This window comes from Oncorhynchus gorbuscha, linkage group LG16 (genome assembly GCF_021184085.1).
Source record: "Oncorhynchus gorbuscha isolate QuinsamMale2020 ecotype Even-year linkage group LG16, OgorEven_v1.0, whole genome shotgun sequence".
NCBI classification, from domain to species: Eukaryota; Metazoa; Chordata; class Actinopteri; order Salmoniformes; family Salmonidae; genus Oncorhynchus; species Oncorhynchus gorbuscha.
In genome coordinates this window covers 67,672,671-67,816,849 of record NC_060188.1, presented here as the reverse complement: position 1 = coordinate 67,816,849, position 144,179 = coordinate 67,672,671, and the positions used below count along the sequence as shown (strand labels likewise).

General features: G+C 43.4%; 5 protein-coding genes and 2 pseudogenes across 6 annotated transcripts; 5 read left to right on the top strand and 2 right to left on the bottom strand.

Annotated features, from left to right (window-relative positions):
• The first annotated feature begins 15,553 nt into the window (after window positions 1-15,553).
• LOC123999799 (uracil phosphoribosyltransferase homolog) lies at window positions 15,554-18,590 on the top strand. Its single transcript, XM_046305821.1, has 6 exons — window positions 15,554-15,634; window positions 16,940-16,954; window positions 17,131-17,200; window positions 17,334-17,396; window positions 17,616-17,781; window positions 18,521-18,590. The coding sequence occupies exons 1-6, from the start codon at window positions 15,554-15,556 to the stop codon at window positions 18,588-18,590; spliced, it is 465 nt and encodes a 154-aa protein (XP_046161777.1).
• A 23,987-nt stretch (window positions 18,591-42,577) lies between these two features.
• Window positions 42,578-71,815, bottom strand: LOC123999798 (annotated as a pseudogene).
• Window positions 55,417-58,024, top strand: LOC123999299 (lysophosphatidic acid receptor 6-like). Its single transcript, XM_046304912.1, has one exon. The coding sequence runs from the start codon at window positions 56,171-56,173 to the stop codon at window positions 57,254-57,256; it is 1,086 nt and encodes a 361-aa protein (XP_046160868.1). The 5' UTR covers window positions 55,417-56,170; the 3' UTR covers window positions 57,257-58,024.
• An 11,051-nt stretch (window positions 71,816-82,866) lies between the features above and the next one.
• LOC123999969 (ribonucleoside-diphosphate reductase large subunit) lies at window positions 82,867-96,990 on the top strand. Its single transcript, XM_046306028.1, has 18 exons — window positions 82,867-83,123; window positions 84,871-84,959; window positions 85,060-85,237; window positions 88,585-88,745; window positions 88,839-88,878; window positions 89,073-89,235; window positions 91,434-91,575; window positions 91,830-91,913; window positions 93,162-93,323; window positions 93,464-93,543; window positions 93,617-93,818; window positions 94,635-94,784; window positions 94,906-95,127; window positions 95,261-95,337; window positions 95,449-95,584; window positions 95,716-95,811; window positions 95,941-96,129; window positions 96,359-96,990. The coding sequence occupies exons 1-18, from the start codon at window positions 83,105-83,107 to the stop codon at window positions 96,545-96,547; spliced, it is 2,379 nt and encodes a 792-aa protein (XP_046161984.1). The 5' UTR covers window positions 82,867-83,104; the 3' UTR covers window positions 96,548-96,990.
• On the top strand, window positions 91,609-91,730 carry LOC124000962 (annotated as a pseudogene).
• Window positions 96,991-102,242: 5,252 nt separating the features above from the next.
• LOC124000422 (short transient receptor potential channel 2-like) lies at window positions 102,243-109,874 on the bottom strand. The gene is made up of 13 exons (XM_046306770.1): window positions 109,653-109,874; window positions 107,693-108,385; window positions 107,195-107,395; window positions 106,848-107,012; window positions 106,524-106,698; window positions 106,151-106,351; window positions 105,742-105,904; window positions 105,500-105,592; window positions 105,200-105,392; window positions 104,861-104,988; window positions 104,492-104,564; window positions 104,271-104,403; window positions 102,243-104,065 (listed from the first exon to the last, which is right to left on the bottom strand). Exons 1-13 carry the CDS (start codon window positions 109,665-109,667, stop codon window positions 102,858-102,860), a joined length of 3,441 nt encoding a protein of 1,146 aa, XP_046162726.1. The 5' UTR covers window positions 109,668-109,874; the 3' UTR covers window positions 102,243-102,857.
• A 10,341-nt stretch (window positions 109,875-120,215) lies between these two features.
• LOC124000398 (RING finger protein 121-like) lies at window positions 120,216-130,264 on the top strand. Of its 2 annotated transcripts, XM_046306721.1 has the most exons (13): window positions 120,216-120,339; window positions 121,245-121,282; window positions 123,154-123,295; window positions 123,575-123,729; window positions 125,043-125,150; window positions 125,354-125,474; window positions 125,601-125,734; window positions 126,332-126,433; window positions 127,207-128,622; window positions 128,770-128,814; window positions 128,894-128,959; window positions 129,166-129,295; window positions 129,464-130,264. In XM_046306721.1, exons 1-9 carry the CDS (start codon window positions 120,262-120,264, stop codon window positions 127,325-127,327), a joined length of 999 nt encoding a protein of 332 aa, XP_046162677.1. In that variant the 5' UTR covers window positions 120,216-120,261; the 3' UTR covers window positions 127,328-128,622; window positions 128,770-128,814; window positions 128,894-128,959; window positions 129,166-129,295; window positions 129,464-130,264. The 2 variants fall into 2 exon arrangements, with proteins under 2 accessions (XP_046162677.1, XP_046162676.1); XM_046306720.1 differs by lacking the exon at window positions 128,770-128,814.
• The last annotated feature ends 13,915 nt before the right edge of the window (window positions 130,265-144,179 follow it).

The following is a 144,179-nucleotide window of genomic DNA, read 5'->3' as shown; positions in this document are numbered from 1 at the left end:
AGGTCTATTCACAGGCTTTTCACACACATGCAGTATAGTGTTAATCGTTTAGGAGCTACTGCCTGAATGGGGCCATAGGAGCCTTGGGCACATTCTATGGTGTTAATGGTCTGTCGTCAATTTTCATTTGGCCCTCTACTTTGGCAAGGCGCTCTACAGATTTATCACACAATAATCTCACGCCATGAACAATACCTCCCACATTCTTGAAATTCGGTCGCCACCTTTTTCCATACAATAAGCATTCATACAATTCAATCATGTCAGTCAATTTGACAAGAAAGGTTGACGCCACATGAAAGTAAAGGACAGGTGAATGGAATATAAGTTTCTCTTATCACCAGAATGCCATGAAAAGCACTAACTCCCACTGCTAATGTTGCTGTCACATACTGGGCTAATAACCCCAGGGGGATGGCATATAATGCTTTAATATTGGTTTGAAAAGGATATACAAACAACTGTACCGTGAGCAGACATCCTACTCAAAACAGTAAAACAGTTCATTCATCAAAAACATGAATGTTCTTCATACATTAAATAGTGAATAAGCATAGTTTGTGATAAATAAAAGGGAACTCTTCACACTATCGTGGCATTCCATCAGTATCAAATCAAAAATAAGCTTGATTTATATAGAACATTTCAGACATGAATGCATTGCAATGCGCTTCACAGGAAAAAAACAATGAAAATAAAAACAGAAATATCAATGGCCTCACATTATATCAATCAAATCAATCAAATGTATTTATAAAGGCCTTATTACATCAGCAGATGTCACAAAGTGCTGTACAGAAACCAAGCCTAAAAACCCCAAACAGCAAGTAATGCAGATGTAGAAACACATTGGCTAGGGAAAAACTCCCTAGAAAGGCAGGAACCTAGGAAGAAACCTAGAGAAGAACCAGGCTCTGAGGGTCCTCTTCTGGCTGTGCCGGGTGCGGAAGAGCATTTACCAATTAAATAAACCACAACAGTAACCTTCCTTCCCCTCACTGATTACAACTCTGAAGGACACAACCTACAGTCTGGTCCAAAAGATCCACCACCATATTTTACAGTAGGTTTTGGGTTATATTCTGCTTCTCACATCCTTCTTTCGATGCCAAACCCACCAAATCAAATCAAATCAAATATATATCTTACATCAGCTGATATATCAAGGTGCTGTACAGAAACCCAGCCTAAAACCCCAAACAGCAAGCAATGCAGGTGTAGAAGCACAGTGGCTAGGAAAAACTCTTGTCGAAAGGCCAAAACCTAGGAAGAAACCTAGAGAGGAACCAGGCTATGAGGGGTGGCCAGTCCTCTTCTGGCTGTGCCAGGTGGAGATTATAATAGAACATGGCCAAGATGTTCAAATGTTCATAGATGACCAGCAGGGTCAAATAATAATAATCACAGTGGTTGTCGAGGGTGCAACAGGTCAGCACCTCAGGAGTAAATGTCAGTTGGCTTTTCATAGCCGATCATTCAGAGTATCTTTATCGTTCCTGCTGTCTCTAGAGAGTTGAAAACAGCAGGTCTGGGACAGGTAGCACTTCCGGTGAACAGGTCAGGGTTCCATGGCAGCAGGCAGAACAGTTGAAACTGGAGCAGCAGCACGGCCAGGTAGACTGGGGACAGCAAGGAGTCATCAGGACAGGTAGTCCTGAGGTAGTCCTGAGGCATGGTCCTAGGGCTCAGGTCCTCCGAGAGAGAGAAAGAATTAGAGAGAGCATACTTAAATTCACACAGGACACCAGATAAGACAGGAGAAATACTCCAGATATAACAGCCTAGTCCCCCGACACATAAACTACTGCAGCATGAATACTGGAGGCTGAGACAAGAGGGGTCGGGATACACTGTGGCCCCGTCTGACGATACCCCCGGACAGGGCAAAACAGGCAGGATATAACCCAACCCACTTTGCTAAAGCACAACCCCCACACCACTAGAGGGATATCTTCAACCACCAACTTACCATCCTGAAACAAGGCCGAGTATAGCCCACAAAGATCTCCGCCACGGCACAACCCAAGGGGGGAAGCCAACCCACCACTGGTGTACATGGCAAAAGAGTTTTATTTTCACGTCATCCAACAAATTTAAATGCCTGGAGTTTGCTGAAGGACATTGGCACTTGGATTGAAACCAGTTGTATGGTCAAATTAAATGAAAATTTAGCTCTTTGGCCATGCACACCAGTTGTGGGTTTGGCGACGAAAGAAGGATTTGATAGGCAGACAATAACTCCATACTTACTGTAAAATATGGTGGTGGATCCTGGGGCCTTAGTTAAAGTTAACAGCATCATGATCTTTACCCAGTACCAGGACATTTTTGATAAAAACCTGGTTGTCTCTGCCGGGAGGCTAAATCTTGGCCACAAGTTGATTTTCAAGAAAGACAATATCCCCAAGCACACAAATAAATTGTTAACTGACCATAAAATCTGCATTTTGCAATGGTCATCTGTCTCCGGACCTGTGGTTTGAATTCAAGAGGGCATTCCATAAGCACATACTGTAAGTGCAGATTCTGAATGGAGGAATGGTCTAAGATCCCTCCCAATGTGTTCTCCATGTATATTGAAAAAGGCTCAGTGCCGGTGTATTGAAAGATATTGAAAACGGGTGCAAATAATTTTTACCTTAATCTTTTTTTAGAAAAAACAAATATTACTTTTTAAACAAAATCTATTTTTCTGCACAATTGTATTAGTATAAAATAATACAATTTCACAATTTTAAGGAGCATACAGTTTAGCTCAGTATTTTTATTATACAATATTTTTTGCTAATCTTTATCAAGGGTGTTCCTGCCTTCTTCTTCTCATGTGGCAGAATTCCAAATCAGATTTTTCAACACACACACACACATGTTTGATTTACTATTCTTGTGGGGACCAAAGAATTGACTCCCATTCAAAATCCTATGTTCCCTAACCTCTAACCCCAAGTGGTGCATCTAAGTGCAAGAGGTGTCATTACAGTCCCTGATTTGAATCCAGGCTGTATCGTAGTCGACCGTGATTGGGAGACTCAATCTTATTGTAAATAACAAATTCTTATTGTAAATAAGCATTTGTTTTTAACTGACGTGCTTAGTTAAATTAAAACATGTAAATTAAAAACCTAACTGTAACTTTATACCTAAATAGCCTTTTTCCTTGTGGAGACCAGCGAAATGTTGTTTGTTTTACTATACTTGTGAAGACTTCTGGTCCCCACAAGGATAGTAAAACCATACACACACACACACACACACACACACACACACACACACACACACACACACACACACACACACACACACACACACACACACACACACACACACACACACACACACACACACACACACACACACACACACACACACACACACAGTTAGCAACAGGTGAAAATATGGATAGGTTTCCATCTAAATTATAGCTAGGTTTCCATCTAAATTGCGACTGATTTTCATGCGAATATTCTCATCTACCTAAAACAATATGAGCATTTTTCCACAGAGATGTGTTTACATGAAATGACTGTTTGCGGATAAAAGCATGTGCGTGATGACGTGGTGCACATAAAATAACTATGACAATTAAATTCCCATATATCGAATGAAAATAGAAATTAAATGGGTTTCCATCACATTTTCAACTCTCCTGGTGGTTTTGTCACAAAAACTGTTGCGTTATATTGTAAATGTCCTCACACGTTTGTCTTGGCACATGCATTCTAGCCAACAGCTCATAGATACAGTGCGGGTCGGCTACCTACATTATTAAATATTATGGATATGAGCAATATTATTTGTATTTGTCAAATGGCAGCCAAGCATCGATCATTTCACCAGAATAAGACCATTGATATTTATTCCCAGCTCATTACCTTGCACATTCACCACCCTGTGATGTTCATCATCATTAATTTCATATGTAGCCTAATAAACTGAATGTTTTCCCAAGTCGTAGTGGTAGGACCACACAACATATCATCACGTGACTCCAAGTTTGCTTGGATATGATGGTTATAAATATGTGTATCAATATTTGCGCATTAAGGCGTTTCCACAGCCATTACTTGCATAATTAATTTTACCGACACAAAGATCCTACCATGTCGAACGACCAAATTATCCATCGGCATTTATAAATTGTACCGGCGTTTCATGCTTCCATCAGCCCGGTCGTGACTTTTTTCATGCGTCAGATAATTCATCTGGATAAAACGGTTGGATGGAAACGTGTTTAGTGAGCTTCAACCGAAAACTTGTTGCGAGAATATCACCAGTACTAATGTCCTTTCTGAAAGTTGAATCAGTAGTGCTACACGACAGAACAGCAACTCAGGTTCCAGATGATCGGGGGTACTTGTCTGTTAATAGAGACGCAGGCAAGCAGGCAGGCAGGCAAGCAGGCAAGCAGGCAGGCAGGCAAGCAGGCAGGCAAGCAGGCAGGCAGGCAAGCAGGCAGGCAGGCAAGCAAGCAAGCAGGCAGGCAAGCAAGCAGGCAGGCAGGCAAGCAGGCAGGCAAACAGGCAGGCAAGCAGGCAGGCAGGCAAGCAGGCAGGCAAACAGGCAGAGGGACACCAACATGACTATATACTCTGCCGCCTATTGTCTAACGCAGCTGCCACTGGGACGACTGCGGTCGCAGATGCAAGTGCAAAATCCGCTAATCCAGGCAATATGGCACCCTACAACTGTAACATGGTGTTAATATATCTAATCTAAAAATAAACTCATTTACGAAAGCACTCCTGAAAGAAAACGAAAACTTCTAAACTAAACCTCCAAAGGCCAAACATCACTACTAAATTAAGTGATGATGAGTCTATTTTTTTGTTGAACTATTGTCAGGTGATCAATTTGAAAGATCTTTCATTTTCATTATTGGAACCATGTTACAAAAAAATACTAATAGTTTTTTTCAAGAGTACATTTTTGTCCATGATTTATGCTGTAACTGGTTAATCGCCTCAAACCATACTTTTTCAATAAACATTATTCAAAATCCAACCACTGGCTGTTTGCTGATTGTTGTTGTTCTAAGACATGTTGTTCTAAGACAGAGAAGAGGTGAAAGCAAGAGGTTTCACTTTAGCCTAAATCTGTACTAAATAAGCCCAATGCGTTTATATGGGTTTATTTTGGACCGAAGCTTGTGGAAATTTGGCAAATCTTTAACGGGTGTCGTCATCTGAAGAGGAGGAATCGGACCAAAGCGCAGCGTGGTAAGTGTTCATGCTTTTTATTTAAACTGAACACTAATAACAAAATAACAAAGATAATGAACAAAACCCAAACAGTCCTGTAAGGTGCATGAAAAAACTAAACCGAAAATAACTACCCACCAAGTATAGGTGGAGAAAAGCTGCCTAAGTATGGTTCCCAATCAGAGACAACCATAGTCAGCTGTGCCTGATTGAGAACCATACCCTGCCAAAACAAAGAAATACAAAACATAGAAAAAGGAACATAGAATGCCCACCCAAATCACACCCTGACCAAACCAAAATAGAGACATAAAAAGCTCTCTAAGGACAGGGCGTGACAAAATCGATGTAGGCCACTTGACTATCATCATCATCATCATCATCATCATCATCATCATCATCATCATCATCATCATCTCGCCCATTGTATCGTAGGCATTAAAAATAGTCTCATGCACTCATTGACAGAATGCGCCCTCAAACGGTCCAGACCGACATAAATTCTGGCCATTCAGAGGTGAGAATTAGGTGTGACCTAATTTCCTGTTTATGTGCCTGTAGCTTAATGCTAATAAGGATATTTTTTTGCTACCTCCACCCAGAAATGGGAAAGACAAAAAATGTCTACCAAGACATTAATATGAATAGCAAAATGATACTGCTTATTTAACTATTTAACGTGTTCTTTATTCAATGAGAACGTATTTTGACAACGGTACTGGTACAGAAATCAAAATGCCTTGCAAAATCAGCAGCTGAACAACAATGACAGTCAAGAGCACGTGGCAATGAGCAGCACCAAGCATGTTCGGTTTAATAGCTGCAGCAACAGCGTCCTGCCAGTATCGCATAGAAATGCAGAGGTCTCTGAAACTTGAGATCATGTGTTCAACAATGAACTACCGCGGAAGATTGGACTGTAATTAAAACTGCTTCCTTTGAATGACCAAATTCGAGAATTACAGACCAGTGAGTAATCTTTTGTCAGTACATAATAATACCACAGAGTGCATGTCTGGCACTGGGTATTGAACTGTATTATCATGCACCTGTAACAGTATAATTTTAAACCGTCCCCTCGCGCGAACCAGGGACCTTCTGCGCACAACGACAACAGTCACCCTCGAAGCATCGCTCCACAAAAGCCGCGGCCCTTGCAGAGCAAGGGGAAACACTACTTCAAGGTCTCAGAGCAAGTGACGTAACCGATTGAAACGCTATTTAGCGCACACCGCTAACTAAGCTAGCCGTTTCACATCCGTGACACTCACCCCCCTTTTGACCTTCCTCCTTTTTCCGCAGCAACCAGTAATCCGGGTCAACAGCATCAATGTAACAGTATACTTTTAAACCGTCCATACCCGGGCGCGAACCAGGGACCTTCTGCACACAACGACAACAGTCACCCACCACTCCACAAGAGCAAGGGGAAACACTACTTCAAGGTCTCAGAGCAAGTGACGTAACCGATTGAAACGCTATTTAGCGCACACCGCTAACTAAGCTAGCCGTTTCACATCCGTTACACACCAGACGATGACTGTTTAATAATGTGGAACTTACACATTGTATACCAAGTCAATGGTCAATCGACACCATCTTACTATTTATAACTGTCATATTACACTGGACTTATAGTACCAGTCAAAAGTTTGGACACACCTACTCATTCAAGGGTTTTTCTTTATTATTATTTTTACGTACCCTTGCGGGGCCCCTGTGTTGAGAATCAGTGTACCGGATGTAATGTCACCACCTGGGGGCGGCCCGTCAGGATGTCCAGGACCCAGTTGCATAGGGAGGAGTTCAGTCCCAGGGCCGTGAGTTTAGAGGGCACTATGGTATTGAAGGCCGAGCTGTAGTTGATGAACAGCATCCTCACATATGCATTCCTTTTGTCTAGGTGGGAGAGGGCAGTGTGCAGTGCAATGGTAATATATGCCATTTAGCAGACGCTTTTATCCAAAGCGACTTACAGTCATGTGTGCATACATTCTACGTATGGGTGGTCCCGGGGATCGAACCCACTACCCTGGCGTTACAAGCGCCATGCTCTACCAACTGAGCTACAGAAGGACCATGGTGATTGTGTCGTTTGTGGATCTGTCAGGGTGGTAGGCGAATTGGAGCGGGTAGAGTGTGTCATTGAGGGAGGAGGTGATGTGGTCTTTGTCTAGCCTCTCGAAGCACTTCATGACTACGGAAGTGAGTGCTATGGGTCGGTAATCATTCAGTTCAGTTACTTTTCCTTTCTTAGGCACGGGGATGATAATGGACATCCTGAAGCAGGTGGGGATATCAGCCTGTGCTAGAGAGAGAGATTGAACATGTACAAAAAAAACAGGGGTTCGGGACCAAATTATTTTCTGATAGTTTTGTTCTGAACAGAACCACTATTTTTTTGTTCCGTTCCACTGTTCCGACCAGCAAAAAAAGTTCAGAACCGGTTCAAACCCAAAACAGTACTGGTTTATATTGTTCCTTTCTGTTCCTCTTTTTTAACCTGTGAAATCAGTTTTTATTTTATTTAGCTCATTAAGTTACTTCACCCGTCAGTGTGGATAGAACAGGAAAGCTAGTTGTTTACATGTGTGGTGGACAGATAAGGTGCAAGATGTGACAAACATTTTATGGGTAGAGAGAAAGCGAGAGAGGGTTGAGGAGCAGGCTTGAAGCACTAAGCATCTTGTTATGACATGCATTATCTGAATTAGGTCCACATAATTATACCAATGTGATAACTAGGCCTATAGTATCCTTAACTAGCATTAAAAAATTTCATCCATTCATCTCTAGCTAATGAAAAGAATCGAGCCCTATTTTCTTGCGCTTCTAAAGTCAGTAAAGTAGCCTATGCTTCAGAGGAGGGAGTGGCACGTAGCCTAAACACGCGCACACACACTGGCAAAGATTTTCAGCTTGCAGGCAGATGCTGGAATACCTTTTTGAATGACAGAGTGAGGGGTTTGCATAGTTGCTTTGTTGTGTTTTTTTTGTGGGACTAGAAAAAAATGCCTGGAATGTAAAATAATGTTATTAACCGGTTTACTTTCTTTTAAAATAACGGTTCTGTTCTAGAACAGTATAGATAATTTTCATTCCAGGTTCCGTTTCTGTACCTTGGATAAAATTATTTTACTGTTCCCTGAACCAGTTCCAACCCCTGCCAAAAACACAACAGGCAACTGGTTAAGCATGTTCTAAGATCGCGGCTAGTGATGTTGTCTGGCCTTGCAAGGGCTAACACGTATGTCCTACATGGAGACTGTAACCACGAAGACCTCGTTGTCCTCAGGGGCTCTCTTCGGCTAATAGTCATCGATGTGCTCGAAGCATTAGAAAAAGCTGCTTACAGTGGGGCAAAAAAGTATTTAGTCAGCCACCAATTGTGCAAGTTCTCCCACTTAAAAAGATGAGAGAGGCCTGTAATTTTCATCATAAGTACACTTCAACGATGACAGACAAAATTAGGAAAAAAAATCCAGAAAATCACAATAAGTATTTGGTCAATAACAAAAGTTTAAGCAGTCCTAATACGTAATTCTCAACAGGCCAGAAAGCTTGAGGGTCCATGATGTGAACCACTTGATCCACAGTAGGTTCCCTTCCATCCTTCCTCCACTTGTCTTTCCTGTAGACTTGGCAAGAAATAGCAAACGAACTGGGACCAAATGTGATCGGCAAGGACTTGGCTATGCCTCCAGCTGTGTTTCCCTAGGATGTTACTGGAGTCATACAAAACCTAAGGAAGAGATACATCGTAGCGTCCCATGAGTAGGAGGCTCAGTGTGACGGGATCTGGGTCCGTGACATTGGAGGAGATGTTCCCAAGGGGTTTTGCATTCAAGATTCCCTCTACTTCTGTAAGCACAGTGCAGAGCACGGTTTCAGTGACGATCTGTTCCTTGCGTATGACCTTGGGAGCAGTCTTCAATGATTTCACCTCTCTTTCCCACGTTCCACCAAAGTGAGGAGCGCTTGGTGGGTTGAACTGGAATGTTATCCTCTGTTCGGCCAATTGTTCCTTCAGGTGGGGGGCCATCGCTTTGAAGCCTCTCGCAGTTCTCGGTCTCCTCCAACGAAGTTCTTATCACTGTGCAAAAGAAGCTCGAATGACTTGCCTCGAAGTGTAATGAAGTGTCTTAGAGACATCAGGAAGGCATCGGCATCCAGGATCTCCAAAACATGTGAAGACATTTTTGCCAATGAATAGAAAATGAAATACAGAAATATCTAATTTATATAAGTATTCACACCCCAATGTCAATACTTTGTAGAAGCACCTTTGGTAGTGATTACAGCTGAGTCTTTCTGGGTAAGTCTAACATGCTGACCACACCGTTCATGTCGCGTGCGCAAGCATTGCTAAATAAATGTATACATACATGTTATTTAATCATTGCACCCACACTGCTTGCGAGCGTCTGTGTAGCCAGGCGCTAAAATACAACATGGTTCTATTTGTCATGCAAGTCCCATCTCCTCATTGGTTTTTAGGAGCATATACCCACGTGGGTGATTGAAAGTGTCATGTTTTGTCTTATATTGTCTTGTCATTTTGCTTTCCCTTCTGTTCGTTTTCCCCCTGCTGGTCTTATTAGGTTCGTTCCCTTTTTTCTCTCTCCCTCCCTCTCTCTCTTCTCTCTATCGTTCCGTTCCTGCTTCCAGCTGTTCCTATTCCCCTACTCAATCATCTAATCTTTTCACACCTGTTCCGTATCTTGCCCTCTGATTAGAGTCCCTATTTCTCCCCTTGTCTTCCGTTTCTGTCCTGTCGGATCCTTGTATATTGTTCGCCGTGCTGTGTCTTTGTCTCGCCCTGTCGTGTCTTGTTTCCCTCAGATGCTGCGTGTGAGCAGGTGTCTGAGTCTGCTACGGTCGGTGCCTTCCCGAGGCAACCTACAGTGAATGGTCGAGTCTCCAGTCTGTCCTCGTCACTACGAGTGGAATTAAGTTTTTTATGTTTTGTTTTGCTGCTCTGATTGTCCAGGAGTATTGCCTATTTCCTTTACTGGAATAAAGACTCTGTTTTCGCCAAGTCGCTTTTGGGTCCTCATTCACCTGCATAACAGAAGGATCCGACCAAGAATGGACCCAGCGACTACAGATTCTCGTAACACTGCCGTCGAGATCCAAGGAGCCATGCTCGGCAGACACGAGCAGGAATTGTCTGCTGCTCGTCATGCCGTTGAGAACCTGGCCGCTCAGGTTTCCGACCTCTCTGGACAGTTCCAGAGTCTTCGTCTCGTGCCACCTGCTACTTCCTGGTCTGCCGAGCCTCCGGAACCTAGGGTTAATAACCCACCTTGTTACTCCGGGCAGCCCACGGAGTGCCGCTCCTTTCTCACCCAGTGTGATATTGTGTTCTCTCTCCAACCCAACACATACTCTAGAGAGAGAGCTCGGGTTGCTTACGTCATATCACTCCTTACTGGCCGGGCTCGAGAGTGGGGCACAGCTATCTGGGAGGCAAGGGCTGATTGTTCTAACAATTACCTGAACTTTAAAGAGGAGATGATTCGGGTTTTTGATCGTTCAGTTTTTGGTAGGGAGGCTTCTAGGGCCCTGGCTTCCCTATGTCAAGGTGATCGATCCATAACGGATTACTCTATAGAGTTTCGCACTCTTGCTGCCTCTAGTGACTGGAACGAGCCGGCGCTGCTCGCTCGTTTTCTGGAGGGACTCCACGCAGAGGTTAAAGATGAGATTCTCTCTCGGGAGGTTCCTTCCAGTGTGGACTCTTTGATTGCACTCGCCATCCGCATAGAACGACGGGTAGATCTTCGTCACCAAGCTCGTGGAAGAGAGCTCGCGTTAACGGTGTTTCCCCTCTCCGCATCGCAACCATCTCCCTCCTCTGGCTCAGAGACTGAGCCCATGCAGCTGGGAGGTATTCGCATCTCGACTAAGGAGAGGGAACGGAGGATCACCAACCGCCTGTGCCTCTATTGCGGACTTGCTGGACATTTTGTCAATTCATGTCCAGTAAAAGCCAGAGCTCATCAGTAAGCGGAGGGCTACTGGTGAGCGCTACTACTCAGGTCTCTCCATCAAGATCCTGTACTACTATGTCGGTCCATCTACGCTGGACCGGTTCGGGTGCTATACATGCAGTGCCTTGATAGACTCTGGGGCTGAGGGTTGTTTTATGGACGAAGCATGGGCTCGGAAACATGACATTCCTTTCAGACAGTTAGGGAAGCCTACGCCCATGTTCGCCTTAGATGGTAGTCATCTCCCCAGTATCAGATATGAGACACTACCTTTAACCCTCACAGTATCTGGTAACCACAGTGAGACTATTTCCTTTTTGATTTTTCGTTCACCTTTTACACCTGTTGTTTTGGGTCATCCCTGGCTAGTATGTCATAATCCTTCTATTAATTGGTCTAGTAATTCTATCCTATCCTGGAACGTTTCTTGTCATGTGAAGTGTTTAATGTCTGCTATCCCTCCCGTTTCTTCTGTCCCCACTTCTCAGGAGGAACCTGGCGATTTGACAGGAGTGCCGGAGGAATATCATGATCTGCGCACGGTCTTCAGTCGGTCCAGAGCCAACTCCCTTCCTCCTCACCGGTCGTATGATTGTAGTATTGATCTCCTTCCGGGGACCACTCCTCCTCGGGGTAGACTATACTCTCTGTCGGCTCCCGAACGTAAGGCTCTCGAGGATTATTTGTCTGTGTCTCTTGACGCCGGCACCGTAGTGCCTTCTTCCTCCCCTGCCGGGGCGGGTTTTTTTTGTTAAGAAGAAGGACGGTACTCTGCGCCCCTGCGTGGATTATCGAGGGCTGAATGACATAACGGTTAAGAATCGTTATCCGCTTCCCCTTATGTCATCAGCCTTCGAGATTCTGCAGGGAGCCAGGTTCTTTACTAAGTTGGACCTTCGTAACGCTTACCATCTCGTGCGCATCAGAGAGGGGGACGAGTGGAAAACGGCGTTTAACACTCCGTTAGGGCATTTTGAGTACCGGGTTCTGCCGTTTGGTCTCGCTAATGCGCCAGCTGTTTTTCAGGCATTAGTTAATGATGTTCTGAGAGACATGCTGAACATCTTTGTTTTTGTCTACCTTGACGATATCCTGATTTTTTCACCGTCACTCGAGATTCATTTTCAGCACGTTCGACGTGTACTCCAGCGCCTTTTAGAGAATTGTCTCTACGTGAAGGCTGAGAAGTGCTCTTTTCATGTCTCCTCCGTCACTTTTCTCGGTTCTGTTATTTCCGCTGAAGGCATTCAGATGGATCCCGCTAAGGTCCAAGCTGTCAGTGATTGGCCCGTTCCAAGGTCACGTGTCGAGTTGCAGCGCTTTCTAGGTTTCGCTAATTTCTATCGGCGTTTCATTCGTAATTTCGGTCAAGTTGCTGCCCCTCTCACAGCTCTTACTTCTGTCAAGACGTGTTTTAAGTGGTCCGGTTCCGCCCAGGGAGCTTTTGATCTTCTCAAGAAACGTTTTACGTCCGCTCCTATCCTGGTTACTCCTGACGTCACTAAACAATTCATTGTCGAGGTTGACGCTTCAGAGGTAGGCGTGGGAGCCATTCTATCCCAGCGCTTCCAGTCTGACGATAAGGTTCATCCTTGCGCTTATTTTTCTCATCGCCTGTCGCCATCGGAACGCAACTATGATGTGGGTAACCGCGAACTGCTCGCCATCCGCTTAGCCCTAGGCGAATGGCGACAGTGGTTGGAGGGGGCGACCGTTCCTTTTGTCGTTTGGACAGACCATAAGAACCTTGAGTACATCCGTTCTGCCAAACGACTTAATGCACGTCAAGCTCGTTGGGCGTTGTTTTTCGCTCGTTTCGAGTTTGTGATTTCTTACCGTCCGGGTAGTAAGAACACCGAGCCTGATGCCTTATCCCGTCTCTTTAGTTCTTCTGTGGCTTCTACTGATCCCGAGGGGATTCTTCCTTATGGGCGTGTTGTCGGGTTGACAGTCTGGGGAATTGAAAGACAGGTTAAGCAAGCACTCACGCACACTGCGTCGCCGCGCGCTTGTCCTAGTAACCTTCTTTTCGTTCCTGTTTCTACTCGTCTGGCTGTTCTTCAGTGGGCTCACTCTGCCAAGTTAGCTGGTCATCCCGGCGTTCGAGGTACTCTTGCTTCTATTCGCCAGCGCTTTTGGTGGCCTACTCAGGAGCGTGACACGCGCCGTTTCGTGGCTGCTTGTTCGGACTGCGCGCAGACTAAGTCAGGTAACTCTCCTCCTGCCGGTCGTCTCAGACCGCTTCCCATTCCTTCTCGACCATGGTCTCACATCGCCTTAGACTTCATTACCGGTCTGCCTTTGTCTGCGGGGAAGACTGTGATTCTTACGGTTGTCGATAGGTTCTCTAAGGCGGCACATTTCATTCCCCTCGCTAAGCTTCCTTCCGCTAAGGAGACGGCACAAATCATCATCGAGAATGTGTTCAGAATTCATGGCCTCCCGTTAGACGCCGTTTCAGACAGAGGTCCGCAATTCACGTCACAGTTTTGGAGGGAGTTCTGTCGTTTGATTGGTGCGTCCGTCAGTCTCTCTTCCGGGTTTCATCCCCAGTCTAACGGTCAAGCAGAAAGGGCCAATCAGACGATTGGTCGCATACTACGCAGCCTTTCTTTTAGAAACCCTGCGTCTTGGGCAGAACAGCTCCCCTGGGCAGAATACGCTCACAACTCGCTTCCTTCGTCTGCTACCGGGTTATCTCCGTTTCAGAGTAGTCTGGGTTACCAGCCTCCTCTGTTCTCATCCCAGCTTGCCGAGTCCAGCGTTCCCTCCGCTCAAGCGTTTGTCCAACGTTGTGAGCGCACCTGGAGGAGGGTGAGGTCTGCACTTTGCCGTTACAGGGCACAGACTGTGAGAGCCGCCAATAAACGTAGGATTAAGAGTCCTAGGTATTGTTGCGGCCAGAGAGTGTGGCTTTCCACTCGTAACCTTCCCCTTACGACAGCTTCTCGTAAGTTGACTCCGCGGTTCATTGGTCCGTTCCGTGTCTCCCAGGTCGTCAATCCTGTCGCTGTGCGACTGCTTCTTCCGCGACATCTTCGTCGCGTCCATCCTGTCTTCCATGTCTCCTGTGTCAAGCCCTTTCTTCGCACCCCCGTTCGTCTTCCCCCCCCGTCCTTGTCGAGAGCGCACCTATTTACAAGGTACGTAGGATCATGGACATGCGTTCTCGGGGACGGGGTCACCAATACTTAGTGGATTGGGAGGGTTACGGTCCTGAGGAGAGGAGTTGGGTTCCGTCTCGGGACGTGCTGGACCGTTCGCTGATTGATGATTTCCTCCGTTGCCGCCAGGATTCCTCCTCGAGTGCGCCAGGAGGCGCTCGGTGAGTGGGGGGGTACTGTCATGTTTTGTCTTATATTGTCTTGTCATTTTGCTTTCCCTTCTGTTCGTTTTCCCCCTGCTGGTCTTATTAGGTTCGTTCCCTTTTTTCTCTCTCCCTCCCTCTCTCTCTTCTCTCTATCGTTCCGTTCCTGCTTCCAGCTGTTCCTATTCCCCTACTCAATCATCTAATCTTTTCACACCTGTTCCGTATCTTGCCCTCTGATTAGAGTCCCTATTTCTCCCCTTGTCTTCCGTTTCTGTCCTGTCGGATCCTTGTATATTGTTCGCCGTGCTGTGTCTTTGTCTCACCCTGTCGTGTCTTGTTTCCCTCAGATGCTGCGTGTGAGCAGGTGTCTGAGTCTGCTACGGTCGGTGCCTTCCCGAGGCAACCTACAGTGAATGGTCGAGTCTCCAGTCTGTCCTCGTCACTACGAGTGGAATTAAGTTTTTTATGTTTTGTTTTGCTGCTCTGATTGTCCAGGAGTATTGCCTATTTCCTTTACTGGAATAAAGACTCTGTTTTCGCCAAGTCGCTTTTGGGTCCTCATTCACCTGCATAACAGAAAGATGAACTGAGGTCCACACTCCAGGCCAGTCGGTAGTGGTAATGCACCTTAAAGTTGGTTGCCAACCCCCATATGACAAACTTGTACCCCTTTTATCTGTGAATTAATTGTCGGGGGAGTAGAGGCCCTTGTGCATTTCAGGTAAAATAACAACCAAATGTTTATATCCCATGACAAATTAGCTAGCAACAGCAAGCTAGCTGGCTAAATTGCCATAAATGTTTAATGCTTTTTGACCTGCCCCCAAATTAATATAGTTGTTTCAGAGTTTGGTTTTATATTTCAACCTGTTTCCTGATCGTGTCTGGTGTGGGGGGACAAAATCAACATGCGTGTGGTATGGTCAGCATGTAAGAGCTTTCCACACCTGGATTATGCAACATTTGCCCATTATTCTTTTTAAAGTTCTTCAAGCGCCGTCAAATGAGTTGTTGATCATTGCTAAGGAGCGGAGCAACTGCGGCCCCTCATGATGAGTTTAGATTTTGTTGTTGCCCACACCCCCATCAACGTTGCCCATCCCTGTAACTCAGTCACATTCACGGTCTTCTTGGTAAGCAACTCCAGTGTAGATTAGGTCTTGTGTTTAAGGTTATTGTCCTGCTGAAAGGTGAAATGATCTCCCAGTGTCTGGTGGAAAGCAGGATTTCTGCCGGTTCTTAGCTCAATTCCGTTTATTTTTTTTATCTGAAAAACTCCCCAGTCCTTAACGAATACAAGCATACCCATTACATTAGGCAGCTACCACTATGCTTGAAAATATAGAGAGTGGTACTCAGTAATGTGTCGTATTTACCCCTAACATAAAATGTTGTATTCAGGACAAAAAGGGAATTGCTTTGCCACATTTTTTTAAATATTAGTTTAGTGTCTTGTTGCAAACAGGATGCACATTTTGGAATATTTCATTATTTTCACTCTGTCAATTTGGTTAGTATTGTGGAGTAACTACAATGTTGTTGGTCCATCCTCAGTTTTCTCCTATCACAGCCATTAAACTCTGTAACTGTTTTAAAGTCCCCATTGGCCTCACGGTGAAATCCCTGAGCATTTTCCTTCCTCTCCGGCAACTGAGTTAGGAAGGACGCCTGTATCTTTGTAGTGACTGGGTGTATTGACACATCATCCAAAGTGTAATTAAGAACTTCACCATGCTCAAAGGAATATTCAATGTCTGCTTTTTTATTTTTTAACCATCTACCAATAGGTGCCATTCTTTGCGAGGCATTGGAAAACCTCCCTGGTCTTTGTGGTTGACTCTGTCTTTGAAATTCACTGCTCGACTGATGGACCTTACAGATAATTAATTGTGTGGGGTACAGAGATGTAGTCATTGAAAAAATCATGTTAAACACTCTTATTGCACACAGATCCATGCAACTTGTTATGTGACTTGTTAAGCACATCTTTACTCCTGAACTTAAGGCTTGTCATAACAAAGGGGTTGAATACTTATTGACTGAAGACATTTCAGTTTTTTGTTTTTAATTCATTTGTAAAAATGTCAATAAACTTCCACTGACATTATGGGGTATTGTGTGTAGGCCAGTGACAGACAATCTAAATTGAATCCATTTTAAATTCAGGCTGTATGGCAACAAAATATGGAAAAAGTCAAGGGGTGTGAATACTTTCTGAAGGCACTGTATGAATGAATGACATTTTATTTTTTGTCAAATCGCCAGTTGGCAGCCCATCCCTTATGTGATAAATTGACAAACAAACTTCACAATAATTAACTGTGATAATTCAGTGATAATTCTTCTTCCAGTGTTCTCTGCCGTGTGCATCGCATAAAGAGTGATGTGCACCATGTCATTGCTCACTCTCTCACTCTGCTTTGTGTGTATTTTTCTAGCTGTCACTCAAAATGGTGAGGAGCTGAAGCTCATTGGCTAGAACTCTAATTGCTAAGGGGCTGGCCCACATTGGGGAAAATGGTGCAGCACAGCTTCCAGAAAAACAGTCTCTTTCAAACTAGAGATTTTGTGAATGACTCATTTGTATAATGCACACTGTATTGTCTTGACCCACTCGGTTTGTCCACAGATCAGACTAGTGGTTGAAGAGGGACTCAATCATCTGCCATACAGCGAGTGTACAGTGACCACTCCCACAGGTTAGACATATTGAGTGAAATTCGTTTGAAATTATAGAAATTGGGCAAATACTATGCATTACTGTAAAATGTCTCACCAAGACCAGAACTGACTATTTTAATCTCTCGCTCTCTCTCCCAGCTCTTCCTTCAGGGCATAAGTATGATGGCGTGAAGTTTGAGAAAGGCAACTGCGGTGTCAGCATTATGAGAAGCGGTAAGACACTGATTATATAGGAGATTAAAGGCAAAATACATCTGAATTGGTCTCTGACTAGAATCCCTGACTGGTAGATTTGCCTATAAGCATCTGACATACATAGTACTATCCAATCACTGTTTGACTTATCAGTTGCTCATCATTACTACGTATGAGGTTTCATTTGAATGAACTGAGTGGAATTCAACATCTATCCATTTCTGTGTGTGTGTGTAGGCGAGGCCATGGAGCAGGGACTCAGAGACTGCTGCAGGTCCATCCATATCGGTAAGATCCTCATCCAGAGTGACAAGGACACCCAGAAGATCAAAGTTTACAACGCCAAGTTCCCCCTAGATATCAACAGAAGGAAAGTCCTTCTAATGTATCCCATTCTCACTACGTATGGATCATCATGTCAAGTATGGATCACCAACAGACTCAATACTGTACTAACTCCTCCACGGGACAAAGAGTTCAGGTGAAGTGTTGCTCTACCCTGGGCCCACGGATCTGTGCTGTTGGTGTCACTTTTTGAATGAACCAGAAATTAGGACTAAATTGCTCCCGTTAGCAAGGCAATAGTGTAATAGTCATGGGCATCCCCTGTTTTTATGAAGAACACTTGACAGTGAGACTTTTCCACTTGATTTGCTCTTTGCAACACGATTTTTGTTAAATTACACCTTCCAGCTAAGATAATTGTGGGAAGGTATCTTTTATTCGGCTCTGAAAATGACCTTGGTAGGTAGCGTGCTTCATATTTTTCAGCATAATTTTCCCCAGGCAGATAATTACACATTTCTGAGGGAAACTATAAAGAGCTCACTGGACGGCAATGAAAATTATGAATAGGCCAAATGGAGCCACTGAGAGTGAAGTAATGGTCATCTTTTTGTCCACTAACTAGCATCCCTCTCTGGGAGGATTGAAAACGTGCCTTGAGACAGATCAAAATGACATTTTATTATTTTATAGAAAGTATCAGCAGATGAGTCATAGTAACATCACTCAAGGCTAGTACTAAGGACAGACTTTTCTTCAAGACTTCATTCATGTTGCCTGTTCCTCGGTCAAGTCACTGTGATGTCTGTCCTGTTTTTATGCTATCTAATATACATATGTTCTGCCTTCAGGTACAGATTGATTGAGGCTGTAAGAGTTCTGACTGAACATGGTCTCCGGGCCAAACTCCACCCCTCACCTATATAACACTGCCTCACCACAATAACACTGCCTCACCTATATAACACTGCCTCAGCTATAGTCCCTACCTTAATATGGAAGTAGACTTCATACGGTTCAACATTCTAGGGTTTCATACTACACCCTGTTTTCCATTCATTCCCGGGCTCTATTTGTAACTGCGTGAAGCGTGTGTTAGTTTGCAATTTCGTCATGCAAAACTGACACAGTGGCATTTTCCAGCCTTAACGCCCGGTCCGGCAATTTATATTATCAGCTTGCTTGCGCTAAGGTGGGAGGGGTAGCCATATTTGAGGCTTGTTTTTAAGGACACACCTCAAATATGGCCACCGGTCGAGGGGAACTCTATGAAAATAGGGATGGATAGCCTACTTGAACAAGCCAAATGCAGGCATGTGAATAGTGAATAATGAAAAAGCATTAGAGCAAAAACCCTCCAAAATATTTCAAAGCACTCGCAGTAGACCATTTAAACCCCCTTTTATCTATAGCAGGGGTGTCAAAGTCAAATGGACGGAGGGCCAAATAAAAAATTTAGCTACAAGCCGAGGGCCGGACTGTTCGAATGTTCATTGAAAAAATTTTAAATGACGCATATAGTCTAGTGAACCTAATTGAACCTACTGAAAACCTAACAAATATATTCCAATATGATCAGATAAATAAAGCAATATTTTCTTATGGCTCTGTCAGTAATCTTTAATTTTCAACAGACACAAAAGACAAATTTCCTTTATATAAAAATCCCCATAACATGAACATTAAATGAAAGAAACCGGTATTCAAGGCACCATCAGTAGCCTATATTTTCTATTTTATCAAAAGTGGGCTAAATTTACTTCATAGAAAAAAACAATAATAGCAATTTTCTATCATCCACTCAACTGAAATATTTTAAAAATATAATTGGATTGAAATACAATAAAATAAAGTGCAAAAATCTATTAATCAAAAACAACACTTTGTTTAAGGAGAAGTAACATGCAGTGAAAACAAATATTAAACTTTAACTTTTAAACTTGAACTGAGTAAAAACTCTAAATATGTGATTGCACAGTAATGTTCACTTGTTTGAGGTTGAGGGTGATACTTGGTGGTGTCCCATCTTTTCCACAAGTTCATCAATGTTCGGGGTAAGGCTCTGAGCTGAGGAAATCCTCAGAATTGAGTGGAGGTGTTCAGCAGTAAGTCGACTTCTGTGTGATGTTTTGTTCAAGTTCATCAAAGAAAACAGTTGTTCACACAGGTATGTGCTGCCAAACATAGACAACGTTTGAGCAGCCTGGATGCGCAGCTGGGGCATTGTGTCGGGGAGGAAACGGGCGAACTCCGCAGCACCCACTGCCGCATATTTTGCCCTCAGTGCATCATTGCATTGGAGGTCAATCAACTCCATTTGGAGGTTTGGTGGTGAGCTTTCCACGTCAACAGCAATGGGTTACCGAGCAGTTCCAACCTGCTTTTTTGTGCTTCAAAGTCAGCAAATCGGCGTCGAAAGTCAGCGGCAAGCATACCTATTTTATCAGCCAACTGTGCGCTCGGGAACGCACTGGTAGAGAGCTTCTCTTTCATGGTCTGGCAGCTGGGAAAGTGGCTCAAATTTTCTTTCCGCATCTGCGTCTCCCACAGAGTCAGTTTGGTTTTAAATGCCTTCACTGTACTGTACATATCAGAGATGACACGATCCCGACCCTGCAGCTGCAAGTTCATTGCATTCAGATGACTCGTAATGTCACACAGAAAAGCCATTTCACACAGAAACATTTCGTCTCGGAGTTGTGTTGTGTCTTTCCCTTTGCTGTCCAAGAACAGACAAATCTCCTCACGAAGCTCGAAACATCTTTGAAGCACCTTTCCCTGGCTTAGCCATCGCACCTCTGTGTGATAAGGCAAATCACCATGCTCCGTTTCTAACTCCGTCAGAAATGCCTTGAACTGGCGGTGATTCAAACCTTTGGCTCTGATAAAGTTAACTGTGCGCGTGATGATGCTCATTACATGCTCCATTTTCAAGGCTTTACCGCACAACGCTTCCTGGTGTATGATACAATGATAAGCTGTCAGCTCACCTGTCGCGTTTTTCCTCTTGCATCTTTTCCCGTATCTTTGCCACCAGTCCGCTCCTGTGTCCACACATCGCAGGTGCTCCGTCGGTTGTCAAACCCACGAGTTTTTCCCAAGGCAGCTCCATCTCATTTACACATCTTGACACCTCTTCATACAAATCATGCCCCGTAGTTGTGCCATGCATAGGACGTAAAGCCAAAAACTCCTCTGTCACGCTTAGGCTGGAGTCCACTCCGCGGATGAAAATTGACAACTGGGCAATGTCAGAAATGTCGGTGCTCTCATCCACAGCCAAGGAATATGCAATGAAATCTTTTCCCTTTTTCACAAGCTGCTCTTTTAGATTGATGGACAACTGGTCTACTCTCTCGGCAATGGTGTTTCTGCTCAGACTCACATTTAAAAAGAGTTGCCTTTTTTCTGGGCAAACTTCGTCACAAACTTTAATCATGCAGTTTTTGATGAAATCCCCCTCCGTAAATGGCCGGGCTGATTTAGCGATCTCTTCTGCCAAAATAAAACTGGCCTTGACAGCAGCCTGGCCTTGTGATTTGGCTTTTTTGAACAGAGCCTGTCGAGATTTGAGGCCTCGTTTTAATTCCTCTGCCTTTTGTAGCCTTTGTTCCATGTCCATATTCTTGTTGTTGTCCGCGTGTTTCGTTTCATAATGTCGTCTCAGATTATACTCTTTCAGTACCGCCACACTTTCTCCACACAGAAGACACACAGGTTTTCCAGCTACCTCCGTGAACAAATACTCCGACTCCCACCTTGTTTGAAACCCCCGGTTCTCAGTGTCCACCTTCCGTTTTGCCATTTTTGATGGGTATCTGAAAGTTAATTTTACTGTGATGCTGACAACTGCTGTGCCAATAAATATTGAAATGAAGCAGCCTACTGCTCGGTGCGTCACCGTTGCATTGTGGGAAATGTAGTATTGGTGCGTGTAAAAGATCTGCGGGCTGCCGGCTTGCTGCGGTCTGCGGGCCGGTTCTAATAATAAATCAAGATCATCCCAGGGGCCGTAAAAAACCTTCTCGCGGGCCGGATGTGGCCCGCGGGCCTTGACTCTGACATATGTGATCTATAGGCTACTTTTGGTTAATGACCTGGACAAAAATACCCACCTATGCGTTGCTTCTAAACCAGCCTTGATTAAGGGGGCGGGCAGGCTATATACTTGGCTTTTAATCAAATTAAACGAAATGGGGGGAAACCAATATTATTTTTATGTTTCTAATTACGAGATTCACCAGCACAGAAGCGCACACCTCTCCTTCCATGGGCACTGTGCTTTTAAAACTTCCCATTAACGCTGCTTGAAATTGTAACGTTTGCGCTTGTTTTTAAGGACATACCTGCTCAAGTGTAATGCTTTTATCATGTTGCTCCCGCTGTCGGTTGTCATGCACATCTGTCTGTCTTCGTGCGTCTTTGAGACCCTGGGCTATTGTTTCACTGGTATGGTCATCGGGGAAGTATGACGTATTGAGGCATACATTAAGCAATGTCTATTTTTCATCTATATAGTGGGACTGTCAAGCTTAGGTATGGCTCCGACATTTTGCTCGACCATAGATTGGCTGTGGTGGAAAAGTAAGACACATTAGCCAGCTTCTCAGTGACTCTTTGGCGGGTAGCAATGTATAACCGCGGCATTGCTTCTTCTGCAAAATACTTTTCGGTTTGGTAGCTGATATTTGGGGTCAATTGTGTTTAGTAGCTTTTTGAAGCCAGGCTTCTCCACTGTATAGAAGGGGACCATATCTTTTGCTATATGATAGGTCACTGCACCTGTTATCTCCTTCCACCTCAAAGTTCTTGTCATATGGGATGATGTTTGAAAATTATGCAGCTATGGTATATTTAAGCAATAAGGCCCGAGGCTAAAGGCTGTTCTTATGAAAGACACAAAATAAATGTACATGTTACAGGCACTAAAATGCAACTTGGTTCTATTTTTATGATATCCTCATTAGTTTTTAGGAGCGTATACCCACATGGGGGATTTAAAATCTGAACTGAGGTCCAGACTCCAGCCCAGTTGGTGGTGGTAATGCACCTTAAAGTTGGTTGCCAACTGCCATATAAAGTCAGAAAAAGAAGAAAGCGACTGAAGGAGGAGAGATGACTAAAAACGAATTAAGTATCTGTGGATTAATTGTCGGAGTAGAGGACCTTGTGCCTTTCAGGTAAAATAACAACCCAACGTTTATATCGCAGGTCCAATTAGCTAGCAAAAGCAAGCTTGCTAAATGGCCATGAATGTTTAATGCGTTTCAACCTATCCCAAAATAACAATGGTGGTTCAGACTTCGTTCTGATATTTCAACCTGCGCGTCCTGATCACATCTGGTGTGGATGGACAAAATCAACATGCCCGCGATGGCATACCATATTTCGTAGCAATTGTCTTTCGACACACTTTGCATAGGACATTGGTTTGCTGAACATGTAACTTCTCAAACCTGAACCACTTCCATGATAGAACAAACATTGCTACCCTATTTGGGAATGATTTAATTCTCACAAGAGGCTGAGCTGGCTTCCTCATTGTAGAATGCCTGCCGCTACACTGCATGAGCATGGTTACAACTTGGGGAAAGGCTGGGCAGGATTGTGATTTGTGGACAACTTTTGTGCATGTGTTGTGACACCATTGGGGCATGGTTCGGTTCACTATGGGTTGACAGAGCAAGATGTCGAATTTGCCAACGTTATAACTCAAACCCTCATAAAAACAACAAAACCTTGATTCTTGCCATACAGCCATTTGGTATATTGCACAAAAACATACAGTACCAGGCAAATATATTGATGTAATTGTATTAATTTGAATGTACAGTACCAGTCAAAAGTTTGGACACCTACTTATTCAAGGGTTTTTCTTTATTTTGACTATTTTCTACATTGTAGAATAATAGTGAAGACATCAAAACTACAAAATAATACATGGAATCATGTAGTAACCAAAAAAAGTGTTAAACAAATCTAAATGTATTTTATATTTGAGATTCTTCAAAGTAGCCACCCTTTGCCTTGATGGCAGCGTTGCACAATCTTGGCATTCTCTCAACCACCTTCTTGAGGTAGTCACCTTGAATGCATTTAAATTAACAGGTGTGCCTTGTTAAAAGTTCATTCGTTTTAGACAATCAGTTATGTTGTGACAATGTAGGGGTGGTATACAGAAGAGTGCCCAATTTGGTAAAAGACCAAGTCCATATTATGGCAAGAACAGCTCAAATAAGCAAAGAGAGTCCACCATTACTTTAAGACATGAAGGTCAGTCAATACGGAACATTTCAAGAACAAGTGCAGTTGCAAAAGCTATTGAGTGCTATGATGAAACTGGCTCTCATGAGGACTGCCACAAGAAAGGAAGACCGAGTAATCTCTGCTGCAGAGGATAAGTTCATTGGAGTTACCAGCCTCAGAAATAGCAAATAAATGCTTCACAGAGTTCAAGTAACAGACACATCTCACCATCAATTGTTCAGAGGAGACTTTGTGAATCAGGCCTTCATGGTCGAATTGCTGCAAAGAAACCACTACTAAAGGACACCAATTAGAAGAAGAGACTTTCTTGGTCCAAAAAAACACGAGCAATGGACATTTAGACCAATGGAAATCTGTCCTTTGGTCTGCTGGTTCCAACCACCGTGTCTTTGTGAGATGCAGAGAAGGTGAACGGATGATCTCTGCATGTGTGGTTCCCACCGTAAAGCATGGAGGAGGTGGTGTTATGGTGTGGGGGTGCTTTACTGGTGACACTGTCTGTGATTTGTTTAGAATTCAGGGCACACTTAACCAGCATGGCTACCACAGCATTCTGCAGTGATATACCACCCATCTGGTTTGGGCTTACAGGGACCCAACAAACCTCTGCTGTGTAAGGGCTATTTTACCAAGAAGGAGAGTGATGGAGTGCTGCATCAGATGGCCTGGCCTCCACAATCCCCCGACCTCAACCAAATTGAGATGGTTTGGGATGAGTGCTCAGCATATGTGGGAACTCATTCAAGACTGTTGGAAAAGCATTCCAGGTGAACTGGTTGAGATAATGCTAAGAGTGTGCAAAACTGTCATCAAGGCGAAGGGTGGCTATTTGAAGAACCTCAAATACAAAACAGATTTTGATTTGTTCAACACTTTTTTGGGGTTATTACATGATTGCCATATATGTTATTTCATAGTTTTGATGTCTTCACTATTATTATACACTGTAGAAAATAGTCAAAATAAAAATAAAACCTTGAATGAGTAGGTGTTCTAAAACATTTGACCAGTAGTCTTCCGTGACTTCCGGCGCCGACAGAGATGGCCGCCTCGCTACGCGTTCCTAGGAAACTATGCAGTTTTTTGTTTTTTTTACGTGTTATTTCTTACATTAGTACCCCAGGTCATTTTAGGTTTCATTACATACAGTCGAGAAGAACTACTGAATATAAGAGCAGCGTCAACTCACCATCAGTACGACCAAGAATATGACTTTCGCGAAGTGGATCCTGAGTTCTGCCTTTCACCCAGGACAACGGAATGGATCCCAGCCGGCGACCCAAAAAAACGACTTCGTAAAAGAGGGAAACGTAGCAGTCTTCTGGTCAGACTCCAGAGACGGGCACATTGTGCACCACTCCCCAGTATACTTCTCGCCAATGTCCAGTCTCTTGACAACAAGGTTGATGAAATCCGAGCAAGGGTGGCATTCCAGAGGGACATCAGAGACTGTAACGTTCTTTGCTTCACGGAAATATGGCTCACCCGAGAGACGCTATCGGAGTCGGTGCAGGCAGCTGGTTTCTCCACGCATCGCGCCGACAGAAACAAACATCTTTCTGGTAAGAAGAGGGGCGGGGGTGTATGCCTTATGGCTAACGAGACGTGGTGTGGTCACAAAAGCATACAGGAACTCAAGTCCTTCTGTTCACCTGATTTAGAATTCCTCACAATCAAATGTCGACCGCATTATCTACCAAGGGAATTCTCTTCGATTATAATCACAGCCGTATATATTCCCCCCATGCAGACACATCGATGGCTCTGAACGAACTTTATTTGACTCTTTGCAAACTGGAATCCATACATCCTGAGGCTGCATTCATTGTAGCTAAGGATTTTAACAAGGCTATTCTGAAAACAAGACTCCCTAAATTGTATCAGCATATCGATTGCGCAACCAGGGCTGGCAAAACCTTGGATCACTGCTATTCTAACTTCCGCGACGCATATAAGGCCCTGCCCCGCCCTCCTTTCGGAAAAGCTGACCACGACTCCATTTTGTTGATCCCTGCCTACAGACAGAAACTAAAACAAGAAGCTCCCACGCTGACGTCTGTTCAACGCTGGTCCGACCAATCTGATTCCACACTCCAAGACTACTTCCATCACGTGGACTGGGATATGTTTCGTATTGCGTCAGACAACAACATTGACGAATACGCTGATTCGGTGTGCGAGTTCATTAGAATGTGCGTTGAAGATGTCGTTCCCATAGCAACGATGAAAACTTTCCCAAACCAGAAACCGTGGATTGATGGCAGCATTCGCGTGAAACTGAAAGCGCGAACCACTACTTTTAATCAGGGCAAGGTGACCGGAAATATGACCGAATACAAACAGTGTAGCTATTCCCTCCGCAAGGCAATCAAACAAGCTAAGTGTCAGTATAGAGACAAAGTAGAATCTCAATTCAACGGCTCAGACACAAGAGGTATGTGGCAGGGTCTACAGTCAATCACGGATTACAAAAAGAAAACCAGCCCCATCACGGACCAGGATGTCTTGCTCCCAGGCAGACTAAATAACATTTTTGCCCGCTTTGAGGACAATACAGTGCCACTGACACGCCCTCGCAAGGCTGCAGGCCCAGACGGCATCCCTAGCTGTGCCCCAAGAGCATGCGCAGACCAGCTGGCTGGTGTGTTTATGGACATATTCAATTAATCCCTATCCCAGTCTGCTGTTCCCACATGCTTCAAGAGGGCCACCATTGTTCCTGTTCCCAAGAAAGCTAAGGTAACTGAGCTAAACGACTACCGCCCCGTAGCACTCACTTCCGTCATCATGAAGTGCTTTGAGAGACTAGTCAAGGACCATATCACCTCCACCCTACCTGACACCCTAGACCCACTCCAATTTGCTTACCACCCAAATAGGTCCACAGACGATGCAATCTCAACCACACTGCCCTAACCCATCTGGACAAGAGGAATACCTATCTGAGAATGCTGTTCATCGACTACAGCTCAGCATTTAACACCATAGTACCCTCCAATCTCGTCATCAAGCTCGAGACCCTGGTTCTTGACCCTGCCCTGTGCAACTGGGTACTGGACTTCCTGACGGGCCGCCCCCAGGTGGTGAGGGTAGGCAACAACATCTCCACCCCGCTGATCCTCAACACTGGGGCCTCACAAGGGTGCGTTCTGAGCCCTCTCCTGTACTCCCTGTTCACCCACGACTGCGTGGCCACGCACGCCTCCAACTCAATCATCAATTTTGCGGACGACACAACAGTGGTAGGCTTGATTACCAACAACGACGAGACGGCCTACAGGGAGGAGGTGAGGGCCCTCGGAGTGTGGTGTCAGGAAAATAACCTCACACTCAACGTCAACAAAACTAAGGAGATGATTGTGGACTTCAGGAAACAGCAGAGGGAACACCCCCCTATCCACATTGATGGAAAAGTAGTGGAGAGGGTAGCAAGTTTTAAGTTCCTCGGCATACACATCACAGACAAACTGAATTGGTCCACCCACACAGACAGCATCGTGAAGAAGGTGCAGCAGCGCCTCTTCAACCTCAGGAGGCTGAATAAACTTCTACAGATGCACAATCGAGAGCATCCTGGCGGGCTGTATCACCGCCTGGTACGGCAACGGCCCTCCAGGACACCTACACCACCCGATGTCACAGGAAGGCCATAAAGATCATCAAGGACAACAACCACCCGAGCCACTGCCTGTTCACCCCTCTATCATCCAGAAGGTGAGGTCAGTACAGGTGCATCAAAGTTGGGACCGAGAGACTGAAAAACAGCTTCTATCTCAAGGCCATCAGACTGTTAAACAGCCACCACCAACATTGAGTGGCTGCTGCCAACACACTGACTCAACTCCAGCCACTTTAATAATGGGAATTGATGGGAAATGATGTCAAATATATCACTAGCCACTTTAAACAATGCTACCTAATATAATGTTTACATACCCTACATTATTCATCTCATATGTATACGTATATACTGTACTCTATAACATCTACTGCATCTTTATGTAATAAATGTATCACTAGCCACTTGAACTATGCCACTTTGTTTACATACTCATCTCATATGTATATACTGTACTCGATACCATCTACTGTATCTTGCCTATGCCGCTCTGTACCATCACTCATTCATATATCTTTATGTACATATTCTTTATCCCCTTACTTGTGTGTATAAGACAGTAGTTTTGGAATTGTTAGTTAGATTACTTGTTGGTTATTACTGCATTGTCAGACCTAGAAGCACAAGCATTTCGCTACACTCGCATTAACATCTGCTAACCATGTGTATGCGACAAATAAAATTTGATTTGATTTAGTGTATTTAGCCACGGAGCATGTTCTGATTGGCCAGTGAGGGTCCAAGCATTGACACAAGTCTTGACACACCCACAACTCTTTTTAAATCAAAACCCAGCCATTTCGTGCCATCACAAGCTACTGCACCCTTAATTCCAGTTGTGAAAATAGCAATTATTACTGACACACTCCCTATAAAGCTTCCGCCAGCGCTAAGATTTACCATGGCATTATGTTTGTTAAAATAGAGCCCTCAGTCTTATTGAAAGCACTGCAAGTCTAATGGTTGTGTCCATCATTCAAGAGTTCCCAGAAATCACAATACTGACCACCGAGGTGTACCCTGTGGATCCCACACACTTTGGCCAGAGGTACCTTGGGACAGACCAGTCAGCCCTCTAGGGCCATTCATTGTGATACCATACTATGAGAACCAATTTGTCCTCTTATTTCAAAAGGACTTGTTACCCTGCTCAAGAATGCTGCTTTGCTGTGTACTCCGCCTTAACCTGTGCTCCTCAGTCTGACACAAACAATGCAAAGATTTTCCTGGAAACAAGAAAAGCACATTCCATGCAGGTCTTTTAGGAACTAGTCTAGCGAGCTTGCATGTACTGCTGCCATTTTATTTATTCAGTTATGGTAGTTAATTCTAGGTTGTTTTCCCTCAACAGAAAGTCTAAAGTCAAATACAAAAATAAATGTTTTTTCAATGTATTCTATTGTCATTATTATTGCCACAAACTGTTTTAATGTATCATAAAACTCAGAAGAAACAAACCACTCGAGAAACGCTGACCAGATCTAAAGTGGAATTGGATGGTATGCACAATTTGGACATTTCAGAGTGGAAAAGTCGAGAAAAAGAAGCTCAGACATACATTTCCCTTTTGACAAGGAATACACAGATAAAACCCATAGAAATACAACAGTGAATGATTAACTACATTCTGAGAAAATTCTTCAGTCCATTGGATGTATTGACAAAGCATGCCCCTTTTCTTTCAGAGCAGGTTTGAGGATGGAATATATCACATTTGTAGATGATATGGAGGCATCTTCACACACAGTGCTGTGAAAAAGTATTTTCCCCTTCCTGATTTCTTATTTATTTGCACATTTGTCACACTTAAATGTTTCAGATCATCAAATAAATTTTAATAATACACACTGATAACCCAAGTAAACACAAAATGCAGTTTTTAAGTGATCATTTGATTTATTAAGGGGAAAAAAGCAATCCGAACCTTCATGGCCCTATGTGACAAAGTAATTGCCCCCCTTGTTAAATCATGAATTTACTGTGGTTAATCACATTTTCTGGAAAGCTGAGTTCAATTTCACTAGCCACACCCAGGCATGATTACTGCCAGACCTGTTGAATCAAGAAATCACTTAAATAGAACCTGTCTGACAAAGTGAAGTAGGCCAAAAGATCTCACAAAGCAAGACATCCTGCCGCGATCCAAAGAAATTCAGGAACAGATGAGAAACAAAGTAATTGACATCTATCAGTCTGGAAAGGGTTACAAAGCCAGTTCTAAAGCTTTGGGACTCCAGCAAACCACGGTGAGGGAACATTATCCACAAATTGAGAAAGTTTGGAAGAGTGGTGAACCTTCCCAGAAGTGGCAGGCCTACCAAAAGTACCCCAAGAGCGCAGTGACGACATATCCAAGAGGTCACAAAGGAACCCACAACAACATCTAAAGAACTGCAGGCCTCACTTGCCTCAGTTAAGATCAGTGTTCATGACTCAACCATAAGAAAGAGACTGGGCAAAAATGGCATCCATGGCAGAGTTCCAAGGCAAAAAAACATTGCTGACCAAAAATAACAAAGGCTCGTCTCAATTTTGGCAAAAAACATCTTGATGATCCCCAAGACTTTTGGGAAAATATTCTGTGGACTTACGAGACAAAAATTGAACTTTTTGGAAGGTGTGCGTCAAGTTGCATCTTGCGTAAAAGTAACACAGCATTTCAGAAAAAGAACATCATACCAACAGTCAGATATGGTGGTGGTAGTGTGATGGTCTGGGGTCAGCATGGTGGTAGTGTGATGGTCTGGGGTCAGCATGGTGGTGGTGGTGTGATGGTCTGGGGTCAGCATGGTGGTAGTGTGATGGTCTGGGGTCAGCATGGTGGTGGTGGTGTGATGGTCTGGGGTCAGCATGGTGGTAGTGTGATGGTCTGGGGTCAGCATGGTGGTGGTGGTGTGATGGTCTGGGGTCAGCATGGTGGTAGTGTGATGGTCTGGGGCTGCTTTGCTGCTTCAGGACCTGGACCACTTGCTGTGATTGATGGAACCATGAATTCTGCTCTCTACCAAAAAATCCTGAAGGAGAATATCCAGCCATCAGTTCGTGACCTCAAGCTGAAGCGCACTTGGGTTCTGCAGCAGGACAATGATCCAAAACACACCAGCAAGTCCACCTCTGAATGGCTTTAAAAAAAAGATTTTGGAGTGGCCTTGTCAAAGTCCAGACTTGAATCCGATTGAGATGCTGTGGCGTGACCTTAAAAAGGCGGTTCATGCTCAGACCCTCCAATCAATGTGGCTGGATTAAAATAATTGTGTAAAGAAGTGGGCAAAAATGCCTCCACAGCGATGTGAAAGTCTCATTGCCATTTATCACAAACGCTTGATTGCAGTTGTTGCTGCTGAGGGTGGCACAACCAGTTATTAGGTTTAGGGGGCAATTACTTTTTCACATAGGGCCTTGAAGGTTCGGATCGCTTTTTTTCCCTTAATAAATAAAATAATCACTTAACTGCATTTTGTGTTTACTTGGTTTATCTTTGTGTAATATTTAATTTCGTTTGATGATCTGAAACGTTTAAGTGTGACAAATGTGCAAATAAAAATCAGCAAGGGGGCAAATACTTTGTCATAGGACTGTATGCCTGGCCGAAATTCTGTTGAGACAACACAGAAGTTACTACTAGCTAATAACTAAAAAGAAGTAAAGGTTTTGAACATATTCCTCATCATGCAAATACTTTTTATTTTTAAGTACACAATATGTATTGACACTGATACAGAGGAGTGAAGTCACCAGATTCTACCTCATGGAATGTCTCTCTCCCTAGGACGTCAGGGAGGTCTCTCGAGCTGAAATCATGCAATAAATCAAATGAAATGTCAACACGGCAAACGCCGACAGAAACAATACCTCTGCTCTGCAAACACCATTAACTGAGGCTCTCGTGAAAATGTTCAGAGACATAATAATACAAAGTGCTCAACGTGATAAACCCTCTGGCCACTAGGTGGCACTACAAACTGCATAATTTCTGGTGCACTGGCATGATTTTCAGGCACATTAATTGCATTGTGGTGAATGTCATTCTAAAGTGTGTTAAGTGGCAAGAATAGAGAGCATGTTCGATTTCAAACAGTCACCAGTTTATCATGCATTCTGCCAGTCTGGAATATAATGAGGGGAAAGGAACCACTATTAATTTGAACAGTTAATCAAATCTAAGAAGATTAATATCGGGAAATATGATTAAATTCCATATCCATGAAGAGCTTAGAGAGCGAAAGATGTCTTGTCCACAGACCATTTAGCAAGGCTGCCTGTCATCATACTAACCAACCTAACCTATTTCCGGACTGCTATGACATGTAGATGACCAATTGGTACACCAGTGAACGAACATGTGGGGTGTCTTGACAATGATTGAGTGAGTGAGTGAGTGAGTACCTGTAATTAGTGCAAATCTATATCTACAGTGGCTTGCGAAAGTATTCACCCCCTTGGCATTTTTCCTATTTTGTTGCCTTACAACCTGGAATTAAAATAGATTTTTGGGGGGTTTGTATCATTTGATTTACACAACATGCCTACGACTTTGAAGATGCAAAATATTTTTTATCGTGAAACAAACAAGCAATAAGACAAAAAAACGGTAAACGTGACCATGCATAACTATTCACCCCTCCAACGTCAATACTTTGTAGAACCACCTTTTGCAGCAATTACAGCTGCAAGTCTTTTAGGGTATGTCTCTATAAGCTTGGCACATCTAGCCACTGGGATTTTTGCCCATTCTTCAAGGCAAAACTGCTCCAGCTCCTTCAAGTTGGATGGGTACCGCTGGTATAGAGCAATCTTTAAGTCATACCATAGATTCTCAATTTGATTGAAGTCTGGGCTTTGACTAGGCCATTCCAAGACATTTAAATGTTTCCCCTTAAACCACTCAAGTGTTGCTCTAGCAGTATGCTTAGGGTCATTGTCCTGCTGGAAGGTGAACCTCTGTCCCAGTCTCAAATCTCTGGAAGACTGAAACAGGTTTCCCTCAAGAATTTCCCTGTATTTAGCGCCATTCATCATTCCTTCAATTGTGTCCAGTTTCCCAATCCCTGCCGATGGAAAAACATACCCACAACATGATTCTGCCACCACCATGCTTCACTGTGGGGATGGTGTTCTCATGGTGATGAGAGGTGTTGGGTTTGCGCCAGATATAGCATTTTCCTTGATGGCCAAAAAGCTCAATTTTAGTCTCATCTAACCAGAGTACCTTCTTCCATATGTTTGGGGAGTCTTCCACATGCCCTTTGGCGAACACCAAACGTGTTTGCTTATTTTTTTCTTTAAGCAATGGCTTTTTTTCTAGCCACTCTTCCATAAAGCCCAACTCTGTGGAGTGTATGGATTAAAGTGGCCCTATGGACAGATCCAATCTCTGCTGTGGGGTTTTGCAGCTCCTTCAGGGTTATCTTTGGTCTCTTTGTTGCCTCTCTGATTAATGCCCTCCTTGCCTGGTCTGTGAGTTTTGGTGGGCAGCCGGCTCTTGGCAGGTTTGTTGTGGTGCCACATTCTTTCCATTTTTTATTATTGGATTTAATGGTGCTCCGTGGGATGTTCAAAGTTTCTATATTTTTATAACCCAACCTTGATCACAATTTTGTCCCTGACCTGTTTGGAGAGCACCTTGGTCTTCATGGTACCGCTAGCTTAGTGGTGTTGCAGACTCTGGGGCCTTTCAGAACAGGTGTATATATACTGAGATAATGTGACACTTAGATTGCAAACAGGTGGACTTTATTTAACTAATTATGTAACTTCTGAAGGTAATTGGTTGCACCAGATCTTATTTAGGGGCTTCATAGCAAAGGGGGTGAATACAAATGCACGCACCACTTTTCCGTTAAATGTTTTTTTGAAACAAGTTTTTTTTCCATTTCACTTCATCAATTTGGACTATTTTGTATGTCCATTACATGAAATCCAAATAAAATGGATTTAAATGACAAAATAGTAAAATGCCAAGGGGGGTGAATACTTTTGCAAGGCACTGTACCTCATAGGTCAATCAGTATGTGTGGTTGTTACCGTACACTCAGTAGTCATACACTTACATTGTTGAATTAGACATTAACAACAGACATGGTGATTTCCCAAAACAAGGGATCAGATTCAACTGAGACAGAGGCCCCATTTAGAAGAGCTTAAAATATTCACCAATGGAAGACTGCTGTTATATACAGTCATGTATTTGTTGTGACCAGCACCAAGACATGACGTCATTACTGCTAATTGTCAGTGCACCTAAAGAGCCACTTCGGTGGTTTCTACCAAGTGCTATAATTACCTATTAAATGATCTTAATCAGAGAGAAAAACATAGCTTCCAGTTGCCATAGACACATAGAAACTACAGTATTCACCACAATCCTTCCTATTGCTCCAAGAGCTCACTGAATGTATGGGCCATTCATCCAGTCACAGGCAGATGAACAGTAGCTGGCTATGCGATTCTCAGGAGTCAGGCACTACAGAGCTCTTCCCTGCTGGATAGTGTTCGGCACCGCTCCAAGATGTCCATCTACATTAGATGCTTTGGATTGGCTGTTTGCCTATGAAACAAATACCCAAGCAAACAGACAAACTGTTCCATAAAACCACACCCAAACCCCTGCATGTTGTGATAAGATAAGAATTTGTACAAAATGTATTTCATGCTTAAAATGATTTCAGATTCAACTAAATTAATGATAATCTCACATGTTAAGCTGCAGTTTGATGTAGCTATAAAGGCATTTGTACCCAATGTGGATCTGTTTTTGGCCACCTGCCAGTAGTGGTACCCAGACAAAAACAGTCACCAAGAACATCAGAGCCATCAGCATGAGGATGAGCACATGTAACTTAGCAGGCCTGTCATGAGGATGAGCACATGTAACTTAGCAGGCCTGTCATGAGGATGAGCACATGTAACTTAGCAGGCCTGTCATGAGGATGAGCACATGTAACTTAGCAGGCCTGTCATGAGGATGAGCACATGTAACTTAGCAGGCCTGTCATGAGGATGAGCACATGTAACTTAGCAGGCCTGTCATGAGGATGAGCACATGTAACTTAGCAGGCCTGTCATGAGGATGAGCACATGTAACTTAGCAGGCCTGTCATGAGGATGAGCACATGTAACTTAGCAGGCCTGTCATGAGGATGAGCACATGTAACTTAGCAGGCCTGTCATGAGGATGAGCACATGTAACTTAGCAGGCCTGTCATGAGGATGAGCACATGTAACTTAGCAGGCCTGTCATGAGGATGAGCACATGTAACTTAGCAGGCCTGTCATGAGGATGAGCACATGTAACTTAGCAGGCCTGTCATGAGGATGAGCACATGTAACTTAGCAGGCCTGTCATGAGGATGAGCACATGTAACTTAGCAGGCCTGTCATGAGGATGAGCACATGTAACTTAGCAGGCCTGTCATGAGGATGAGCACATGTAACTTAGCAGGCCTGTCATGAGGATGAGCACATGTAACTTAGCAGGCCTGTCATGAGGATGAGCACATGTAACTTAGCAGGCCTGTCATGAGGATGAGCACATGTAACTTAGCAGGCCTGTCATGAGGATGAGCACATGTAACTTAGCAGGCCTGTCATGAGGATGAGCACATGTAACTTAGCAGGCCTGTCATGAGGATGAGCACATGTAACTTAGCAGGCCTGTCATGAGGATGAGCACATGTAACTTAGCAGGCCTGTCATGAGGATGAGCACATGTAACTTAGCAGGCCTGTCATGAGGATGAGCACATGTAACTTAGCAGGCCTGTCATGAGGATGAGCACATGTAACTTAGCAGGCCTGTCATGAGGATGAGCACATGTAACTTAGCAGGCCTGTCATGAGGATGAGCACATGTAACTTAGCAGGCCTGTCATGAGGATGAGCACATGTAACTTAGCAGGCCTGTCATGAGGATGAGCACATGTAACTTAGCAGGCCTGTCATGAGGATGAGCACATGTAACTTAGCAGGCCTGTCATGAGGATGAGCACATGTAACTTAGCAGGCCTGTCATGAGGATGAGCACATGTAACTTAGCAGGCCTGTCATGAGGATGAGCACATGTAACTTAGCAGGCCTGTCATGAGGATGAGCACATGTAACTTAGCAGGCCTGTGAGAGAGAGAGAATAAATGAATGAATGACTTCCTCTACAGTAGATCAACATTTGGCAGTTTGAGTATATAATGGAATTTTTCGAGATCCTGAGGCCCATTGTCATGCCATTCATCCACTGCCATCACCTCATGTTTCAGCATGATAATGCACAGCCCCATGTCGCAAGGATCTGTACACAATTCCTGGAAGTTGAAAATGTCCCAGTTCTTCCATGGCCTGGATACTCACCAGACATGTCACCCACTGAGCATGTGTCAACGTGTACGACGGCGTGTTCCAGTTCCCGCCAATATCCAGCAAATTCCACAGGCCACAATCAACAGCATGGTCATCTCTATGCAAAGGAGGTGTCGTGCTGCATGAGGCCGTCACACCAGATACTGACTGGTTTTCTGATCCACACCCTTGCCTTTTCTGTATTCCCAGTCATGACTAATTTGCTTATATGAACGATAAGTCAGTAAAATCTTTGAAATTGTTGCCTTTATATTTTAATTCAGTATAATTTATGAGAAATATACATAAAATGCATTTGAAGTATAGATTTTTTGCTCTAATATACTATACTAAATATATTTAAGTCACAGCACAGTTGAAAAATATATGGCAAATAGAAATCAAAACTGGATGGTGTTCAGAGATCGATGGGAGGGATTGAGTGGAGCTGAAGGGTGGGACTAATAACAAGATAACTAATGTAAAACATACTGTGTCTGTAAAATGTATAAAGGTTCAGATCTTTTGTGTAACAGCACAGTTAAAAATGTATGGCAAATAGAAATGAAAACTGGATGCTCTTCAGAGACAGTAGATGGGAGGGGTTGAGGGGAGCTGAAGGATGGGATTAAAACAGACAAAAGATAAGTATTGTCAAATATACGCTCTTTAAAATGTATACAGTTTCAATTTATAATGTCACATGCACAAGTACATATAATATGTATAAGCTGGAAGTAGAAGCCTAAGTGTTTTGTCCATTAGTTTACTCCAATTAGGGAGGGGTGGTAGGGTTAAGGGAAAATAAAGGAAAATATATTTACAAAAATAAAAATTATGCATATATATACAGACACAAATATATAGGAGGGATTGGAAACGATGCAGCAATATTAAGGGTGATCTACCCCCTCCCCTCAAATAATATACTTAAGTATAAAAGTGTCCCAATTTAGATCATTGTAAGTTTATTTAATATACTTAAATGTTATACAAATAAAATTGACATTCCGATTGAGATTGAAAGGCAGAGAAATGAAACAGAGCACTTGAATTTAAGGCACAAATATGGTTGCAACATTTATCTGTGTCAACACAAGAAATCCTGGAAAAGTGTTTGATGAGGGCAGGAAGCAGATGCTCTGTGTCTTACTACATACAGTATGCTGTAGATGGGATGTAGTAAGACACAAAGCATCTGATTCCTGCCCTCATCAAACACTTTTCCAGGATTTCTTGTGTTGACACGGATAAATGTTGCAACCATTTTCTAGGGCTCTGGACACAGGCACAGAGAGAGAGAGAGAGAGAGAGCAATATATCCTCTTTTTACTTCCCCTGCGAAGAGGAGAGGGGGCAGAGAACAAGGACAGAAGACTTACATTTCACAGGCGGAGCAGTGGTGGCAGATTTGGCAGAGCCTGATGGCTGCAGAAGCACAGCATTTAGATCATTTTAAGTTTATTTAATATACTTAAATGTTATACAAATAAAATTGACATTCCGCTTGGGATTCAAATGCAGCCAGAGGGGGCTATAAGATCCCACACCCTACAATCCCTTCCACCCCCATGATACAAATGTTGCAAGCCTGATCCCTAAGCACAGCTAGATTCCTCTGTGCTAGGTAGCGGCCATGCTATCCTGCCCTCTGATGTCACACAGCACTTCATCTTTAAATCATAGAGCCCTTAGGGCCAGGGTGGGAGGAAAGAGGGAGGCATGCTCAGATTTCTCTGTCAGTTAGGATATTCATTTGCCCAATTGAGTGTTTTGAGCGCTGAAATGAAAGAGGAAGCTGTGGACTGAAGTGGTTCAGCTACACCTGAAGGGAAGAAGTGTTGGGACACAGACTAACATGAATTACTATGGGGATTAGAGATATTATTTGCAACATTGTAACGCACCCTCCACTCAAGAGGTGTCTATCCCATTAATTGCACCCGTTTACTGTAGGTGAAGTATACCTGAACCTCTAGGGAAAACATACATTGAGGAGAGTATCCATTCAGGGCTATAGTGCTACGTTAGGAAGGATGTGAGACTCTTTCAACAGATCATGCACCTTCGAGCATGATTTTAGTCCAAGGCTTAATCTGTGTCCAGGTAACCAGACTCAAATGGCTGGACTGAGGTACTCTGCTTTGTATTTCTATTGTATCATTATCAGCCTGCTTACTGTACCTCCGGACACAGAGCGGGAGAAAACGAGAAGTCTCTGAGATCTCCAGGAGGATCTGCTGTTAGCGCTCTAGTCTTTCCTCGAAGTGGTAATTCTTCCATATGTTAATTCAAATTGAGGACATTTTCAGCTTTCGGTGAATATATATATACTTTCGGTGAAAAAGCTGAAAAAGTCCTCAGTTTGAATTACCCTATCATACTGGTTATTACAATTGCTAATTATTATCAATCTCCTTTGATGTGTATGGCCCCAGTTCCATCTCTCTTATTCAGACAGACTGAGGTATGAGATCGAGGAGAGACTAGAGAGCCAACAGCAGATCCTCCTGGAGATCTCAGACTTCTCGTTTCCTCCCGGTAATTCAAACTGAGGACTTTTTTCAGTTTTCGGTAAATATATACAGTACATCATGTATGAGCCTTTCAAGAACCCACAGGGCACCAGTGTTTTCCTTCTAGAAAATGATTGATGTTGAACAAAATTAAATGGATGTAAAAAGTTTTGGGGAATTCAAGGGACTACACCACCTCAGCAGTAACTCTGAAAGGGGAACAACTATTACATCTGCGGCAGGTAGTCTAGTGATTTAGAGCATTGGGCAAGTAACCGAAAGGTTGCTAGATCAAATCCCTGAGCTAACAAGGTAAAAATCTGCCCCTGAACAAGGCAGTTAACACACTGATCCCCGGTAGGCTGTCATTGTAGATAAGAATTTGTAATTAATTGACTTGCCTAGTTAAATAAAATGTAAAAAATGTACACCTCATCCTAGTTAGATAAAATGAATCAATTTTACATAACACTTTCTTTTGAGTTATGTAGACTCTTATAATGGGATGTTGTGACGACTGCATGTGTGGCAAAATATATTGAAAGCCCCTTTTCTTGTCCTCTTGCCAGTTGTACCTTCCTTGATAAATCCTTGACAGATTTAAGCAGATATGACAATAACCAACATTTTTCAAATATTGTATACTGTGTGGTGAAAAAACAATGTAAATCCAGTAGGCTAGGCTACCAAAGTCTAAATATAATATAGAACTACTCACAACATTCACTCTCAGCCTTGACTCTTACAATGAGAATTAAAGCAACATTCGGAATACTGAAAGCACATGTTAGAAGTACTTATAGCAACAAAGTTGAACCAGGTGGGCATAATATGACCTGAAGACCACAGAGGTGATGATGATGACAGGAATCCAGGGGAAGATCCTCACACACCTGAACATCCCTGATAGAGGGAAAACATGATTCTATCTGACCAGTCCATTACATTCAACCCACTGTAGTTTGCTTAGGCAAAGAATGGTTCACATTTCAGGACTATGTCAGACTGAGACAATATCATGTATGTAGCACCCCCTGGCAGTGTAGAAAGTTGGAATCATGACGTACTCGTGGGTAGATGCTCCCTACCACTGAGGAAGTACAGCTCCCGCTCAGCCCAGTCAAAACTGTTCGCTGCTCTGGCCCCCCAATGGTGGAACAAACTCCCTCACGACGCCAGGACAGCGGAGTCAATCACCACCTTCCGGAGACACCTGAAACCCCACCTCTTTAAGGAATACCTAGGATAGGATAAGTAATCCCTCTCACCCCCCTTTAAGATTTAGATGCACTATTGTAAAGTGACTGTTCCACTGGATGTCATAAGGTGAATGCACCAATTTGTAAGTCGCTCTGGATAAGAGCGTCTGCTAAATGACTTAAATGTGTGTAAATGTAATGCAAAGTGGGATCCTTGGGACAACACTACCCTAAAGCCTAACCATAACCAAAGGTTGTTTATTATATTGAGAAGATATTGGAGTGACCACTCCAACATGTCCTCAAAGATGGAAAGCAGGTGGAAGGCAAGATCAGGTGGGACCATTCTAGGCAATGATAGGGCATACACACGTTTGAACAGGCCATTGTGATAGAGGATGTATCTTTGCCATTTTTCAGTAGCATCTGCAGCGTGGGCAGCACCATTGAGGCTCTCCATTTTAAGGAAGTCAATTTTCGTCATTGACTGATCGCTCCTAATTTATAGGAATCCCCACCCAGTAGACTACTTTAAAATGGTGGAAACCCTCAATGGCAATGTCCATGCTAAAACGAGTTATATCCGTGATGAGTCCTCTCTCTATGACAACATGCACAACTCCGCTAGCAACACCTTCCTAATATTGAGTTGCACATTTACCCAAAGTATTTTTTCTAAGTCTTTTCTGTACTGTAAAAAAAAGTGCTACCGAGTCCCTTTGAACTGTAAAGAATGTCCTTCATACATAAAACCAAACATTCCTATGTAGCCATTCAAAAGTCAACGTGGAGAGGATTTTAATACCTTTTCAATATATCACATCCATAAACTTGTAACTGTTACTATAGCAAGGCTGCAATCTTTAATGCTTTAGAAAGCAAATTGAGTTAAAGGTTGTAACATGATTTATAAAACATGTCAGGATGTCCATGAACTTAAGATGCGTATAGTTTGTCAAAAACATATGCAGGTGTGCCTGTTCAGAATTATGAGGTTACTTCAATTCATATTATCATATTGCACAAATTGGATTCACAACATATCACACGAATTGTAAAAATTGTATATCATACAAATTGCAAAATTTGTAATGTCACACAAAATGGATGACGTAGTACTCAAGAAAAAAAAGGGGGGGGAGATCTCTTTTGGCTCGTGAACACCACTTTCAAAACTAGTGGCTGAAATTATACAAAATTATACACCCTGACTTTTCAAGAAACAAGGATTTTGTATAAAGTTGCTACCAAATATATTGGCACACTTGCACTTTTCTTAAAGAAATCCCCATTTCTTCTCAAACACCTGGTTATTGGATTCTTTGTCTATTTAAATGTTCATATTTATTTTAGAAAATAAAGAAATGGCATGGACAAAATGATTGGCTCCCCGGAGTTAGTTGTTGTTTGCACAGCCTTTGGCCAAGATAACCCCCCGACAAATGCTTCTTGTAGTCATCAGTGAGCTTGCTGCTTCTTTCAACTGGCAATGAGGCCCCTTCTTCAGCAGAAAACTGCTATAATTCTTCAACGGTTGAGGGGTGCCTCCACCAACTGCTGTTTTCAGCTCTTGCCAGAGGTATTGGATGTAGTTCAGATCTGGACTCCAGAATAGTCCAGTGCTTCTTCTTGAACCATTTCTGGGTGCTTCTAATGTGTTTGGCGTTGTTGTCCTGCTGAAAGAAACATCTTTCAAGAGACCCCGTTTTTGGACATTGGGTTGAACATTGCACTCCAAAACACCTTGATAATCTACCGATTGTGTGATGTCTTGTACACGTTCAAGGCCCCCAGTACCAGAGGCAGCAAAGAAATTCCACAGCATTATCGAACTTCCCCCATGTTTGATTGTAGGGAGGGCGCTCTTTTCTTTGAATGCTTCATTTGGGTCACTGGTAAATATAGACATTACTGAAGGATACACAAATCCTGATTAAAAACTTCTAAATCCTGGGGAAAATGTTCTGTGGACCATTGAAAAATACAGTTCAGCTGTTTATCGATGACCATATTAAGCATTCAATTAAAAGAAAATCCTACCCACAATCAAACATGGGGAATATTGATAATGATGTGGGGTTGATTTGCTGCCTCTGGAACTGGAGGCCTTGAACATGTGCAAGGAATAATGAAATCAACAGATTATCAAGGTGTTTTGGAGTTCTACCCAGTGTCTAAAAACAGGATCTCAACTTAAGGTTGTGACCCCAAACACACCTCAAAAAGCACCCAGGAATGGTTCAAGAAGAAATGCTGGACTGTTCTGCAGTGGCCAGCAAAGTGGCCAGATCTGAAACCAATCCAAAACCTATGGTGAGATCTGAAAGCAGCACTTGGTGGAGGCCACCCCTCAAACATACAGCAGTTTGCTGTTGATGAGTGGTCCAAATTGCTAGGAGAAATGTACAACAAGCTCATTGATGGCTACAAGAAGTGTTTGTCTGCAGTTATGTTGGCAAAGGCTGTATAACCAAGAACAAGCCCCATGGGTGCAAAGAAGTTTGTCCATGTCATGTCTTACTTTTCCTAATGAAAAACTTAAGTTTACAAAAATAAAATTGGTTCTGCAATGTTGAAAATCCAATAACAAGGTGTGGAGACCAAATCCCTTTAAGTTCAACTTATTATAGAAGAAATAGGAAATAATAACCACAGTGTCTTTTTGGCGTTTCTTCTGTCCCCACTTCTCAGGAGGAACCTGGCGATTTGACACGAGGAATATCTGATTGTTTTGGGTCATCTCCTTCCCTCCGGGGTAGACAACTATAGTGCCTTCTTCCTCCGGCCGGGGCGGGGTTTTTTTTTGTTAAGAAAAAGGGACGGTACTCTGCGCCCTGCGTGATTATCGAGGGGTGTTAAGAATCGTTATCCGCTTCCCCTTATGTCATTTTAAAAAGTGCAAGGGAACCAATATATTTGGCTGCAACTGTAGCAGACCCGTAAAACTAGTGTCTCTCCATAAAACATGGTGATACTCACAGGATCTCCCATAACAATTTATTTCAATAACAAGGATACAAATATATTAAAAGCACTCGTCTAAAACATCCACACAAACTTTTTTTTTGGGGGGGGGTGGAAAGTAGTATCTGGCATCTATATTCTCAAATAATGCTGGACAGTAAGTCCTTCAGTTAAGTTCAAGGCTTGTCCTTCTCGGACTCTGCATCCTCCTTCATATTTTGTTCCTGCATGCGGATCCAAGTGGAGCCTGGAAACAAACAGAGACATTGAGTTTCATTACAGTTAAGAGACTCCAGCACTTGAGGATGAAAATAAAACGCTAACTCACGTATCTCTGAAAGCTTCTGTATCAGTGTCAAATCTCCAACAGGTTTCCTGTGATGAGAAGAGAGCAAGAAGACAGCAACATGTACCAGCCATGCCTCACCTCTGCATGAACACAACATTCTGCTGTCAAGTATAACCGTAATTCAAGCTAGTTAGCTGGGGAAGTGTCCTACCTCCCGTCAGCTTCATCCTGTCCATCAATGTCAAGGCAGAACCTCTTCAGGGGCAGAGCTCATATCCAAACTCCTCTTCAAGGACCAACCACTGTTGTTCACCATTGTATTAATCTTCTGGAACTTAGAGGTCTGCAGAGGAAACAAGATGTAAAGAACGTCATTTTCGTGCACTGGACACAATTTATGTTTTGGTCTATTTTAGGAAATAATCTTTTCCACTATGTGGATGAAAATGATCACGTACCCCAAAGGACTCACCGATCGATACCAGGATTCTAAAAAAGAAAAGAGATATAGATGTTGCTGCCATGCACTCTCATGGGGGAGTTGGGGAACTTGTAGGGGATGTGATGGTTCGGAGACATTGTGAGGGGCTGGGGGAGGGAGACCGTAGTGAGTGTGTCAGAGAATACTAGCACATTAGCACATTAGAGGCAGTCATTTTGAACATGCATATGAGAGATCAGGACCATGTGAAGTATGTTATGATGCCAAATGGGGGCACTGACTGACTGTCTCACCCTTGGAGAGGCGTACTGCAGGATGTTGGTCGTCAGTTTCTGCATGAACACCAGGTTGTAGAAAACGATGGACACATACTGGCCCTTCTGGAGAGAGAGAGAGGTGTGTCCATTTATGAGGGAGACAGAGTGTGTGAGGAAGGGATGAGGGAGAGTGTTGGTCTGTGCTAAGAGTAAAAGGTTTCATGCAGTGTTCTCCCTTTACTACCACAATGACATGTAGATCATTACGCATGTAGTGGCAAGAAAAAGTACGTGAACCCTTTGGAATGATCTGGATTTCTGTATAGATTGGTCATAAAATGTGATCTGATCATCTATGTCACAACAGACAAACAGTGTGCTTCAACTAATAACACAAAGTATTGTATATCTTTCTTGTCTATATTGAATGCATCATTTAAGCATTCACAGTGTAGGTTGGAAAACATATGTGAACCCCTAGGCTAATCAATTAGCTTTTGGTGAATTAGAGTCAGGAGTCAGCTAACCTGGACTACAATCACTGAGACGAGATTGGAGATGTTGGTTAGAGCTGCCCTGCCCTATAAAAAAACTCACAAAATTTGAGTTTACTATTCACAAAAAGCATTGCCTGATGTGAACCATGCATCGAACAAAAGAGATCTCAGAAGACCCAAGATTAAGAATGCTTGACTTGCATAAAGCTGGAAAGGGTTACAAAAGTATCTCTAAAAGCCTTGATGTTCATCAGTCCACGGTAAGACAAATTGTCTATAAATGGAGAAAGTTCAGCACTGTTGCTACTTTCCCTAGGAGTGGCCGTCCTGCAAAGATGACTGCAAGAGCACAGCGCAGAATGCTGAATGAGGTTAAGAAGAATCCTAGTGTCAGCTAAAGACTTACAGAAATCTCAGGAACATGCTAACATTTCTATTGACAAGTCTACGATACGTAAAACACTAAACAAGAATGGTGTTCATTGGAGGACACCACAGAAGAAGCCACTGCTGTCAAAATATTGTAGTGCAAAATATTGTGGACAGATGAAACAAAAGTAGAGTTGTTTGGAAGGAACTCACAACACTGTGTGGTGAACATAGGCACAGCACAGGCACATGAAAACCTCACCCCAACTGTAAAGTATGGTGAAGGGAGCATTATGGTTTGGGGCTGCCTCAGGGCCAGGACAGCTTGCTATCATCGACGGAAAATTCAATTTACAAGTTTATCAAGACAGCCTTACATTCTCCTGCAAACTATCTGTCCGCCAATTGAAGCTCAACAGAAGTTGGATGATGCAACAGGACAACGACCCAAAACAGAAGAATATCAACAGAATGGCTTCAACAGAAGAAAAGTCAGATGAAGAGTCCTGACCTCAACCCGATTGAGATGCTGTGGCATGACCTTGAGAGCGGTTCACACCAGACATCGCAAGAATATTGCTGAACTGAAACGGTTTTGGAAAGAGGAATGGTCCAAAATTCCTCCTGACCGTTGTGCAGGTCTGATCCGCAACTACAAAAAATGTTTGGTTGAAGTTATTGCTGCCAAAGGAGGGTCAACCAGTTGTTATTAAATCCAAGGGTTCCACCCGGCTCTGTGGATGTTTACACGGTGTGTTCAATGAAGACATGGAAACGTATAATTGTTTGTGTTTTACTGGTTTAAGCAGACTGCGTTTGTCTATTGTTGAAACTTGGATGAAGATCAGATAAAATGTTATAACCAATTTATGCAGAAGTCCAGGTAATTCCAAAGGGTTCACATTTTCTTGCCACAGTATATTCCCACCTCTCATCCCTCCAGTCAAATCACAGGTAGGTCTTTGCAAATATTATCCATTATATGCAGAATTCTATTACACAGTGAACAGTGTGAAGTTAAATTCAATATGTGTTGTATTGAGTACAAGTGTGAATATCAGTGACATGTGTTGTGTAGCACATGCACATAACTTTAAAAAACGAGAACACGTGTCGGGGGCCACAGAATTCCCCCTGTGGTATTGCGATACTACTCAGCATTGTGACACTTGGCCTGGTATCATTAATACAATTTTGGTATCATTACAACACTCATGTCTAGTGTGTTTTGATTGCATGTCTGAATTGCATTTAAGTATGTGTGTGTCCAGGTGGCGGTCTCTCATCAGTTCATACTCATGTTGTAGTGTGTGCTGAAGCAAAGTCCACATGATTGGCTCCAGCTCGGGGTGAGAGGTCAGCAGGTGTGTGTAGAGCATCTTCAGCCTCATGTAGGCCAGACGGTACACTACAGAACACAGACAACAAGTTAGAAACCCGTTACAAAGACACAGCCAGTCATACACAAACACCTCACAGAGGACTACTGTAGACCCAACTATTATCTAGTGAAATGTTTACATTTTTTGTAGAAGAGGCTGAGAGAGTTTGACTTGGGGTGCCAAGGGGTCTGATGGTTTGCCGTGGCAGGGGGCTGAGAGGAGGGAGGTCCTGGAGATTCAGGTGCCGGCTGGGGTCGGTTTCTGGGGCGCACAGGGGAAAACACCTGAGAGAAAAACTATATTAGAAAAACAATATCACAAGCATGAAGTCATAACATTGAGATGGATCAGTGATGCACATCAATTTCTTAAACCACAATGTAAAAGGTTAAATGCTCAATATCCTAGAGAAAACTTTGAAAGGTTTTCAACCTGACTTCTGATCAATCTTTCTTAAAGCTCAGGGCTTTGATATGTGTTACAGTCGGTCAGTGTTCATGTGGCAAGACAAGCCTATTTCCCCCTCACCCTGTTCAATTCACCCACTCACATACGTAACATTCCACAACTACTCAGTTTCTGCTCTGTCAGGGCTCAACAACTTTAATAAAATGCAATGTTGTTCCTTAATGCAGTTACAAGAGGACAAGGCGAGGACAGTGCCTTTTTGTGAGAATTCAAGTGCAAATCAATGTATCTTTTTAACCTCAAATTGGTGATTATCAATCAGTTGGGCAGAATTACAACACTTGCCTGCCATCCCCAGCCTGGAAGGTATGCCACTTAAAAAACAAACACTTACTACTCAGATCTCTGGCACCCATCCCTGCTACACAGCTTGACCCCATTTTACCTCAGCTTTGTTTACATGCTAACATTCATCGTCTGCATGTAAACAAAGTTTGTGAGTGTTTGAGCCAATCGCTTATGAGCCAGCATCAATTACAACTAAAGGGCGATTCAGAGCATGTCTAAACCAGATAAGAACGCACAGGCCCAAAGCTGCTAACAGAGTGAGGGGCAGCCAGTAGGAGTATGGGTTATGGGTTTTACTAGTCTACATAAATTGGGTTGACATAAGATTAGGGTTGGGCGATGTCAACTTTTGTCCTATCATGATCGCCTGGTAGACAATTATCGCCCCCCATTAAAAATAATAATAAGAGTCAGCTAGCACGAGCTCGCATGCTATGAGAGGCACAAGAGGAACCATGACATTGACAAAAACTTGGGAGTATAGTGTAGCCAAATATCTTCTAGTAGCCTATTCCACTCTGGTGTAACCGTGGCACGAAAGAGACAAGTAGGCCTGAGTGCCGAAGCGCACGGATGGAACTCGCTGGCACTGCTACAGTCTGCAGAGCAAGCAACTTTGCTGTCCATAGAACTGGATAATTAAACTGATTCACATCCTCCTCACTTATTAGGCCTAGGCTACTATGCGATGGAGGTAGGTTGCACATTACTAAAATAATATGGGGGGCCCCAATGTTGAGGATCAGAGTGGCAGACGTGTTGTTGCCTACCCTTACCACTTGGTAGCGGCCCATCAGGAATTCCAGGATCCAGTAGCAGAGGGATGTGTTTAGTCCCAGGGTCCTTAGCTTAGTGATTAGCTTCGTGGGCACTATGGTATTGAACGCTGAGCTGTAGTCAATGGACAGCATTCTGACATAAGTGTGCCTTTTGTCCAGGTGGGAAAGGGCCGCGTGGAGTGCGTCATCGGTGGATCTGTTGGGGTGGTATGCGAATTGGAGTGGGTCTGGGTATCCGGAAGGATGCTGTTGATGTGAGCCATGACCAGCCTTTCAAAGCACTTCATGGCTACCGACATGAGTGCTACAGGGCAGTTCATTTAGGGAGGTTACCGTAGATCCCTTGGGCACAGGGACTATAGTGGCCTGGGTTATTTATGGCGGTTTTGGAGCTTCCTTGCTGAGCGGCCTTTCAGCTTTTGTCGATATAGGACTTGTTTTACTGTGGATATAGATACATTTGTACCGGTTTCCTCCAGCATCTTCACAAGGTCCTTTGCCGTTGTTCTGGGATTGATTTACACTTCGCACCAAAGTACATTCATCTCTAGGAGACAGACCGCGTCTCCTTCTTAAGCAGTATGACGGCTGCGTGGTCCCATGGTGTTTATACTTGCGTACTATTGTTCGTACAGATGAACGTGGTACCTTCAGGCATTTGGGAATTGCTGAAGGATGAAAGAGACTTGTGGAGGTCTACAATGTTTTTGGCTGATTTCTTTTGATTTTCACATGATGTCAAGCAAAGAGGCACTGAGTGTGAAGGTATGCCTTGAAATACATCCACAGGTACACCTCCAATTGACTCAAATGATGTCAATTAGCCTATCAGAAGCTTCTAAAGCCATGACATAATTTTCTGGATTTTCCAAGCTGTTTAAAAGGCACAGTCAACTTAGTGTATGTAAACTTCTGGCCCACTGGAATTGTGATACAGTGAATTATAAGTGACATAATCTGTCTGTAGACAATTGTTGGAAAAATGACTTGTGTCATGCACAAGGTAGATGTCCTAACCGACTTGCCAAAACTATAGTTTGTTAACAAGAAATTTGTGGAGTACTCGAAAAACAAGTTTTATTGAATCCAACCTAAGTGTATGTAAACTTCCAACTTCAACTGTATTACAGACTCGGTCAGGGAGAGGTTGAAAATGTCAGTGAAGACACTTGCCAGTTGGTCCATGTATGATTTGAGTACATGTCGTGGTAATTCGTCTGGCCCCACGGCTTTGTGAATGTTGACTTGTTTAAAGGTCTTACTCACATCGGCTACCGAGAGCGTTATCACAGTCATCCAGAACAGCTGGTGCTACATTGTTCTCTTGCATTCTGTAAATATAACATTTATTTGAATAGGCTATAGCAAATAGCAATTTACTGTGAATTTCACCCATGCACTGCCTTGCTCTTTACTGCATGGTGCCAGTCAAGTTGAAATAGGTATCTTCTGTTGTCACATCACAATGTTGTCACCATTGACGATGGCTGTCAATCATCCTTGATAGACTATGCCACAGTAATATTGCCCAATTCTACATAAAAAAATAGCTAGCATAACAGACAATACTCAAACAATGTTCCCTCAAATGTTTTTTGGCACGGAGCAAATTGAACATGAGGCTGTACCCACTTTACGTTACAGACGGTGGTCAAGTAGGCCACTATGGCTATTTGATCATAATCTAAGCCTACCATCAGCCAATGTGTGGTGTTCACATTGTATGAGACTTTAAAAAATAAAGCATGCAGAGCTTGCGATTAACCTGTTTATCCACTTGTCCTTCAGACAAAAGGAGGTGACTGAAAATGTTGTTTGATGCAAGAAACCACTTTACTAAATAAAAATGCATTATTATTCCCATACCATTATCAGACAAATGATGTTACCCTCTGCCTATTTGCTACTTAGCTTATTCTCAAAATTACAACACTGCCCCTTTAAGACAAAAAAGCTCTTTACCTGACTCACTTTTCAACATGTACTAGAAATGTACATGTTTTGTGCTAGTGTAGGAAGCGATCACTCCCCTATTGCTGACTACAAATTACCTATAAGAGGCCTAAAAACTTACTAACTAGCAAAGGATATGAACAAATGTGCACGTGGCTACATGCAGCTCTCGCTTTGATCTCAAAACAAGTGCATCTACTCACGACCGCTCATGCTATAAACACAGTCCAATTCAAAGAGAATGGCACAGATGCATATGGCAATGGTCTATTTGCATGTAGACCTACTGCAGTTCTGATTGGTTATGCGGCACCGGACTGTGTAGAGTACGGGCTGAGTCATGTGTCAATGCAACATAATCCTACTCCAATGTGTTCTGCCTACAAAAAAAATCTCTTGCGTTGTTAGTTTTGCATACTAAGTCTAGTTCGTTTTGTTTCGGTATGTTGCATTGAAAGTGGCTAATATTGCATTGATTCGATCCCAATTCCCACAGTAAAGAGAAATGTTGATAATGTGAACTAAGGGGAAAAACAGCAGAAATTTGAGTGAGGTTCAATCTCGTGCTTCTCTGCGTGGGCTGATATTTCTTCTGTGTAGCAGTCTGCACATGGGCACAGCTTAGGGGGGGGGGACATTGCCCATAAAATACCAAGGAGATTTCAGAGTAGGACTGGAGACTACTTCCCTCTCAATACTTTCCTATACGAAGTCCCAGGCCCCCTTTCCCTTCATCCTACCTACAAATAATCTGAGAAAGAGGTGGACTACAAAGTTGTTCTGACCAGGTAAACCTCAGGGCCCTACAAATAGGTGTACCACAGTCACACCATTAGACTTGAGGAAAATCTTCACTTCCAGTGAAAGGTTAAGATGATTACTGTACAGTACCAGGCTTTTCTCCAACACCAGAGAATTGTGTACACAACTTTTCCAGTCAGGGTGTGTCTTCTCCGACCTCGTCCGCCCTGTATTTTGTAAAGCTTTGAATCCCAGGCTTTTCTCATACAAATAAAACCTCAAAGCCAAGATGCTCCTCGTAGAGGCAGAGTTCTAATTCACTGGCCTATTTACAAGTTTAATTCACACAAACCAAATGACAGAGGGGAAGATGAATGGAACCATAAGTCTGGTTTAAATCACATCACTGGTTGAGGATGGCAGGTGGCTCAGCCTGCTCCACTGGACCCTCCTCACGAGTTTGTCTCAGCAGCTCAAACAGTGGACAGTCCTAGGGGGAAACACATATGGAAGAGCATTCATAAGATAGTCACTACAGCATTACGAAAACATCAACACTATGTAATCCCAAGGTCATGGAACTTGTTCCTAAAGCACAGGGGCCATGTTAATGCAGAATTGTTATTTTTCCACACAGGACAAAAACCAACCAGGGAGGGTGTATGTGCCGGAAGTCTGTCAGTGGCATTGGCAACGTGTTTCCAGCACATGCTCAGCTTGCGGCCATTGCTGTGGTCCTCCCTTTGTCCAGTGTTCCCGCTGAAAGGGGATTCAGCTGCCAGAGTGAGATGAAGGAGTAAGATGGGTTAACATGCTGACCACAACGCAAGCATTACAAAAATAAAATGTACACCTACATGTTATTCAATCATTTTATCCAAACTGCTCGCACATGTCTGTGAAACACAACTTGGTTCCATTTTTTGACGCTCGATGCGCTGCAAGTCCCGCCTCTCCCATCTCTTCATTGGTTTTAGGAGCATATACCCACATGGGTGATTGAAAGCTGAACTGAGGTCCACACTCCAGCCCAGTTGGTGGAGGAAATGCACCTTAAAGTTGGTTGCCAACCGCCATACTGAAGGAGGGATTACTAGAAACTAACTAGGATTAATTGTCAGAGTAGGAGGACCTTCTACATTTCAGGTAAAATAACCTAATGTTTATATCCCAGGACAAATTAGCTAGCAAGCGAGCTAGCTGTCTAAATGGACATGAATGTTTCATGCGTTTTGACCGGTCCCCAAATGAATATAGGCGGTGGAGTTTGTTTTGATATTTCAATCTGCACGTGCTGAACGCATCTGTTGTGGATGGACAAAAATCAACACGAACGCACGTGCGTGCTCGCTCTAGTCAGCATGTAAGTGTGTATATTTAATGTTGACAATGTTGGAGCAATTCACACTAGTTTGTTTGAACCAGAGTTAGATTATTTCTTACATTGTGGTTACAATGAAGAATGTAAAATAATGAAATCCAACCCCTTTCGATGCGTGGAACGGATGTGTGTGGGGCTAGGTCTACATAAGGGTGCCATTTATAAAAAACACACAAAAGCTCTGACGAATACAGTGTGCGGTTTCCCTTTTCCTTCATCTTGTTCAACTGTTACCATGCACCTGCAAAAAAAATGCACCTACAGCATTTGTATTTCATCAACACTGTTGAGTACAAGAATGGAGGTCATTATATCATTCAGATGAATGAATGTTGTGACTACTTTTTTTTTTTGTTGTTTTTAACCGGGTAAGTTAACTGAGAACACATTAAATTTACTGCAACAACCTGGGGATTAGATACAGGGGAGAGGTGGGGGATGAATGAGCCAATTGTAAACTGGGAATGATTAGGTGACCATGACGGTATGAGGGACAGCTTGGGAATTTAGCCAGGACACCGGGATTAACACCCCTAGTCTTACAATAAGTGCAATGAGATCTTTAATGACCTCAGAATCAGGCCCCCTGTTTAACGTCCAATCTGAAAGACGGCACCCTACACAGGGCAGTGTCCCCAATCACTACCATAAGGAATTTGAATATTTTTTAGACCAGAGGAAAGAGTGCCTCCTACCGGCCCTCCAACACCACATCAAGCAGCATCTAGTCTCCCATCCAGGGACTGACCAGGACCAACCCTGCTTAGCTTCAGAAGCAAGCCAGCAGTGGGATTCAGAGTGGTATGCTGCTGGTTTTACAATGACATAGGTTAAAGAAAACAAAGTTGTTTCCACATAGCACCCTCTTTAACTGACCCATATTTTCCTGAGTGGACCCATGTATTCATTGTCAGTGTGTTTAATTAGAACGCAGGTGAAATCTATTAAAAACACAGATTTCCGGAAGGGTCTGGATTTGGAAAATGCAGACTTTTGAAAACTAACCCCTGATGCGAAGTGACCATAAGTTCATTTGGATGTGTGCGCTAATGTATGGGAGCACAGTGAGTGATAGTTGTTTGGAATTAACCTGTGTTTTCACTGTTATGTGGTCCACATAACAGGACTCAAAATTAGACACGGAACTGCCTTCTTTAATGGTTATTCTACAGCCCAGCTGTGTCCTCAGACTGCACTGAGGGAAGAAAACACTGAATGACTCTGGTTTCAGCCATTCCCTCAATCTCAAGTATGCTGTTCTGACAAAGGGTTCAACTGCAAGAGGGGAAAGAATGTGTCTGTTTTGACCTTTACAATCCTGAACATTATGTGTGTTCGTATGGAACAAGCAGTTTATATTGCCCTACCCCATCCAGAACAAGTTTTGACTATTGCCAGAGCCACTCTCAGGGTCGAAAACGTTATTTAGCCTTCAACGGACTGTCAAGAATAGATGAATTCATCATTGACACATTTGAAAAATTGTTACCGACTAGGTTCCTTCCTATAATAACAAGAGAATTTCACACCCCTATTCAATGAGGCTAGCTTAACCCACAGGGTTAACAACCCCTGTTCCTTGTTGCCATTGGTCATGTTGGGTTTGACCTTTGGAACACAGTTGTCAGATCTTATCAGAAACATTATTCACTTTAGTTACCTTACCGGTCAAAAGTTTTAGAACATCTACTCATTCAAGGGTTTTACTATTTTCTACATTGTAGAATAATAGTGAAGACTCCAATACTATGAAATCACACATGGAATCATGTATTAACCAAATCAAAATATATTTCTTTGCCTTGACAGCTTTGCACACTCAGCATTCTCTCAACCAGCTTCACCTGGAATGCTTTTCCAACAGTCTTGAAGGAGTTCCCACATATGCTGAGCACTTGTTGGCTGCTTTTCCTTCACTCTGCTGTCCGACTCATCCCAAACCATCTCAATTTAATTGAGGTCGGGGGATTGTGGAGGTCAGGTCATCTGATGCAGCAATCCATCACTCTCCTTCTGGGTCAAATTGCCCTTACACAGCCTGGAGGTGTGTTGGGTCATTGCCCTGATGAAAAACAAACGATAGTCCCACTAAGCCCAAACCAGATGGGATGGCATATCGCTGTGGTAGCCATGCTGGTTAAGTGTGCCTTGAATTCTAAATAAATCAGACAGTAACACCAGCAACGCAACCCCATAACATAACACCTCTTCCATGCTTTACGGTGGGAAATACACATGCAGAGATCATCCATTCACCCACACCGCAAATAGGGCTATCTTCTGTATACCCCCCCTCCCTACCTTGTCACAACATTGTGTTTGAGCCAATCAGTTATGAAAGTAATTCCACAAATGAACTTAAGGCAGACCTATTCATTGAAATTCATTCCAGGTAACTACCTCATGAAGCTGGTTGAGAGAATTCCAAGTGTGCAAAGTTGTCATCAAGACAAAAGGGTGGCTATTTGAAGAATATCAAATATATTTTGATTTGTTTAACACTTCTTTGGTTACTACATGATTCCTTATGTTATTTTATAGTATTGATGTTTTCACTATTATTCTACAATGTAGATAATAGTACAAATAAAAGTAAAGCCCTTGAATGAGTAGGCGTTCTAAAACTTTTGACCGGTAGTGTATATTCATAGATGTATGGAAGAGTTTGTGTGTTTATGAAAGTTAGATAAAAAAATAAAAAAATTAAGTAACCTTTATATAAAAAGGAACATTGGTGGCAAATCTGATGACCAAATGATAAAAAAACATCTAGCCACTCGAGCACCCTTACCTGCCGATCTATAAATTACATCTCCGTAATCTAGCATGGGTAGGATGGTCATCTGAATCAGGGTTAGTTTGGCAGCTGTGGTGAAAGAGGAGCGATTACGATAGAGGAAACCTAGTCTAGATTTAACCTTAGCCTGCAGCTTTGATATGTAATGAGAGAAGGATAGTGTACCATCTAGCCATAGTACTAGTACGAGTACGAGTAGGCCTACATGGTTTACAGTGAGACTTCACCAGCAACTATATCCAGCCACAGACACAATGAGGCTGTTTTTCCAGCAGCATTTTGAATGAAAATCAAAAAGGTGTGATATTTTATTTAATACATGCATTTCCACATGCACATAACTACAAGCATACAGCACATCTGTATCTGCGTCAGAGAAAACCGCACCTAGTCCCCTGCCTCATCTCATTAGTCTGCACGCTCAGGCTTGCCATCACTGGAACCTTCCCCTTCCTGTCGTTCTGAGGCCGCTGCCCACTGACACCATTGACTAATAGAAAGTACACTGTGCTCTGGGGCTGACAGGAGAGTAGGACTTAATTGACTCCTTTCGCCAAATAGAGCAATCAACTGAAAAATGTCCACTGTTCGGGAGTAGGCTAGCTCTTAGATGAAAATCCAATATATAAAGGAATTTGAAAGTTTGAACAAAACACCCTACATACATTTCATTGATATTTTCATGAGATCCTGAAAGAATGCTAAAGGGCACCAAAACAAGCTAACAAATCCTTTTCACCTCACACCTGATTTACTCAACAAAAAGGCAAATCAATAGGTAGTCCAGGTAAGTCATGACATGGCACAAGTGTGGAAGTGAGCCTTTCCCCTTTTGTTCTCTATTGCTCCACTGTTCCCTCAAGCAAGGGGGGAGGCCGATGACATCACAACTTCATCAAACCAACTCCTTGAAGTATCCAGTTTTCTAAAAAGAAAAGATTTCTCAAAACATATTGTTTTACCCTTTGGTGTGTGTACATTAGAGATATCTGAAGTATAAATAAACTAACAGGAGAAGTTAATTAAATAAATAATTACTGGAGGACGTCTTTAAACATTCAGAACCCCACCCGTCTCCCGCCAAGCCCAGCCAGAGACAAATCTCTAAGGTGATTACATAGCTAAAAAGCAGTCAGATGTGGGAGGGCCTTGGATGGGTGGTAGCCTACTCCTCCCAGTGTGTAAGCAAGTAGTCAGTTAAGCTTCAGTCTGTGGTAGAGCTTCAGAACAGAAGACTGACTCCACTGACTGTTAGGCCTGGAAAGGCTGTATTTTCTGGTGGACAGAACGGACAGTCTACAGCAGAACCCGTCTGTCTACAAGTGTAGGGTCAGTAGGAGCACCATGCCCCCAGGGGCTGCAGCGGGATCAGACAGGAAGAGGGCTGCCAGAGGCCTGGAGGGACCCAGAGAGGCAGCACAGAGCCTCTCAGACGCTCAGCTCACAGACCCAAGGAGAGGCACATGACTCCCCCTCTCTCACTAAAGCAAGAAACACTGCTGACTCTGGGGTGAGAGGAGAAATGATCCAAACTCCGAGAAGCCAACATCAAGGCTGCTCACAGAGGACATAAAAACAGGCTTGGGATCTTAGAATTACGTGATACATCAAACACGTACCAATGGATTAACAGGGGACTGGTCTTGTCTTTTTGGATACAAACACAGGTATTGATGGAATTACTTGTTATTTTTAAAAACACTGGACATGGTGGTGTTCACATGAGGACATTGTGCTTATGAACATTGGATACGAGAGACGGTGTGGTTATTATTTGAGATAGTATTCCCTTATGCTGGGGGAAGATTGTAAATTACATAACTGATGAAATTAAGGACTGAAATTAAGGACACATCAGTACTCCATTCTTTGGAATTAACTTGTACAAGTGATCGATGTTTTCCACAAAAACATTCCCATTGTTGTATTGACATTCAGCAACACTCCCATCCTCTACTCCTCTCTAAAGATGCATAATAGCACTCTAGAGACTGATGGCATCAGTGCTCTTGGTTTGACCCAAACCAACATGAGCTGTATTAAGAGTGATGGCTTTAAGTATACCCTGTACACAGCAGTTTTCAGCCTGGTCTTCATAGTCGGGCTGCTCTTCAACATGGCTGCCATGTACATCTTTGCCTGCACGCTGAAGCTGCGCAACGAGACCACCACCTACATGATGAACCTGGTGGTGTCCGACCTGCTCTTCGTCCTCACCCTGCCCTTCAGAATCTTCTATTTTATCAACCAGGATTGGCCGTTTGGCAGGGGGCTCTGCCAGCTTTCGGTCTCCCTATTCTATACCAACATGTACGGTAGCATTCTCTTCCTCACTTGCATCAGCGTGGACCGCTTCCTGGCCATCGTCCACCCATTCCGATCGCAGGCGTTGCGGACGAAGCGGAATGCCAAGCTGGCCTGCTGCGCTGTTTGGGTGTTGGTGCTGTCTGGCAGCCTTCCGACAGGCTTCCTCCTCGACACCACCTCGCTCAGGTACAAAAACTCCTCCGTCAACTACTGCTTTGAAAACTTCTCCAACAAGCAGTGGAAGTCCAGTCTGTCCAAGGTGGTGGTGTTTATTGAGACAGTGGGATTCCTGATTCCGTTGTTACTCAATATCTTCTGCTCCGTTTCGGTCCTCCAGACACTGCGCCAGCCCCAGGCTATCAGCCGTGGGGGCCAGCTCAACAAGACCAACATCCTGAGGATGATCGTGGTCCATCTTCTCATCTTCTGCTTCTGCTTCATCCCCTACAACGTCAACCTGGTGTTCTATGCCCTGGTCCGCACCAAGCTTCTGAAGGGCTGCGCTGTGGAGTCGGTGGTGAGGACCATCTACCCCATCGCCCTCTGCATTGCGGTCAGCAACTGCTGTTTCGACCCAGTCATCTACTACTTCACCTCCGAGACCATCCAGAACTCCATCAAACGTAAATCTATGGCAGTTCGCAACAAGAATAAGCTGGACAAGGGTCTTCAGACAAACATGCTGCAGAGCCAGAGCATCATTCAGAACAACCCAAGGACTCAATTTTACCTAGAGTCCACCGTGTGACATCACCCACATGAGCCAAATTAATGAGGAATCAGTGCGATATTTGACATCAATATTTCAGTGAGTCAATATTTGGTGCAATACGCCCAGATGATCGTAACAGATGGGAGATGAGTGGTCTTGAGTGGATTCTATAGGAACCATGGCATCACAGGAACAAAGTGAGAAAACCCTAAAGAGCGGTTGCATTAAGGGTACCATCCTTGCACTAAGTACAGTGACTCAGCTCTGAGTGTTCTCGTGTTAAAGGGGTACTTTGGAATGTTGGCTAGCATGCTAGCAGATACCCATAGACTTCCAGTCATTGTGCAAATCCTAGTTAGTATAGGCTTGTAAAACTACCTCGTACTTCTTTCATACTGGACACAGAACAATACAAATGTTATCTGACAATGGGGAAGTAGATAAAGGGCCTCGTTAACAAAAATACAGAAGTATCCCTTTAAGTATTGCATCAATAGCAGTGTCGAGTGTGAGGATTAGCCTACATGATGCAGGTCTGGGTGAGGAAACCCTGGAGCTACAGATTTACAAAACAAAACAAGTGAAAATGTACCCACAACACACTTTGTGACTTGTCAAACAGTGGCTGGGGTCTCTACATGTTGCTCTATTGAAAGACTTGATACGTGGCAGTTGTCAGTGTTTTACCTGTGACTAAATACAGTAGATTAACAACCAAAATTATGAAATAGCACTATAGTGCAAGTTATTTGACTTGCAAACTATTTCTCCCAATAGTGACAGTGCCTTGAATGAATAAAAAGAAAGCAAACAAGTTCTCATCTGGTTTTTTTAAGTCACTATGAACAAATGGTGGTAAATGTATGACATTACCCAAATTTACCTTTGCATGCCATATATTGATTTGTGGGTAATAAATATATTGAGATATTTAGAGCATTTTACAAAGGTAGGTGGTTATCAGTCTTTCAGTTTTATGACATTGCCTCACTAGCGTAGCAATAATACATCCTCCCCTGCTCACATGAATCATACAACTAACAACAAATAGCTAGTGCACACAGAAACCACCTCAAACCATTACCAAGCATGATAACGGACGTCTGGCTAGCCAGTGATAACTGGTTGAATCATTATTTTAAGGAGTGGCACACCATAACCAATGTCGCCATAGAGACCACAACAATGGCTAAGAGTGTGAAACAAAAACAAAGTAAGAAAGTGGATTTAAGCCTGATCTAAGATCACTTGTTAGCTATTTTACATAGAAAACCCCCAAAGTTAAACCAAAGAGAAAAGGCTATTAACACATTCTGGCCCTGTTAAGATACATAGAAAACCAGACAACCACATCCGAGGGCTATAACCAGAAAACTGCTCAACAGCATCAGCCATGTGGGAAATGTGAGAAACATCTGGCCTGTTATATTCATTCATATCTGGGTTTCTTTGTTAACACCATGTAAGGTGATACATATGAGCAATCCATGGCTTTACTATGAGAATATCTATGTTGGTAAACTTCCCATTCTCTCAGCTGAAAGATCACCATGCAGTTCGGGCCCTGGGGGTTAAACTACATGACAGACACACTGCTCTTCACTACTCACTCACCTGATGGGAAGGATTGTGAAACCAAAGCAGTCAAGTGAGCACACGCTTTTGTGGGGAAAGTGTGCTGACTGTTGGGATTTGGCACCAATCCTCGAACATACAAGAGGTGATATAAACACAAAACAAGTCAAACAGTCCTACACATCTATAAAACACTGGAAGAGTGATAGGCTGAGTACTGTAACGGACAGGAACAACCTAATTAACAACCCTGAAACTAGATCAAGTATAAATGTATAGAAGATAACAGGCACCAGATAAATTATCTTACAGTATGTAAAATTTACTAGCAGCTCCGGGATATTGCTTTGCTTTAATTATGCCATACTAGTTAACTGGTCAATGAGAAGCATTGAGAGGGTTGCCTGGGAGCTGGGAGGGTGAAGTTAAACACCACAATTGCAGTGTAACCAAAGGACAGAATGTGTGTGTGTGTTGGAGAGAGACTGCATGTTCTGTATGTGGGTATCAAGGTGTCCGAACATGGGCGTAAACTGAAATGGTTTCCGTAGACCATTTCAAATGGACCAAGAACACAGTCAAATCAAACCAAGCACCATTTCAATAGAGGACTGAGGTTGGACACAAAAACACAATATTTCCTTTGAAATATTGGAATAAGAGATTTTGGATTATCACAATCTTTCCAAAACATAAGTGAATGTCTTCATGTACTCAACACCCTGCTTGCGCTCAAAAGATGACACTTTACACACATTTCTTATAGCCTCAAAAGACGGGAAAATCTGAAGTGTCATTTAAGACAGTTTTGTGCATGGGATTTACAGAAATTGCCTTGTTTGAATCTCAAATCCCTGAAGAAAATATTAAGATATTGTGCAGCTAAGAATATTACGCTATAGAAGTTATAGTCTACAGAGAATGTAAGAGTTCATTTTCCAAGGAACTAGGAAGGAGAGACACTAAGGAAAAGGCTTGTTCTCCAGGGTAATGCTAAGTGCATCAAGTCTGGGCATTTCTAAATATTTTCTCTGCCTGGAGCATGTGTTGGGTTTTTCTGAAAGACACACACAACAATCTTGGAGGAATTTGACTAGTCTTCTTTCTTAGTAAATCACCGACAAACTCCAGATAGTCGTAACAAAAGGTATGGCAAATAAGTCTGGCAGCCCAACTGATTGGCAAGCATACTCCAAATTAAGAAATCATGTGACTAAGCTAAATAAATATAACAAACTATACTATGACAAATACATTATATAAAAGAATGTTAGTAAAAAGCTTTGGAACACAAATTAAATTGGGGGAAAAAAGCCAACTCGTGTACATCATTCACTGAATCAGATGGCTCATTAATCACAAAACCCACTGATATGGCCAACAACTTTAATGACTTTTTCATTGGCAAGATAAGAAAACTTAGGGATGACATGTCAGCAACAAACGCTGATGCTTGATGTTTCTAAGTAATACACCTCTAAACACGCTTAATGGATAGTACATGACAACAAATTAATTGTAAGTGTTCAATGGGATTTCTCCATTATGATTGCTTTATACTGTTCAACCAAAAATAATAGGACGAAACTGACAGTGAAGTAGGCCAATTTGTAGAACATTACATAGGAATCTAAATCCTCTTTTGTAGCCTCAATCTTGTACTCAACCAAGGGTTTCCATTTGCATAGTTATTTGTTGAATTACAGCATTCACTTTTATTTTTATCTTTTATAACTTACACGCGGTGTCACGTTTCTTTTGTCTTAGTTACCCCCCCCCCCCCCCAAAAGAAAACTATTCACCTGACTGTTTTCAATAATTTAGCAAGCTTACCCTCCCGAAGTTGTTGACTTGTTGTGCTAGCTAGCAGTTCTCAGCTGTTAGCAGTTTCTTACTGGCACTAAAAACACATGATTGTCATCATTTTTCCCCAGAGTCATGACTGAATTATTTAATGTAAGAAATCAAACATTAAAAATACCATTATAGAAGGTAAAGTAAAAATCCAAACTGGTCCGTGAATGAATACCGGTATATATTTTTTACCGACCAGCCCTAGTACCATGTGGTGATGAGACTGGCTGTGAGTAACGTACCCTTCTCCAGGAAAGTCTCCATGATGAGGTGTTCGCAGAGCTCCAAGTGCTTGACGATGTCTTTACTCCGGCTGGGCTCAGCCTTGATGAAGCTCTCAATCACCTTGTAGAAGTCAAACGCTGTCAGCTGGAACACATCCAGGATCCACGGGAAAAACAGGTCCATCTTCACGGGGACACTACCACCATTGTTGTAGCCACTATTCTTGAAGGAGCACTGGACAATTGATAGCTCATCTGTGTCCAATTGATTATGATCCAGTATATACATGTTATTAAAGGGGAATTATATACTGTACATTGTAACATGCATGTTTGTTGCTAATTCTATCAATATTATTAGAAATGTTCAATGAGAAGTTAGTACATGGCTATTAAAGGCTCGTAGAATGATCAATACTAGGTTCATCCAGATGACTATCTGTTAGCAGTGAGTGAATGTGGTACTGGAGAGACTTACCGCCATTATGACCTCCAAAGCACAAGCTAGGAGTGAGGTGTGGAATGTGCATTCATTCAGGAGTTTACTGTCATGGAAATCACATGACTTAGGTCAGAGAAAATGGGCAATAGCACACTCCATAGATTAACAGTACACTGTGTATACACTGCAACTATTTTTTTAAAATGTATTTGTTTAAGTCTATTTTAAGAACTAATCCTTTTCATTCTTGTGAGATAACAAAATATGCTTATGTTGCATACCTGAAATTCTGCCCTGACAGCCTCTTCTCTTCCTATAGGGGAAAAATAGATTTGTCAGACATTTAAGAAAATATGGAGGTAAAACCTAAATAAGACCATGTCATTTACCGATTTCAGCATGGACACCATGACTCTGTAATACAACCGGACACCAAGGGTGAACCTCTGATGAAGAGAAGGAAAATACATTAATGAGTTATATGGACTACATCAGTATGTCATATAGTAGTCTGCCCACACTGGGGTGTATCAACCAAATATCATAGGTCAGTTTCACAAAGTGGCATGGTTATTATCTCTGTCAAGTCTGTGCAAGCACACAGTATTGTGTGCTTACATACAGCACACTATACTGAGGAATTACACATTACTTGAGACAAAGGGGCGGTATAAACTGTTGATACAGAGTTAGAGATATATATATATATATATACATACATACACACACACACATATACACACACACATACATACAGTGGGGCAAAGAAAGTATTTAGTCAGACACCAATTGTGCAAGTTCTCCCACTTAAAAAGATGAGGCCTGTAATTTTCATCATAGGTACACTTCAACTATGACAGACAAAATGGAAAGAAAAAAAAAGATTTTAAAAAATCCAGAAAATCACATTGTAGGATTTTTAATGAATTTATTTGCAAATTATGGTGGAAAATAAGTATTTGGTCACCTACAAACAAGCAAGATTTCTGGCTCTCACAGACCTGTAACTTCTTTAAGAGGCTCTTCTGTCCTCTGCTCGTTACCTGTATTAATGGCACCTGATTAGTGCCAGCTATATATAATCTATATACGCTAATCTATATATACACTACTCAAAAAAATAAAGGGAACACTAAAATAACACATCCTAGATCTGAATTAAATATTCTTATTAAATACTTTTTTCTTTACATAGTTGAATGTGCTGACAACAAATCACAAAAATTATCAATGGAAATCAAATTTATCAACCCATGGAGGTCTGGATTTGGAGTCACACTCAAAATTAAAGTGGAAAACCACACTACAGGCTAATCCAACTTTGATGTAATGTCTTTAAAACAAGTCAAAATGAGGCTCAGTAGTGTGTGTGGCCTCCACGCGCCTGTATGACCTCCCTACAACGCCTGGGCATGCTCCTGATGAGGTGGCGGATGGTCTCCTGAGGGATCTCTTCCCAGACCTGGACTAAAGCATCCGCCAACTCCTGGACAGTCTGTGGTGCAACGTGGCGTTGGTGGATGGAGTGAGACATGATGTCCCAGATGTGCTCAGTTGGATTCAGGTCTGGGGAACGAGCGGGCCAGTCCATAGCATCAATGCCTTCCTCTTGCAGGAACTGCTGACACACTCCAGCCACATGAGATCTAGCATTATCTTGCAATAGGAGGAACCCAGGGCCAAGGGCACCAGCATATGGTCTCACAAGGGGTCTGAGGATCTCATTTCGGTACCTAATGGCAGTCAGGCTACCTCTGGCGAGCACATGGAGGGCTGTGCGGCCCCCCCAAAGAAATGCCACCCCACACCATGACCAGGAAGGAGACGCGAAGGACCTTGTGAAGATGCTGGAGGAAACAGGTACAAAACTATCTATATCCACAGTAAAACAAGTCCTATATCGACGTATCCTGAAAAGCCGCTCGGCAAGGACTACGGTTTGCAACTGCACATGGGGACAAAGATTATACTTTTTGGAGAAATGTCCTCTGGTCTGATGAAACAAAAATAGAACTGTTTGGCCATAATGATCATCATTATGTTTGGAAGAAAAAGGGAGAGGCTTGCAAGCCGAAGAACACCATCCCAACAGTGAAGCACGGGGGTGGCAGCATCGTGTTGTGGAGGTGCTTTGCTGCAGGAGGGACTGGTGCACATCACAAAATAGATGGCATCACTGAAAAAGCGTGTGCGAACAAGGAGGCCTACAAACCTGATTCAGTTACACCACCTCTGTCAGGAGCAATGGGTCAAAATTCACCCAACTTGTGGGAAGCTTGTGGAAGGCTACCAAAAACATTTGACCCAAGTTGAACAATTTAAAGGTAATGCTACCAAATACTAATTGAGCGTATGTAAACTTCTGACCCACTGGGAATGTGATGAAAGAAATAAAAGCTGAAATAAATCCTTCTCTCTACTATTAATCTGACATCTCACATTCTTAAAATAAAGTGGTGATCCTAACTGACCTCAGACAGGAAATTTTTACTTGGATTAAATGTCAGGAATTGTGAAATTGGGTTTAAATCTATTTGGCTAAGGTGTATGTAAACTTCCAACTTCAACTGTATGTTCCAAAGAGATATATCTATCTATATGAGCGTATCGCTGAAGAATACTGTGGTAGCCATGCTGGCTAAGTGTGCCTTGAATTTTAAATAAATCACAGACCGTGTCACCAGCAAAGCAACCCCACACCATCACACCTCCTCCTCCATGCTTCACCATGGGAGTCACACGTGGAGATCATCCGTTCACCTACTCTGCGTCACACAAAGACACGGCGGTTGGAACTAAAAATCTCAATTTTGGACACAGACCAAAGGACAGATTTCCACTAGTCTAATGTCCATTGCTCGTGTTTCTTGGCCTAAACAAGTCTCTTCTTCTACTTGGTGTCCTTTAGTAGTGGTTTCGTTGCAGCAATTCGACCATGAAGGCCTGATTCCCACCGACTCCTCTGAACAGTTTGAGCTCCCGAGTGGCGCAGCGGTCTAAGGCACTGCATGTCAGTACAAGAGGAGTCACTATAGTCCCTGGTTCATATCCAGGCTGTATCACATCCGGACGTGATTGGGAGTCCCATAGGGCTGCGCACAATTGGCCCAGCATCGTTCAGGGTTTGGCCGGGGTAGGCCGTCATTATGAATAAGAATGTTATAACTAGGTAAATGTTATAACTAGGTAAATAAAAATGTAAAACACTTAACAGTTGATGTTGAGATATCTGTTACTTGAACTCTGTGAAGCCAGTTACATCATAGCACTTGGTTTTTGCGACTGCACTCAAAGTTCTTGAAATTGTCTTGATTGACTAACCTTCATGTCTTAAAATAATGGACTGTTGTTTCTCTTTGCTTATTTGAGCTGTTCTTGGCATAATATGGACTTTTAACAAATAGGGCCATCTTCTGTATACCACCCCTACCTTGTCACAACACAACTGATTGGATCAAACAAATTGAGGAGGAAAATTCATTTTTAACAAGGAACAATTTAAATGCATTCCAGGTGACTACCTCATAAAGCTGGTTGAGAGAATTCCAAGCATGTGCAAAGCTGTCATCAATATAAAATACACTTAGATTTTTTTGACACTTTTTTGGTTACTACATGATTCCATATGTGTTTTCAACAAGACATTGACCCAACACACCTCCAGGCTGTGTAAGGGCTATTTGACCAAGAAGGAGTGCTGCATAAAATGACCTAGGCCTCCAATCACCCAACCTCAACCCAATTGAGATGGCTCGGGATGAGTTAGACAGCAGAGTGAAGGAAAAGCAGCCAACAAGTGCTCAGCATACGTAGGAACTCCTTCAAGACTGTTGGAAAAGCATTCCAGGTGAAGCTGGTTGAGAGAATGCCAAGAGTGTGCAAAGCTGTCATCAAGGCAAAGGGTGGCTACTTGGAAGAATCTAAAATATATTTGGATTTTTGTTACACTTTTTTTGGTTACTACATTATTCCTTATGTGTTATTTCATAGTTGTGATTTCTTCACTATTATTCTACAATGTAGAAAATAGTATAAATAAAAACCCTGGAATGAGTAGGTGTCCAAACTTGAGTGGTACTCTATGTGTGTATGTATATACATTACCGTTCAAAAGTTTGGAAATGTTGTTTTCCATGACAACATATATGAAATTAGTTGCAAAATAGGAAATATAGTTATATATAGACGTTGACAAGGTTATAAATAATGATTTTTAATTTAAATAGTGTCCTTCAAACTTTCCTTTCGTCAAAGAATCCTCCATTTACAGCAATTTACAGCCTTGCAGACCTTTGGCATTCTAGCTGTCAATTTCTTGAGGTAATCTGAAGAGATTTCACCCCATGCTTCCTGAGGCACCTCCCACAAATTGGATTGGCTTGATGGGCACTTCTTACGTACCATACGGCCAAGCTGCTTAATAGGGTTGAGATCCGGGGACTGTGCTGGCCACTCCATTATAGACAGAATACCAGCTGTCTGCTTCTTCCCTAAATAGTTATTGCATAGTTTGGAGCTGTGCTTTGGGTCATTGTCCTGTTGTAGGAGGAAATTGGCTCCAATTACACGCTGTCCACAGGGTATGGCATGGCATTGCAAAATGGAGTGATAGCCTTCTTTCTTCAAGATCCCTTTACAAATCTCCCACTCTACCACCAAAGCACCCCCAGACCATCACATCGCCTCCACCGTGCTTGACAAACGGCATCAAGCACTCATTCCAGCATATTTCAACATTTTCTGCGTCTCACGAATGTTCTTCTTTGTGATCCGAACACCTCAAGCACAGAACACCTCAAATTTGTCTGTCCATAACACTTTTTTCCCCAATCTTCCTCTGTCCAGTGTCTGTTCTTTCGCCCAGCTTAATCTTTTATTTTTATTAGCCAGCCTGAGATATGGCTTTTTCTTTGCAACTCTACCTAGAAGGCAAGCATCCCAGAGTCACCTCTTCCCTGCTACCAGCTACCAGTTGAGGACATGTGAGGCATCTGTTTCACAAACTAGACACGCTGATGTACTTGTCCTCTTGCTCAGAAGTGCACCGGGCCTCCCACTCCTCTTTCTATTCTGGTTAGCGCCAGTTTGCGCTACTCTGTGAAGGGAGTAGTATACAGCATTGTACAAGTTCTTCAGTTTCTTGGCAATTTCTCGCATGGAATAGCCATCATTTCTCAGAACAAGAATAGACTGACAAGTTTCAGAAGAAAGTTATTTGCTTCTGGCCATTTTAAGCCTGTAATGAACCCAGGAGTGATGGTTGCTGATAAATGGGCCTCTGTACGCCTATGTAGATATTCCAGTAAAAATCGTTTCCAGCTACAATAGTCGTTTACGACATTAACAATGTCTACATTGTATTTCTGATCAATTTGATGTTATTTTAATTAACCAAAAATGTGAATTCAGAAACAGGTACATTTCTAAGTGACCCAAAACTTTTGAACGGTAGTGTATATTCTAAAATAGTAACAATAAAGAGGCTATATACACAAGGAGTACCGGTACGAGGTAGTTGGGGGGATTGATTGAGGTAATATGTACATGTAGGTTTGGTTAGTGATTGATTGATTGAAGTACTATGTAGGTAGTGGGTGAAAATCAGAAAGTCCTGGTAGCCATTAAATTAACTGTTCAGCAGTCTTATGGTTTTGGGGTAGAAGCTGTTCAGGAGCCCTTTGGACCCAGAGTTGGCACTCTGATACCGCTTGCCAAGCGGTAGCAGAGAACAGACTGACTTGGGTGGCAGATGTCTGACAATTTTGAGGGAATTCCTCTGACACGGCCAGGTGTAGAGGTCCTGGATGGCAGGGAGCTCGGCCCCAGGGATTTACTAGTCCATACACACTACCCTCTGTAGCGCCTTGTGATCAGATCCTGAGCAGTTGCCATATCAAGCAGTGATGCAGCCAGTCAGGATGCTCTCGATTATGCAGCTGTAAAACTTTGAGGATCTGAGGGCCTATGTCAAATCTGCTCAGCCTCATGAGTGGAAAGAGGCATTGTCGTGCCTCTTCACAACTGTGTCGGTGTGATTGGACCATAAGTCATCAGTGATGTGGAAACCGAGGAACGTGAAGCTCTCGACCATCTCCACTACAGCCCCATCGATGTGAATAGGGGCATGCTCGGTCCTCCGTCTGCGGGTCTCCGTCCCATAGAGGCCATTGTTTGTTGACATATTTCTATATAACTTGGGGCATAGCAATAAGCTCCAGCATTTAATGCAGTTTTTGCATCCTACCTGGGGAAGGTCCTGAGTCCCAGAGAGGCGTATAGAGTCCAGAAAAGCAGAGAAACTGGTCTGGTACACATTCTTCACCTGGAACACAAGTACAACAGATGACCAATGAGATGACAGACACAAAAAACCCAAACACAGAATTCTCAAGCCATGTAAATTTACTGTCTGAACCTCACCTATTCTGTGTGACAAATGACAACGTCTCAACCTTATAAGTGGATGGATTGGGTGTTTGTCTTGAGTAAATGAAAGATAATGTCAATGTGAGGGCATGAGGCTTGCAGTAGGAAGGGGACGTCCCGAGACTGAAGGTCAAAAAGTCTTATTGTAAAGTGGCTGCAGCAGGCTAGGAGGGCAGCGCCTGATGAAGAACCCCAGAACACACATGCCATCAGATGGAAGGATATGACCACATCATCCCCCATCTGCTAGAACCCTTCCTGCAGATAGCACAGACAATGGACATCAGCAGCAGTATCATAACACAGGCCTGTCTTAACAGCGTCATGGGGGAAAACAGACCCATGGATAGAAACCTGCAGCTCACCTCGCCAGAACTCTGACTAGGCATGAAGAGGGAAAGTGTATGTCTTTGTTGCTCTTCGCCTTGTAAAAAAAACAAATTTGCAACATTAGTGATCAACAACCACTGATCCACCTTTTGCCAAAAGGAACATTATCCAGCAGCCCTGCAGGATTTCTTTCCACCTGGAACAAAGAACTGATCTGGGCACTGGCTCTGACAAAGGCCCCACTGGTACTCCTGGATCTACTACTTACTTCAGATCCACTGCCTTCTGGACTTGAGTGAAAGGTAAAACTTGCAACTTCCAAGTCAGTCACAGCCACAAACAAGCAAGCACTACAAAGCCTTTGAGTGTCCTGTGTTGACAGAGAGAGAAGAAAAATGTAATGTTTCGTCAATCTCTCTGTGAATAACCTTGAATAAAATGTATATCAGAGACAAATAGTTATTGTTCAGTTGTTTATTCACTTGTTATATTCTATCCATCAGAGCATACAGAAATGGTATTAGTAGATTTTTAAAAAAAGTTTATTTTCTATTAGTAACTTGAGGACAATGAGTGGATACGTACAGGGACTTTGTCCACTGAGGCCTGAACTGCCTTCCATATTGTCCAGGCACGATCACACACTGCATCTGTCAGTCACAAAGTCAGCATCCTTCTCTTTGTGCCTGATGGTTCAAAAAAAGTTTAAAAAGGAAGAAAGTTAGACACATTTAAATAAACCATACACTGTTTTGACAGTCATGATTTGTGAGGGGAGCAATGAGTACAGGTAGTTAGTTGTGGCATTCGTGTGTTTTAGTCATTGTCTGTAAACCTTAGTTGCTACATGCCTTTTGGACACAATGATAAAAACCCATTGATTTTAGTTCAACTGTCATACCACACCAGAACACAAAATAGAAGCTTGTTTTACTCCAATGTTTAAACAATGTAAGCGTAACATGCCTTAAAAAGCTATACTTTTGATATCATTGAGAGCCAGTCTGAATTTGAGAGTGGTTCCATTTAGCCTCTGCATTTCTCCAGGCCAACCCCTCAGCTTTTAGACCACAAACAGAGGCAGGTAACTGCTTTGTTATCGTTTCAACTAAGGATTATAGCTACTTTAACGCCATAATTCTAACACTTAATGGTAGAAAGCGTAATCCAGTCCCAAATGTTGTGTCCATGCTTACTTACGAATGTTGAAGAAGATTACTGAAGTGGGAAATAATATCTATGAACCGAGATCAAATCGACTGGAGTCATTTTAGTGGGGGGCATATGAAAGCCCCATCATATTAGCTCATTTATTTGGCAAGACAACAGTACCCAAGATCCTTAGCGTACAGTAGCTAACAAAACGAGTGGCATGCCACATATTCCCAAATGCTGTAACTACAACAGTAACATGTTTTCCCAGCTGTTCGACTCGAACTGTTTTCGTATGGGATGTTGTTGGTAGCTAGCTCGCAAACAATTACCAATTATAATTTTACGTACAGAAAATAACGTTATATTTTAGCCAGTAACATAACAGGGTAGCTAGTGTTTTACACGATTCTTTTGACTCGGTATCTTGCTAAATACGATGGATAGATGGGAAGTTTACCTTTCTATCAATAAAATCAGGCTTGTCCGAGGAGGCATTTTCTATGCTGGGTTTAATTTCCTTGTCCTGTGCTGCTCCAGAGTTGCGTTTTCTGGGTGGCTTCTTGGTGTGTTATCAGATTATTAAAACTAAATACAAATCAGTAACTGTCGTTCTTCTATTTTATCTCAATCCGATATCGTACAACCCCGGTTTTCTATTGTCCCCTGACTCGCGGCAGAAAGAAACCGCAGAAAAAGGTTGCAGACGCACATCCACCAGCCGCCCCCCCCCCCCCAAAAATAGAGGGTTGACGTACGAGGCCTCCTGGCGGCCATGTTGGAAGACCACCGCATCAATTATTTCGACAACTGCATGGTAACAGTACCTAAAATGATTATTTGTGCAGGATTTGGCAGCTCTAACAAGACAGACAACAGGAATAACATATTCTTTACAGATTAGCCGTAGCAGAGGGTAGTGAGGACTGCACAACGCATCACCGGGGGGCAAACTTCCTGCCCTCCAGGACACCTACACCACCCGTTGTTACAGGAAGGCCATAAAGATCATCAAGGACATCAACCACCCGAACCACTGCCTGTTCACCCCGCTATCATCCAGAAGGCGAGGTCAGTACAGGTGCATCAAAGCTGGGACCGAGAGACTGAAAAACAGCTTCTATCTCAAGGCCATCAGACTGTTAAACAGCCACCACTAACATTGAGTGGCTGCTGCCAACACACTGTCATTGACACTGACCCAACTCCAGCCATTTTAATAATGGGAATTGATGGGAAATGATGTAAATATATCACTAGCCACTTTAAACAATGCTACCTTATATAATGTTACTTACCCTACATTATTCATCTCATATGCATATGTATATACTGTACTCTACATCATCGACTGCATCCTTATGTAACACATGTATCACTAGCCACTTTAACTATGCCACTTTGTTTACTTTGTCTACACAGTCATCTCATATGTATATACTGTACTCGATACCATCTACTGTATGCTGCTCTGTACCATCACTCATTCATATATCCTTATGTACATGTTCCTTATCCCCTTACACTGTGTATAAGACAGTAGTTTTGGAATTGTTAGTTAGATTACTTGTTGGTTATCACTGCATTGTCGGAACTAGAAGCACAAGCATTTCGCTACACTCGCATTTAACATCTGCTAACCATGTGTATGTGACAAATAAAATTTGATTTGATTTGATTTATTACATCAGAAAAGCAAATAAACTTTTTTGCAAATCAAGACCTGAACCGACAGCTGCAAGTCATGTGTTGCAGCCTTGCTATAGTGTTTTAGGGCTCTCTTCATGTAGTGTTGTCGTGAAGTGTGTTTTGTCCTATTTGTTTAATCCCAGCTCCCATCCCCGCAGGAGTCCTTTCATTACAGTAAATGACAAAAAAGTATCCTTCTGGCTTGCAGGGCAAGATTCCTGAACAGTGAAATCCATTATCGGTCTCTTCATACACACAGCTCTGTAGGTGATGATACACTCTCCACCTCCACCAGTGAAGGGTCATGCCTGTCCCATTTTCCCAGGTCATAGCTGTGAAATCCACCTCAAGGTTGAACGTGTCTCTGTCAGGTTTACCCTGAAAACAGAGCCTTCACCCTCTACTCGTTCCTCTCCCCCTCAATTGTTGTTCACCCTCCAGGAATTGAGGTCAAATAGATTTCTTAAAATAATGAATGGAGAGAGAAAGAGATTAAATAGATTTTTATAATGAATGGGATTTGACTTTGTATATTTTCCTTACTGATGTAAACCCAGGATTTCACAATAGGCGGTCGACGGGTGATTTTTCTGAGCAAAAACGCATACAGTACCAGTCAAATGGTTGGACACCTACTCATTCAAGAGTTATTTTCACTATTTTCTACAATTGTAGAATAATAGTGAAGATATCAAAACTATGAAATAACACAATCATGTAGTAACCAAAAAGTGTTAAATCAAAATATATTTTATATTTGAGGTTCTTCAAAGTAGATACCCTTTGGTTTGATGACAGTTCAGCTGGAATGCTTTTCTAACAGTCTTGAAGGAGTTCCCACATATTCTGAGCACTGGTTGGCTGCTTTTCCTTCACTCTGCTGTCCAACTCATCCCGAACCATTGTTTGTCAAATACTTTGTTTGGTATTACTGCAGTCAATTTGCAGTGTACAAATTAACTGTTCTGGCCTCCCAACCATCCGCTCGAGGAAATATTGGCCCACGGCTGAATGTAATTTGTGACTCCTGTCCTACATGATTTGCACACTGGCAGCCTTTAAACTTTCAAGGGTTTCATGTGTTCTTAGTGTGGCTCCAGTATTCAAGCCATTTCAATACAGCTTTATTTGTCCCCTTAGGGCAAGGGTGGGGGACATCCGGCCTCCGGGCCTTATACGGCCTTCAATACCGTTTGATCAGGCCACCGAGCCAATTCATAAATACATTTATATAAAAAAAGCTCTAGACATCGTTTTTACACAAATTAATTCTTACAAATCCATCCACCTCCCCCAAGGGCTTGGCGCTACCAGACAACTCATCATCGAGCACCTGTACATCAGAAAAATGGCGACAGTAAAGACAAGTCAATGCAGAGTGTAATGTTTTCCAAGACAAATTAATATAGAAAGGCAAACCTGTATGCCTATTTTGTGGGGATGCACTTGCAGTAATGAAAAAGGCAAATTTTTGTGGATAAAGTCATTGCTCTTCAGCGGGGTTTTGGTATCCAACAAGCCGACTTTACAAAACATTTCCCCATCCAAATGAGGTTATGCAAGCAAGTTGTGGTGCGCGAGCTTATCGCAAAGAAACTGAAGCCTCATAAGGAAGGATAATTTGTAAGAGTGTCTCCTTGCCACTGCAGCGTTCCTAGCACCAGACAAAGTTAAATTGTTCCAAAGTGTCAGTTTTCTCGAAGAATCGTCACGGAGCGGATAACTGACATGGCACAAAACATTGGAGGACTTCACATGAAATTGAGTTTCTCTTTGGCATGTGATGAAACGACTGACACCAAATAATGCCCAATTTGTGCGTGGTATTAGAAGAGTTTGACACAAGGGAGGAATTGCTGTCATGCAGGTGAAAGAGGACCCAAAAGCGACTTAACAGAAACAGAGTTTATTTAAGTCCAAACAGGGAATAACAGAAATCCTCTAGTCTGTAGAGGGGAATAACTGGAGAAGCGGCCACAGACTGCAGGTCGCTTCGGGTAGGCGCAGGCCGTAGTAGACAGAGACACCTGCTCACACGCAGCATCTGATGAAGGCAAAAAACACGACAGGACAGGGCGAAACACAATCACAGCATGGTGAATACAAAACAAGGAACCGACGGGACAGGAACGGAACACAAAGGAATAAATAGGGACTCTAATCAGGGGAAAGGATCGGGAACAGGTGTGGGAAGACTAAATGATGATTAGGGGAATAGGAACAGCTGGGAGCAGGAACGGAACGATAGAGAGAAGAGAGAGCGAGAGAGTGAGAGGGGAGGGGGAGAGAGAGGGATAGAAAGAGGGAAAGAACCCAATAAGACCAGCAGAGGGAAACGAACAGAATGGGGAGCACAGGGACAAGACATGATAATAAATGACAAACATGACAGTACCCCCCACTCACCGAGCGCCTCCTGGCGCACTCGAGGAGGAATCCTGGCGGCAACGGAGGAAATCATCGATGAGTGAACGGTCCAGCACGTCCCGAGACGGAACCCAACTCCTCTCCTCAGGACCGTAACCTTCCCAATCCACTAAGTATTGGTGACCCCGTCCCCGAGAACGCATGTCCATGATCTTATGTACCTTGTAAATAGGTGCGCTCGACAAGGACGGGAGGGGGAGGGAAGACGAACGGAGGTGCGAAGAAAGGGCTTAACACAGGAGACATGGAAGACAGGATGGACGCGACGAAGATGTCGCGGAAGAAGCAGTCGCACAGCGACAGGATTGACGACCTGGGAGACACGGAACGGACCAATGAACCGCGGAGTCAACTTACGAGAAGCTGTCGTAAGAGGAAGGTTGCGAGTGGAAAGCCACACTCTCTGGCCGCAACAATACCTTGGACTCTTAATCCTGCGTTTATTGGCGGCTCTCACCGTCTGTGCCCTGTAACGGCAAAGTGCAGACCTCACCCTCCTCCAGGTGCGCTCACAACGTTGGACAAACGCTTGAGCGGAGGGAACGCTGGACTCGGCAAGCTGGGATGAGAACAGAGGAGGCTGGTAACCCAGACTACTCTGAAACGGAGATAACCCGGTAGCAGACGAAGGAAGCGAATTGTGAGCGTATTCTGCCCAGGGGAGCTGTTCTGCCCAAGACGCAGGGTTTCTGAAAGAAAGGCTGCGTAGTATGCGACCAATCGTCTGATTGGCCCTCTCTGCTTGACCGTTAGACTGGGGATGAAACCCGGAAGAGAGACTGACGGACGCACCAATCAAACGACAGAACTCCCTCCAAAACTGTGACGTGAATTGCGGGCCTCTGTCTGAAACGGCGTCTAACGGAAGGCCATGAATTCTGAATACATTCTCAATAATGATTTGTGCCGTCTCCTTAGCGGAAGGAAGTTTAGCGAGGGGAATGAAATGTGCCGCCTTAGAGAACCTATCGACAACCGTAAGAATCACAGTCTTCCCCGCAGACAAAGGCAGACCGGTAATGAAGTCTAAGGCGATGTGAGACCATGGTCGAGAAGGAATGGGGAGCGGTCTGAGACGACCGGCAGGAGGAGAGTTACCCGACTTAGTCTGCGCGCAGTCCGAACAAGCAGCCACGAAACGGCGCGTGTCACGCTCCTGAGTCGGCCACCAAAAGCGCTGGCGAATAGACGCAAGAGTGCCTCGAACACCGGGATGACCAGCTAACTTGGCAGAGTGAGCCCACTGAAGAACAGCCAGACGAGTGGAAACAGGAACGAAAAAGGAGGTTACTAGGACAAGCGCGCGGCGACGCAGTGTGCGTGAGTGCTTGCTTAACCTGTCTTTCAATTCCCCAGACTGTTAACCCGACAACACGCCCATAAGGAAGAATCCCCTCGGGATCAGTAGAAGCCACAGAAGAACTAAACAGACGGGATAAGGCATCAGGCTTGGTGTTCTTGCTACCCGGACGGTAAGAAATCACAAACTCGAAACGAGCGAAAAACAACGCCCAACGAGCTTGACGGGCATTAAGTCGTTTGGCAGAACGGATGTACTCAAGGTTCTTATGGTCTGTCCAAACGACAAAAGGAACGGTCGCCCCCTCCAACCACTGTCGCCATTCGCCTAGGGCTAAGCGGATGGCGAGCAGTTCACGGTTACCCACATCATAGTTGCGCTCAGATGGCGACAGGCGATGAGAAAAATAAGCGCAAGGATGAACCTTATCGTCAGACTGGAAGCGCTGGGATAGAATGGCTCCCACGCCTACCTCTGAAGCGTCAACCTCGACAATGAATTGTCTAGTGACGTCAGGAGTAACGAGGATAGGAGCGGACGTAAAACGTTCTTTAAGAAGATCAAAAGCTCCCTGGGCGGAACCGGACCACTTAAAACACGTCTTGACAGAAGTAAGAGCTGTGAGAGGGGCAGCAACTTGACCGAAATTACGAATGAAACGCCGATAGAAATTAGCGAAACCTAAAAAGCGCTGCAACTCGACACGTGACCTTGGAACGGGCCAATCACTGACAGCTTGGACCTTAGCGGAATCCATCTGAATGCCTTCAGCGGAAATAACGGAACCGAGAAAAGTAACGGAGGAGACATGAAAAGAGCACTTCTCAGCCTTTACGTAGAGACAATTCTCTAAAAGGCGCTGTAGAACACGTCGAACATGCTGAACATGAATCTCGAGTGACGGAGAAAAAATCAGGATATCGTCAAGATAGACAAAAACAAAAATGTTCAGCATGTCTCTCAGAACATCATTAACTAATGCCTGAAAAACAGCTGGCGCATTGGCGAGACCGAACGGCAGAACCCGGTACTCAAAATGCCCTAACGGAGTGTTAAACGCCGTTTTCCACTCGTCCCCCCTCTCTGATGCGCACGAGATGGTAAGCGTTACGAAGGTCCAACTTAGTAAAGCACCTGGCTCCTGCAGAATCTCGAAGGCTGATGACATAAGGGGGAAGCGGATAACGATTCTTAACCGTTATGTCATTCAGCCCTCGATAATCCACGCAGGGGCGCAGAGTACCGTCCTTCTTCTTAACAAAAAAGAACCCCGCCCCGGCCGGGGGAAGAAGAAGGCACTATGGTACCGGCGTCAAGAGACACAGACAAATAATCCTCGAGAGCCTTACGTTCGGGAGCCGACAGAGAGTATAGTCTACCTCGAGGAGGAGTGGTCCCCGGAAGGAGATCAATACTACAATCATACGACCGGTGAGGAGGAAGGGAGTTGGCTCGGGACCGACTGAAGACCGTGCGCAGATCATGATATTCCTCCGGCACTCCTGTCAAATCGCCAGGTTCCTCCTGAGAAGTAGGGACAGAAGAAACGGGAGGGATGGCAGACATTAAACACTTCACATGACAAGAAACGTTCCAGGATAGGATAGAATTACTAGACCAATTAATAGAAGGATTATGACATACTAGCCAGGGATGACCCAAAACAACAGGTGTAAACGGTGAACGGAAAATCAAAAAAGAAATAGTCTCACTGTGGTTACCAGATACTGTGAGAGTTAAAGGTAGTGTCTCAAATTTGATACTGGGAAGATGACTACCATCTAAGGCAAACATGGGCGTAGGCCTGTCTAACGGTCTGAAAGGAATGTTATGTTTCCGAACCCATGCTTCGTCCATGAAACAACCCTCAGCCCCAGAGTCAATCAAGGCACTGCATGTAGCACCCGAACCGGTCCAGCGTAGATGGACCGACATAGTAGTACAAGATCTAGATGAAGGGACCTGAGTAGTAGCGCTCACCAGTAGCCCTCCGCTTACTGATGGGCTCTGGCCTCTTACTGGACATGAATTAACAAAATGTCCAGCAACTCCGCAATAGAGGCACAGGCGGTTGGTGATCCTCCGTTCCCTCTCCTTAGTCGAGATGCGAATCCCTCCCAGCTGCATGGGCTCAGTCTCAAAGCCAGAGGAGGGAGATGGTTGCGATGCGGAGCAGGGAAACACCGTTGATGCGAGCTCTCTTCCACGAGCCCGGTGACGAAGATCTACCCGTCGTTCTATGCGGATGGCGAGAGCAATCAAAGAGTCCACATCTGATGGAACCTCCCGGGAGAGAATCTCATCCTTAACCACTGCGTGGAGTCCCTCCAGAAAACGAGCGAGCAGCGCCGGCTCGTTCCACTCACTAGAGGCAGCAAGAGTGCGAAACTCAATAGAATAATCCGTTATGGACCGTTCACCTTGGCATAAGGAAGCCAGGGCCCTAGAAGCCTCCCTACCAAAAACTGAACGGTCAAAAACCCGAATCATCTCCTCTTTAAAGTTCTGGAACTTGTTAGAGCAATCAGCCCTTGCCTCCCAGATAGCTGTGCCCCATTCTCGAGCCCGGCCAGTAAGGAGTGAAATGACGTAAGCAACCCGAGCTCTCTCTCTAGAGTATGTGTTGGGTTGGAGAGAGAACACAATCTCACACTGCGTGAGAAAGGAGCGGCACTCAGTGGGCTGCCCGGAGTAGCAAGGTGGGTTATTAACCCTAGGTTCTGGAGGCTCGGCAGGCCAGGAAGTAACAGGTGGCACAAGACGTAGACTCTGGAACTGTCCAGAGAGGTCGGAAACCTGAGCGGCCAGGTTCTCCACGGCATGGCGAGCAGCAGACAATTCCTGCTCGTGTCTGCCGAGCATGGCTCCTTGGATCTCGACGGCAGTGTAACGAGCGTCTGAAGTCGCTGGGTCCATTCCTTGGTCGGTTCCTTCTGTCATGCAGGTGAAAGAGGACCCAAAAGCGACTTAACAGAAACAGAGTTTATTTAAGTCCAAACAGGGAATAACAGAAATCCTCTAGTCTGTAGAGGGAATAACTGGAGAAGCGGCCACAGACTGCAGGTCGCTTCGGGTAGGCGCAGGCCGTAGTAGACAGAGACACCTGCTCACACGCAGCATCTGATGAAGGCAAAAAACACGACAGGACAGGGCGAAACACAATCACAGCATGGTGAATACAAAACAAGGAACCGACGGGACAGGAACGGAACACAAAGGAATAAATAGGGACTCTAATCAGGGGAAAGGATCGGGAACAGGTGTGGGAAGACTAAATGATGATTAGGGGAATAGGAACAGCTGGGAGCAGGAACGGAACGATAGAGAGAAGAGAGAGCGAGAGAGTGAGAGGGGGAAGGGGAGAGAGAGGGATAGAAAGAGGGAAAGAACCCAATAAGACCAGCAGAGGGAAACGAACAGAATGGGGAGCACAGGGACAAGACATGATAATAAATGACAAACATGACAATTGCTGTCTTTGGAAGCCATGCATCGCACCACCAGAGGTGAGGACTTGTCTCGGCTATGAGCAAATTTGAACTACAGTTTAAAAAATTAAGTTACCATATTACAGATGGAGCGACAGCCATGGTTGGCTCGAAAAAGCGGTTAACCGCATTAGTGAATTATTTTTTCCGTTCTCAGTCTTGATCAAAGTGATTTAATTGCATGCAACTACATCATGAATAAAAACATAAAAACATGAATAAAGCAAAAAATAGCACATAATAATATGGCCCTGGAATAAATGTATAAATATCCAAATGGCCCTTGATGGCAAAAAGGTTCCCCACACCTGCCTTAGAGCAATTACTATAGCAGTGTAACATGGCCTGGGTGATGAGAGACAGAAAATGGGGCGGACGATACGGATGTCTGTGTCCCAGACTATTTGCTGATGGCCACGATGGCCCACATGGGGATCCTTGCCCCAGCAGGATACACGTAGGCACCATAGTGCAGCTCGGTGTTGTACATCTCAATGAAGATATAGGTCAAGATGAACTGGAAGCACAGGGACACAGAAACAGAGAGGTGGGTGAAAAGGGCAACAGAAATTAAAACCTCAGCAATAAGAATTTGCTCATAAAATACACACAGACATACTGAGGGGTGATTGAAAAGAAGCCCACACTGAGGGGTGTTAAATGTCTGTGTTTGGTGGGTTTAAAGCACTGTGGTTTACCAGAATGTCGACCCCCAGCATGAAAAAGGAGAGGATCGACCAAAACAGAGCCTGGCAGTTGAGGAAGAGGTTCTGAGTATGCCACAAATGCCAAACCGGGTACCTGGCGGAAGAATAATGAGCTTATATTTGCCATGATAATAACTGGATGTATTGTGATTACCATGTCATAAACATAAAATATATGTATTGTTAATTCAAGAGTGATTTGCTCATTGTGAGCTACCAGTGTCTTCCACCTCTCTAACAGGCACTCCCTTCCGCCAAGCCATGTGACCCAGAATTGAAAATATGGCGAAGCCCACAAAGAGGCTGATGCTGCAGTTCCCTATGGTGATGACCAGACAGTCCCTGAAAGCAGAACAATTTTAGAATTGACTCAATTTCACAGCATGCCTGTAGCCTCAGAGTGCATAGAATAGTACTACTGACCTGATGACATTGTTATCAAACTTATTGTATGAGGCCGTGCAGAGCAGCCCCCCCAACACCAATCCCCAATGAGTAGAAGATCTGGGAGGAGTATCGTTACTTACATGGTAACGGTGACAGAAGACATGCGGTTTACTTTGTTGGCCATTAGCAAGGGCCTTGACACACATCATTAAAGGTAGGCACACACACAGCCTAAACTTAACTCTAGATAAACCACCCTGTCTCCACTACAGGACATACCTGTGCACTGGTCAGCCAACCCAAGTCAGTTGTCAGGTAGAAGGCAACACCCTGAAGGGACCCCTCCGGTGTAGCACCTGGTGACATCATGAGCTAAATTAAACCCAGTCAGCTGTGCTGGACTCTAGAACAGATAACACATTTAAAACTGTCAGACAGATCCTATAACGGTGTCATGCCTTGATTTTGAAAAGTATAATTCCATGTCACAAGTTTGGTACTCCCTCTCCATTTGAACTTGTATGAGACACTGGGACTGCACATTGTTTAGGGTTAATACAGTCAGCGACAATGGTAGGAATTGCTATGTAGTCCAGATCAACAGATATGGGTGTGGTTCACACATCAGGAAATGTGAGTGTGTGAGTTGTCAGTGGACCAGTAAAAAGACTGCAAAGAGATTAACTAAGGACAAGAACTGGAAATAGGTCAGGTTAAAATGGTAGTTCAGTTTTTGTAACAGCAAATAATTTGATTTAGGCCACTACCATCTGCCTCCCTTCAACATCATGACACAGTGTATGTCATACAAGGGGAATAAAGAGTAGCTACAGGTAGTTGATATAAATTCGACAGAATTGGCTGTAGGGCAAACTGTTTTTCAAGGGAAGTTGGTGACAACTATCATCCCTCTTACTGTTACGATCAGTAGGTTTCCTGTAAAGATCATTGTATAGAACATTATCGTCACACAAGATCAAGAAATCTGATACACGTCAAATCAGTTTGCATAATAAATTTCAGATGCTCAGAACAGGAGTTAATAAAAGCATAGAACGCCTGGAGCTGTTTTGCGTCACCCCTCCACAGAACACAAAATATCAATATACCGTTTCCAAATGATGTTAGGCAAAAAAAAAAAAAAAAAAAACACAAAAAAAAAAGGGTTGAAAATAAGACCAACCCACATAAAAATTAGCATAGTTAGGAGCCATGGGGGATCCCATGGCAATACCAGTTGTCAGAATAAATAAATAATTTAGAAACATGAAGTAGTTGTGTGCGAGTACTATTTCAGACAATGTTATAATGCATGCGTAGTTCATTAGGGTCACGTTGCAGAAGAAAATGTTCCATAGCTTCAATACCGGCCTCGTATGGAATTTGTGTATGACAACTCAAAAGTAACTAACAAAGTGTTCTCTGGGAGAGGATCAAGAGATTCAAAAAGAGATCATACTGCTGGTGTCAGTAGCCACAAAATATAACCCTTTATTAAGCAAGGAGATATGGGCAGGGCTCAATATCTTGCTTGTTAAATTAAAGACACCCAGTCCCATAGGTTCTGGGACCTTGAACGGGCCCCTCTACCTCTGGTAGTAGTTCCTCCTTACCCGGTCGGGTGCGGCATATCGTCGGTGCGCGTGTCCGCGACCACCTCCGCCCTTCTGTTGGCCCAGTCTCTCGTTGGATGAAAAACTGCCACTGGAAGCTCAGGTTGTAGAGCGTTGGTCAGACGGGGGTGGACAGAAGTAAGCGGCATCCCTCCTGCGTCTTTCATGGAGAGGAGGAGCAGGACCTCGTTTGTCAGAGTTTCTCCATAAGTAGACTTTGTCCTATGCCTTGTCTTTTTTGTCTTGATTGAATTTCTTGATTTTAAGTTCCTTAATTTCTGAGACAGCTTGTCCTGGAGCGCTTGGTTATCAGTTTATCTGTTCATTGAATATGCCATCAACATTAACAGCTCCTTGCAGAGCTGTGCGTTTCTCTTCAATCGTGTTATACGTTTCAATAATAATCATTTTTCAACTGGTCAACAATTGTCATTAAATCAATAGAACATTTGTTCAGGATGGCACACCAGCGCTCACAAATCTTTGCGCTGTCCCAATGATGGTTATTTTTCACCTGAGTCCCCGTGGAATAATGCCTTGACGCACGTAATCACTAAGAGTGACTATATGTAGATGCGTTCTCGTCTGGCACTTTAATAAATGTAACAGTTCTTTCGAGAGGTCAGAATTACCCCTGGCATGTCAAAAAGGGACTCCGATACAATGATCTTATCACGTTCCCTTTGGCTATATTCAAAGTAATCTTGTTTAGGTCTTTGACCAATGTCAGGAAAATAATTATAATTCGGCATCGTTGTAGAGCTTTTTGTCGGTAGGGTGCTGTTTACTGGGTAATAGACTAATCTAGAGGCGAAAGAAACACACCTATATAGCGAGGTGCTGGCAAGCGGAGTGGAACGCTTTAAAAAATAAAGTAGAGCCGCAAACACTTGGAGCTCCGATGCAAAAATATTTATGTCCAACGTTTCGACAGATATATTAGTACTTTATAATATAAAGATGTATTGTACCTTCATTATAAAATTACACATTTCCCAATTTATAGTGTGGATATAATGTTTTGTTTCAAAGGATCTCTGACAAGCCAGGCATCTATACAAACAGGGTATTAAAACATACAGCAGAGGGCGCTATAGCCTAACTTGTGCACATGGACTCACTGCCATTTTTAATAAACTGTTCATTTTGTCAAAACAAGGAGGAGCAATGCAGTCACTTTGTAAGTTTATTATTTTTTTAACCATAACCACATTGTCTATTGTAATATACCCATTTTTAGAATATCAAAGAATCTAACAATTCGTGTATTTGCTGGGAAACATTTTAAAGTAGACTTGTGCAAAGGTGAATACCGGTATGTTGTTCAAGAATGTAACTTATTAAAATAGTTTTATGGGCCTCTTATTGTCTTCTAACAAATGTCTCTGAGCATTCATCATCCTTATTTGATCAGTCAGTATTGTAAAGAGTAGGTTGATGATGTCGTCTAATTCAGTGTTTGCCAAACAAAGCTAACCAACCCACAAAGCAAATAACCTAGCCTACGTTTCAAAATATCCCGCCAGGTTTTGTTTATGGTGACAGCTTGACTGAAACACGGAAACTAACGAGAACTAGCCGCTGTAATTGGTTTATCCATAATCCAAAGATTATGGATAAACTGATAAAATACGAATGGGAGTCGTTGTCCACAAAACTGCACGGTGGGGTGTCTAGCGCCCGCCTATTATTTCTTTGGATTGGTGGATACATCTCATTATTGTAAACTGTCTGTATTCCATGGAGAGATCCTATCCTACTAACCTCATGCCATGAATATGCTGCAGACTGTCACGTGTTCTACTTATATCAGTACACTCATAACAATGTAAAGCATTACCAAAATGATTTTTGTTCAAATAAACATCACGTAGAAAATAAGCCATTCATTTTTTGTTGTTGGAACAAATTCGAAACTCTCATTGACCTCCATACAATAGCTCCTTGCTTTGTGGACGAAAAAAAATATAACTTGCTGGAGGGAGACAAGATTTTCCGCCGAGTTGGGCCTCTCAAAAGATGTTTATAACCAACCATTGTTCTGTGGCTTCGTTCTTCCTCCTTCCTCTGATTGGCTACAAATGTTGTGCCAAAGGAGTTTGTGGCGGGTTATTTCAGTTATTCGCGCTTTATCCTCCTCATTTGAAGTCAGCGGCGGTTGCTAGCGTAAAATATTGTATTATTGTACCGCTACATTTTAAGCTATATACAGTATTAGTGTTATTCTTATATTTCGCACTTTCTCTGGCAAGAAAACAACCCTTGTCAACATGCATGTGATAAAGCGAGGTAGGTCCTTTATGGTAGGAATGATAGCAAATTACTGTACTTGTCATTTGTCTGTGTCTTGATCTCATGCTTCTTCGTACAAGCAAGCTTTAGTATTTTACTGTAGTTAGTATATACTTTCAAATTAACCACGTTGAATGACTTCGCCTAGTTTGGTTGCTAGCTACTGTCAGCTGGTTGGCTAATCGAGCTTTCTGCGTAGCTATAATGCTAACCTAGTAATCTAGTTAGCTAAGGTTAGTTAGCTATAATATAACACATGTAATGTTGTTGGCTAACAGTAGTTAACACATGTCAGTATTAATTGAAAATATTTTTTGAAGACTACGTAGCTAATTTAGTTGCTTAGGTAACTTCACCCACCAATTCAGAACTCGAACTGAACGCGTTAACTAGATCAAGACCGGAATGCTCAGTCTTTGTCAAACTTGGCGCCTAATTGTTAAAAATGTTGGTTAGCTAACCTCTACATAGGTAATTTGATTGGAAGTGATTTATTATCCCATCAATTAAGTAGTCATATATACAGTAGCTAACTAACATTTTCAAGTATTTCAATTTTGTTACTTTTCCCCAAAACAGCTTTCTGGTTTACAAAACAGGACGTTAGCTGGCTGAACAAACATAAACGCAACATGTAAAGTGTTATAATATAAGGTTCCAGAAAATGTACATATGCACAAAAAGTGTTTCTCTCAAATTTTGTGCACAAATTTGTTACCATCCCTGTTAATTTTGCAGAAGTATGCAATTGGCATGCTGACTGCAAGAATGTCCACCAGAGTTGTTGCCAGAGAATTGAATGTTCACTTCTCTACCATAAGCCACCTTCAACGTCGTTTTAAAGGATTTGGCAGTACGTCCAACTGGCCTCACAACCGCAGACAATGTGTATGGCGTGTGGATGAGCGGTTTGCTGGTGTCAACGTTGGTAACAAGGTGCCCCATGGTGGGGTTATGGTATGGGCAGGCATAAGCTACTGACGACAAACACAATTGCATTTTATTAATGGCAATTTGAATGCACAGAGATACCGTGACGAGATCCTGAGGCCCATTGTCGTGCCATTCATCGGCACCGTCACCATGTTTCAGCATGATAATGCACAGCCCCATGTCGCAAGGATTTGTACACAATCCTTGGTAGCTGAAAGTGACTGTTCTTCCATGGCCTGCATACTCACCAGACATGTCACCTATTGAGCACGTTTGGATGCTCTGGATCGACGCGTACGGCAGTGTGTTCCAGTTCCCGCCAATGTCCAGCAACTTCGCACAGCCATTGAAGAGAAGTGGGACAACATTCCACAGATCACAATCAACAGCCCGGTCCACTCTATGCGAAGGAGATATCGCGCTGCATGAGGCAAATGGTGGTCACACCAGAAACCGATTGGTTTTCTGATCCCATGGTTTTCTGATCCCATGCCCCTACTTTATTTTTTATTTTTAGGTATTTACCCTACAAATGCATATTTGTATTCCCAGTCAAGTGAAAGCCATAGATTAAGGCCTAATGAAGTTATTTCAATTGATTGATTTTCCTTATGAACAGTATCCCAGTAAAATCTTTGAAATTGTTGCATGTTGTGTTTTTATATTTTTATTCTGCATAGATACTAGTCACGAGTTTTAAAGCTTTGGGGAAATGTGACTGACATTCACTTCAATGTTTTTTTTCCATGGCACACATTCATGTTATTGAAGTGATTTCTGACTAACACTTCAGTCTTTACATCATTTTCAGATGGGCGCCAAGAGCGTGTCATGTTTGACAAGATCACCTCCCGCATCCAGAAGCTGTGCTATGGACTCAACTCTGACTTTGTCGATCCAGTAAGTTGACATTCTATGTTCTATGTATTTCTATTGTTTGTCAATTGTAGCATTTTCTGTGTGCACCATAACCCTATACTCTGCCTGTTACACCTTTCAGACCCAGATCACCATGAAGGTCATCCAAGGTCTGTACAATGGGGTCACCACAGTGGAGCTGGACACGCTGGCTGCAGAAATCGCTGCCACACTCACCACCAAACACCCAGACTATGCCATCCTGGCTGCCCGCATCGCAGTCTCCAACCTGCACAAGGAGACCAAGAAGGTTTTCAGCGGTAAGTCTCTCGCGCACTTGCTCTCTCAAACTGTAATTTTTCTGACCTTTGTTCTAAAAGTTATGCGCACTGCTCAGTTATCAGGCTCGGTCAAAGTAGCATATTTTAAGCCACCACATTCACTGGCTCAGATATCCAACTTGCCAGTGAGCTGACAATCTGCCTTTGGTTTTTGAAAAACATGGTGTGTAAAAGTAATGTCTAAAGCCATGGGCGTGCCCTGGGGTGTATCTCTGCTTATTTCATGGAAGAAGGGGAAAAAGCTCTGACCAGGTACACATTTTTTGTTCACAAATTGACTTTTATTTTTGTCAGGAGGTAAGCAGAGGGGAATATGGTATATAACAGACCCATGCTTGGAAAGTATGTTTAATAATATGCTCATTTAGATATTGACTCAAATTCCCTGCACCATATTGATCAACAATCCTGCCCACCGGCACAATTGAAATAGAATTGTATTTAATTTCTGGCTTCCCACTGACTGTTTTTGTGTAACTCAATACAATTGAAACCAATGCTAGTGTATGTACAGTGCATTCGGAAAGTATTCAGACCCCTTGACTTTTTCACACACACAAATGTTAGCCTTGAATTAATACTTTTTCCCCATTATCGATATAAAAACAATACCCTATAATGACAAAGTGAAAGCATGTTTTTGGATATATTTTTTTTACAAAATAAACTTCAATACATTATGTAAATAAGTATTTATAGACACTTTGCTACAGTATGAGACTCGAAATTGAGCTCAGGTGCATTCTGTTTCCATTGCTCAACCTTGATGTTTCTCCGACCTGTGGTAAATTCAATTGATTTGACATGATTTGGAAAGGCATACACTTGTCTATATAAGGTCCCGCAGTTGACAGTGCATGTCAGAGCAAAAACCAAGCCATGAGGTCGAAGGGATTGTCTGTAGAGCTCCAAGACATGATTGTGTTGAGGCACATATCTGGGGAAGGGTACCAAAATATTTCTGCACCATTGAAGGTTCCTAAAAACACATTGGAGACATTCTTAAATGGAAGAAGTTTGGAACCACCAAGGCTCTTGCTAGAGCTGGCCGCCTGGCCAAACTGATCAATCAGGGGAGAAGAGCATTGGTCAGGGAGGTTGCCAAGAACCTGATGGTCACTCTGACAGAGCTCCAGAGTTCCTCTGTGGAGATGGATGAACCTTCCAGAAGGACAACCATCTCTGCAGCACTCCACCAATCAGGCCTTTTTGGTAGTGGCCAGACTGAAGCAACTCTTCGTTCAAAGGCTCGTGACAGCCCGCTTGGAGTTTGCCAAAAGGCATGTAAATGACTCTCAGACCATGAGAAACCAAGATTGAACTCGTTTTCATGAATGCTAAGTGTCACCTCTGGAGGCAACCTGCTACCATCCCTAAGGTGAAGCGTGGTGGTGGCGGCATCATGCTGTGGGGATGTTTTTCAGCGACAGTGACTGGGAGACTAGTCAGGATCGAAGGAAAAATGAGTGGCGCAAAGTACAAAGAGATCCTTGATGAAAACCTTTTCCAGAGCACTCATGGCCTCAGACTGGGGCAAATGTTCACCTTCCAATAGGACAACCACCCTAAGTACATAGCCAAGACAATGCAGGAGTGGCTTTGGGACAAGTCTCTGAATGTCCTTGAATGGCCCAGCAAGTTCCTGGACTTGAACCTGTTTGAATATCTCTGGAAAGATATGAAAATAACTGTGCAGCGACACTCTCCATCCAACCTGACAGAGCTTGAGAGGATCTGCAGAGAAGAATGGGAGAAACTCCCCAAATACAGGTGTGCCAAGCTTGTAGCGTCGTACTCTGCTGTAATCACTAAAAAAGGTGCTTCAACAATGTACTGGGTTAACGGTCTGAATACTTGTGTAAATGTGATATTTTTTGTAATCAAAAATATATATTTAGAGTTTTTTTTGTTATTGTGTGTAGATTGAAGGGGGGAGATTATTTCATACATTTTAGAATAAGGTTTATGTAACGTTTGGAAAACGCAAGGGGTCTGAATACTTTCCGAATGCACTGTAAATACACCTGCGTTGCTAGAAGCACCTAAGAGTCCCAATGGCTGAAGTCAGGCCTAGTGCTCAAGTCTGAGTTACTGGGTCTGGGTTTAACAAAGTATACCACATTCATATTTTACAACTTTTTATGTTCTTTAAACATTTGGTGTTTTTGTTAGGCCTACTGCTGTTTAATTTGTTTGCTTGCTTGTTTTTGCTTGCTTGTTCGATGATCATCCGTTGCTAGATTTGCGCCTGTATTGATTTGGCAGAAATCTGTCTGTCAACGACTAGTGGCGGGATGATTTTTCATGTGAGCATTTCCTTCTGTTGCACAATGGTCATATTTGCCTGAAATATGCAATAGTTTATGGAAAAAAGTCCTTAATTCACATTCTCACACACATATATTTCTATATTTATTTAGGCAAGTCAGTTAATTAAGAACAAATTCTTATTTTCAATGACTGCCTAGGAACAGTGGGTTAACTGCCTTGTTGAGGGGCAGAATGACAGATTTGTAGCTTGTCAGCTCTGCGATTTGAACTTGCAACCTTCCGGTTACTAGTCCAACGCTCTAACCACTAGGCTACCCTGCCGCCCCAATATAATGTTCAATAGTTATGTCAAATTTGTTTTGACGGGATTAATGTTCTCTAGACTGAATTGGCTATTTCTCCTGTCAGATTGATCAGAGTATTATTTGCAATAATTGTAACAGGCGCTCAGCTACTTTTTTTTTTGTGATGGCCCACAAATATTTATATATTTTTAATGTTTATTCCAGAGTGTGAACTAAGGGGAGACATGGGAAAGTGGGAGCGTAGAGAGACACTACACATTCAAAGACGGCCTACTTCAATACTTATGGGAAGAGACTTTTCAACTCGAGACAAACAGCTTCATGAAATGTAAAACAATAGTATTAACTAGGCAATGCTAAATAGTAGGCTGGTGGTTACAGGGACGTGAGTTGCTTGCATAATGTCTAGCCTACGGTTGGTGGCGGAGTGGAGCCTGTCTGCCCACACTCATTGCTTGTGTCACCGAAGTTCACCTTCTGATATGGGCAGCGTGTGCCGGTGTGGCGCATCAGTCCTATTACTAGCTAGAGAACAACCCTCGCTGCTCTGCGTACCCAGTGCTGCTAATATTCTTCTTATCATAGTAGCCTTTCCAGTGCAAATGCAAGTCCGATTCACCAATGGTAGTCAAAAGTCATGAAAATCGGAACTTGAGTCAGTCCTGGGCTTGCGTACTACAGCACTGCAAACTAGTGTATCCGAAAAATCTATTTTTAACCATATTATTTTCTTCGACAATACTGTTGCAGATGTGGTGGAGGATCTATACAACTATGTCAACCCGCTAAACAAACGGCACTCTCCCATGGTCGCCAAGGAAACACTCGACATTGTCCTAGAAAACAAGGACCGCCTCAACTCTGCCATTATCTTTGACCGGGACTTCTCCTATAACTTCTTTGGATTCAAGGTAATTTTTACAGTACATGGTTTATGAGCAATAGCAATTTAAGCCAATTCTGCAATTGTAGGAGAGTAAACAAATTTGTATTTTTCTACATAGACACTTGAGCGGTCCTATTTGCTGAAAATTGATGGGAAAGGTGAGTTGGCTCATAGATACATTCCCTCCCTGTCAGAATTGACTTCTTTTCATGACATGAACATATGCTACGTTGGATTAGGGCTCATCACCAGTGACACTTGGTCAAACAGACACATTATCGGAGAAACTTGTGGAAATATGTGGTTCAGATGAGCTCCAGCCGTCATGCTGATCTGTCCTGTTATTGTGTAGTTGCTGAGCGACCACAGCACATGCTCATGAGGGTGGCAGTTGGGATTCATAAGACTGACATTGATGCTGCCATCGAGACTTACAACCTGCTGTCAGAGAAGTGGTTCACCCACGCTTCCCCCACACTCTTCAATGCTGGCACCAACCGCCCACAGCTGTCTAGGTAAGCGCTTTGTCGTGGAAATTTCCTCTATTTACCAAATCATGGGAGCAAACCACACACACAAGTCAGAGTTAGTTATAAAAGTCACAATCCTGTGACTCTCAGATAAATTCAGTGTCTCTCAATTAATTTTCTGAGAGCCCCCTTACAATGCAACTGAGATCCTTTAATAGCAAAGAACACACATAGTCAGACAGCATAGACATAATAAATCGTTCAGCTTTGTCTCCTTACTCAAACCCAGAACCATAAACCAATCCTCCATATCAACAGGCATATATCAAGTTGTCATTTAGATAGAACCAACTCTAAATACAAACTCGCAGAGAGGATAGAATGATTCCAGACACTGCCGTCCTCCATGGGAAAAGTAGGGAGTGAACTGGAACACACACAGTGGAGCAAAAGATATGTTTACACATGATGACACTTTGACCTCTCCCCTCTCTGCGCCCCATGCACCTTAGTCTTGACATAGAACAGATAACTGCAACCCCGCCACAGTATTATACAAAAATACCATTCTGATGAGAAGTAACTTACACACATTTGATGAATAAAAAACATCTTACACATGTTACCAACAAATTCTGAATCTTCCACGACAGCTTACTAACAGCCATCCTACTATAAGCCATTCCTCAATGTAATGGCTATGATTACTGAAAAATAACCTTTCCTTTTTCAGGACCCTGTCTTTCAAAGATAATTGGAATTTTACAAATTAACTTCACAGATCTTCATTTGTAAATGGTTTAAACACTGTTTCCCATGCTTGTTCAATGAACCATAAACAATTAATGAACATGCACCAGTGGAATGTCGTTAAGACACTAACAGCTTACAGACGGTAGGCAATTAAGGTCACAGTTATGAAAAGTTAGGACACTAAAGAGGCCTTTCTGCTGACTGACAAACACCAAAAGAAAGATGCCCTAGGTCCCTGCTCATCTGCGTGAACATGCCTTAGGCATGCTGCAAAAAGGCATGAGGACTGCAGATGTGGCCAGGGCAATAAATTGTAATGTCCGTACTGTGAGACGCCTAACACAGTGCTACAGGGAGCCAGGACGGACAGCTCATCGTCCTCGCAGTGGTGTACCGATGTTGTTCCACGTGGTCTATCTGAACATCACACCTGCGGGACAGGTACAGCATGGCAACAACTGCCCAAGTTATACCAGGAACTCACAATCCCTCCATCAGTGCTCAGACTGTCCGCAATAGGTTGAGAGCGGCTGGACTGAGGGCTTGTAGGCCTGTTGTCAGGCAGGTCCTCACCAGACATCACCGGCAACAACATCGCCTATGGGCACAAACCCACCGTTGCTGGACCAGACAGGACTGTCAAAAAGTGCTCTTCACTGACGAGCCGTGGTTTTGTCTCACCAGGGGTGATGGTCAGATTTGTGTTTATCGTCAAAGGAATTAGCGTTACACAGAGGCCTGTACTCTGGAGCGGGATTGATTTGGAGGTGGAGGGTCCGTCATGGTCTGGGGCTGTGTGTCACAGCATCATCGAACTGAGCTTGTCATTGCAGGCAATCTCAACGCTGTGCATTACAGGGAAGACCTCTCCCTGATGTGGTACCCTTCCTGCAGGCTCATCCTGACATGACCCTCCAGCATGACAATGCCACCAGCCATACTGCTCGTTCTGTGCATAATTTCCTGCAAGACCAGAATGTCAGTGTTCTGCCATGGCCAGCAAAGAAAGAGCCCGGATCTCAATCCCATTGAGCATTTCTGGGACCTGTTGGATCAGAGGGTGAGGGCTAGGGCCATGTCCGGGAACTTGCAGGTGTCTTGGTGGAAGAGTGGGGCAACATCTCACAGCAAGAACGGGAAATCCAGTGCAGTCAATGAGGAGGAGATGCACTGCAGTGCTCAATGCAGCTGGTGGCAACACCAGATACTGACTGTTTGATTTTTGACCCCCCTCTGTTCAGGGAAACATGTGACTAACAGAAATTGAATAATGTCTGTGGAACTTGTTCAGTTTGTCACAGTTGTTGAATCTTGTTATGTTCATTCAAATATTTATGCATGTTAAGTTAGCTGAAAGTAAACGAAGTTGACAGTGAGAGGGCGTTTCTTTTTTTTTGCTGAGTTTAGAAACTATAGACATTGACCGTTCTAGGTGCAAACCAGAAAAGTGCTTGATGGGTTTTATATGGGTTGTCCTTGTTGATTTTCAGCTGTTTCCTGCTGGCCATGAAGGACGACAGCATCGAGGGCATCTACGACACCCTGAAGCAGTGTGCCCTAATCTCAAAATCAGCAGGGGGCATCGGAGTGGCAGTCAGCTGCATCAGAGCCACGGGCAGCTACATCGCTGGGGTGAGGATCACACGGTCGCGTTTTATAAATAAGACTGGCCCTTGAGGCGTTGCAGTCTGACTGTAAGTGTCGAGCCTGTGTCATGAGGGGCAGAGAGTGATGGCTATGTCTACTCCAACGAACCAGAACAGTGGACGATTGATTGCTCCGACATGGTGGGGGAAGGCTTTTTATAAATACCCAGAAAGGCCTTTTCATTGTAACGCTTGGCAAGTCTCTCATTAACTAAGGCTTTTTACATGTTTCTTTTTTAGACAAATGGCAATTCCAATGGGCTTGTTCCCATGCTCCGAGTGTATAACAACACAGCACGCTACGTGGACCAGGGAGGCAACAAGGTGAGAAAGAAATGAGATTTGCTAGAGGTTGTGTTATTGACTGGCCACAGGATGACCTCCCAGATGTGCATTAGCCTTCTGTGCAGAGATAACCCATCCTCTACACCCAAGGCTGATGGCTCTGAGAACATGCATACTGTCTTTCAGACTCTGTGGCCTGTGTTTACTGTTCATTCATCAGACAGAGGGATTAGCTCCCTCTGTGGGGGATCAAATCAGCGGAAATTTCAAGATCGCCACGTATAGTTTTTGATAAAAATCAAACTTTCATTAAAACACACATGCAAGTTACTGAATTAAAGCTACACTCGTTGTGAATCTAGCCACCGAGTCAGATTTGTAAAATGCTTTTCGGCGAAAGCATGAGAAGCTATTATCTGATAGCATGCACCCCCAAAGTACTGGAACGTCACCTAAAACGACAGATTTTGCGGTAGCCGGCGCTACCCAAAACGCAGAAATAAAATATAAAACATTCATTACCTTTGACGAGCTTCTTTCTTAGCACTCCTATATATCCCATAAACATCACAATTTGGTCTTTTTCCCGATTTAAATCTGTCATTGTATAGCCAAAATGTCGTTTTCTGAAGACCGGTCTGATCCAGGAATATTCCCTTTTACAAGACTTTTACAAGACAAGTCACTTTTTAAAATTACAAAAGTTGCCTATAAACTTTTACAAAACACTTCAAACAACTTTTCTAAACCAACTTTAGGTATTAATAAACGTTAATAATCTATACAATTCATCACGGGGCGATCTGTATTCGATAGCAGCTAGTCTTGAAATCAGCGGCCATCTTTTCCATTTTAACAACATCCTGTTGAGAGACTAAAACAGGAAAGGGCAAAACGTCATACAACCAAGGATTAAGTCTGCTAGAAATGCCAGCACTGGCGACATCGTGTGGAAGCTGTAGGCGTTTACAGGGCATCTTCATGTATTTGCAGTCGCCTTAAACAATACATTGACTGGCGGATTAATATATTTTTTGTGTTTTTGGAGAACAGTTTTTCGAGGGATTTTTACTCCTAAACACGTTGTGTTATAGCCACAGACACGATTTAACCAGTTTTAGAGACTTCAGTGTGTTTTCTATACACACATACTTATCATTTGCATATACTATATTCCTGGCATGAGTAGCAGGACTTTGAAATGTTGCGCGATGTTTAACAAAAAGCTGCTAAAATTTGCATGATCCATAAGTGGTTTAACGCCCTCTCTCATTCCGCTCTCTTCAGAGACCTGGTGCGTTTGCCATGTACCTGGAGCCGTGGCACTTTGATGTGTTTGACTTCTTGGACCTGAAGAAGAACACGGGGAAGGAAGAGCAAAGGGCCAGAGATTTGTTCTACGCCATGTGGATCCCTGACCTCTTTATGAAGAGAGTGGAGAACAACCAGGTGTGGAGCAACATCCGTGTACAAACTGAATTCTTCAAACGGGATATGGAATTTAGTGATAAAGAAAGGAATATGGAATGGTTTTTATTTATTTCTGATATCTTCAAGATATCAGTACTCATGGTGTATTTTACCCACAGGACTGGTCCCTGATGTGCCCCAGTGACTGCCCTGGACTGGATGAGTGCTGGGGGGAGGAGTTTGAGAATCTCTATACCAGGTAAGACTGGTATAGAGATACATACCAGTCTCAGCTTTGTGTGCAGTGTCTCACTGGTCCTGTCTTACCCCAGGTATGAGCAAGAGGGTCGTGTGAAGCGGGTGGTAAAGGCCCAACAGGTGTGGCACGCCATCATTGAGTCCCAGACTGAGACGGGAACCCCCTACATGCTCTACAAGGACGCCTGCAACAGGAAAAGTAACCATCAGAACCTGGGAACCATCAAGTCCAGTAACCTCTGTACTGAGATTGTAGAGTACACCAGCCATGATGAGGTGAGGGGAACAGATTACCTAAACCTTTGGAACTACTGAGGCTGTGTCTGAAATGGCACAATATGTATTTTCTCCCAGACAATTGGCAGGTGCCAATTTTATTCATCGGCTTTTTTAAAATGATTATTCTGAAAAGCTGGCTATTAACGGCTAATGGAAACCTTTAAAAGCTGGAATCCTTCAGTGAATGTAATGGCACTAGATGATGTGTGTATGTATATGATAGAGGGTGCGTGTTGTGTTGTGTATTTTTGGGGGGCAGCATGTTTGCCTACTTGCCAAAAATAAAAAATATGTGGGGAGAAACTCCCCAAATATATAGGTGTGCCAAGCTTGTAGCGTCATACCCAAGAAGACTTGAGGCTGTAATCTCTGCCAAAGGTGCTTCAACAAACTACTGAGTATGATTTTTATAATTTTGCAAACATTTCTAAAAACCTGTTTTTGTTTTGTCATTATGGGGTATTGTGTGTAGGTTGAGAAATATGTAATCCAATTTAGAATAAAGCAGTAACATAACAAAATGTGGAAAATGTCAAGGTCAGAATACTTTCCGAATGCACTGTAGATTTTATGTAATTGTTTTTGTTCTAGTACACCGAAGAAAATTATACGACTACTCGGTCAAAAATTAAAATGCCCATCCTTACTATCTATCACCCAAGGCTGCTTTCTGAAAATATCCATACTTTATCCCAAAACATTTTGAATGACGTCCTTTGATTTGTATATTGTTGAAAATAAATGTTGATCACACAAAACAGCTGTTTTTAAAGTGTGATGCTAATCTATCTGACTCCTGTTTCCCAATCTCAGGTGGCAGTGTGTAACCTGGCGTCAATCGCCCTCAACATGTACGTCACACCAGAGAAAACATTTGACTTCAACAAGCTGGCCTATGTCACCAAGGTCATTGTTAGGAACCTCAACAAGATCATCGAGATCAACTACTACCCTGTGATCGAGGTACGGTCTATAATTAAATGTAGTGGTACTAATAATGATCAGCAAGACAGATGATTCTACAAGTTATGTCTTCATGTTGACCTGTAACTGATTTCCCATGCTGGTTGTTCTTTCTAACTAGGCTGAGAACTCCAACAAGCGCCACAGGCCCATTGGTATTGGTGTCCAGGGTCTGGCTGATGCCTTCATTCTGATGCGTTTCCCCTTTGAGAGTGCTGAGGCCCAGAAGCTCAACACTCAGATATTTGAGACCATCTACTACGCTTCTCTGGAGTCCAGCTGTGAGCTGGCTGCTGAGCTTGGTGCCTACAAAACCTACCCAGGCTCCCCTGTCAGCAAAGGAGTGAGTACCACCACATTAAAACCTAAATGGGATGTTAGATAGTGTGTGTAGGATTTCTGTTTTTGGCTAACTTGTTAATTTCAGGCCTTTCTGGTTGTTGTCTTGGGCTTAAACTGTTATAATTTTTCCTTAGATCCTTCAGTATGACATGTGGGACAAAACCCCAACTGACCTGTGGGACTGGAAACTTCTCAAGGAAAAGATTGCCAAGTAAGTTGTCAACTTTGTCCTCCATTTTACCAATGCAACTACAGTTAGTCTCAACACATACATTACCAACCAAGCCCTCCATGTGGACTTATATGTCCCCCCCTTCTCCAGGCATGGTGTCAGAAACAGTTTGCTGCTGGCCCCTATGCCCACCGCCTCCACAGCCCAGATCCTGGGCAACAATGAGTCCATCGAGCCCTACACCAGTAACATTTACACCCGCAGAGTCCTCTCTGGGGAGTTCCAGGTCAGTATCACTCTGGGGGTTCCACAGACACTTAGACCTCTGCTGACATACACAGCATACTCAAACACTTTAAGGATTTGAGTAGGGGGGTGTGTGTGAGCGCTAATGTTTTGGTTTTGTGTCACCTGCAGATTGTGAACCCCCACCTGTTGAAGGACCTAACAGAGCGAGGGCTGTGGAATGAGGAGATGAAAAACCAGCTGATTGGTCAGAATGGATCCATCCAGGTGAGAACCCAGACCCATTACATTACAGCTCTAATCAATGAAGAGCAATTGGAGTGCAATTATGCCCTATTTTGAAGTGTTATCCTTTTCTGTAGTCATTGTTCTAATTACATTGTTACTTGTCTTTAGGGCATTGCTGAGATCCCAGATGACCTGAAGGAGCTGTATAAGACTGTGTGGGAGATCTCCCAGAAGACTATTCTGAAGATGGCTGCTGACCGCGGTGCTTTCATAGACCAGAGCCAGTCCCTCAACATCCACATCGCTGAGCCCAACTACGGCAAGCTCACCAGCATGCACTTCTACGGCTGGAAGCAGGTGAGTCTGCTTGACTATTGAAATCTATAGAGCACTACATGGTACCAGCAGCCCAGGGCTATCCTCAACCCTGGGCTAAAATGTCTGCTCGATGCGTTGCAGCCGACATCTACGCCGAGGACCCTGGACCGCTGGCACTTGAAGTGATTGATAGCACTTTTGGGGGGGGGGGCTAGGGACGATCAAAGCAGTGCTAAATATAAACCGAATGCTGCTGTTCTTTTCTCAGGGTCTGAAGACAGGCATGTACTACCTGAGGACCAAGCCTGCAGCCAACCCCATCCAGTTCACCTTGAACAAGGAGAAGTTGAAAGAGTCTCTGTCGGTTAAGAACGAGGAGGAGATCAAGGAGCTCAACAGAGCCGCTATGGTGTGTTCCCTGGAGAACCGTGACGACTGCCTGATGTGTGGCTCTTAGACCGGCCCCTAACTTTTAGTTAATTAATTATTGCGGTGGACCCCTGAACTCCTCAATATCATTGAACCCCACTCTGATTGTCTTTAGGCCATTTAATTATCTGCCCTGATGCTCACGCTTGGGGTTTATAGATCAGGCTATTATGGTTGTTTTGTGGGCATGCTAATGTAGCCTAAGTAGGGCTGTACATGGTGCGCTTTTGTCTGCCTTATCACAGATTATTAACTGTAGGCAGTTTTCTATTTATTGCTCTTGGGTACACTGTCTGCTTGATTTGTATAGAATTCGGTGTTTAAAAAAAAAATGAAAGTGTGAACTCCATTGTTAGTATGTAAATCTAAGGATTTCATCACTTGAATTTCATTCAAGAAGTTAACTTCAATGGTGTATTCTTTGTTTTTTACCTTTGGGGTGTGTGCTTTGTAATTAAGTATTGACATTCATGCAATGTCCTGTGGTACTTATGGTAGTCGCTCTGGATAAAGGTAAATGACTTAAATGTAAATGTACTTCAGTGACCATTTTAACATGTAAATGTTGGTGGGGCAAAAAAAACTACATAACACTAAACTATACATTTAATTGAACTATAACGGTGCCCACAAACTGTTAGGGCCTATATAAAGCTGCCCCAACAGCAGTCCCAACATCTTACCACTGCTTCACCTAGCTATCAGCGGAGCCTTGTTTGGCAGCGAAACAGTTCATTCAGGCACATTTACTGACCTTTAAAAAATATATAACACAGCTGACTTGCTTAAACAAATGTGGGTTCTACTGACAATTGAGATGTACAAACTATGGCATAAGGGGACAATGAGCGGATAAGAGGCAATCCATAATTCTGATTAAGACAATGAACAAGCTAGGATGGACGTAGTCAATCTATTTGCTCAGCACTTTTGAAATTTTCAGCGACAGAACTCAAAACATGGGCCCTTAGTGTTCTCCCTGTGCACCAAGTCAACCGTAGAATAAATAAAGGGGACATATTAGTAGACCATGAAAGCTCTTACAATGTTTGATTACATTACTCTAAAAGAGGCTATAGGCTACATGTGCATCACCAAGTCTGAACTGTAGGCTATGGTATGAGGTGAAAGGGGACCAAATTATTAGGGTGAGAAACATGGGCTACTAACAGCTTATTACACAACATACTGTAGCTAAGTAATACTATCTCCCTGACATTACATTTATGCAGCGGTTTACATGTTTGGACTCGCCTTATTGTACTGTGCTGACTTGAACAGGAAAGTGGTGTGGCTGTCCTTCGTGGGCAAATGTGTCAAACTGTCATAAGTCTTGGCATTCTCTGGATTTTTGGTGCTTTCAAAACAAGGTCGAATCATGACGTTAGTGATCTTCAGATCTGAGCTCCAAGCACAAATCTAGAAATAGATTTTACAGTTCAGAGTTTCCAGTTTTGAAAGCGGCAGAAGTCATGATGGAATGACAGCATGGCCAATGTTGAATGTTTATCCTTGTGAAGATTGGAAAAGAGACCCATAAACCCAGACTTGGACCACACATCCACTCCACTGAATAGCATGTTAGTGATTGCTTTGCAATGCTTGCAGTTAGCCAATGACTCCTTCCAAACCACTCATTGTTGAATTTGCGATTTCTAACTTGTGTAATGTTTATGGCCGATGAGCACTGATACATTTTAGCTATAATTTATCTTCATATGACAAGAATTTAAAAGGATTTGCCAGTAGATTGTCGACTTGATTCAAGATGACTGCAAGCTTGCTAGTTAAGATTTTGAAAGTATGATGTTGACATGATCAGTCCAATCAAACCTACTGTAGATATGTAATTTTATCTGTGGCCAGTGACCTTGAGCCTTCTTGGATGGGCACTTCTAATGTAACCCTATGGCAGCACCCAAGGGGCTTGCTTGAATATTCGAGCTCTCCCTGTAGATTTTGCAGTGATGTAGTGTCCCCATGAGTGACAGAACACTGAGCCAATCACGGCGCAACTAGAGAACATTACCAACCCCTACGCTCTGTATTTTCCTCTGGCTGCCCCACCACCACAGAAAGCACGGCGGTAGGCTGAAACACCTGCATTTTGTAGCTGCCTTACTCAGGAAAGCAAAAGAGACCATGTTTGTATGCAACTTTATTAATTCAATTGTTTTGTTGCAAACTGATATGTGACATGTATTAATGCCAAAATAACATGCAAAACAGGTAACATGAAAATAAATGGAATTTTAATTATTATTTATTACTTTAGCTAAACCGGTAGGGCTCTGCCCTGAATGGCGGGTCGCCACAGCAGTAGTTAAGCAATACCAGTACATGGGCACAAGGTACTTGGTAGGCATTGCATTAGGAAGATGGGGCTTCTTTCACTCTGGATCTTCTAATCCTAAATCCAGAAGTGCTATAGTGAGTGTTGGGCCCAATCCCAAATGGACCCCTATGCACTTGTGGAGATCTGAGAATGTTATTGATATTAGAAATGTTGTGGAAAAGTTCTTGCACCGGGATACTCAATGTCAATCGTAAATGAATAATTATCAGCGTGCTGGAGAGGTTCCAACCAACTCAATGCACCATAGTACACATCTGTCAAGCTCTTCCTGGGTAGACCCAGCAGATGTCTTATATACTTCTATAAACAGACAAGTTATATTAGCATGTGATGGGTTTGGATTTTAAATATTATTAATCATTAGTTATGTTAGATACATGAGCAGTGCCATAGGTTTTACACCAGAAGTTAATGGTTATGGTGGGTGCAATTAAGCTTGGAATGTGCTGAGTGCAGGGGGGAAAGTCACACGTGGCAGCACTGATAAAGGGAGAGACCTGTGGATGAGTGAGGAAGGGGGTAGAGGTCAGGTCACCTTAAGGGAGAAGGAACAGCTTATTGCCTGTATAACCATTTCCTGCCTAGTAATAAAGATGTAATGTTTAAAGAGGAGGAGACCACTCAAATAGGGGTATATGTATTACCACCTGTGGAGATATGTCTTTGTTCAGCTGTTCGATCCTTTGGAGTGAATAGACTTGGTTTATACTTTCATAGTGTCTGTAGAGTTCTTACTCTGATATTTAGAACCTAACACATGATTTAGAATAATTAATTCATCATTACCGTTTTGTTTCATTCATGCGACCGACCAATACTGTTTTATAATGTGAGTTTGTTCTCAAAACAAGGTTTGGGCATACTGCCAAATTGCAGCTACTGATAAGAGGATTTGTTCAGTCAACCACTTGCATGAACACAGAAATTAGTTATAAGAAAAGCACAAATTTCCATGACAGAAATATGGCAAAACTTCCACCTAGAATATCAGAAGGCAAGTTGGAGCTATTACTATGTTGCTTACACTCGTCAAATCCTCTGATCTTCACAAGTGGTAAGGGATCCATTTGGGATTAGGCATTCATTTCTATGACAGGTATTCAAATAACTTTATCAAGCACATGTATTTTTTTAACTTTTAAATGCAGTTTAAAGTGCTAAACAAAAGTAAAAAGTGAAACCATTTCTAGACAAATATTAAATTAAGAAAAAATATACAACTGGACCTTAGAGACCAATGCAGCAATAAAGATAAACATGGATTAAGTAGATAATAGCTGAAACAACAAAGCACCCTAGGTAAAAGCCCAGAATTGTGTGAGACATTCTACAAGTGAGACTCAACATAATGTACAGTTGGCGGCATCTAGAAATGTATTGTAAGATGTCCTATTGGTTGGAAGTTGTGTATACATCCGCATATGAAGGCCTACAATCATTCAATACATAGTGCAAGTGCTGATCAAATCTAGGGAGGGTCTAGAATAGATGTTTAGCTAGAGCTCCGTGATGGGAACAGTGGGATGATATCAGCCCGTCCCTGATGCTACATCAGCCTACTGTGCCACTGGGAGCTAAAGGCCAGGTGGGTTTTTTTCCACAGTGGAGGAACTCCGGTGTTGTGTGAAGCCTGGGAACAGGAGGGAATGTGATGCTCCAGGTGATGAATTAATGAGCTGCTGCGGCAACCTCTGGGGAGAGGAAGGTGTTCTGCAAGCTGAGACCTGCGCAAGGCAACATAAAGATACAAACAGACTAACACAGCCTGATGAGGGGGCAAGAGGGACTGAGGAAAGATTCATCATCTTTACCAACAAGGAAGAGACTGTCAGAGCTGTGTACAGTGCATTTGGAAAATGTTCAGACCTCTTGACCTTTTCCACATTTTGTTTCGTTCCTGCCTTATTCTAAAATTGATTAAATCATTTCCCCCTCAAACTACACACAATACCTCAAAACTGTTTTTTAGACATTTAAAAAAATAACTGAAATATCACATTTACATAAGTATTCCGACCCTTTACTCAGTACTGAGCACCTTTGGCAGCCATTACAGCCTCGAGTCTTCTCGCATATGAAATTACAAGCTTGGCACACCTATATTTGGGGAGTTTCTCCCATTCTTCTCTGCGGATCCTCTCAAACTCTGTTAGATTGTAAGGGGAGCAGTGCTGCACAGCTATGTTCATGTCTCCCCAGAGATGTTTGATCGGGTTCAAGTCCGGGCTTTGTCTGGGACATTCAAGGACATTCAACGACTTGTCCTGAAGCCACTCCTGGTGTTGTCTTGGCTGTGTGCTTAAGGTCATTGTCCTGTTGGAAGGTGAACCTTTGTCCCAGTCTGAGGTCCTGAGCAGTCGGGAGCAGGTTTTCATCAAGGATCTCTCTGTACTTTGCTCCGTTCATCTTTCCCTCGATCCTGACTTACTTACTGACTTTATTGTCCTCGTGGGGAAATTTTGTTGCAGTGTCATGTACACATTTAAAGTAGCATTTAAATACAAAACAAAAATGACAATACAACTTACTGACTAGTCTTCTAGTCCCTGCCACTGAAAACATCCCCACAGCATGATGCTGCCCCCACCATGCTTCACCATAGGGATGGTGCGAGGTTTCCTCCAGATGTGATGGCTGGCAGCCTGGCCTCTCTACCATAAAGGCCTGATTGGTGGAGTGCTGCAGAGATGGTTGTCCTTCTGGAATATTCTGCCATCTCCACAGAGGACCTCCCTGACCAAGGCCATTCTCCCCCGATTGCTCAGTTTTGCCAGGCGGCTAGCTATAGGTAGAGTTGGTGTTTCCAACCTTCTTCCATTTAAGGATGATGGAGGCCATTGTGTTCTTGGGGAAATTCAATGCTGCAGATATTTTTTGGTACCCTTCCCCAGATCAGTGCCTCGACCCAATCCTGTCTCGGGCGCACTCTACGGTTAGCTTGGTTTTTGATCTGACATGCAATGTCAACTGGGATCTTACAAAGACAGATGTGTGCCTTTCCAAATGATGTCCAATCAATCGAATTTACCAGGTGGATTCCAATCAAGTTGAAGAAACATCTCAAGAATGATCAATGGAAACAGGATGCACCTGAGCTCAATTTCGAGTCTCATAGCAAAAGGTCTGAATAGTTATGTAAATAAGGTATTTCTGTTTTTTTTTTATACATTTGCAAAAATGTCTAAAAACCTATTATGGTGTATTGTGTGTAGATAACGTAACAATGTGGAACGTAACATAACAATGTGGATAAAGTCAAGGGCTCTTTCCAAATGCACTGTAGCCAGTCTTCCTGAAATAATTTACTTTTTACTTTATAATGAACACACAAGGACACAATGTATATTTTGAGTATTTTAATATTGGTTTGAAAAGTTGTATTTAAAGTGAGATAGCTTTTTGTAATATATACTGAACAAAAATCTAAAGGCAACAAAAACAAAGATTTTACTGAGTTACAGTTTATATAAGGAAATCAGTCAAATGAAATAAATTAATTATACCCTATGGATTTCACATGACCTGGAAGGGCATAAGCCCACCCACTTGGGAGCAAGGCACAGCCAATCAGAATGCATTTCCCCCCTCAAAAGGGATTTATTACAGACAGAAATACTCCTCAGTTTCACCAGTTGTCCGGGTGGCTGGTCTCAGGTGAAGAAGCCAGATGTGGAGGTCCTGAGCTGGCGTGGTTAAAAGTGGTCTGCAATTGTGAGGCAGGTTGGATGTACAGCCAAATTCTCTAAAACAACGTTGGAGGCGGTTTATGGTAGAGAAATGAACATTCAATACTTTACATGTTGCGTTTATATTTTTGTTCAGTATACACACCTTCGAATGGTTTGTACCTCCTTTTACAGCAAAATGTTCCTATGCTACCAACTGCAAGTGTATATTGCTGCGTTGATGTAAAGCATCTCCGGTGGTCAACCAATTACTGTACTATGGATTTGACTGAAACAATGCTAACTGGCTGACACCTCTAATCTGGAGATGATGCACTCAGATATGCGGGTCTCATTGGTCCTCCATTGATGGACCCCTCCCCTTCTTGTGAGCCGAAGCCAGTGTCCTGTGAGCTGCTGCTGCCGGTCGGGGAAGGAACCACCTTCTCCCCCAGGATATTCACCCCAGCCCTGGCAGTATTCTCCACCACCACCATGCCAGCCTTGGCAGCCTTCCTCTCAGTCACATTCTCCTCCACTGCCCTCCCCTCCCCCTTATTCCACCTCTCTGCCACGTTGATCTTCCCCACCACTCTTTTCTCCTTTAGTTCCACCGCTTTGACCTTCCTCTCTACCTCTTTCACATCTTCCAATCCCATGTCTACTTTACCTTCATTCCCACATCCTCCCATTTCATTAACTGTTTTGTCACCTCCTACAACTCCTTTGTCCCTGATTGTATTATCCACACTGCTATCTACCTTTTTCCCTTTGTCTTTCACTTCCATCCTCACTTCTGCCTTACTGGCCTCTCCCTCCACCCTTTTCTCCACCATCTCATTGGTGCGTGCCTTATTTATCCCCTTCTCCCCCTTCCCGTCACTGTTGCCTCTCCTTTCCATCTTGTGCTCTGTCTCCTTTACCATTTCTTCCACTCTTACCTCTCCCTTTCCTCCATTTTCCATGTTCTGCTCTGACTCCTTCACTACGTCCTCCACCCTTCTCTCTCCCTTCCTTCCATCAGCTCTCCCCTCCTCCATCTTCACAACATCCATGTCTCCTACCTGTTTCGTCCCCTCTGCTCCATCTAGGCCCACATCCACCTTTACTTCCTGTTTGACCACCATCCCTCCATCCTTTGCCTCCTTTTCCATCTCCACTGTTTTGTCTAGTCCCATTGCTGTCCTTCCATCCTTTCCTATCTCCACCTTTCTGTCGTGTTCCACCTCCATCCCTTTGTCATCTAGCATCACCACTGCTCCAGCCTTCTCTTCCGCTACTTTTCCCTGTTGTCCCACCTCCACAGTCACCTGTAGAGGTGTGTGTTTGTTGTCCAGCCTGTTGTCGAACCCCCTGAAGTTGTTCTTGGCTCCCATTATGTATTTCCCCAGGATGGAGGAGCCATCAGTGTTGGGGATGTCTCCTGCAGCCTGGCCAGAGTCCACCAGAACCTGCATGATGGCCTTCATCTCAGCATGCAGCCTTCCCACCACCTTGTTTAGCTCTGTGATCCGATTACCCACATCTGAGGAGGTAAGAACAGACCAAACCAATGACACTGAATGCACCACAATGCTATTTACATACATACAGTACTAAACAGAGTATACTGTACATGTGTGAGGCCAAGTCAGTACTTCCTCTCTGTTTAACTGACCTTTAACACATAAACATGTCTTAACTGAAGACTTGAAGGTCCTAAGGCTGGGTCAGGAAACATGATGTGTTACCTTTTCTCTTGGTCTCCTCAAACTTCCGACGTTCAGACTCAATGTAGCGCTGCACCAGAGCCCGTATCACCTGCTGGCGATAAGGTATCTGGTTCTCCCCCGACCCTCCACCATCCACCTCCTTCCCGTTCGACTGGACAACGAAGGGAACAGACACATTCTCATTGGTCTGCATTCTGTATGTCAAGGCCACGTCAAATGAGCTGAGGTGGAGTTCTTACCATGGAGGTTATGGGGGGATAGTCTGGTGTCGAGTTCAAAGTACAACAGCAGCAGATCTGACGAAAAATACCCCTGGGATAAACATGAAAACAGGAAATATGAGACGAAACTGACCTTTGAGATAGAGGTCGTTCTATTGTAGGTGGAGGAAGTTGGCTGTATAACAGTATAACCTACCGTAGGGCTCTCCAACCCTGTTCCTGGAGAGCAACCGTTCTGTAAGTTTTCACTCCAACCCTAATCTAGAACACCTGATTCTAATAATTATCTGGTTGATAAGCTGAACCAGTTTAGTTATAACTGGGGTTGGAGCGAACACTTACAGAAGGGTAGCTCTCTAGGAACTGGGTTGGAGACCCCTGACCTACCGTATGAGGTAGAAAAAGGCCTTAGGTGAGGGGATGATGTTGAAGGGGACAGGCATAGTGAGACCTTCTCGGAAGTAACTCAGATAGAGCTTGGATCGGGCAAATTTCCACTCAACGTCAGCATCATCCTGAGAGAGGACAGGTACAGAAATCAGCAATCAGGGCACATTCTAGAATCCTTTCTAAACTTTACTGTGTAATCAAAAAGGTCTAGAATTTGAGCTTTGAAACAGTTTTATCTGCTACAGTGGAATGCAGTTTCTTCCATTCAAAGGCATCTGTCCTGCCCTTGAGGTGGACCAACTGAGAGCCAAGTTTCCTGAGTGCAATCTTTCTCACCTCAATCTTCTGGAAGGAGTTGGTGATCATTGCAATGAGCATGTTGAGTAGCACGATCACAATCACCAGGGTGAAGATGCCGTAAAGGATTCTGCCCACAAACTCTGCAACCACAAACTCGGGCATGTCCACATAGTCCTGGTTGGCCACCCCAAACATGGTCCAGAACAGGAAACGAAAGGTCTCGTTAAACCTAAGGAATGGAGTTAGGGTCGGGAGGTTTATGATTCTCATAATGATTTAATAAGATAATTATGGAGCTATGTAGTTAAGTATAGTTTACTTTAAAATATTCTTTACCTTCCGAGATATGGTTGGGTGACATAAGGAACATAGATGTTATTGATACCACAGAGGAAAGCAGTTCCAATAATCATCAATATGAACATGAACCTAGGGAGAGAAAAGAGACTCGTATCTATCAACCAACCAATATTGGTTGATTTTGTGAGGAAAACAGCACAATCACATACATACAGTAACCCACAGTATATATTGCACAACATCTCAGTGGGCAGCATAGCCTGAGCATTTCATCCTACCTCATCATGTCATCGATCATCTTCCCTATGGAGATCTGGAGTGTACCCAGGGACTCCTGTGCAGGCAGGATGTAGGCCAAGCGGGTGAAGCTCAGCATACTGGTCACTGCAAACAGTACCTCAGCTATGAGCTGGGGGTCCTCCTGATGCCAGTCCTGGCGCACTACAGGGCAGTGGCAAACAATATTAGCCAGCTTACCCCAGGAAACATGAACATGTATTGCAGGATTGGGGTCAATTCCATTTCAATTCAGTCAATTATGGAACAGGAAATAAACTGAAATTACTGTTTACTTCCTGAATTTAAATGGAATGGACCCCCATCCTGGTAAAACGTCAATTTCAAATCTAACACCATGATAATGACCCAAATCCATGTCTCTGGTTGAATAAAGCCTCTTTCTCTCACCAGTCTGGGTGAAGTAGGCACACTCCTCAGTCCCGTCAGGGGCCTGGCACAGGAAGTGACCTTTGAGCATGATGAGGACACGCAGAGTGAAGGAGGCCAAGTACATGCTGAGCACCATCATGTCCATGCAGTTCCACCAGTCCAGGAAGTAGCTCCGCAGACCTTCAATCCACACCTCCTTACATTCATACCAGAAGAACCCTATAGATGATAGACAGTACAATATGGAGGACTTGTCACTTGACTGATAACTGCTGTATGCCCAATTGTCAATTTCCCCATTCGACCATAAAGGAAAAACTGTATAAATATTGGTATTTCAATAATCATAGTAATAACAGAGTCGGTGTTAAGGGAGAAATAGCTAACCCACCGACCACCCACACCATGTGGAATGAGCTGTGCAGAATATTCTGCTGACGTGAAGCAAACTGATCTCTGTACAACTCCATGGTGATGGACTCTCCCAACAATGTGATGAGGAACCACATGTAGGAGGCAGAGTGAAGAAGGAACTTGATCACCGGAATCTTCAGTATCTTTCCCACCTGAGAGAAACACAGTAGAGTACATACAAAGCTAAATCAAATACATGAGAAAATGTACCCATACATCTGCAGGCCCAAGACAGACCCACACAGAGTCACACAAGGCCCATACAACATCACTACCTTTACATAACTTGAGGCCATCTGACCTTGGACTTGGGTGCAATCCAGTAGACGAGGCAGAGGAGGGGCATGGTGAAGAAGATACCCACAGACACCAGCAGCTTCCAGGCCGTCTTGCTGCCTCTCCAGCCAGACAGGTTCCCACACCAAATAGAGGACAGCACCTGCTGGCAGATAGGGTGGGCTACAAACTGGAAAGAGAGAAAGAGCGGCCACAATTCACAAACAGGACATATGGAGAGGAATGCACCTTTCATCTCACTGAACATGTTCAGCAACCCAAATAACGCCACTCAGAATCTAGGTCTATGTACAGTATAAAATACCCAGGGATGGTCTTGTCTACTAGCTCCATATATTACTGTGGCTCTACCTGTTTTTGGTTGCAGTTGACAGCAAGCCTTAGGCGGGTCAGGTTGGGGATGCCCTCCTCGAAGGCCTGCTGGTCAAGGGCGTCCTGGCTTTCATCTCCACAGCTGTTCAGGATGGTGGTGACCTCACTCTGGTTACGGCACATCCCCAGCAGCTCCACCGCAAACTCCTGGCACAGCTCCTCCAGACCCAAGTACTGAGGCTGGGGGAGAGCGAGAACACAAACAATCACGCAGATAAACAATCTAATAGCACTTCACATTACAGCACCGAATAAAATGGTAATGGTATGGTAACAAGTTATAGTTACTCACAATGAAAACATTTATTTCCCAGGATAGTTATATTCATGTTCAAGGGTAATCTCAGTGAACCCAGAACTACATTTGTGCGTCATTTATGTTTACGTAGTCTGTCCACGTGAGATTTGTTCCACAGTAATACACCACATACTTTGTGCAGAGGGACTATATGGGCATAAGCACAAACAGGATCTAACCTTGAACTCGGGTTCCTTCTTGGAGAGTTTGCGTAGCTCCCTGCTGAGGCCGAAGGCACTGAGCATGGCATCCTCTGAGGTGATGGACAGGTAGGCCCGGCTGGCAATGCCACGGTAGGTGTTGATGCGAGACAGGGAGAACTTCAGCAGGTCATACTGGCGTCCGTTCCTACACTCTAGACAGGCACAGGAGATCTTGTGTGGCCTTGGGATGATGTGGCCCTTCTGGGTCAGCATGGTGACAATCTCATACAGGTCCTTCTGACAGGCCAGGGTCAGCGGGGTCACGCCTGGGGCGAACTGCGAGTCGTCGATAGAGTGGTCGAAGATGGCCAGGGAGAAGGATCGCACATCCATCTTGTTGCCCTTCTCCTGGTCCAGGCGGTCGAGGAGCCTTTTCACCACGCGGGGCTGGTTGGTGTCCACGGCAACCAGCAGAGCTTCATGGATCTGGCGGAAGTCAAACTTGATGCCCTGGAGGAGGGCGTCCATGGTGTCCTCGTTGCCCAGGCGGATGGACAGGTTCAGGGCCTCTCTCCACAGCCGGTCCTCGGAGTCGTCCAGCTGGCGGATGATACCGTCACCAGTATTCAGCAGGCCACACACCATCACTATGTTCCCCTCCTGGATGGCACTGATCAGCTCCAGAGGGAAGCGCATCTTCTTGTTCACTATCTCCCGCCATTGCTCCGGCTAAAACCACAAGGAGAGGAGCTTATTGCTTTAATGTCTCCAAATCTAAATGACATTAATCCAAACTAAAATCATTAGTTGCTACATCAATTTTTTTTATGTATAAATTAATTATATATACCTATTGATTCTGGAAGAAAATTACTTATAACTGCCTCATGAGCTTAGTTCAACTATCGTACCCCATCAGAACCCTAAATATGAGCTTGTTTTACTCCTGTTTGTAAACAACGTAAATGTAAACAATCACTGTATATCTTCAAAACATAGTAAAAACTATACATTTGATATCATGGGTAGTCAGTCCTTACGTGCATAGCTCCGTCTATACATTTTATATCATGGGTAGTCAGTCCTTACGTGCATAGCTCCGTCTATACATTTGATATCATGGGTAGTCAGTCCTTACGTGCATAGCTCTGTCTATACATTTGATATCATGGGTAGGGTAATCATTTGATATCATGGGTAATCAGTCCTTATGTGCATAGCTCCGTCTATACATTTGATATCATGGGTAATCAGTCCTTATGTGCATAGCTCCATCTATACATTTGGGGGTGGTTACATTTCTCCATCCAAATCCCTTAACTTTTTTGCTAAACAGGGGTGTGGAAAATGCTTTGTTATTGATTCCAATTAAGGATTCTAGCTTTAATTAATACAAATGTTTATTATACAATAGGACACAAATCACTAATAATTTGTCTGCCCTGGGTAGCCTAAACAAGAACATTGACATTCATAAATGGGATTACCAAGCAAGTATTATACAGTAGGACAATTGCATTATAATGCAATTAATAATTTAGCGCCTTGGGTGTGAAAAAAAAAAATCACTTTACAAATTAAATGAATTATTATTCTGAGCATTTAACAGGAATATATACTATGAGAACATAAGTAGAAAACATGTCATATTATTTTGAGGCCCATCCCTAGATAGAATGGAAAGATATCGCCAAGACCATCAGTGATAATGGTTTCTATTCTAGTACATCTGGTCATATTCATTCCCAATGCCCTTTTCTTTCATTATTTGCATACAACAAATATTTGCATCTTTTTAATCGTTTGTAGAGCACTTTGGGTTGCAACGTGCAAATAATGTAAGAAAGGAGCTTTACAATTGAAGTTTATTAGAGTATTATAAGCAGACAAATTCTATTACATAATTGTTTTTATTATGTTAGAATACAGACACATTTCAAATCGATTTCTTAACATCATCTTTCTTTTCTATGAAAAGTTTTTCAAATACACTCACTGTGAGGTTTTCCATGTTTCTTCAGGAAAATTAACCGATAATGGAGTAATTGTCCCTAGTGTGAAGATGACCTCACATTATTGGTGGAAATCCAAGTTCCCCGGTTATTCTTGAGGCTGAGAAGGGTAGACGAGAATGGCAGTGGGGTCCGCTGACTGCTGTTTTGGGCTCCGTCAGTGTGCAGAAAATGGATCACTGTGGTCATGTGCTCTCGGCTGACTACACAGAGCTAGGTTAGAATGACTCCCCACAAACCAAAGAACACATCTCTACTCCCCTGGGACAGGACCAATTAAAAAGCAACCATTTCAGTGTGTTTCATGCCTGGCTAGGCCCAAACCAGGCAGTGGCCCTTGCCTTCCTTACCAAGCCTCTATTAAAATGAACACTGCAATGCTCCCCAGTGGAAACGCTGCAGGTGAGATGGCTGTTAACTAACAGGTAGCAGCAGTCATTAAAGTTCCCCCGTGGGACAAGTTCAGAGTGGTGAAAAAAAAACAAGGAGCCGCCAACAAGACAAGATAAATCAATGAATTGAATTGATCTTTCCGATTATGATTGATTACTTCCCGAAATAAATGTACTGAACACAGTCCATTGTTGTTGTTTATACTATACAATATGTAATAGATAATCATTAGCAGACATATGTAAACAGTGCAAGCAAGAACAAACTGAGCCTTCGATGAGCTCAGGAGAGAACCAAACACTCAGAGCAGAGTGGGGAATAAAGGGAGGCAGAGAGAGATTATTTCCAACGTATATATCTACAGAACTAGTCAGTAAAATACAAATGTACATACAGTATGTTAAAAACGATAGCATATCCACGTTTGCAGCACTGCCCACTAGATAAAAGCAGAAACATGTAAATATACAATGCAGTCATTCCTAGTCCACCCATTTGACATGGGAGTCCACGTGGTCTCCATCTGAATGTGGGACAGAGGGAACCTGAAGGAGCAGAAAGGGCAGTAGTGTTGTCATGATACCAACATTTTTACAAACGATACCAAGTAGTATCGCAAATACCACAGTGAAAGAAAAAACAATTGGCCTAGCATCCTGTTCGCCCGTCCCCCGGCCGCTTGTTCACATTTTAAAAATGTTCTCAAAAAACCTGCTCTCTGAAATGTACACTTCTACTCAATACAGCACATTGAATTTAACTTCACACTGTTCAGTATATAATAGGATACTGCATAGAATGGGTGATTTGCTCATTTGTGCAAAGTCCTACCTGTGATTTGGCTGGAGGAATGGGAGGAAGGAATATACAAGTATGTCATTGTGTCAGTAAGGGGAAAACACTGAATTATACGCTTCAGTTAACACAGACACACTCCCTCTGTCTACCTCACTTTCATAAACACACACACCTCTCTCTCGTTAGGCACCATTCAGAATTGAAGGAGCGCAATAAATAAATCAAGTTTTAATATAGTTTAGGCTTATATTAGACCTATATGAATCCTACCTTTGAAACACATCTCTTGAGTAGCAGACGCTTTGTCTTTCTTCCTGTGCCAATCAAATTTGCCTAAACCTACTGTCAAGTTACCAAGTTGTTAGATAGCTAGGTAACATGACTTAACAACGTTGTTTGTTATCATATCAATAATTAGCGACCCAGGATTAGTTTAAAACGACCTGAAGCATGGTTTAGGCTAGAGAAAAGCTGTTCTTTGCTGTAAAGCTGCAAGTGTAACAGTACAGCTTCTCTACCTCTCCTCGACCCTACCTGGGCTTGAACCAGAGACCCTCTGCACACATCAACTACTGACACACACGAAGCATCATTACCAAGCGCTCCACAAAAGCCGTGGCCCTTGCAGAGCAAGGGGAACAACTACTTCAAGGTCTCAGAGCGAGTGACGTCACCTATTGAAACGCTATTAGCGCGCACCACCGCTAACTAGCTAGCCATTACACATTGGTTACACTAGAATGGCAAGGACCGGCCCTAGGCCCACCCACTGGGGAGCCAGCCCCAGCCAATCAGATTGATTTATCCACAAAAGGGCTTTATTACAGAAAGATATACTCCTGACCACCTTCCACCCTCACCTCAAACAATCCCGCAGGTGTAGAAGCCAGACGTGAAGGTCCTGGGCTGGCGTGGTTACACAGTTGTGAGGCCAGTTGGACGTACTGCCAAATTCTCTACCATGGCTTATGGTAGAGAAATGAACATTGAATTCTCTGGCAAAAGCTCTGGTAGACATTCCTGCAGTCAGCATGCCAATTGCACCCTCCCCCAAAACTTGAGACATCTGTGGCATTGTGTTGTGTGACAACTGCACATTTTAATGTGGCCTTTTATAGTCCCCAGCACTAGGCGCACCTGTTTAATGATCTCGTGGATGGATTATCTTGTCAAAGGAGAAATGCTCACAAACAGGGATGTAAACAAATTTGTGCACAAAATTTGAGAGAAATAAGCTTTTTGTGCATCTGGAAATTTTCTGGGATTTTTTTATTTCAGCTCATGTAACATGGGATCAACACTTCACATGTTGCATTGATATTTTTGTTCAGTGTAAAAAGACTGACGGCGGAATAGACACGCATGAAGAGCGGACAGAGAGAAGCAGGTGAGTAAAAGCCCATTTATGCTTGATCCGAAAATGTGGTCGGAAGGTGTGAATCTTCATAAGCCTCTCAAATTTTGTAACAATGTGCAGGGCTCCATATAGACCCCTTTCTGTGTTTGCAAACATTGATGCACGGGGGCAATGCATGCAAGTTGGTGGCAGAACATGGGGAGTTCTTATAGAATGCCAGCAAAAATGCCTCAATTTACGTGTTGTTTATGAGTGCATTTCACATTACTTTTGGATTATAATTGGATTTTAAGGCTTGTATAAATATCCTGCTTAATATAATGTTTGTGTCATCATCACAAATCAACTGCATTATACTTAAGGGGCGGCAGGGTAGCCTAGTGGTTAGAGTGTTGGACTAGTAACTGGAAGGTTGCAAGTTCAAACCCCTGAGCTGACAAGGTACAACAGGCAGTTAACCCACTGTTCCTAGGCAGTCATTGAAAATAAGAATTTGTTCTTAACTGACTTGCCTAGTTAAATAAAGGTTTAAAAAAATTAAAAACACTTCAACCAGTAAAATGGCTCTTCGGCTACTTTTGCTACAGCCTATATTAATGAGCGTTAGCATTCAAGCTAACAACGTCTGCATCCAAAATAGTTATTTTGCAGAGATCACAGCCAAATATAATCTTAGTGACTGTTCAAGTAAGAATCAACACATCTTTGTAAGCATATGAGAACCTCAAAAAGTTATTTTGTTTAGAAGTAATAAAAACGTAAATCTAGGCTATGTTGAATGGGCACAGATGGCGATAGCTTTCTTACTGCAGCCAAGAGTCTTGCACATCTGTGGGTGATGTCAGTGTGTTTTGTACTGGAAAGGGGTCTATAGCTCCGCATTGACATGATTGGTTGACATTAGGTGGGGGCATGAGGTCCAGTATAAACACAAATTCACTCCCTTGACAACTTCCTTCACAACAGCTCTGCCCTGCTCTGCTAAGTGCAAGAAGTATGAAAGGCCTGGCATCTGCAGTAAATGCTGTACTGCCACTTCAGACATCGGATTGACCATGCAGCGCCTTGCAGCCAGTGTATGCTTGATCCAAAAATGTGGTCGGAGTCTCCGTATGGAGGGTGTGACGTAATTGTGGAACCTCTGGAGGCATGCAGAGACCAAAACAAGCTCCGTACAGCATCGCTGTGCAAAGGGCTCCATATAACTCCGCATTGACATGATTGATGATGATCGGGTCCGAGTGTCTGGGCCGGAGCTACCTGGGAGGCTTCAGCCAGTGGGTTCGAAGGATTCCCGTGCCTCGACCGAGGCAACTGGGGAGGTCGTCAGATGTCTGCACCTCAGCGGAGGCGACCGGCGAGTTTTGGTCCGCGTCGCGGAGGGGGTACTGTCACGTGTGATCCCTCTCCGGTCTCTAGGTCACCAGTCTGCTCGTCATGGCGCACACCTGTCACCATTGTCACGCACAATTGCGCATTATGACACTCACCTGGACTCCATCACCTCCTTGATTACCTGCCCTATAATTGTCACTCCATTTGGTTTCTTCCCCAGTCGTCATTGTATCTGTGTCTGTTTCATGTTGGTGCGCTGGTTGGGTTACGTGTTTGTTTAATTTATTAATTAAATGTTTTCACTCCCTGAACTTGCTTCCCGACTCACAGCGTAAATCGTTACATGGACATCAGGACTGAGATTACTCACCATATTTTTTTTCCTTTCACGGGTCTGACGAGCCTGACTCGAATGATATACTGCTTTCTCGGGAACAGGCCCAGATCCCTGTGATTTGTGTGAAGAGGAGGCAGAGAAAAAAGGGCCAGAGGGTGGGCTGCCTTCTGAGAATTTGTAGGCGATTGAATAAACCCCACTTCTTTCCATTCTGCTAGCAAACATGCAATCTTTGGAGAATAAAATCGATGACCTACATGGAAGATTAAACTACCAACGGGACATTCAAAACTGTAATATCTTATGCTTTATGGAGTCGTGGTTGAATGGCGACACTATCGACATACAGCTTATTGGCTGGTTATACGCTGTACCGGCAGGATAGAACAGCGACGTCGAGCAAGACAAGGGGCGGCAGACTATGTATTTTTGTAAATAATAGCTGGTGCACAATATCTAAGGAAGTCTCGAGCTATTGCTCACCTGAGGTAGAGTATCTCATGATAAGCTGTAGACCACACTATCTACCTAGAGAGTTTTCATCTGTATTTTTCGTAGTTGTATACTACATACCACCACAGACTGAGGCCGGCACTAAGACAGCATTGAATGAGCTGTATTCCACCATAAGCAAACAAGAAAACTTTCGCCCAGAGGCAGCGCTCCTAGTAGCCGGGGACTTTAATGCAGGGAAACTTACATTTGTTTTACCAAATTTCTATCAGCATGTTAAATATGCAACCAAAGGGGAAAACAACTCTGGACCACGTTTACTCCACACACAGAGACACTATGACCATAATTCTATCCTCCTGATTCCTGCTTACAAGCAAAAATTAAAGCAGGAAGCACCAGTGTTTAGATCCATAAAGTGGTCTGTTGAAGCAGATGCTAAGCTACAGGACTGTTTTGCTAGCACAGACTGGAATATGTTCTGGGATTCCTCCGATGGCATTGAGTACACCACATCAGCCATTGGCTTCATCAATAAGTGCATAGATGACGTCGTCCCCACAGTGACCGTACGTACATACCCCAACCACAAGCCATGGATTACAGGCAACATCCACACTGAGCTAAAGGGTAGAGCTGCCGCTTTCAAGGAGCAGGAATCTAACCCGGAAGCTTATAAGAAATCCCGCTATGCCCTCAGACGAACCACCAAACAGACAAAGCATCAATACAGGACGAAGATCGAATCATACTACACCGGCTCTGACACGTGTCGGATGTGACAGGGCTTGCAAACCATTACAGACTACAAAGGGAAGCACAGCCAAGTGCTGCCCAGTGACACAAGCCTACCAGATGAGCTAAACCTCGATGCTCGCTTCGAGGCAAATAACACTGAAGCATGCATGAGAGCACCAGCTGTTCAGGAGGACTGTGTGATCACGCTCTCCACAGCCGATGTGGGTAAGACCTTTAAACAGGTCAACATTCACAAGGCCACAATGTGTACTGCGAGCTTGCGCTGACCAACTGGCAAATGTCTTCACTGACATTTTCAACCTCTCCCTGTCAGACTCTGTAATACCAACATGTTTCAAGCAGACCACCATAGTGCCTGTGCCCAAGAACACTAAGGTAACCTGCCTAAATGAATACCGACCCGTAGCACTCATGTCAGTAGCCAATAACTGCTTTGAAAGGCTGGTCATGGCTCACATCAACACCCTTATCCCAGACACCCTAGACTCACTCCAATTCGCATACTGCCCCAACAGATCCACAGACTATGCAATCTCTACTGCACTCCACACGGCCCTTTCCCAGCTGGACAAAAGGAACACCTATGTGAGAATGCGTTTCATTGTCTACAGCTCAGCGTTCAACAACACCGGGCCCTCAAAGCTCATCAATAAGCTAAGGACCCTTGGACTGAACACCTCCCTCTACAACTAGATCCTGGACTTCCTGACGGGCCGCCCCCAAGTGGTAAGGGTAGGCAACAACACATCCGCCACGCTGATCCTTAACACGGGGCCCCTGAGGGGTGCATGCTCAGTCCCCTCCTGTACTCCCTGTTCACTCATGACTGTACGGCCAGGCACGACTCCAATACCACCATTAAGTCTGCAGACGACACAACGGTGTTAGGCCTGATCACCTGATCACCGATAGTAGTGTGGTGCCAGGACAACAACCTCTACCTCACCGTGAGCAAGACAAAGGAGATGATCGTGGACTACAGGAAATGGAGGGCCGAACATGCCCCCATTCACATCGACGTGGCTGTAGTGGAGCGGGTTGAGAATTTTCAATTCCCCGGTGTCCACATCACCAACAAACTATCATGGTCTTGCTGTCTCTGCCTGGCCGGTTCCCCTCTCTCCACTGAGATTCTCTGCCTCAAACCCTATTGCAGGGGCTGAGTCACTGGCTTACTGGTGCTCTTCCATGCTGTCCCTAGGAGGGGTGCGTCAATTGAGTGGGTTGAGCCACTGACATGATCTTCCTGTCCGGTTTGGCGCCCCCAATTGGGCTCGTGCCATGGGGGAGATCTTTGTGGGCAATACTCGGCCTTGTCTTAGGATAGTAAGTTGGTGGTTGAAGATATCCCTCTTGTGGTGTGGGAGCTGTGCATTGGCAAAGTGGGTGGGGTTATACCCTGCCTGTTTGACCCTGTCCGGGGTTATCATCCGACGGGGCCACAGTGTCTCCCGACCCCTCCTGTCTCAGCCTCCAGTATTTATGCTGCAGTCGTTTGTGTCGGGAGTTGGATAAACCTAGACGACAAAACCGTTAGGTTGCTGGAGTGTAGTCATTTTAATTATGGGACATTTCCCTTTCCATAAAAAAATTCAAAGACTGAACTTTTTATATTTTCCCAGTACCCTAATGGCTTGGGTAAAATGGTGTGGGCAAAGGAAACATGCTAACAAAGAAAGAGTCTAGGCAAGACATTCATTTTAACTATCGAAATTTGACCTGATAAAGATAAATGTTAGATTAAGCCATCTGTCGAGATCTGCTGTAAGTTCAATTGTGACTTGTTTGTAGTTCTTCGATCATTTTTTATTTAGAGAATGAAAAATGTCAATGCCCAGGTATTTAAAATTGGTCATAATTGGTATCTTAGATTCTAAACTCAGCAAAAAAAGAAACGTCCTCTCACTGTCAACTGCGTTTATTTTCAGCAAACTCCACATGTGTAAATATTTGCATGAACATAACAACTGAGATTCAACAACTAAGACATAAACTACGTTAGTAAGCTTTCTATATACGGTAACGCGTTAGTTATAACGTTAGCTACTTGCTCAATTTGAAAATAAACTAGACCGGCTGACGTTTCTAGCTATCTTGTTCTAGCTAACGTTACTCGACAACCACAATGTTGACAGACCGAAAATATCCGATTTTGCTTACACGACAGTCGTTATCTTATTATCTAACTGTTCGCGACGTTGTGGGAGTGGATGTTTGTTACTTGCTAGATGGATACTAACGTTAGCGTGTAAACTAACGTTAACTATGACCAAACTGACCATCGCCACTGCACTGTGTCCTTAAACTGAAGTGTCTCTTGTTCCTGACTAGCAGCTAGGTACAGAATGTAGCTTGTTAACAATGCGCAACTATTTGGACAGCCAGTTGGCCATTAATTTCTTGTCTGATGTTTTCATATTCACAATTTTAGCAGGAGTAGTAGCTCACCAGACTAACGTTACTGTACTGTTTACAAACATGAAGTCTCAGTCGAGTCTGTCAGTGTCATCGGATTAGCCTGCTAAGTAACAGTAGGCCTATAGTTTGTTTACTCATACCAATTATTTAATAGGAAGGTCATTACTAGTTAGGTCGTCCACGGTGTTTACAGACACAATAATAATGTGTAAGACAACTGCAAGACTACCGTCACACAGCCAAGTGAGCCAAATTACTTTACCACAATCCTGCAATATACCAATGGTATAGCAAACATTGCAACATTACATACTTGGCTGTCAAATGATATATTGAGTGTCTTGCTTTACTCATGGTTTCTTGTCTCTATACCATATATTGCAGCTATGCCTTGTCAGTCTTCTCTATATCACAACAGTAGCCAGGGAAACAACATCCACTAATCACCAAAGACTAGGCATATCATGTGTACGTCACATTGGCCGCGACGAGGTTTATCATCTTTAGGGCTGAAGGACTTCCTCATATGATGAGCCAATTGTCCCAAAAAAAGTCCATAATGCAGACTTGTTAATACTTAGTCACTGTCTAAGCAAATCCAAGGAAAGTCTGATTTGAGCTAAATGCAACGCATTGCCCAAACAAGGGCACTGCGTTCATCCACCTCTGGCCTGCTCGCCTCCCTACCACTGAGGAAGTACAGTTCCCGCTCAGCCCAGTCAAAACTGTTCGCTGCTCTGGCCCCCCCAATGGTGGAACAAACTCCCTCACGACGCCAGGACAGCGGAGTCAATCACCACCTTCCGGAGACACCTGAAACCCCACCTCTTTAAGGAATACCTAGGATAGGATAAGTAATCCTTCTCATCCCCCCCCCTTTAAGATTTAGATGCACTATTGTAAAGTGACTGTTCCACTGGATGTCATAAGGTGAATGCACCAATTTGTAAGTCGCTCTGGATAAGAGCGTCTGCTAAATGACTTAAATGTAAATGTAAATAAACTGAACAAGTTCCATGGACATGTGACTAACAGAAATGGAATGTGTCCCTGAACAAAGAGGGGGGGGGGGGGTCAAAATCAAAAGTAACAGTCAGTATCTGGTGTGGCCACCAGCTGCAAGTACTCCTCATTGACTGCACCAGATTTGCCCGTTCTTGCTGTGAGATGTTACCCCACTCTTCCACCAAGGCACCTGCAAGTTCCCGGACATTTCTTGGGGGAATGGCCCTAGCCCTCACCAACAGGTCCCAGACGTGCTCAATGGGATTGAGATCCGGGCTCTTCAATGGCCATGGCAGAACACGTTCCTGTCTTGCAAGAAATCATGCACAGAACGTGCAGTATGGCTGGTGAAATTGTCAAGCTGGAGGGTCATGTCAGGATGAGGCTGCAGGAAGGGTACCACATGAGGGAGGAGGATGTCTTCCCTGTAACGCACACCGTTGATATTGCCTGCAATGACAACAAGCTCAGTCCGATGATGCTGTGACACACCGCCTCAGACCATGACGGACCCTCCACCTCGGTCCCGCTCCAGAAAACAGGCCTCAGTGGAATGCTCATTTCTTTGACGATGAACGCGAATCCGACCATCACCCCTGGTGAGACACAACCGCGACTCGTCACTGAAGAGCACTTTGTGCCAGTCCTGTCTGGTCCAGCGACAGTGAGTTTGTGCCTATAGGTGACGTTATTGCCGGTGAAGTCTGGTGAGGACCTGCCTTACAACAGGCCTACAAGCCCTGAGTCCAGCCTCTCTCAGCCTATTACGGACAGTCTGAGCACTGATGGAGTGATTGTGCGTTCATGGTGTAAATCGGTCAGTTGTTGTTGCCATCCTGTACCTGTCCCGTAGGTTTGTATGTTCGGATGTACGGATCCTGTGCAGGTGTTGTTACACGTGGTCTGCCACTGCGAGGACGATCAGCTGTCCATTCTGTCTCCCTGTAGCGCTGTCTTAAGAGAGGAGTGGGACAACATTCCACAGGCCACAATCATCAGCCTGATCAACTCTATGTGAAGGAGGTGTGTCGCGCTGCATGAGGCAAATGGTGGTCACACCAGATACGGAATGGTTTTCTGATCCACACACCACTTCTTTTTTTTAAGGTATCTTGTGACCAACAGATGCATATCTGTACAAATACTTAAATAGAAAATGACTCAAGTAAAAGTAAACCACTAAAATACTCCTTTAGTAAAATTATTTGGTTTTAAATATACTTAGGTATCAAAAGTAAATGTAGGTGCTAAAATATACTTAAGTATCAAAAGTAAAAGTACAAATAATTAAAACAATCCTTATATTAAGCAAACCAGACGGCACAACTGTCTTGTTTTTAAAATGTATGGATAGCCAGGGTCACACTCAGACATAATTTACGAACAAAGCATTTGTGTTTAGTGAGTCCACCAGATCAGTGTCAATAGGGATGACCAGGGATGTTAAAGTACACCACGGATTATTCCACACACGCGCTTCTCAGAGTAGGCGTTCCCTAAGGGACATATGCAAACAAATGCTAGAATACGACAATAGGATCTGACTAGCTCGTGCTTGGCTCTGCCCATCTCCATTCTCGTTTATCTCACAATTATACATTCATCTTGGGTTAGTTATAAAAAATCTTTGTCTAACCTGTTTACAAACGGAAAAGAACTCGCGTGCAGTGTTTTGATTGGCCCTCGTGTTTTCCAAACCGGAAATGGCATCGGTTCGGAATTGACAGCACTCCCGAAGATGGCGGGGGTGTTTGAGGTGGAGGTTGATGGTGTAGAACACGATCATGGACTCGGACATCACGATGAGCCAAATCAGGTTAGGATACCACATGTGTTACCGTTGTAGAATCCGAAAACAATGGACAGCGTGAATTGTAAAGTGCTCACATTGCGTTGCAGCCAATATGGACTAGACCTGCCTCTTGCACCGGCTAGTGAACGTCACACGATGTTAGCTTTGCTAGTTAACTTCCCAGTTCTCTTCCCTTTTAGCTAGACAGGTAGGATATCATTGAGTGCATTTCTCTATTGAGTGCATTAGGAAACCAAGTAATATTATAGTGCAGTCAGCTAAAACACAAACGTACAACTTCAAGGGCCATCATCATCACGCCCTTGTCATGTACGTGGTAGCTGATAGCTAACGTAGGCTAACTATTTAGCTAGGTTGCTATATAAGTAGCCACAGAAAGCTAACTAGATTGATAATTCTGGTTTAGCTGCCCCCAAATTGCTGCCTTTGCTTGACAACCCGTTTCCTATTGCAATAGCATCAATGATGTAGCTAGTACTCATTAGATGTCACGCCATGTAATAGCTGATGTGGCAGACAGAGTCAAATGTCATCTAGTTGACGCATAATCCATCCTCTCTCCTGATAGCCTGAGCTCTCTTAAAAACTGTTTTGGACCAAAGGCAAGTTAGTGTTCTCAACATTTAACTATAATGGACAGAAACCGTGCCTATGTCTTTGTTGGCCAGCAGTGTTCATCCCTTTTAGTATTCACATGTCTGTCCACTACCAACAGCCTCCCAACCCACATGATCAGAATACAGACTGATTTAAAATTACTATTTTTGATGCAATAATTGTAGTTTGTAGATATATTGTGACTGTTTAATTCAGAAGTTCTATGTGACTGTATTTGTATGTAGATTTCTAACTAATTGATTTCGAAGCATTTGGAATAATTGTGAATGTCTGGTTTGTTTTCACTTTAGGTCGACTTGTCCCATCTGTCACCGGAGGAGAAGTGGAGGTCAGTCTCTTCCCAATTATTCATTCTGACTGCAAATTAGATTTACAGTTGAAGTCGGAACTTTACATACACCTTAGCCAAATATATTTAAACTCAGTTTTTCACAATTCCTGTCATTTAATCCTAGTAAAAATTCCATGTCTTGGGTCAGTTCGGATCACCACTTAATTTTAAGAATGTGAAATGTCAGAATAATAGTAGAGTGATTTATTTCAGCTTTTACTTCTTTCATATTCCCAGTGGGTCAGAAGTTTACATACTCAATTAGTATTTGGTAGCATTGCCTTTCAATTGTTTAACTTGGGTCAAATGTTTCGGGTAGCCTTCCACAAGCTTCCCACAATAAGTTGGGTGAATTTTGGCCCATTCCTCCTGACAGAGCTGGTGTAACTGAGTCAGGTTTGTAGGCCTCCTTTCTCGTTTTTCAGAACTGAAATCACACATTAGGATTGAAGTCAGGGGTTTGTGATGGCCACTCCAATACAGTGACTTTGTTGTCCTTAAGCTATTTTGCCACAACTTTGGAAGTATGCTGGGGGTCATTGTCTATTTGGAAGACCCAATTGCGACCAAGCTTTAACTTCCTGACTGATGTCTTGATGTTACTTCAATATATCCACATCATTTTATTTCCTCATGACGCCATCTATTTTGTGAAGTGCACCAGTCCCTCCTGCAGGAAAGCACCCCCACAACATTATGCTGCCACCCCCGTGCTTCATGGTTGGTATGGTGTTCTTCTGCTTGATTACCTCCCCCCTTTTTCCTCCAAACATAACGATGGTCATTATTGCCAGACAGTTCTATTTTTGTTTCATCAGACCAGAGGACATTTCTCCAAAAAGTACGATCTTTGTCCCCATGTGCAGTTGCAAACCGTAGTCTGGCTTTTTTATGGCGGTTTTGGAGCAGTGGCTTCTTCCTTGCTGAGCGGCCTTTCAGGTTATGTCTATAGGACTCGTTTTATTGTGGATATAGATACTTTTGTACCTGTGTCCTCTAGAATCTTCACACGGTCCTTTTGTGTTGTTCTGGGATTGGTTTGCACATTTCGCACCAAAGTACGTTAATCTCTAGGAGACAGAACGGGTCTCCTTCCTGAGCAGTATGACGGCTGCGTGATCCCATGGTGTTTATACTTGCGTACTATTGTTTGTACAGATGAACGCGGTACCTTCAGGCATTTGGACAATTCTCGCAAGGATGAACCAAACTTGTGGAGGTCGACAACATTTTTTTCTTAGGTCTTGGCTGATTTCTTTAGATTTTCTCATTATGTCAAGCAAAAAGGCACAACGTTTGAAGGTAGGCCTTGAAATACATCCACATGTACACTTCCAATTGACTCAAATTATGTCAATTAGCCTATCAAAAGCTTCTAAAGCCATGACGTAATTTTCCAAGCCGTTTAAAGGCACAGTCAACTTAGTGTCTGTAAACTTCTGACCCACTGGAATTGTGATACAGTGAGTTATAAGTAAAATAATCTGTCTGTAAACAATTGGAAAAATGACTTGTCATGCACAAAGTAGATGTCCTGACCAACTTTCCAAAACTATAGTTTGTTAACAAGAAATGTATGGAATGGTTGAAAAACAAGTTTTAATGACTCCAACCTAAGTGTATGTAAACTTCCGACTTCAACTGTTCGTCACAAAAGTTAAGTCAGGTTCAACATTATCTTGTTTTGATGCAGTCAGATTTTTGATGTACTGTAAAGCCCTTAGTTTATCAATGTTTCCTACCAATGGAAACTAGTATGAATGTAACTATTATAAGAATCTATCCAGATACTTAGTGAATGATCATATTGGATACCCAGGCCTGAGCACTAGGTTGATTGTAGTATGTGTGTGTGTGTGTGTTCATAGGTTGGAGCATGCCAGGATGCATGCAAAACACAAGGGTCATGAGGCCATGCACGCTGAGATGGTGCTGATCCTCATTGTCACCCTGGTCATCGCCCAGCTGGTCCTTGTGCAATGGAAACAGAGGCACCCCAAGTCCTACAATGTAAGACACACAAACAATCTCTCCCACACACTGCACAGGCATGCTCACTCAGACACATAAACACACGCTGACTTGCGTGCAAAAGAGGAAGCCCACAGCATGTCCTGCAAATACCTGCAGGCAAATAATCCAAATCACAGTTCACGTACTGTACAGACAAAACGTCCACAGACCAGCTTCTTCAACTCTACACAGTCTGGTTCTCTGGGTTATTCAGCCTCAAATTGAACTATAAGTGTCTGTGTGCGTCTGTACTTTAAAATGTGTGTTCTCTTCTAGCTGGTGACTCTGTTCCAGATGTGGGTGGTTCCTCTGTACTTCACCACCAAGCTTCACTGGTGGAGGTTCCTTGTCACGTGGTTCATCTTCTCTGTCGTCACTGCATACGTTACCTACCGGGCCACACGCAAGCCACTGGAGTGCACTACGCCTAGGTAAGGCCCCATACACAAGGCCAAGTAGTGTCTACACACACTCATTTGACCTGCCAACATGCACGCATTTTGCGTACCAACTACGCAACTCTCTGTCCATGTACAAGATCCGAGTTAAAAGTATGCAGAAATTAATAGGGCCTTATTTTTTAAAACGTTTTAAAATCCACTGAGTAAATCTAACATGGGTCCTAATTCCCGAGCTGCAACACAGACATGTACAGAGTTTGTGTCAACGGACATGGAGGTGAATACATTATTTGACGTAGATACCCCGTGTCTGCCCCTCCTGTTTGTTGTGATGCTGAGTTTGCCGACTGTCAGCTGTACGTAAACACATGGGCAAATCCATTTTTGACTCTGTGTGTTGTGGAAAGGTAAACACTAATCACATTTGCTAGTAAAAAAATTAAATACAAATACGAAAAATAACTGGTCGCATTTGAGCGAGTGTGATATACATTTAATTCTGCGTCCCGTTCGTTGTATTTTCCACGTAACATTACGAGGATCACGCAACCTGATAGACTGTAACTGTAAGCAAAAAAAGTATAAAGTTTAAAAAAGTAAGTATAATCCAAAATAAATCTAAACATCTTGACATTAAATGGAGTCTGGAGTTTAGAAGCTGAAGAATGAATGAGTGTACGGTATTAGCTATAGAGGCAATGCTTCTAAAATACCTTTCCACTAGATTTGAGATTTTATCGATTTCTAAAATCTGAAATGATGTATACAATAGGCACCTTTACATAGGCAGAAACAGCAGACTCTTCTAGTGAACAGTGTTCAGATCCTCTTTGCAGTATCCTACTTAAGCTTTGTGTAGCCAATTTGCGGTCTGTGTCGTTGCGCTCGTTTGGTTTTGTTTTTATGTTTTCAAATGATTTTGCTTCTAGTGTTGATTAGGAACCGTGTTTAAAAAGCCAATATTTGTGAGCTGGCCCTTGTGATTGGCCCTGTTTGAGAGGTGACAAGCGTTCCTCCACTTTAGAGACTAAACTTGGGGGCATGTGCTAAGAAAAACGTTAGGGGAAAGAACCCCAATTTATGCGAGGGCTATGCGTGCGAGTTTAATCTCCAATTTGCCAATTGCGTCTAGCACTCTAAAAAGTTGGCAGGTCTGGATACCTCATAATATACAGAATGCCTAGGTGATGCATGATTAAACGGTCATGGTAATAGGTCAAAAGCCTCAAACCCAACCTGTCTTGCAGTAAGTGCTACTTTAGTCAAAGAACGGATCTATGTCTCTTCACATTCACCTCAGTTAGCTGAAATATGTCTGAATGTTCACTTGTTTCTGTGGACAGGCTGGTCTACAAATGGTTCCTCCTCCTCTACAAGATCAGCTATGCCACAGGGATAGTGGGCTACTCTGTCGTCATGTTTACACTGTTTGGCATCAACTTGATATTTAGGTAAGTTCTAGTTACTTCTTGGAACAATTGTGTATTTATGGACAATACTTGTGGTTAACAAGGATCAATCCTTGTGTTGTTAGTCATTTTATCTCAGAATCTTTTAAATCCGTTTTGATTTCTAGAAGTGGCGCAGAGCTTTATTTAAGAAGTTGTAACGTTTTAATCATGTTAATAGTGTTGATATTGCTGTTTATTTTCAGAATAAAACCGGAGGACGCAATGGATTTTGGTGTGTCCTTGCTGTTCTATGGTCTGTACTATGGTGTCCTGGGTAGGGACTTTGCTGAAATGTGTGCAGACGTCATGGCATCGACAGTGGGGGTAAGTATCCAGGGCCTGTCAAGTTGATAGTTGTTTAACATGAGTTGTTAACATTATTTGTTGTAAAGGCTGTGAATCTGTCCAGCAACATTACATTGTATCTCTGTCTGTCCCTGTTTTCTCTAGTACTACAGTGCGTCTGGAATGCCCACCAAGCACCTCTCTGACAGTATCTGCGCTGTGTGTGGCCAGCCCATTCTGGTCGACGTCAGCGAGGAGGGAATCATCGAGAACACCTACAGACTATCCTGCAACCATGTGTATCCTTTATCATCTAAGAAATAGTCTCTCGATAAATATGCATGTTGGAGCGTGATGTTGTGGTAGAACTGGTTTGTCTGTTGCATAAAAGAAAGTAACTGTCAGTCTGTCATGGAAAACGTGGTGTACGAACACAAAAGCCAAAGGGAAATTGACCGAACAAACATGTGCATGAGATGTGACTGTTGAACATTAGTAACACTGTACCATGTGCCCATCTCACTTCCTGTTTCTATAAATAATGGTGCCCTATGTCGTCTCCTGTAATGATTCCCTGTAATAGTCTTCCATGAGGTGAATTGTCACATGTTTTATGGCATTTGTGGTTTCTATGTTCACATTGATGACGTCATATTTTAATAGCTTACTGGTCTGAGCTTACTGATATGGTTATTACAGTCTGCCACAGGGAAGTGGGAAAATAACGTCCAGTATTCTGTATTTTACCAAGCAGTGAGCTATGCCTACAGCATTTGACCAGATATGACCTAAAGTCATATTTGGCCATATTTTGCAGTTATTCTCATGTTTTGTTTTAGGGTTGAATACACCACACCTCCACCTTATACCTGGCTCCTTAACTCTCTCTGCCTCAGATTCCATGAGTTCTGCATACGAGGATGGTGCATCGTGGGAAAGAAGCAGACATGCCCGTACTGTAAAGAGAAGGTGGACCTGAAGAGAATGTTCAGTAACCCGTATCCTTTGCTCTTCTGCTCTCATGAGGGTTTGATGTCTTGTTTCTCTATCATATTGTGTATGTCTCTATCTTTTGCTTTCATGTTGCAATTTGTCTGTCATTGTGACTCATTGTTTCTGTTGGTTAGCACGACAGGGGGTCACACAGTACAGAGGGTCACAGTACAGAGGATGTTAGTTTCACTCTGCCTGACCATGATGGGAATAGGTTGTGTTGCCTACAATTGCTGCAGTTTTGGGAAGTTTATGTTGATGTTGTTCATGGGAACTTTGACCTACATTTACATGTAAACACAAACTGGAACAGGACATTATGGGAAGGGTGGCTTTATGGGACAGATGTGGCTTTGTCTCCATGGAGACACATTGAGTTATTTAACCCAGTTCCTGTTAGCTGCTGTAGAAACTGTCAACATTTAGTAGCTGCTGCCTCTTCTGCTTTAGAGGTGACACATCGTGTTACCACGGGAAACACGCAATACACCTCCCAAATCCTTTCTTGACAACATGGCATAACATATTTAATTAAAACAACACCATAGGGTGAAGAGACTTTTCCTATGGTTTTAAAAAGGGTAGGATATAGTTATTGGAAGATGTCTGCTAAATGACTTAAATGTAAATGTTATTGTCCATTCTCCACTATCAAGCCTGATTCTATTACGGTCCTGAAAGATATCTCAATCTATTATCACAGACTGGATATGTGAATTGGTTTGGTTCGGGGGTGGGATCGTCACTTGTTTACATCTCCTTGACCCATAATATGAAGCTGGGAGAAGCCACATGTCATGTATGGACAACTCCTGGACTGGCTCCGCTACCTTGTTGCTTGGCAACCCGTAATCATTGGACTTGTGCAAGGCATCAACTATATCCTGGGCCTAGAGTGATCTGGGAAAGTGGAGGAGAGGGACACACAAGCCGTATGGAGAAGATACTGCACTGGTCTGACTGAGGGAGACTTGGAGGCCTCACCATGGACTCTACGAACATCTATTATAAACTGTGTCTATACCTGTACTATTTGTATAGATTTATAGGCACATAGTATCTGTATTTAAGATTTATTTGAATTTTACAAGTAATCTGGGTTTAGATGTCGGTTTCATTTTTGTTTAGTCAGTCGCAACTAAACCAAATGCAGTGTACATTTCTTAGCTTAGTAAAATGGTTGTTTTTTCATGGAGATGCTTTTTCCCAAAATAATTTGTCTTAACTTTTCTTGTTGATATTTGTTGGATTCTATGGCAATGAGTAGTTAACACTGCTCAGATGAATGAGTGGAGCATTGCAGAGTGACAGTCGTTTTGTGTGTTAAATCTGCGCCTTTTGTTAGTGAAGGTCCTGGTTGAATGTGGATGCTGGGAGAGTTTCTGGTTCCTCAGGAGCACTAGTCTCAGACAGTGTATCCTATCCTACTACAGTCATATTTTTAAGAAGGGCACTGCTTTCTCCAATATACCCTCCTCACGCCTCCCTCAGATGGCCTCTCCTGTCTGTATTCAGCCCAGATGGCTCTCCAGGAACAGATACTGTAAAAGACAGTGTTTGCAAGAAGGTGAATAACATTTGATCATTTTGGTTGGGTTTACTTTCTTGTCATGTTTTTGTTCTGTTAATAAACGTGACACAGTCAAGATCAGGTATAGACATTTACTTAATTTAGACTCGATTTACTAGAATAGCCCATGACCAGGGGGATTTTGTATATACCTTCTTGTATGTCTATTTCTGGGAAAGAAACTTACCAGACCGAAACCACTGGATCAGGATTGGGGGTCGCCCACTGAAATATTGTGTTGTCAGTTCTGTGAGAAAATACAGCATGTTAAAAAAAATATTTGTCTGTTTAACTCCAGTATTTCACATTTGTTAAATGATTCATGTTCATGTGTTAAATGAATCACACTTCATATTATGCTTATGATTAGGACGCATGATGAACATGACTTGATTGTGTCAAAAGCCACCCTATTCAGTCTGCCATAAATGAGCATAATAACTTGCGCACAGGGAATTCCCTGTGTGTGTGCCAGAGTGCATGTTTATTTAGGGTGGGTGGTTGAGGAAGTGATTGTGTATATATAGTAAGTACATGAGGTAGTGTTGTTAGAACCAGCATTTGTTGACCATCTCACAGCAGTCAGACAGAAGCCCAGTATGAAGTTAACAATTTCTCTCACAGGTAAGCGATCTAACATTCTCACACACACCTTCACTGATGTATGTTGACTATGGGTATATGATTACTTTCTGCTGCATGTGCATCTACATTTCTGTGTCTGTGCCTGTTACACAAAGGCTTAGGGTCTGCTCTATTTCTTCACTACAGCTTTCATGGGATTTTTCTGGGTCCTGCATTCAGAGGTCTCTACAGGTGTGTGTGTGTGGATCTGCCTGCCTACATGATTTTTCAACATTTCCTAATGTCTCTAACATCAATTGTTATTGTCTAGATAACACACAGGTGTCATCTCCCAGAATTATCCAGCCCACAAGGTCCAGAATAGGAGCTGTTCTAGGTAAGGAATTCTGCTATCTCACAGTTTTTATTAAAATGGTAATATCAATCATGGCCATGGATACTCTGAAGTGTTTATAATCACAGAACCCTTAGTCTTTACCACCGAGATTTAGAACTTGGGTTCTGGGTGTATGGTCTGATAATTATATTCTGGTGTAGATAAGGACCAGGTTTTGGCAAACAGGATGTGCTTGTCATACACAGGAAAGCGGTTGGTTATTGAATGTAAGGCAGACCCAGGCCTTCCTGATGAATTTGCCCTTGTCTACTGGCTGGTCAACGGCACATTCCCAAATGTAGCCTCCACTGATGGCAGAGTATCAGAAACAGAAGAGTAAGTACTGGGGTTTGCATCACATGCAGACATTATTGGAAGCTTTGAAACCTATGCCAAACCATGACTCTTACACGCGTAGAGTAGGCAAAGTGTTCTGTTCAGCTCTTGTACTATATAATATGTGGAAGGAGTGTTGGCTAAGTGTTATAAATGTGTTGGTTTCAGGTCAGTTTCAGAGGACGGCAGGGTGATCCAGAGGAGTCTGGTGTTTAAGAGCGTGACTGCAGAGGACTTCAGGTCCACCTTTACCTGTGTGATAAACAGCCCAGCTGGGCTTGACCAAAGGACTTTCACACTGGCCAATCACAAGGCTCTATTTCCCCCTCCTTCACCCACTCCCCAAACCGAGGAGAGAACAATGAGAAAAGACACAGGAAAAGGGATCACAGGAAAAAGGATCACAGCAAAACATACTAGCAAGAAATGAGAAGACGGATGGACTTAGTCCACTCATGTATCATCCATAGTTAAGTGAAAAAGACAATGAACACTTATTGACAACAATCCCTTCTATTGCTGTATCTCGTGGCAATAGTCAAGTATGGATTATAATGCAATAATATAGAGGATTAAAAAAAACTGACGACTAAGAAAAGATGGATGAAAAAGAATACATTACAATTGTGACCATACACATTTATTTAATGAACTGACTCACAACTGTAACCTAGGTTAAAGACAATTTAGTTCAAGGGAACTTCTCTTCATCTACTGTTATTCTTTCACATCTCTGTTAGAAATGGATTAAGTTGTGTTTTATCATGACAAAGCAACACCATACATGTACTGGAAGTAGGCAGCCATTGCAAATAAGATTGCATCATGTCATTTGTGTAAACCTTGTAAACACATCCCAATCATTGTGTTTACATTAGCTCACTATTTATGTAAAGCATAATGACAATGTTATATTTTGTGTATAGTCAATAAATGTGTAATGGCCTATAAATATACATTTTCAATGGCTTAATTGGTTTCACACGTCCCTTTGACTCTTATTTTGATAACCCCTCACTGTAGCCCAGTGACCTCACTTCCTCTCTTAGTAGTATAGTGTACTGCTACTGCCACCTTGTGGCTGCTTTTCACATTACAGATTTGCACTTTTCCACAGTTATTACTTTTTTGTTACAAAGCAACCCTGAAGTAGCCAAAGCAATCCTGAAGTATCCATATGTTTCTTCCCCAATTCCCTTAATCTAACAACACTCTTTGTCTTTATAAATACTGTCGTCAGAGTATTACCAGTCAGTGGTTATTCACAAAGTTAGAGCGGCTGTGGCTGTGCGCTTCAGCACCAACCCCTAGCAATTTTAGACAGCACTGCAGGTTGGCGTTCTGTCAGGGTGATGGTTTCCTTTGATCTTCTTTTTGATGATGGAGGCTGTCCTCAGAGACTGACGAGCACTTGCTCTTATTGAGGGCCATGCTCAAGAGGAAGCGCAGGTAGACGTCCAGGTTTCCATCGGGGCTCTGCAGGCCTCTCTCTGGCACTGCAGACTGGGGTTCTTGAACATGAGTGAGAACATACTTTTCAGCAGCTGCTCCAGGATGTTCTTCCCTGTGCACCTCCAGATGAGGAACACGTAGAGGACAGCCGGGTATTCCTGGATGGTGGGGTGGATGACAAACTGCTCGATCAGGAACTCAATGCACAGGCCACTCTTAGTGACAGCCTCAGCGACCTCCACCCCACAGTCATTCCAGGTGGCCTTGCCAATGACCATCTGGTTCTTCTCGAGCATTGTGAAGGCCAGCTTGCCCAGCTTCATCAGAAAGTCCCTCTCCTCTTCTGGGGTGTGAGAGGCCGGGCCCCTGGCGCCACGCACACGCAGGTGCACCAAGAGCAAGGGGGTGTACATCAGGGTCAGCCCCTTGGGCAGCTCTACATCTGGCCCCTTCTCCCTGAACGTGAGCTGGAATAGTCCGCACACCACCCAGCAGAACATGGGCGGATGGCACATGATGTGGAGGGTCCTGCAGGTAGTCAGGTAGGCGATCACCATATCAGCTTGTGCCAGGTCCTCAAATCTCCTCCTGAAGTACTCCTTCTGTTCGTCAGTGAAGCCCTCCAACACCTGGTACACAGCTTCTGGGGGCAGGAGACTGGAGGTGAGTGGGCGGGAGATGATCCAGAAGGAGGAGGGGAGCAGGTTGCCCCTGATCAGGTTGGTCAGCACCACATGCATCATGGTCAGCTCGGTGCTATCACACCAAGTCTGTGCGGTGAAAGTCCAGGGGATGTGCATACCCGTCCAACCCGTCACAGACGAACATGACCTTGCCGTCGCCGCACTCGAATGTGGGCAGCACCTTGGTCTCAGGGTAGAGGGCATGGATGATCTCCAGGAGGCAGGTCTTTAGGTCCAGCATGAGGTTGAGCTCTTTGAAGGGCAGTGGGAACAGGAAGTAGACATGCTTGTGCTTCCGCTCCCAGCCCAGTCCATAATGAACTTCTGCACAGCCACAGACTTCCCCACCCCGGCGATGCCATTGGTGACTACAGACCTGACATGCTTCTCATAGATCATATTGGGGTCAAATATTTGCCTGCAGGTGATCAGCTTCTCCTTGTGATTGGTGGAAAACTTGTCAATCCTTCGGACATCATGCTGGATATTAGGCCCAGCGTTGCCTTCTTCTGTTATGTAGAGATCATTATAGATACTGTCAAAGGCCTTATGCTCTCCCTGCTGGGCAAAGCCCTCGTGCATACTGCTCTACTTCCTCAGCAGAGTGCGTCTCAGCTCATAATGCACCTCCCCTGCACAGAGAAAATAGGGGGAAAGGAGAATAAAGGCGCAATCTAGTATATTTCTCCTGTTCAATGGCCATTTCAAATACAGATATGCATGCATCTGTTGGTCACAGATACCATAAAAAAAGGTAGAGGCGTGGATCAGAAAACCAGTCAGTATCTGGTGTGACCAAAATGTTCCTCATGCAGCACGACACATCTCCTTTGCACAGAGGTGATCCGGCTGTTGATTGTGGCCTGTGGAATGTTGTCCCTCTCCTCTTCGATGGCTGTGCGAAGTTGCTGGATATTAGCGGGAACTGGAACACACTGTCGTACACGTCAACCCAGAGCATCCCAAACATGCTCAATAGGTGACATGTCTGGTGAGTATGCAAGCCATGGAAGAACTGGGACATTTTCAGCTTCCAGGAAGGGTGTACAGATCCTTATGACATGGGGCCGTGCATTATCATGCTCAAACATGTGATGGCGGCCGATGAATGGTACAACAATGGGCTTCAGGATCTCGTCACGGTATCTCTGGGCATTCAAATTGCCATCGATAAAATGTAATTGTGTTCGTTGTCCGTAGCTTATGCCTGCCCATACCACAACCCCACTTCCACCATGGGGCACTCTGTTCAGAATGTTGACAACCACAAATCGCTCGCCCACAGGATGCCATACAAGGTGTCTGCGGTTGTGAGGCCGGTTGGACGTACAGCCAAATTCTCTAAAATGACGTTGGAGGCGGTTTATGGTAGATAAATAAACATGAAATTCTCTGGCCACAGCTCTGGTGGATATTTCTGCAGTCAGCATGCCAATTGCCCGCTCCCTCAACTTGAGACATCTGTGGCATTATGTTGTGCCTTTTATGGTCCACAGCACAAAGTGCACCTGTGTGATGATCATGCTGTTCATTCAGCTTCTTGATATGCGACACTCGTCAGGTGGATGGATTATCTTGGCAAAAGCAAAAAAACAACAATTTGTGTTCAATATCTGAGAGAAATTAGCTTTTTCTTTGCGTATGGAACATTTCTGGGATCTTTTATTTCAGCGTATGAAACATGACACCAACCCTTTACATGTTGCGTTGATATTTTTGCTCAGTGTATATTACATTCATCAAATAAAATAAAGAAGATGTGCATACTTCTTTTGCAAATGTCCCTGGGGAAGTCAGCCAGGCGCTTGAGGCCCATGTCCTTCGACAGGGCCTTGGTGAGCTGCAGGGCCACCTCTAGGTCATAATACTCCAGCAGCCTGTCCACCAAGTCACCATGTCCATGCCCTGGGGAGGAGCACCCAACAACAACTCTGGGTAACGCTTCCACAGCATGATCTTAAACTTCCTCATATCACCCTTCCCCAGTGTCTTCCTGGTGGCCTGGGAACCACAGAATGAAATAAAAAGAAGAGAAAAGAAGAGCAATTCTCTAACTCATCAACTCAATTCTTGTTGACATTTGTGCCTGAACATACAGTACATCAGCCTACCTTGAAGGTGAAGTCTACAGTCAGGGCTGGGTGCCTCTTCTCATCTTCTCTGATGACCAGGTGGCGAATCGCATCTCTGCATGTCTGGCAGACATATCAGTGTGGATGACGGATCACCACCTCAAGCTGAACCTCGGCAAGACGGAGCTGCTCTTCCTCCCGGGGAAGGACTGCCCGTTCCATGATCTCGCCATCACGGTTGACAACTCCAATGTGTCCTCCTCCCAGAGCGCTAAGAACCTTGGTGTGATCCTGGACAACACCCTGTCGTTCTCAACCAACATCAAGGCGGTGGCCCGTTCCTGTAGGTTCATGCTCTACAACATCCGCAGAGTACGACCCTGCCTCACACAGGAAGCGGCGCAGGTCCTAATCCAGGCACTTGTCATCTCCCGTCTGGATTACTGCAACTCGCTGTTGGCTGGGCTCCCTGCCTGTGCCATTAAACCCCTTCAACTCATCCAGAACGCCGCAGCCCGTCTGGTGTTCAACCTTCCCAAGTTCTCTCACGTCACCCCGCTCCTCCGTTCTCTCCACTGGCTTCCAGTTGAAGCTCGCATCCGCTACAAGACCATGGTGCTTGCCTACGGAGCTGTGAGGGGAACGGCACCTCAGTACCTCCAGGCTCTGATCAGGCCCTACACCCAAACAAGGGCACTGCATTCATCCACCTCTGGCCTGCTCGCCTCCCCACCACTGAGGAAGTACAGCTCCCGCTCAGCCCAGTCAAAACTGTTTGCTGCTCTGGCCCCCCCAATGGTGGAACAAACTCCCTCACGACACCAGGACAGCGGAGTCAATCACCACCTTCCGGAGACACCTGAAACCCCACCTCTTTAAGGAATACCTAGGATAGGATAAGTATTCCCTCTCCCCCCCCCCCTTTAAGATTTAGATGCACTATTGTAAAGTGACTGTTCCACTGGATGTCATAAGGTGAATGCACCAATGTGTAAGTCGCTCTGGATAAGAGCGTCTGCTAAATGACTTAAATGTAATGTAAATGTATCTGGGTTTTTGATCAGCTCTGGTCTTGGAGGAAGTTCCACTGCAAGAAACTTTGAGACCTAGAGAGGTAGTGGGAGATGAAACTACTACACATACGGGTGCATGAGCCTAAACATAGATATGACCATTTTGTAAACAAATGGACATACATCCACATTATATTCCCACTAAACCCAGGAACAAATACTCACATAAACATATACATAATTACACCATAAAAACACACTTAAACATAGTTTGCATCCTGTCTGGGACTGATCAAACATGGAGGACTGTTCTTACTTCCTGTTTCTGGTCTCACAGTCAACTGTCCACAGAGTAGCAGCTGGAGTAAGACTCTGTTCTTTGCTGCTGGACTCTGTACATAGAACATCACATGGACAATGATCGAGCCCTTTTCACATCATGCCTACTAAACACACACCAAATACCAATGATTGAGAATGGATGATGAAAGGATCATCAAACAGGAAATATTACTGTGGACACGTGACATGCGTCGTGTACATGGGTCTCAGGCCATTTCCCAGGTCCAGGGAGGGTCTCCTTTCAGGCATATAGAAAGCCTCCTCTCCCTCATCAGACACAGAGATACTACTTCTTCCTCAGCCAGACACCACCTCTCCAAATGGAAAAGTGACATCTGATATTGTGCCCCCTCAATCATGTTCCATCATGTCAGCCCCTCACCCTACCATCCTGGAGAACCTCAGGAGTACAGGTTCAGGGTCACAGTTCAAAGTCTGAAGTCAATAGCTACTTGACCAGTGCCAGACAGCACACACCTGTGGATGTAAAAAATAAATAAACACACACCTGTAGATGAAGGTTAAATATTGACGATAGATGAAATGCATGTAAATGACAGACTTGTTGCCACTTGCGTGTAGGCCTCTCTTACCATGAAGAAATTCAGAAATACCGACGTTTTCTGTTTCTGGTGAGCTTGTTTGGAAACCTCTCTGCTGCTAAATGCACTTTGTGTCTCACTTAAGCCGATTCAATTGACTAAAAATTCATATTTATTCATTCAAAATACACATTACACAACACTGGGGACAAAAATAATAACTCATGTGTCACAGTTCAAATTCTACATATTTGTCTAGACTAGAGACCAGGCCGTACAAAGATTTAGGTCCGACAAAGACAAAACTGTAATAGGCTACATTCACTTTAAAAGATACCTCCTACTCAGGGTTGCCAAGTCCAGTTGAAATTTCTAGCTCAATGATCTATCAAAACCCGCTCACGAAGCCTGAAAACTAGCCCAACATTTTGTTTTCGCAGAAAGAGAGGAGCTGCCACATTTATTTTATGAACCCTTTATCCATTAGGTTGTCAAGCATTTTAAGAAGGAAATCTAAGTAATTTCTAACGACATAGGCTAAGAAGCTAAATTTGGTTTTCCATCAAAATAGTAATCTGGTCTGGAGCAGCAGCACGGCCAGGTGGACTGGGGACAGCAAGGAGTCATCATGTCAGGTAGTCCTGGGGCATGGTCCTAGGGCTCAGGTCCTCCGAGAGAGAGAAAGAAAGAGAGAAGGAGAGAATTAGAGAACGCACACTTAGATTCACACAGGACACCGAATAGGACAGGAGAAGTACTCCAGATATAACAAACTGACCCTAGCCCCCCGACACATAAACTACTGCAGCATAAATACTGGAGGCTGAGACAGGAGGGGTCAGGAGACACTGTGGCCCCATCCGAGGACACCCCCAGACAGGGCAAAACAGGAAGGATATAACCCCACCCACTTTGCCAAAGCACAGCACCCACACCACTAGAGGGATATCTTCAACCACCAACTTACCATCCTGAGACAAGGCTGAGTATAGCCCACAAAGATCTCCGCCATGGCACAACCCAAGGGGGGGGCGCAAACCCAGACAGGATGACCACATCAGTGAATCAACCCACTCAGGTGAAGCACCTCTTCCAGGGACAGCATGAGAGAGCCCCAGTAAGCCAGTGACTCAGCCCCTGTAATAGGGTTAGAGGCAGAGAATCCCAGTGGAAAGAGGGGAACCGGCCAGGCAGAGACAGCAAGGGCGGTTCGTTGCTCCAGAGCCTTTCTGTTCACCTTCCCACTCCTGGGCCAGACTACACTCAATCATATGACCCACTGAAGAGATGAATCTTCAGTAAAGACCTAAAGGTTGAGACCGAGTTTGCGTCTCTGACATGGGTAGGCAGACCGTTCCATAAAAATGGAGCTCTATAGGAGAAAGCCCTGCCTCCAGCTGTTTGCTTTGAAATTCTCGGGACAATTAGGAGGCCTGCGTCTTGTGACCGTAGCGTACGTGTAGGTATGTACGGCAGGACCAAATCAGAGAGATAGGTAGGAGCAAGCCCATGTAATGCTTTGTAGGTTAGCAGTAAAACCTTGAAATCAGCCCTTGCTTTGAGAGGAAGCCAGTGTAGAGAGGCTAGCACTGGAGTAATATGATCAAATTCTTTGGTTCTAGTCAGAATTCTAGCAGCCGTATTTAGCACCAACTGAAGTTTATTTAGTGATTTATCCGGGTAGCCGGAAAGTAGAGCATTGCAGTAGTCTAACCTAGAAGTGACAAAAGCATGGATGAATTTTTCTGCATCATTTTTGGACAGAAAGTTTCTGATTTTTGCAATGTTACGTAGATGGTAAAAAGCTGTCCTTGAAATGGTCTTGATATGTTCTTCAAAAGAGAGATCAGGGTCCAGAGTAACGCCGAGGTCCTTCACAGTTTTATTTGAGACGACTGTACAACCATTAAGATTAATTGTCAGATTCAACAGAAGATCTCTTTGTTTCTTGGGACCTAGAACAAGCATCTCTGTTTTGTCCGAGTTTTAAAAGTAGAAAGTTTGCAGCCATCCACTTCCTTATGTCTGAAACAAGGACACAGTCCTTAGCCGTGGTACAGTGCATTCAGAAAGTATTCAGACCCCTTCCCTTTTCCCACATTTTGCTACGTTACAGAGCAAAAACCAAGCCACGAGGTCGAAGAAATTGAGCCCCAAGACAGGATTGTGTCGAGGCACAGATCTCGGGAAGGGTAGCAAAAAATGTCTGCAGCATTGAAGGTCCCCAAGAACACACTGGCCTCCATTACACTTAAATGGAAGAAGGTTGGAACCTCCAAGACTCTTCCTAGAGCTGGCCGCCTGGCAAAACTGAGCAATCGGGGGAGAAGGGCCTTGCTCAGGGAGGTGACCAAGAGCCCGATGGTCACTCTGACAGAGCTCCAGAGTTCCTCTGTGGAGATGGGAGAAACTTCCAGAAGGACAACCAACTCTGCAGCACTCCACCAATCAGGCCTTTATGGTAGAATGGCCAGTTGGAAGCCACTCCTCAGTAAAAAGCACGACAGCACCTAAAGGACTCAGACCATAAGAAACAAGATTATCTGATCTGATAAAACCAAGATTGAACTCTTTGGCCTGAATGCCAAGCGTCACATCTGGAGGAAGCCTAGCTCCATCCCTACGGTGAAGCATGGTGGTGGCAGCATCATGCTGTGGATATGTTTTTCAGCGCCAGGGACTGAGAGACTAGTCAGGATCGAGAGAAGGATGAACAGAGCAAAGTACAGAGAGATCCTTGATGAAAACTTTCTCCAGAGCGCTCTGGACCACTGACTGGGACGAAGGTTCACCTTCCAACAGGACAACGACCAAGACAATGCAGGAGTGGCTTCTGGAGTAGTCTCTGAATGTCCTTGAGTGGCCCAACCAGAGCCCGGAATTGAACCCAATCAAATATCTCTGGAGAGACCTGATAATAGTTGTGCAGTGACGCTCCCCATCAGCTTGAGAGTATCTGCAGAGAAGAATGGGAGAAACGCCCCAAATACAGATGTGCCAAGCTTGTAGCGTCATACTCAAGAAGACTCAAGGCTGTAATCGCTGTCAAAGATGCTTCAACAAAGTACTGAGGAAAGGGTCTGAATAGTTATGTAAATATAATATTTTAGTTTTTTTAAATATACATTTACAAACATTTAAAAAAAAACTGTTTTTGCTTTGTCATTATGGGTTATTATGTGTAGATTGATAAGTGATTTAAAAAAAATACATTTTTGAATAAGGCTGTAACGTAACACATTTTGGATAAAGACAAGGTCTGAAAATATTCTGAATGCACTATATATAGGCCTACCACAAACTCCTGAGGTGCCTTATTGATATTGTAAATGGGTTACCAATGTAATTAGAGCAGTAAAAATACATGTTTTGAAAGTTGGACAGAGAACCTCAATCTCTGTGCAAGAAACACTTCAAAAAGAAATGCTAAGTTATTCTGGCAATGGTGCCATTATCATGTGCCAGATGTTAATGTTTTACTTCTTCGGAATCGGTGTCCCTTCCACGGGATGGTTGAGCTAACGTAGCCTAATGTGATTCGCATGAACTTGTAAGTAGCAAGAACATTTCCCAGGACATAGACATATCTGATATTGGCAGAAAGCTTAAATTCTTGTTAACCTAACTGCACTGTCCAATTTATAGTAGCTTTTACGGTGAAGGAATACCATGCTATTGTTTGAGGAAAGTGCACAATTGTGAACAGGAAAAGTTATTAATAAACAAATTAGGCACATTCGGGCAGTCTTGATTCTTTTTTTTACAGAATTACAATGTTTCATTGGATCAGTCTAAAACTTTGCACATACACTGCTGTCATCTAGTGGGCAAAATCTAAATTGCACCTGGGCTGGAATAATACATTATGGCCTTTCGCTTGCATTTCAAAATGATGGTACAAAAAATTACAAAAGAACGGTTGGTTTTTTCTTTGTATTATCTTTTACCATATCTATTGTGTTATATTGTCCTTCATTCCTTATACATTTCCACAAACTTAAATGGTACCAAGAATATGCATCTCCTTGCTTCAGGGTCTGAGCTACAGATAGTCCGATGTTGGTGTCATTTCAGATGTAATTTTAGGCGAAGATTTAAAAAAGGGGCGGATCCTTAAGAGTACAACCCGTTCTAAATGGCCTACTTGCGAGATTGACTTGCTATTTCAATAGGCAAGTCGACATTATTAATGCAGTTTACTTTATTAAGCTACCTCTGAGCAAATGTATCTTAAAGCGCTCTAGTATGCTGAATGTCGTTTTCCAGTGCTTTGTCGCCTTTATATCAGTTCTAGCGCGTTAATATCTTTTAAATAAAAAGGGTTGGTAATATGTGCCTCCATAGTGAACAATATAAATAGCCAACATACAACTGGTAAAAAAAATCAATCAATCAATCAACCAATCAATCAATCAATCAACCAGTGCTCTCAACACACACAAACTCCCGGCCCTACCCCTTCCCACCACTCCCTCGGTAACAGCCTGCTCACTGCCTGATAGTCAGCAGCAGCATGTCACAGTGGATAACTTAGATTTATTTAAGAGAAATGCCATGGTGGCCGCGGTGAAATTTAAAGGCGCTACATGGTCAATCTGCCGTCTGCATTGGCCGTGCAGCATGTACGGTGATACGGCCTCTGTCGAAGGCAGGGCATTCATACCTCCTGCTCTTAAAGGAGTAGTGCAGAGCCATTGTGATGGAAGTTGTTCATTAAGGAAGTCACTGTTTTCATACAGGACCTCCCGACCCCTCCTACCGTCAATCGATCATGCCAACGCAGAGCCATAGAGAGCCCTCGTGGGCTGAGCATGGTGATGCAGTACTGAGCTCAATTGCGTCACACTATCTATTTTTTTCTACTGTGTTATTGACTTGTTAATTGTTTACTCCATGTGTAACTCTGTGTTGTCTGTTCACACTGCTATGCTTTATCTTGGCCAGGTCGCAGTTGCAAATGAGAACTTGTTCTCAACTAGCCTATCTGGTTAAATAAAGGTGAAATAAAAATAAAATAAAATAGGCGCCTACGACCACATTTTCGGATCAAGCATAAGTTGGCTAAGAAAAACCAGCAACCCGCGACAAATGTTTTCTCCCGCGGCATCGTTTTCAAAGTAGCCCAATTTTGGGAAAACGGCGACATGGCAACCCTGCTCCTACTTCCATGTTCTCACTGGTCGTAGTTAAAGAGACCGCAGGAAAGTTAGACCACAGCGTTTCTAAACCCAGAGACGCAACATCGCAAGACTTCCGGGAACGCAGACGGGGTTTGAGAAGTCAATGAGAAAAGTGAAAAAAAATATTAGTTGTTAATTTTCTCGAAAGCTAAAGGCACAATCTAGATTCGAGTCAATGTCTTAAGTATTTGAACATGCTATTACGCCAACCTTGTGAAAGTGACAAACTGACACGTTTTCATTTTCGTTAAAAACAACTTTATATCAAAGGAATGCATTTGATTTGATGACATACACATGCGCAGTTTGGCGCGAGACGACCCGATGACGTGATTCTACACAAACTTAAAAAAAAAAAAAAAAAAAAACGTTGCCATGACGTCGCGGACAAGTATGATCTGGGATCTATTGGAGAAGCAGTTTTAGCCTATCTTCATACTGTACTGTCTTTGGTTAGACCTTGGAGATACAAAATGTAGTCTGAATCAATTTCATAGTTTACCAGCGAAGACTGGACCTATCCGAGCTGCACAGACTCCTCCACGTGCATCACTGAAGATTGAAGAACAGAGGAAGGTGACAATCGGTGCCCTGTCAACTGTAGCCTAGGGTCGCCACTAGTTACCACAGCCAAAGTCATAAACCCAAGTTTATCTTAAAATCGAATTTAAGTCTAACCCTAACACAATCCCTTACCTTAACCACACTGCTAACCTAATGCCTAACCATAACCTTAAATCAAGACCAAAAAGCAAATTTTTGTTTTCATGATCTTTTACTATATAGCCAATGTAGACTTTGTGGCTGTGGTAACTAGTGTAAACCGTAGGCAAGGGGTTAACTTTATCTTGCAGAGTGGGGGTTCAACACCTAGGGAGGTCCAATATTTCTTTATACAAAAAAAGAGAAGAGAAAATGGGTGTGGAATGGTTGTTTCTGGTGAATTCTGAAAGGAAATGCACCCAAAGCTTTCCTGATAATTTGGTCAATATATCCCAACCAACTGAAATACCAATCATTTCTGTATAAAGGCACAGGGCGAGACCCAGATGCAGTCCAGGAGGTACAGAGTGGCAGGCAGGCTCGAGGTCAGGGCAGGCAAAATGGTCAGGCAGGCGGGTTCAGAGTCAAGGCAGGAAAGGATAAAATATTTTTTTTAAAGGGGGAGGATTAGCAAAAAAGAGATAAGAAAAAGCAGGTGCACAGAAAAACACACTGGTTGACTTGACAAGACAAACTGCCAAAAGACAAACAGGGAACACCGGAATAAATACTCAGGGACTAATGGGGAAAACGGGTGACACCTGGAGGTGGGTGGAGACAATAACAAAGACAGGTGAAACAGATCAGGGCGTGAAATTGTGTATTACTTTAGACTGTTGGTCAACTCTACCAGTTCACCAACACCCTGCTTTAACTAAAAATGTAAATGTCATAACCTTGCATGTTCTGAATTCTGTTGCTGTACATTTCAAAAGTGCTAAACAAATAGTTATATTGACTACGTCCATCCTAGAAATTAATTGCCTCTTATCCACTTGTCGTCCCCTTATGCCATAGTTTGTATATCTCAATTGCCATTAGAAACCACATTTATTGAAGCAAGTCAGCCATATCAGCTATGTTTTTGAAAACAATAGTAAATGTGGCTGAATGAACTGTATTGCTGCCAGACAAGGCTCCGCTGATAGCCAGGTGTAGCATTAGTAAGATGTTGGGACTGCTGTTGGGACAGCTTTATGTAGGCACAATTTGTGGACACCGTTTGTCACCGTTATAGTGCAATTAATGTATTGTTTAGTGTTGTGTTGTGTAGAGGCTTTGATGGCATGCATCCTATTTATTTATTTATTTTTATTTATTTTTTCCCCACCAAGATTTAAATGCAAATCCCTGCATCTTATCTAGGCCCTCTCCCCTTCTATACACCAAGTCACTTGGCTCTGTCATATCCTCACATGGTCTCTCCAATCATTGCTATGCAGATGACACTCAATTAGTTTTCTCCTTCCCGCCTTCTGACACCCAGGTGGTGACATTTCTCAGCTTGGATGTCGGCCCACTACCTCAAGTTTAACCTCGACAAGACAGAGCTGCTCTGTCCCAGGGAAGCCCTGCCCGCTCTATGACCTCTCCATTACAGTTGACAACTCCAAGGTGTCCCCTCCCAGAGTGCAACATTTTTTGGGGCATCAACCTGGGCAACACCCTGTCATTCAAACATTAAAGCAGTGACTCACTCCTGCAGGTTCATGCTCTAAAACATCCTTAGAGTACGACCCTACCTCACACAGGGAGTGGTTCAGTTTCTTATTCAGGCACTTGTCATTGTCATCTCCCATCTGGCTTACTGCAACTCGCTACTGGCTGGGCTCACCACTTGTGCCATCAAACCCCTGCAACTTATCCAGAATGCTGCAGCCCGTCTGGTGTTCAACCTTCCCAAGTTCTCCCATGTCACCCCGCTCCTCTGCACACTCCACTGGCTTCCAGTCGAAGCTCGCATCCATTCAAAGACCATGGTACTTGCCTATGGAGCAGCAAGAGGACCTTCTACTCTGTACCTTTAGGCTATGCTCAAACCCTACTCCCCAACCCTAGCACTCCGTTTTACCACCTCTGGTCTCTTGGCCAGTCTAAGGACTTCTCTGTTCTGGCACCCCGATGGTGGAATCAGTTTCCCCCTGAAGTCCCTGCCCATCTTTCAAAAACCTCAGAAACTCTTACACCCCCCACCCCCGTCAAATTCTAGCTAATTACTGAATTTGCTGATAGCTACTTTATTGAGAAAAAAATACTTACTATGACTGTAATATGTGGTTGTTCCACCTAGCTCTCTTAAGATTAATACACCAACTGTAATTCGCTCTGGATAAGAGTGTCTGCTAAATTACTACAATGTCAAATGTAAAAATCAACCCCCCCCCCTCTATGCACCATTTAAAGGCAATGTTACCCCTGTTGTGAATATCACATTCAAAGTAAACGCTACATTGCGGATTTTCCACAGTCCGAATTTAATCCTGGCTTTAGCATTGTTCAACTGGAATTGGTCTATTTGCTATCACAGTACCTAATCCCTGACACACCATACACACAACAGGATGTGTATGATGATGCGTAACTTTGCTTGAGAGTTTGTGGTTGACCGGGTTAGAGACACCTGGGCTAAAATCCAGTCTGTGCCCAGATGGGTCTATAACTGTAACAGAGGTAGTTTGGTAGTTTGGTGAACTACACTTGAATGTTGAGTAACCCCAGCGCTAGGATTCAAACTGGCAACATGCCAGTTACTGGCCTGCTACTTTAACCTCTTTAGGCAGGGCCCGGCCCAAGGCAAAGCAAAAAAAATGTTTTTTAAGAATAATGTTTAGAATTGCAGGAAAGTATCTCTAAAATGTATCTCTAAAATTGTCAAGAGGGGTGGCCAATAAAATGTTTTGCCCACAAGGTGGGGGGTCTCCAACAAAAATTTAGCTTAAAAAAGGCAAGTGCTGGCTCTGTCTTCAGGTATCAAAAAAACTTTAATCACGGATGCATTTGTTACATTCCACCACCCATTTCACCTCCTCGCAGATACTGTACCTATCCAAGTCACAG

What these genes read in the sequence shown, in the direction of transcription:
- LOC123999799 (XM_046305821.1), top strand. Translation starts at nt 15,554, where the DNA reads ATGAGTTTAGATTTTGTTGTTGCCCACACCCCCATCAACGTTGCCCAT. An exon ending in TACAGTGACCACTCCCACAG is followed by an intron (nt 17,201 to 17,333) that starts GTTAGACATATT and finishes CTCTTCCTTCAG; the next exon opens with GGCATAAGTATGATGGCGTG. An exon ending in TGTCAGCATTATGAGAAGCG is followed by an intron (nt 17,397 to 17,615) that starts GTAAGACACTGA and finishes GTGTGTGTGTAG; the next exon opens with GCGAGGCCATGGAGCAGGGA.
- LOC123999299 (XM_046304912.1), top strand. Translation starts at nt 56,171, where the DNA reads ATGCATAATAGCACTCTAGAGACTGATGGCATCAGTGCTCTTGGTTTG.
- LOC123999969 (XM_046306028.1), top strand. An exon ending in GCTGAAAATTGATGGGAAAG is followed by an intron (nt 88,879 to 89,072) that starts GTGAGTTGGCTC and finishes GTTATTGTGTAG; the next exon opens with TTGCTGAGCGACCACAGCAC. An exon ending in TGGACCAGGGAGGCAACAAG is followed by an intron (nt 91,914 to 93,161) that starts GTGAGAAAGAAA and finishes CGCTCTCTTCAG; the next exon opens with AGACCTGGTGCGTTTGCCAT.
- LOC124000422 (XM_046306770.1), bottom strand. An exon ending in AGAAGGAACCCGAGTTCAAG is followed by an intron (nt 107,396 to 107,692) that starts GTTAGATCCTGT and finishes GCTCTCCCCCAG; the next exon opens with CCTCAGTACTTGGGTCTGGA. An exon ending in GCCTTTTTCTACCTCATACG is followed by an intron (nt 104,565 to 104,860) that starts GTAGGTCAGGGG and finishes TGTTTATCCCAG; the next exon opens with GGGTATTTTTCGTCAGATCT.
- LOC124000398 (XM_046306720.1), top strand. Translation starts at nt 120,262, where the DNA reads ATGGCGGGGGTGTTTGAGGTGGAGGTTGATGGTGTAGAACACGATCAT. An exon ending in ATCACGATGAGCCAAATCAG is followed by an intron (nt 120,340 to 121,244) that starts GTTAGGATACCA and finishes TTTTCACTTTAG; the next exon opens with GTCGACTTGTCCCATCTGTC. An exon ending in AAGAGAATGTTCAGTAACCC is followed by an intron (nt 126,434 to 127,206) that starts GTATCCTTTGCT and finishes CATAATATGAAG; the next exon opens with CTGGGAGAAGCCACATGTCA.